Source organism: Rattus norvegicus, chromosome 1 (genome assembly GCF_036323735.1).
Source record: "Rattus norvegicus strain BN/NHsdMcwi chromosome 1, GRCr8, whole genome shotgun sequence".
Classification (NCBI taxonomy): Eukaryota; Metazoa; Chordata; class Mammalia; order Rodentia; family Muridae; genus Rattus; species Rattus norvegicus.
Window position 1 is genome coordinate 241352030 of NC_086019.1, and position 121896 is coordinate 241473925.

General features: G+C 41.5%; 2 protein-coding genes and 1 long non-coding RNA gene across 4 annotated transcripts; all 3 read right to left on the bottom strand.

The window, feature by feature from the left end:
* Positions 1-49742: 49742 nt before the first annotated feature.
* On the bottom strand, positions 49743-75852 carry LOC134485223 (uncharacterized). The gene is made up of 2 exons (XR_010063239.1): positions 74785-75852; positions 49743-50230 (listed from the first exon to the last, which is right to left on the bottom strand). It is a non-coding gene; the product is annotated as an uncharacterized LOC134485223 (long non-coding RNA).
* A 166-nt stretch (positions 75853-76018) lies between these two features.
* Positions 76019-77337, bottom strand: Ch25h (cholesterol 25-hydroxylase). Its single transcript, NM_001025415.1, has one exon. The coding sequence runs from the start codon at positions 77330-77332 to the stop codon at positions 76436-76438; it is 897 nt and encodes a 298-aa protein (NP_001020586.1). The 5' UTR covers positions 77333-77337; the 3' UTR covers positions 76019-76435.
* Positions 77338-85494: 8157 nt separating this feature from the next.
* Positions 85495-118907, bottom strand: Lipa (lipase A, lysosomal acid type). 2 transcript variants are annotated; one of them, XM_006231275.5, is made up of 10 exons: positions 118722-118907; positions 116158-116410; positions 114790-114907; positions 101897-102095; positions 99994-100103; positions 98235-98371; positions 92970-93116; positions 91568-91639; positions 88266-88337; positions 85495-87450 (listed from the first exon to the last, which is right to left on the bottom strand). In XM_006231275.5, the coding sequence occupies exons 2-10, from the start codon at positions 116260-116262 to the stop codon at positions 87217-87219; spliced, it is 1194 nt and encodes a 397-aa protein (XP_006231337.1). In that variant the 5' UTR covers positions 116263-116410; positions 118722-118907; the 3' UTR covers positions 85495-87216. The 2 variants fall into 2 exon arrangements, with proteins under 2 accessions (XP_006231337.1, NP_036864.3); NM_012732.3 differs by lacking the exon at positions 118722-118907 and adding an exon at positions 118574-118711.
* Positions 118908-121896: the final 2989 nt, after the last annotated feature.

Genomic DNA, 121896 nt, shown 5'->3' on the forward strand with positions numbered 1-121896 from the left:
ATAACTGATAGAGTATGTATCTGCTATAAGATTAAAACTAAAATATCTGTATATTTTTAAACCTGTCATTATATATATATTTTATCTCTAGGAATTTCTGATAAAGATCCTTTCAGAGATGAATTCCTCCACAGTTGTTAACAATCTAAATACATAGCCTAACTTTTGAAAAATTGTGAAAGTATATAAATACACACACACACACACACACACACACACACACACACACGATGACTTGTTTGTAAAGTTAGATGATTGTTATAAACATTTAACACCATAAAAATGTTCTCACAGATCACTCCTTTTGGAAGTGTGGCCACTGGTAGGTTGCTGGTGCGCCAGTGGGTGTCTTTTTGACTATGTTCACATTGGCAATGCTAGCTGAACTGACTGGGCTATGGGGAAAGAGAAGAAAGAATGGAGACAGAGTGGGGCTGTTGAAGGAAATGGAAGATGGAGAAGGAAGATGTGGGTAAATATGATATTTCATTGTATACATATATGAAAATTTTAAGAATAAAGGAAACTAGTAAATGTTCTCACAATAGAAAAAGAGGGAACAATGGCAGGTTTAAAAATATGCACATATTTTAGTTCTAATCTTGTAACAGCTGTATATAAATGCATATGCCCATTAAAGTTTTTAAAAAATATAAAAGTAAAATAATTATATATAACTTATAATAAATACAAATATATAAATATAAATAATATAACATAATATATTATACTATTACAAAATACATAAATAAATATGAATATTAATTATCTTTTATTGTAGCAACTATAAACTTGTTTAATTTTCTTCTTTATAGTTTCAAAATGTATAGGAAGACTTTACCAGGATTCGGATATAGTCCCTGAAAGTCCAAGTATGGTTCACATAATCTGCAAAGTCATGTGATAATGGTATATGGAGGTGAGGCCTGTGGAAGCTAATTAACTTTAGAGGAAGTCATGAACTTACACCATTAAGTGACTCTCAGGAAATGAAGAGTGGCCAACGCAAGCTTAAGTTACCCAGCGTCAGATATTCAGTTATAGCAAGATAAAATGATATGAGATACCATTCAGTTTTACATGAAAAAAATTTGTATTTCTCTTTACCCCGCTACCTGTTGTTGTTGTTGTTGTTGTTGTTGTTGTTGTTTTTGTTGTTCTTGTTCTTGTTGTTTTTCAAGACCGGGTTCTTTGTGTTACAGCCCTGGCTGTTCTGTAGCTCATTTTGTAGACCAAGATGGCCTCCATCTCACGGAGGCCACCTGCTTGTGCCTCCTAAGTGTTAGGATTAAAGGTATGTGCCACCACTCCCAGATTACATCTATTGTTTAAAGCCATACACAGCTACCCCTCAGAAGTGTTTCTTAACCTGATAATCCACTCTTTCTCCAGACTCCCAGACTAGTCCTGTTCTGTTTTGTCTCTTGGAAGAATGAGCTTTTCTTTATCTCCTTCCACTGGTTGAAACTAGGTTCTCTTCTCCTGGCACAAGCTTTACTCATTGCAGTAAGTATCTTCACATGGAGCTTAGTGCAACCTTCAGTGTTCAGAATATCAAGGCAAAAGAAAGGTGGATGAGGTTTTATAGACAGGGTTTTTATAACTGACTTATGCATAAAATCTATTCAGAATAAGAATAAACTCATGTAAAAATATCACTTAGAAGTTGATGCTCGGACTTGAAATCTCTATCTTCTAATTCTGTCTTCTAATAAGTTTAGTTCCAGCCTTCAGGGAATGTAGGACTGCGAATTCCTCACAACTGTGGCTCCACACTCTCTCCAGACCTCAGGATAGAGGTCTCAGCTTGTGACTTACAGACTCCTACCATATATGACCTGGGACAAGGATCGCTGGACACATTTCAGGAGACTTCCTTACCCTGTTTGAAGTTGTTTGGTTGTCAGTGCTATTATTTTCAATGTTTCTTTACAAAGGAGATTTCAAAGTTAATGTTTCCCACAATCCTTTTAAATCGTTTATTTCATTTCAGGTACTCCTTTCTGATATGGGATACCTTTTCTATTCTTTCTTGCCCAATCAATCTTTGTAATCTTGGCACTTCAAACTCTCATTCCCAGGCTCTGTGTACTTTCATGGCTAATTATGACTGTAATTGTGATTTTTGACGTTGGTAATTCTATTCTTTTGTTTCCCTACAGAACCATAAACATGAAATTAGAAGTATTTAGGAAAAGGGTAAGATCTGCAATCATAATATGTCTTGATTTTCTTCTTCTCAATCCCCATTTAAATCAAGGCTGGTGATAATGTAGACTTTCTAAATAGCTTCTTGGGCTTTGGGAAAACTCTTTAATTGACTCCTGGTGCTCTAGAGGATGGGGACAATGACAGCTACCTGGGATGAGACTGTGATATAAACACTTAGCACTCTCCCTCTTGCTTAACCTGATGCTTCTCTCATTGCTGTAATTAAACACCTGTAAAGCAAGTTAGAGGAAGGCATGCATATTTTAGCTCTTAGTTTCATGGGATTTTGGTTCATCATGGAATAGAAGGGACAGGATCAGAACATGAGGTAGCTGCTTATTACATCTTAGGGATGGAGAAGCAGAAAGCAAGACTGAATCAGTGCTAGGCTAGGGCCCTCGAAGGTTGCACTCCTCCCTTCAACCAAGGTTTTCCAGATAGATACTCAAGATCCATGATTTCCTTACACATTACTACCAGTCCTTCCTATTTACTCTTCTCATTTTGCTGAAGGAAAATGAGTTTCTGGTTATTCTCAGTCCAGGTGTGTTCATTTAGGTGCTTGTTTTGGGAAGAATGTCCTCATATTTTCAGTATGAAAATATATGAAGTTCCTGGATTCTGTTTCCAGGACAGCTACCAAAAGTACTTAAGAAAGAGTAAGTAAAGTTTGGCAGGTGCATTAACCATTACTATAGAGCAAGAGTTTTCAAACTTGTTCTCTATCACATTCCCATGACCACAATAATCTAACAGGAAATCAATGAGTAAGTTCATGAATGGACAAATGGGTATATTAACATGTGTACATGTAGTTGAAAAACAAGTGTGAGCAAACACCCTGGGTGTATGAACACACTCATGGCACTTTGTACAGATATCTGAACACCATGTTATTAATATTATACACACCAGAGGACATGCACCAAAATAGAAAGGAGAAAGGTGAGATGAAATGCCAAGCAAGAATAGAGCGTCTGACGCTGTCCTCTCAAAGTGTATGAGAAAGGACATCATGGAGAAAAGGCTTTAGAGGAAGCTGAAGTTTGGTCAATGGGAATACCAGCAGTGACCCTAAACCTCCATTCTCCATCTTATAAACTGTGGTAAAAGGTGATGCTTCCCTAGTCTCCAGTCCTCTTACCTCTCCCTGGACACTAATTAGGCACCTGAAGCTCTTTGCAAACAGTGGACCCTTTATTTCTAGAATACCATGTTCCCCCATCCCTTCCTTGAGAAGTCAGTAGATAGAAAAACCATACCTTTACAAGGCTATAGGCTGTTGTTCATGTCTTCAAAGTGCCTAAATAATGGTTAGAAGGTACATTAAAACCTTCTTGAAATTGTGTGTGTGTGTGTGTGTGTGTGTGTGTGTGTGTTGGTAGTGGTGGTATACAAATGTTTATGTACATGTGGAAGCAGGTACGTGTGTGTACATGTGTGCATATAGGACAGAAATTGACATGGGCTATTTTTCTCACTCCTTCCTGGTGTCCCATGAAACCCAATGATTCTTTTAGGCAGATTGGCTACTGAGACATAGGGCTCTGCCTGACTCTGCCTGGCCCCCTTTATTCACTTTAAACAAGTAATATATAGGTACAGAGATTCATTCAATATTTTCTTTTCTTTTATTATTGATATTTTCTATTTATTTACATTTCAAATGTTATTCCCTTTCCCGGTTTCCTGTCCATAAACCCCCTATCCTACCTTCTCCTCCTTCTTCTATGAGGGTGTTCCCCCACCCAATCATTCACCCATTCCTGTGTCCCGGCCCTGACATTCCCTACACTGGGGGGGGGGGGGTCCAGCCTTGGCAGAAACAAGGGCTTCTCTTCTCATTAGTGCCCAACAGGTCCATCCTCTGCTACATATGCAGCTGGAACCAGAGGTCTATCCATGTGTAATCATTGGATGGTGGTTTAGTCCCTGGGAGCTCTGGTTGGTTGGTATTGTTGTTCTTATAGGGTTGCAAACCCCTACAGCTCCTTCAATCCTTTCTCTAACTCCTCCACTGGGGAGCCCATTCTCAGTTCAATGATTGGCTGCAGGTATCTGCCTCTGTATTTGTCATGTTCTGGCAGAGCCTCTCAGGAGATAGCTATATCAGGCTCCTGTGGGCATGATCAATATTATCTGGGTTTGGTGACTGTATGTATATGGGCAGGATCCCCAGGTGAGGCAGTCTCTGAATGGCCATTCCTTCACACTCTGCTCCAAACTTTGTCTATGTATCTCCTCCTATTAATATTTTTCTTCCCCTTCTCAGAAGTACTGAAGCATCCACACTTTGACCTCCTTCTTCTTGAGCTTCATGTGGTCTGTGTATTGTATCTTGGGTAATCTGAGCTTTTGGGCTAATATCCACTTATTAGTGATGCATTAGTATGTTTTTTTGTGATTGGGTAGCCCCACTCAGGAAGATATTGTCTAGTTCCATCCATTTGCCTATAAATTTCATGAAGACATTGATTTTAATAGCTGAATAGTACGCAACTGTGTAAATGTACCATTCCTCTATTGAGGGACAACTGAGTTCATTCCAGCTTCTGGCTATTATAAATAAGGCAGCTATGAACATAGTGGAGCATGTGTCCTTGTTATATGTTGGGGCATCTTTTGGGTATAGCCTTAAGAGTGGTATAGCTGGGTCCTCAGGTCGTACTATATCCAATTTTCTGAGGAACCTCCAGACTGATTTCCAGAATAGTTGTACCAGTCTGCAATCCCACCAACAACAGAGGAGTGTTCCTCTTTCTCCACATCCTTGCCAGCATCTGTTGTCACCTGAGTTTTTGATCTCAGCCATTCTGACTGCTGTAAGGTAGAATCTCAGGGTTGTTTTGATTTGTATTTCCCTGATGACTAACGATGTTGCAGATTTCTTTATGTGCTTCTCAGCCACTCAATATTCCTCAGTTGAGAATTCTTTGTTTAGCTCTGTGCTCCATTTTTTAATAGGACTACTTGATTCTCTGGAGTCTAACTTCTTGAGTTCCATGTATATTTTGAATATTAGCCCTCTATTGGATATAGGATTGGTAAAGATCTTTTCCCAATCTCTTGGTCGCTGTTTTGTCCTAAAGACAGTGAGTGTCCTTTGCCATACAAAAGATTAGCAATTTTATGAAGACACATCTGTCGATTCTTGATCTTAGAGCATAAGCCATTGGTGTTCTGTTCAGGAAATTTTCCCCAGTGCCCATGTGTTTGAGGCTCTTCCCTTCTTTTTCTTTTATTAGTTTGAGCATATCTGGTTTTATGGGGAGGTCCTTGATCCACTTGGACTTGAGCTTTGTAAAGGGTCATAAGAATGGCTTGATTTGCTTTTTCTAAGGTGTAGTTTCCCTTCTTGTGTTGGAGTTTTCCATCTATTATCCTTTTATGAATGGATTTGTGAAAAGATATTGTGTAAATTTGGTTTTGTCATGGAATATCTTGGTTTCTCCATCTATGTTAATTGAGAGTTTTTGCTGGATACAGTAACCTGGGCTGGCATTTGTGTTCTCTTAGGGTCTATATGACATCTGTCCAGGATCTTCTGGCTTTCATAGTCTCTGGTGAAAAGTCTGGTATAGTTCTGATAGGTCTGCCTTTATATGTTACTTGACATTTGTTCCTTATTGCTTTTAATATTTTTTTGTTTTGTGCCTTTGGTGTTTTGACTATTATGTGACAGGAGGAATTTCTTTTCTGGTCCAATCTGTTTGGAGTTCTGTAGGCTTCCTGTATGTTCATGGGCATCTCTTTCTTTAGGTTAGGGAAATTTTCTTCTATAATTTTGTTGAAGATACTTACTATCCCTTTAAAATGGAGTCTTTGCTCCGTTCTATTCCTATTATCCTTAGGTTTGATCTCATTGTGCCCTGGGTTCCTGAATGTTTTGTGTTAGGAGCTCTTTGCATTTTGTATTTTCTTTGACAGTTGTGTCAATGTTTTCTATGGTATCTTCTGCCCCTGAGATTCTCTCGTCTATCTCTTGTATTCTGTTGGTGATGCTTGTATCTATGACTCCTGATCTCTTTCCTAGGTTTCCTATCTCCAGAGTTGTCTCCCTTCGTGATTTTTTTTATTGCTTCTATTTCCCTCTTTAGATCCTGAATAGTATTGTTCAATTCCTTTTCCTGTTTGGTTCTGTTTTCCTGTGTATAATTCTTTAAGAGATTTTTGTGTTTCCTCTTTAAGGGCTTCTACCTGTTTGCCTGTGTTGTCCAGTATTTCTTTAAGGGAGTTATTTATGTCCTTCTTAAAGTCCTCTAACATCATCATGAGTTGTGGTTTTACATCAATATCTTGTTTTTCCTGTGTGTTGGAGGATCCAGGACTTGCTATGGTAGGGAAACCAGTTTCTAATGATGCCAAGTGGCCTTGGTTGATGTTGCTTAGGTTCTTGCCCTTACTCTTGCCTTCTGGTTATCTCTGATGTTAGCTGGTCTTCCTGTCTCTGACAGTGGCTCGGTACTGAGAGTTGTGTCACAGTGTCACTTAAGGGCCCAGGCAGAAACTGGAAGACTCCTGTCCCAGACTGCTGCTCAGTTCCTGTGTCCAGAGGACTCCAGGTGGGTCCTCTTGGGCCAGGAATGTAAGCAGAAGTGGTGGTCTCACCTGTGCTCTCAGGATTGTCCGCACTTCTTAGAAACCAGCTCTCTGCCCACGGGATCTGGGTACAGAGAGCTGTGTCAGGATTTTATTTTCTAAACAGGTAAAACGCATCTCAATTCTCAATGAGTCTGAGCTGGTCTCAAATAGGACGTTTCCTCACTTTGCACTGTTCTTGGGCAAGTGAGAGCACCTGCATTTGCTTACTTAGCCTGGTCAGAGTGATATATCCAAGTCTGTGACCTCATGCCCACCAATAAAATCAAATGCATTTATTATTAAGTTCTATTTGATAGTGACAATTTAAATCCAGAAATGTCTGTGGTTAAGAATAATAAACAACACCAGCTTTAATGTTAGAAAGAAAGAGCAAGTGGATGATCTAGCAAGCATAGGATTCTGTTGAGGAAAGGAAATGGAAGGATGGTAAAAGCCAGAATACCAAGACCGCTACTGCAAATGAGACAGCCTCTTCCACAAACAAACAAACAAAAAAGGTAGAAGCTGCCAAGGGGGTGGGAAAGGGGACAGATCTGGATCTGGGGAGAGTTTGAGAAAGGAGTTGGGGTGCATATGACCAAGGTACATTGTATGATCTTCTCTAAGACCTAGCAAAATATTAAATTAAAATGAGATATAGAGCTTGAGTGCAAGGACACTGTTTCTGCCTGTATTATAAGGAGGATGGTCAGCTGCAGGAGCGATTACTGCCACAAGAGCTTCTTGTCAGTAAAAGAGGAAACAGCCCAGACTGGAAGTCTTCAAGGTCAGAACAAAGTATGTGGAACTCAGATAAGGCCTATCTTTCAAAGACCGGATATTAATTATCTAGCTTATATCCATACTAATCCTATAGGCAACAAAATCCTCTTCCTAATTGCTTTTAGGTTTGCTTTAGAACATAAATATTTAAGATTATTACATAAAGTAAAGCCCTGTGTCACAGGTTTTGTGATAGCAACAAATATATAAGTACATAGGTGATAGATATAGACAAATGATTGATACATAGAAAAATAAATGAACAAAGCATGCTAAAGAATTTTACTAATAATTTAAAGGACTAAGGTTGAGTTGTATGCAATAATTTATAAGGTCTTTAGGATATATTACAATGTGGAATAAAAACAAATTCCAACAAAATATATACAGCATGATTCTAATTTGGTTTTTGGTCTATAATATCATGCTCTAAATTTCTGTGTATAAAAAGGCAGTTTTTAATCATATGAAATTCATGATATTTTTGATCTCTAAAAGCAACTATTTTTATGGTTCAATCTAACTGATTATTAATAATGGAGAATGTGGAAGAATATATAGGATACAGAAGAACAAGCATGTTGATATTCTCAAAGGGGATGGACAGGGACTGAACTGGAGCTCCAGGTGACTTGTCAGTATTCTGAACTGTTTGAAATTTAGTAATGTAAGTCATGTATATGTGCATTGCTCATATAATCACTTACAAAAAGAGTGAGGTTTACATCTTATAATAACGGAGGGAAGAGACTGGAAGCTGGGAAAACATGTACTTGGAGCAATGGAGAGAAGCAAAAGGAAGCATTTTGAAGACAGTGCCCCTGAGGTAAAAGGGTTAATTCAGAAGAATTTTACAGAACTGTTGCTGGGATCATGTAAGCTCTTCTTGATTTCTCCCTCCGATCATACTGTAGAAGTCATTTCCTTGGAAGACTAATCACGGGTTTAAATTGTACCCAGTTGATTGGAGAGTATCAAAAAAGAAGAAAGAAAGAAAAAAGAAAAGAGAAAAAGGACAGGAGGTATTTTTTTCTCATTGTGCAAGAAAGAACCAGGATTAGAAATGAAATTGGCCAGTGATCAGTGCCTCAGGGTGAGTTCCAAACAGTTACGTGAGTCATATATAAAGTGTTAATAGTTTCCCACAGAGGGTTGATTGATTATGACAGTAAAGAGGAAGACTTAATCAGCCACATACTTTATGGAGGCGGCAGAAGATATAGGGAGGTTGGGGAGGTCCAAAAAACCTCTCTGAAGCAAGGCTGTGATTTCCAACACTCCAAAGACAGTATTGAGTCACAAACTGGGCATCACAACCATTTTGTGCCTGAGCATCAGTAAGATTCACTTTTTCTTTTTTTATTTTTCTTTTTTTTTTTTTTTTTTTTTTTTTTTTTTTTTTTTTTTTTTTTTTTTTTGGAGCTGAGGACCAAACCCAGGGCCTTGCGCTTGCTAGGCAAGCGCTCTACCACTGAGCCAAATCCCCAACCCCGAGCATCAGTAAGAATGTGTGTACATAGTCAGCCTGCTGTGTCCACGAGCCACACGCTGAGACACTTAAGTGGTCTCAGATCAAACCTATTTGGAGAAAATTCCCCAAAGTGTACATGTGAATGAAGTCATGAGTGGATGTTACCCAAGGCATGCAAAGCACTGTAGAGATAATGGGGCAGGGGTTTATTGGTGAAATGCAAGAGCTACATTAGTGTGTGCATGCATGTTTGTGTGTGTGTGTGTGTGTGTGTGTGTGTGTGTGTGTGTGTGTGTGTGTGTGCCTTCAGTATTTCCAGATTAAAAGACTTGTGGGGGATCCTAAAGCCAACCTTTCACAAATATGAGGGACAACATTTATTCTCTGTTCATGTAAAAGGTTCAGTAATGGCTGCTTTGATTTTAGGACTCGACATAGCTATGTGAACACTATTGTGTTAACTCACTCAAAACCCTCACCAAGAGGTGTGATATTGATTCCTAAAAGAGGAAAGCGGGGATGAGTGATGCTAAATAACCCATCCAAAGGAAAGACTAATGAATTAAATGTAGAACTATCTAATCTAAATCCCAGGTCCCATCTCGTGAGAAAGCCATATTCAAGATGACTGTCCACTCCCTGTCCCTAGCATGGAATTGGTTGGCTGTGTCACACCAGTGACTCCATCCCTAGCCTACTTTGTGTTCCTCAGCCTCTGTGTTTCAAAAATTGGAGTCTTCTCATCTGTGTATGAATAACCATGAAATATTATTAGATAATTTTTAATTATTTAGAATGGTGGACTTATAAAATAAATAAGTACTTTAAAAATAATTTAAAAAATACTATGTAACTATTTGTATGTTTATTCAAAAACAGGTGCTTAAATACCTATCATAAGTTAATTTTTATGTTTACATATAAATAATGACTTCTGCTGTGGTGTTTACTAGGGGGTGTCCTTAGATTGTCTCTAGTATATTTCCTCCCACACTACTCTCCTCTTGCTATCTGCTCTCCTCTGACTGTTTTTTCCAGATAGTTTTCACTTCCACTTTCATGTCCCTGGCACCCCATTACCTTCTCTTTTCCACCTCACTTAAGATATTTGTAACATATCACATGCAATTTATTATACATATGTGTGTATGTATATATGCACAGATATATCACATGCAATTTATTATACATATATGTGTGTATGTATATGTATATATATATCACATGCAATATCTGTATAAATTTCTGAGAGAGAAGTAACTAGGCACACAAATATGTGCTACCACTCAAACATGTCTACACAGACTAACCTTTCAAACTGACCCTGTGAACATGCTGCCTGGAACTCTCAGCGGGAGATGAAGCTAGCCAGATAATTGATAGTCCTTTGCTTAGCCTATCTAAGCATCTCGGGATGTCCAAAATTAGAAGAAACTGTAGGCTGATGATGTGCTACTCTGAGATCTCCCAGAAGGTTGCCTGAAGGATGCTGATCTACCATCCCAAAGGCAAAGAAAGGTAGAGATAAGATTCTACCCACATGAGTCAGAGCCTCTTGCTCTCTGGCACCTCCTGACTTAACTCAGGCTTGGTGCTGTACCAGAAGGCACTGGTCCAAGTGTTCTAGTTCAGAACTCTTCAATGTCACCTATAAATTGTACCTTTACTTTACTCCTTGGAACTCATTTCCTTAGCTGCAAAATGGGCAATCTGACCCAGATCAGCACATTAATGACTATATATACGCTGTTGTCTAACTGCCCTCTAAAACGTTCCAACTTATGCCCATTTATTAGAAGAAACTCTCTCATTTCCCTTGGTCTCCTACATCTTCTGACAACCACCATTTTCCTCTTTCTGAGTTTTCTTATTTTAGATGCTGGATGTAAATAGAATGGAATAGTATTTGTCTTCTTGTGAACGGCAAGTTACACTTTCATTACATTTAGCATGACTGTTTTCTAGAGCCATCATGAGAGAGAAACAGGCACATCACGTGGGGGAGAGGGAAGGCAATTCTTTTGGCTGTGGGTATTTAGGGATGCAATTGCATCTTCACTGTTGTAAATAATACCCCAGTGCAAATGGGTACATAATCATCTCCCTAAGATCCTGTTTTAAAGCTGGCCAATAGTGTTTCCACACTGGAGAGGCAGAGGCAGACAGGTCTCTGTGAGTTCAAGGCCAACCTCCCAAGGCTACACAAAGAAAACCCGTCTAATAAAACAAACAAGACAAGGCTGCCTACTCTCTCCATATCTATTCAATATAGTACACAAACTACTAGCCAAAGCAATCAGACAACAAAAGGAGATCAAGGAGATAGAAATTGTAAAAGAAGAAGTCAAGGCATCACTATTTCCATATACATAAGCAACCCAAAAATTTCTATAGCTGATAAACAACTTCAGTGGCTGGATATAAAATTAACTCAAACGAATCAATAATTTTCCATTACACAAATGATAAACAGGCTGAGAAAGAAATTAGGGAAACAGCACCCTATACAATAGCCACAAATAGTATGAAAAATCTTGGTGTAACTTGCCAAGCAAGTGAAAGGTCAGTCAGACAAGAACTTCAAATCCCTGAAAAAGGAAATAGAAGAAGACTTCAGAAGATGGAAAGACCTCCCATGCTCATGAATTGGTAGGATTAATGTAGCAAAAATGAACATGCCACAAAAAGCAACCTACAGGTTCAATGCAATCCCCACCAAGATTCCAGCACAGTTCTTCACAGACATGGAAAGATCAATTCTCGATTTCATATGGAAAAATAAAAAGCCCACGATAGCAATTCTTAACAATAAAAGAACTTCCAGGGGAATCGCTATTCCTGACCTCAAACTGTACAACAGAGCAATAGTGATAAAAAAAAAAACAACACATGGTACTGGTACAGAGACAGACAGGCTGATCAATTGAATAAAATGAAAGAACCAGAAATAAGTCCTCATACCTATGGACACTTGATCTTTGACAAAAAAGCCGAAAATGTACAATGAAGAAAAGAATGCATCTTCAACAAATGGTGTTGGTTCAACTGGCAGTTGGTGTGTAGAAAAATGAAAATAGACCCATATTTATCACCCTGCACAAAGATCAAGTCAAAGTGGATCAAGGACCGCAATATGAAACCAGATACACTGAATTGAAGAGAAGAGAAAGTGGGAAACAGTCTGGAACTCATTGTCACATGGGAAATGTCCTAAACAGAACTCCAATGGCACAGACTCTATGATCAAGAATTGATAAATGGGACCTCATGAAATTAAAAAAGCTTCTGTAAGGCAAAAGATACAGTCAATAGGAAAATGAACTGAAGAATCTCAAATGGCCAAGAAGCACCTAAAGAAATATTTAATATCCTTAGTTATCAGGGAAATGCAAATCAAAATGACCCTGAGATTCTACCTTACACCAATCAGAATGACTAAGACCAAAAGCTCAGAGGACAGTAGATGCTGGAGAGGATATGAAGAAAGAAAAACACTTCTCCATTGATGATAGGATTGCAAGCTGGTACAACCATTCTAGAAATCAATCTGGCAGTTCCTCAGACAATTGGAAATAGTTCTACCTGAAGACCCAGCTATACCACTCCTGGGCATACACCCAAAAGAAACTCCAACATCTAACAAGGACACATGCTCCACTATGTTCTTAGCAGCCTTATTTATAATAGCCAGAAGCTGGAAAGAACCCAGATGCCCTTCAACAGAGGAATGGATACAGAAAATGTGGTTCATTTACACATTGGATTGCTACTTAGTTATTAAAAATGTCGACTTCAAAAATTTTGCAGGCAAATGGATGGAACTAATCAACAAATGGGATCTCATAAAACCGCAAAGCGTCTGTAAGGCAAAGGACACTGTGGTTAGGACAAAACGGCAACCAACAGATTGGGAAAAGATCTTTACCAATCCTACAACAGATAGAGGGCTTATATCCAAAATATACAAAGAACTCAAGAAGTTAGACCGCAGGGAGACAAATAACCCTATTAAAAAATGGGGTTCAGAGCTAAACAAAGAATTCACAGCTGAGGAATGCCGAATGGCTGAGAAACACCTAAAGAAATGTTCAACATCTTTAGTCATAAGGGAAATGCAAATCAAAACAACCCTGAGATTTCACCTCACACCAGTGAGAATGGCTAAGATCAAAAACTCAGGTGACAGCAGATGCTGTTGAGGATACGGAGAAAGAGGAACACTCCTCCATTGTTGGTGGGATTGCAGACTGGTACAACCATTCTGGAAATCAGTCTGGAGGTTCCTCAGAAAATTGGACATTGAACTGCCTGAGGATCCAGCTATACCTCTCTTGGTCATATACCCAAAAGATGCCCCAACATATAAAAAAGACACATGCTCCACTATGTTCATCGCAGCCTTATTTATAATAGCCAGAAGCTGGAAAGAACCCAGATGCCCTTCAACAGAGGAATGGATACAGAAAATGTGGTACATCTACACAATGGAATATTACTCAGCTATCAAAAACAATGACTTTATGAAATTCGTAGGCAAATGGTTGGAACTGGAAAATATCATCCTGAGTGAGCTAACCCAATCACAGAAAGACATACATGGTATGCACTCATTGATAAGTGGCTATTAGCCCAAATGCTTGAATTACCCTAGATGCCTAGAACAAATGAAACTCGAGACGGATGATCAAAATGTGAATGCTTCACTCCTTCTTTAAAAGGGGAACAAGAATACCCTTGGCAGGGAAGAGAGAGGCAAAGATTAAAACAGAGACTGAAGGAACACCCATTCAGAGCCTGCCCCACATGTGGCCCATACATATACAGCCACCCAATTAGACAAGATGGATGAAGCAAAGAAGTGCAGACCGACAGGAGCCGGATGTAGATCGCTCCTGAGAGACACAGCCAGAATACAGCAAATACAGAGGCGAATGCCAACAGCAAACCACTGAACTGAGAATAGGACCCCCGTTGAAGGAATCAGAGAAAGAACTGGAAGAGCTTGAAGGGGCTCGAGACCCCATATGTACAACAATGCCAAGCAACCAGAGCTTCCAGGGACTAAGCCACTACCTAAAGACTATACATGGACTGACCCTGGACTCTGACCTCATAGGTAGCAATGAATATCCTAGTAAGAGCACCAGTGGAAGGGGAAGCCCTGGGTCCTGCTAAGACTGAACCCCCAGTGAACTAGACTGTTGGGGGGAGGGCGGCAATGGGGGGAGGCTTGGGAGGGGAACACCCGTAAGGAAGGGGAGGGGGGAGGGGAATGTTTGCCCGGAAACCGGGAAAGGGAATAACACTCGAAATGTATATAAGAAATACTCAAGTTAATTTTAAAAAAAAGGAAAAAAAAAAAGAAAATATCATACTGAGTGAGGTAACCCAGACCCAAAAGGACAGTCATGGAAATACAGGGATGGAGCAGAAACTGCAGGAAAGGCCATCAAGGGACCACACTCTGCCTTGAGATCCATCCCATTCCCCAGACACCAAACCCTGACACTATTGCTGATGCCAAGAAGTGCTTACTGACAGGAGCCCAGTAGGGCTGTCCTCTGAGAGGATCTGCCAGCACCTGACTAAGACAGATGCAGATACTCACAGCCAAACATCAGACAGAGCCCAGGAAATCCAATGGAATAGTTAGGGAAAGACTGAAGGAGCTGAAGGGGATTGCAACCCCACAGGAAGAACAACAATAACAACTAACTAGACCCCCTCAGAGCTCCCATGGACTACACCACCAACCAAAGAGTATACATGGGTGTTTCCATGGCTCATGTATAATGGATGGGGTGGCATTTGTTCCTGTGGAGGCTTGATGCCCCAGCAAAGGGGGATGCTAGAGGGGTGAAGCAGGAGTGGGTGAGGAGTGAGGCAAAGAGGAGGGGGTATGGGATGGGGGAATTGGGGAGTGGAGACTGGGAAGGGGGACAAGATTTGAAATGTAAATACATAAAATAATCAACGTTTTTTAAAAAGAAAAACAAAAGATCATGTTTTAAGTCTTTTATATCTATATACAGAAGTGGAATTCCAGGATCATATGGCAGTATTATTTCTGATTTTTTAAGGGACTCCATTCTGTTTTCTCTCTCCATTTTCCAGCCCTCCCATAGCATTCATGGATGTCATTTACTTAACATCTGCTCCAACTCTTCCAATTAATATTTTATGGGCTTTGATAGTAGTCTGAAATGGTTAGAAGTAGTTTTCCTTACTTGGTTTTTAAATTTTATTTATTTATTTTGTGTGTGTGTGTTTGCCTTCATGTACTTCTGTATACTGTGTGTGCAGTGCTCTTGGCAGTCAGAAGGAGGCATCAGACCCTCTGAAAGCAGAGTAACAGATATGTAAACCACCACGTGGGTTCTGGAACTCTAACCTGGGTCCTCCTGAAGAGCAGCCAGCGGTCTTAACCACTGAGCTGTCTCTCCAGTTCTTTCCCTTAGTTTTGATTTGCATTTCTGTAGTGATTAATGGCTTTGAATATCTTGCTATATGTATGGTTCTTGTTTTTGGGGTTTTTTTTTTTGTTTATATTCTTCGGAGGAATATCTATTGAAATATTTTGTCCACTTTAAAATCACACAGTTTTTATTGTTACAGTACATTTCAAATTAACAATTAAAGAATAACCAGCACAATTTTGGTCCTAGTCTTCTTTCTTTTGTGTAAAACATTCCAAACATAAATAACTTGAGGATTTACTTGTCAGATCTGGGCATCTCGCGGGAATCAAGCAGAAGCCATGGAGGAATACTGCTTTTTGTACCCATCGACTTATGCACAACTAGTTTTCTTATAGTCCAGTCTTATATAGAGACCTTCCTAGGGATGGTCTCTCCAACAGTTGGGAAAAATCCTTCTATATCAGTTAATCAAATTAATGTGCCATAGCTATGCCCATGGACCAATACAACTGAGACAACTCTTAGGTTGAGGTTTTATCTTGCTAAGCGTCTCTAGGTTGTGTTACCTTGACATTAAATATCAGTGAGTACAATCCACCTTTTGTCAGTTTGACACATAAATACATCACTGTCTTTGTAACTGTGGGACCTTGTAGAGTCAGAAGCAAATTATACACTTTCATATTCTAAAAGGGAAAAAGCAGCATGTAGGAAAAAATCATATAAAAGGGAACCCAAAATGCATAAGTATAAATCCATCTCCTCTAACCCATTGTCTGGCATATGGAACTCACTCATGATTTTCGGGGCTCCACAAAGCTTCTCTGTATCTGCCAACCACAGCACATATGACTTACGTCATACTTCATGCTGCTCCACTTCACACTTGCTGCTGTCCTCAGCAGATATCCCATGGTTCTGACGTCTCTAGTATACTGGGGCCTTCACTGGGACTGAGGCTGCATGTGATAATGTCCTTTTTTGACTTTTCTTCCGAGAGCCCAACCACATTCAGTGCCAGCCTTCAGATATTCTCCATGACTCCTTCAGTCTTATCTTTCTTGCTTTCACAACTGATGTCATGGGGAAGACACTTGCCCATTGCCAAAATTAGCTGCTTGTCTCACATGCATCATTGGCTGCCTTCGGCAGTAGCTACTGTATGCTGAGTTATTGTTCCAAATGAAGCAGATAATATTTATTGACCCTAATACACACACACACACACACACACACACACACACACACACACACACACAACTTTTCAGCTCAATATACAAAAACTCCACTGATCCACTGAAGCACCAAAATTTTTATTCAAGTGTTGGTCCCTTGTTTGTTAATCGCAGTTGATTCTTCTGTCCCAGCTGACCAAAAACCACCAATTCTTAATCCAAAACGTGACACAAAACATTCAAGATATTGCTGCCCTCTGAAACTTCATAAGGCAGGCCTCTAGTTTCTGCTTTTCTCTCAGCTTCTCATCTCCCAAGCTCCCACATTAATTCACTAAGCACTTTACATTCAAAGGCCTTTTCTAACCCAAAGTTCCAAACCGTCCCACAGTATTCCCCCAGAAACAACATGGTCAGGTTTATTACAGCTACAAACTGTACAATAAAATATTTTATGAACAACAGCAAAAGAAGAACCCGAGGACATCTTTTAGATTTTTAGATTGTGCTCTATGCCTAGAGTGGTTTTGACAGGGTAACCGGAAATAGATTGAAATCCTGTAGATCATTATCAAGCACATATTCAATAAACATGAGGCTCTTTTTTCTTTTAGTACCACGCGTCTAACTTTAGCATTTCCCCCTCTCTCCGTCAATTATACTTTTATATCGTCCTCAGGAATAGATTAGTCATTCTTGGCACACTGTCACGACTAAGAAAGTAAGGCACTTTTACGGTGTTTTAAAGAGCTCAGTCAGATATAGATCTGTTCCTACGAAATTACTAGTTGAGTAAGATACTGGATAGTGTTTTCCCAACATACAAAAAAAAAATTCCAGAGAAATGCTTAGGCACATCTGTTTCTTCTTCAAGGCATTCATATGGTTATACAATAAAGACTGACCCTCAAACACATCACCCATTGTAAGAGTTAATTTTCTCAGTTAAGTTGGTTAGATTTAGAATCACCATAAGTAAACCTCTGGGCACATCTGTGAGGGTATTACTGGATTAACTAAAGGAGTACTTAACTGAAATGATCTCAAGCATTCCAAGATGCCTTGGAATCTTCGGAAAACAGGCAAAAGGGCCTAATTTTAATCCACTAGCAACATTCCCTCTCCCACTCTTTGTTGAGTATCCCTTGTTCTCACCACCTCTCCCAATCCAACGCTTTCACGCTCTCTGCTTTCTTACTCTCCCAATTTTGATCCAATACAAACTTCTTCGAAACCCAGGCCCATGTGGTTCTTGACTTCCTTGATCCTTATTTCTGTTTCACTCAGTTTCCCATAAGACGTTATCCCCCTCCCCCTTTCTGTTCCAAGGACTGCTGTCTTAATCTCCCAGAATAAGAAAGCCCTGCTTGTCCCTAGCTGTGTGTGGCAGAGAGCAACCTGGCACTGGCAGGCCTGTGCTTCTCAGAGTAGGAGGAGCTGAGGTATGCGAGGGAGGCTAGAGCAAGTTCAGCTTCTGAAAACAATGCCTGTGAAACAATAAACGTTTGAGGTAATGAACGCTCTGATATTGCCCCGATTTAAGCAATTTAACCCTTGTACGTGTAGATAACGTGCTCCTTGTGTTAATGTTTTCAACTTCTTAAATCCACCCACAAGCAAGTAGTGAATCCACCCTTAAAAATGAAGGCTCAGCAGGGCTGAGACCACATTTCAGCAGCTCATCTGACATTCGTAGTAAGTTACACAACCGTATGTGTAAGGCGTAGCTAGCCTTTCTTCCTCCGTGAACTCTACTCAAAAGCACTTTCATCCTCAATCAGTCAAAATCTCTTCACACACATGAACGCATTCAGTTATCACACCATGGGCCCTCTACTAAACTGGTCCCTTCTTTCTTTCTCTTTCCTTTTCTTTTTTCTTTTTTCTTTTCTTTTCTTTTTTTTTCTTTCTTTCTTTTTTTCTTTTTTTTCGATGTATGTTCATCCTTCTGTGTCTGTATCCAACTTTCTCAAGAATCTTCCTGGTCTACTTGCCCTTCTTTTTAAATTGGGCCTTAAAAGTGAAGCCTGTACGTAGGGCGAGGTAGATTTGCTGGGTTTGGGTAGTACATTCAAAGAATTCAGCTGCTGATGAGAGGAAGGATAGATAGAACGGAAGCAAAGTCGGAGACAAAGAGGTCAGAAGAACTGGGTGTGTGAAACCTAGTAAAACGTTGGTACAGGCAAGACGGCTGAGCAGTTAGGGTGCTTGCCACCGAGCCTGATGCTCTGAGCTCCATTGCCAGAATCCACAGGAAGGTGAAGGGGGAGGATTCGAATTCGTCCCCACAAGTTGTCCTCTGACACCTGCATTCTCACCACTGCATTTACTCCCCTGACCCACAAACAAATACGTAACGTGTTATAAAAATTAAATATTTTGGAAAACTCTTTAGAACGGTCTGGAAAAGGGAAGGAAATGAACCAAGCCAAAGAGAGAGGATAGAATTATAAGAGCTTTGTCTTCTAGTGGGAGAGGAGGGGATGGGATCCTGAAGGCGAGTGGAGGGGTCAGCTTTGTGTAGAGATCTGAATGTTCATCCTCAGTGGCGAAAGCAGATGCTGGCATGCGGCACGGGGAGAAAAAAATGTCCCACAAAGAAATAAAAGATCAGGTTAAAAATACAAAGAAGGCACCAAAGACCGAAGGGTGATAAGAAACATCATAGAAGACAAATGTAAATCTTTACAGCTCTGAACTAAACATCTTAACCATTCTCCTGAGGTTAGTCACATGTCACCTATACGGAGGAAAAACACCAGTCAGTAAGATACTAAGGTTGTAATACTAAAGTTGTGATGCCAACTATTGATATACTTTTGAATATTTTATTAATTGTTGATTATATTATTATTAATTATTTCGGAATGTGCATATAATCTCTTTTGATCTTATTTACCCCATACCCCTATCTCCTCCAAGACCCACCTCTACCTCCCTAATCATTCCCCCAACATTATGTTCTTTTTTAAAATAAATTTTTAAAGGGAAAAGAAAAAACATTGAGGCAAATTTAGCTGCTGACATATTCCTTGGTAGGGGACCATCTACTGAAGTGTGAAAGATGGGCCAGGGGCCACACCCTTACACACAATTGGCTCTTGCTTTCCCAATAGCTATCAACCACCAGTACATTCCTCAGCTGGTAGAAGCATGGGAACTCATGCCCACCTCCCCACACCATGCCAAGATGTATCTGGTTTCTACTTGCACCCCTTGGGCATGCTGTCATAGCCACTGTGAAGTCGTGTGTGCAATTTCCCCAGTGTGTCTGTTTTCCCCAGTACTCCTGTTTTCTTGTAACTGTCTCCTGCCTCTGGCCCTTACAGTCTTTCTGCCCCTCTCTCTCAACAATTCCTGAGCCTTGAGAAGGTGAGTGGAGGACAGCGGAGCCCCCTTTAGTCATTAGCCTCTGCAAGTTGACTAGCTGTGGATCTCTGTGTCAATTACCATTCACTGCAGAAACGATTCCATCCGGTGAGGGTTGAGGGATGTGAAGGATGTGTTAATAATTTTAAATTAATTAAGATGAAATTTTTCTCAAAGAATATCTATCTAGGTCTATATGTATTGACAGATAAAGTAGATCACTCTAAAGGATGTTGTTCCCTCTCTTAGGAGTCCTGCTTTGGGGACCCTTGTCCTCCTACTGAGTTGCCTCATCCAGCCTTATGCGGAGAGGTACCTAATTTTATTGCATTGATTAGCCATGTTTGATTGACATCCCTGGGAGACTTGTTCTTCTCTGAAGAGAAAGGAGGAGGAGTGGGTGAGGAGGGAGGAATGGGGAGATTGAGAAGGTGGGGGTGGGCAAGAGGAAGAAGATACTGCTGTTGGGATGTAGTATATGAGAGAATAAATTAATAGAATAAAATTAAAGTTTCCATCTTAAACAAACAATGTTGCTGCAGTGAGTTGGGAGTTTAAAAAATTTAAAAATATATATTTTTTATTTTTCATTATTTAATTCTTTTTTACAGTTCTGACTCCATCACTGTCCTTTCTGCCCCCCCCCACTGCTTCCCATTCCATACCTGCTCCCCCATCTCCAAGAGGATGTGCCCACACCCACACCCCAACCCCATCAGGCCTCCATACTCCCTGGGGCCTCAAGTCTCTCAAGGGTTAGGTGCATCTTCTCTCACTGAGACCAGGCAGTTCTCTGCTGTATATGTGTCGGGGGCCTCATATCAGCTGGTGTATGCTGCCTGGTTGGTGGTTCAGTGCCTGAGATATCTCAGTTGAGAATGCTGGTCCTCCTGTGGGGTTGCCCTCCTCCTCAGCTTCTTCCAGCCTTTCCCTAATTCAACCACAGGTGTCCCCAACTTCTGAACGTTTGGCTGGGTGCTAGTATCTGCATCTGACACTTTCAGCTGCTTGTTGGACCTCTCAGAGGACAGCCATGCTGGGCTCCTGTTTGCAAGCACACCACAGCATCAGTAACAGTGTCAAAGCCCTGGGCCTTCCCTTGAGCTGGACCCCAATTTTGGCCTGTCCCTGAACCTCTTTTCTTTCATGATCTCCACTTTTGTTCCTGCAGTTCCTTCAGACAGGAACAATTCTGGGTCAGAGTTTTTAACAGTGGGATGGCAACCCCATCCCTCCACTTCATGTCCTGGCCCTCCCTCCACTGGAGGTGGACTCTACAAGTCCCCCTCCCCACTGTAGAGCACTTCATCCAAGGCTGTCTCCCTTTGAGTCCTAAGCATCTCTTACCTCCCAGATCTCTGGTACATTCCAGAGAATCCCCCCACCTCCTATCTCCCAATGTCACCTGTTTCCATTCTTTCTGCTGGCCCTCAGGGCTTCTCCCCCAGCAGCTGATATGTTCCCCCTCTCCCCCCATTCCCTCTCCCATCCAGGTCTGTCCCTCCCTCTGCCCCCATTGACTGCTTTCTTCTCCCTCCCAAGTGGGATTGAGTCATCCTAACTTGGGTCCTTCGTCTTGTTAACCTTCTTGAGTTCTGTGTTGTGTCCTCAGTATTCTGTACGTTTTCGACTAATATCCACTTACTAGTGAATGCATACCATGCATGTCCTCTTGGGTCTGAGTTACCTCACTCAGGATGATATTTTCTAGTTCCATCCATTTGCCTGCAAAACTCAGAATGTCCTTGTTCTTAATAGCGGAGTAGTATTCCATTGTGTAAATGAACCACATCTTCTGTATCCATTCTTTCATTATGGGACATCTGGGTTGTTTCCAGCTTCTGGCTATCACAAATAAGTCTGCTGTGAACATAGTGGAGCACATACCCCCGTGGCATGGTGGGGCATCTTTTGGGTATATGCTCAAGAGTATATAGCTGGGTATTCAGATAGATCTATTTCAAATTTTCTGAGGAACCTCCAGATTGATTTTCAGAGTGGTTTTGCCAGTTTGCAATCCCGCCACCAATGGAGGAGTGTTCCTCTTTCTCCATATCCTCAACAGCATTTGCTGTCACCTGAGTTTTTATCTTAGCCATTCTGATTGGTGTGAGGTGAAATCTCAGGGTCATTGTGATTTGCATTTCTCTCATCACTAAGGACTTTGAACATTTCTTTAGGTGCTTCTCAGCCCTTGAAGATTCCTCTGTTATGAAATCTCAGTTTAATTCTATGTCCCCTGTTGTGATTGAATTGTTTGAGGTTTTGGTTGTTAGTTTCTTGAGTTCTTTATATATTTTGGATATTAGCCCTCTATTGGGTGTGGAGTTAGTGAAGATTCTTTTCAATCTGTAGGTTGCTGGTCTGTCCTATTGACTATGTCCTTTGCCTTACAGAAGCATTCCAGCTTCATGATACCCCATTTATCAATTCTTGATCTTATAGCATGAGCCATTGGAGTTCTGTTTAGGAAATTTCCCCCTGTGCCAATGAGTTCCAGGCTCTTTTCCACTTTCTCTTCTGTTTGAATCAGTGTATCTGGTTTTATGTTGAGGTCCTTGATCCACTTGGACTTGAATTTTGTGCAAGGTGACAAATATGTATCTATTTTCATTTTTTTTACATACAGACCGCCAGTTAGATTGGCACCATTTATTGAAGATGCTTTCTCTTTTACATTGTATATTTTTGACTTCTTTGTCAAAGATCAAGTGTCTGTGTGTGTGGTTTTATTTCTGGGTCTTCAATTGTATTCCATTGATTGTGGCTGACTCTGTACAAGTACCACACAGTTTTTATCACTATGCTCTATAGTAGAGCTTGAGACTAGGGGTGGTGATTTTCCCAGAAGTTCTTTTATTGTTAAGAATTGTTTTTGCTATTCTTGGTTTTCCAGATGAATTTGAGATTTTTGCTCTTTCCATGTCTTTGAAGAACTGTGTTGGAATTTTGATGAGGATTGCATTGAATCTGTAGATTGCTTTTGGTAAGATGGCCATTTTTACTATGTTATGTCTACATTTGCTGAGATCTTCTTCAATTCCTTTCTTGAGAGAATTGCAGTTCTTGTCATACAGATCTTTCACTTGTTTGGTTAGAGTTACCTCAAGATATTTTATATTATTTGTGAATATTGTGAAAGGTGTTGTTTCCCTAATTTCTTTCTCAGTCCATTCATCATTTATATAAAGGAGGGCTGCTGATTTATTTTAGTTAATCTTATATGCAGCCACTTTGCTGATGTTGTTTATCAGCTGGAGAACTTTCTGGTAGAATTTTGGGGATTGCTTATGTATACCGTCTATTAATATATATCATTTGCAAATAGTGATACATTGACTTCTTTTTTTGCCAATTTATATCCATTTGAACTCCTTTTGTTGTCTTATTGCTCTAGCCAGAACTTCAAAAACTATATTGAATAGATATGGGGAGAGTGGGCATCCTTGACTTGTCCCTGATTTTAGTGGGATTGCTTCAAGTTTCTCTCCATTTAATTTACTATATATTGCTTTTATTATGTTTAGGTGTGGGCCTTCAGTTCCTGGTCGCTCCAATACTTTTAACATGAAAAGGTGTTGTATTTTGGTAAATACTTTTTCAGCATCTAGTGAAAGATCATGTGATATTTTTCCTTTGAGTTAGTTTTTTACAGTGGATTATGTTAATGGATTTTTGTATATTACACCAACCTTGCATCCCTGGGATAAAGCCTCCATGATCATGGTGGATGATGGTTTTGATTCATTCTTGGGTTCAGTTCGTGAGAAGTTCATTGTGTATTTTTGCATCGATATTCATAAGTGAAATTTTTCTGAGACTCTTTTATTGTTGGGTCTTTGTGTGGCTTAAGTATCAAAGTAATTGTAGCTCCATAGAATGAATTATAATGGTGTTCCTTCTGTTTCTATTTTATGAAATACTTTGAGAAATATTGGTATTAGCTCTTCTTTGAAGATCTGGTAGAATTATGCACTAAAGCCATCTGGCCCTGGGCATTTTTGGTTGGGAGGGGGTTTTTGTTTTTGTTTTTTGTTTGTTTGTTTGTTTGTTTTTTCATCTTTATTAACTTGAGTATTTCTTATTTGCATTTCGATTGTTATTTCCCTTCTCGGTTTCTAGGCCAACATCCCCTTAACCCCTCCCCTCCCTTTCTATATGGGTGTCCCTCTCTCCATCCTCCCCCAATTACCACCCTCCCCCCAACAATCACGTTCACTGAGAGTTCAGTCTTGGCAGGAACAAGGGCTTCCCCTTCCACTGGTGCTCTTACTAGGCTATTCATTGCTACCTATGAGGTCAGAGTCCAGGGTCAGTCCATGTATAGTCTTTGGGTAGTGGCTTAGTCCCTGGAAGCTCTGGTTGGCACTGTTGTTAATATGGGGTCTCCAGCCCCTTCAAGCTCTTCCAGTCCTTTCTCTAATTCCTTCAACGGGGGTCCTGTTCTCAGTTCTGTGGATTGCTGCTGGCATTCGCCTACGTATTTGCCATATTCTGGCTGTGTCTCTCAGGAGAGATCTACATCTGGTTCCTGTCAGCCTGCACTTCTTTGCTTCATCCATCTTATCTAGTTGGGTGGCTGTATATGTATGGACCACATGTGGGGCAGTCCCAGAATGGGTGTTCCTTCTGCCTTTGTTCTAAATTTTGCCTCCCTATTCCCTGCCAAATGTATTCTTGTTCCCCTTTTAAGGAAGGAGTGAAGCATTCGCATTTTGGTCATCCTTCTTGATTTTCATGTGTTCTGTGCATCTAGGGTAATTCAAGCATTTGGGCTAATAGTCACTTATCAATGAGTGCATACGATGTGTGTTATTCTGTGATTGGGTTACCTCAGTCAGGATGATATTTTCCAGGTCCATCCATTTGCCTATGAATTTCATAAAGTCATTGTTTTTGATAACTGAGTAATATTCCATTGTGTAGATGTATCACATTTTCAGTATCAATTCCTCTGTTGAAGGGCATCTGGGTTCTTTCCAGCTTCTGGGTATTATAAATAAGGCTGCTATGAACATAGTGGAGCATGTGTCTTTGTTATGTGTTGGGGCATCTTTTGGGTATATGCCCAAGAGAGGTATAGCTGGGTCCTCAGGTAGTTCAATGTCCAATTTTCTGAGGAACCTCCAGACTGATTTTCAGGGTTGGGAGGTTTTTAAAGGCTTAGGGGATATGGGCCTGTTTAGATACTTTACCTCCTTTTGATTTAACTTTGGTATGTGATATCTGTCTAGAAAATCATCCATTTCATCTAGATTTTTCCAGACCCCTAGCCAAACTAAATAAAGGGCCAAGGACTGTATCCAAATCAACAGAATCAGAAATGAAAAGGGAGACGTAACAACAATAACTGAGGACTTGTCTTTTTGGTGTGGATGTTTGGCAATTTAGGGGCTAGATAATGTAAAAAGCATTTTGCTTTTCTGGGTCTCTCTCTTTCAAATTTAAGCATCATTTATTTTTTGCATTGTTTTAAAATATTTTTAATTTATAAATTTATTTATTTATGTACTTTATATACCAATGTCAATTCCCCTCCTCCCACTACCCCCTCATGCAAATCCTTCCCTCATTCCACCTTCCCCTTCTTTTTGGAGAATAAATTTTGCTTACACATAGACTCCCTTGTGGACACACATACACACATACTGGCACACACAGCCACACATATGTGCACACAGAGATACAAGTATGCACACAAGAACACACACACACTCATGCACTTTTTGTTTCTATTTTGATCACCACCACTATATCAATATCTCAAGGCAGTTTCTCCGCCCCATGAAAGTAATCATAATTAGTGTGTCTGAAATTTTGTTTAGATTGTCTTACTTGATAGTTATTATGTAGAATAACATTTGAATGGATTGTTTCCATTTCCTGAAATAAATAAATACCTTAGTCTCTTTTGGTAAATCTGACCCTTACTTGGAAATCCCCCTATTCACCCCTAACTACTGGAAGTTTAAATAAAATCTTAGGCTACCATATCTCCTTTTTAAGCAAGAATTCAAAAGTATAAGCTTATTTAAATAACTATGATAAGCTTTGTAATTATAAAATAATATTTTAATAAAAATGTAAGATTAAGTGATGATGAAAAACAAAAATTCTCAATTTCAAGGACTGATTAAATAGAAGATTCCGTATATTTCTTACCTTGGGACAAATCCTGTTGCTGCTTCATAATAATCAGGAATTTTTCAAAAAGAAAACCTAAAAGACACTTACTCTGCTCGGAAAGTTCTTTTGGAGCTCATAAAGGTTAACAATTTGTTTGCTTTTCATGTAAAGATAAATTTTAAAGTGTGTTTATTTGCCCTTTAATAGCTCTCATATTTCATGAGGTCCAACAGACGCTTCATTTTTATGACACTCTTGGTGAAATGGGCTTATTTACTGGGACAGAGATAGATTGCATGCAGACAGCAATGGATTAGAACCGTGCATGTCGGGAATGCAGTTCACATGTGGCTCGCACGTGCTTTGCACAGCTTTCAAAAGCTCCCCACACACATTCTTCATGAGGAAATCTGCTAGGCGGTAAGTGATCTGGTTCCAGTTTCTCAGTAAGTCCAAGTTTCTGATTTACTGTCTCATGACTGTGAGGAAATCCAATCTTAGAAATGTGAGCACCAGTAAGAATGAAGAAAGTGTATGTGTGTTTTACAAAGAAGAAGGAGGCCATTCAGGGAATTCACAAGCTTAGCTAAGGGTTCTTAAAATATCTGCAGCATCCTGGGGAAACCAAGCTTTAAAGAAAGGGTTGAAGACTAGTTCTAAAATGGTATCCTTCTTGTATGGATTAAGAAAGGCCTGGGCATTAGACAGCTAAGTTGAGTCTTAGTTCTGTATCTTACTGGTTACATGATGTAGAGAAGAAGGTTTACTTAGTCAGGTTTCTCTTCAGTGTGCAGATGAAGCTGACTCTAAAGGCTGTTCATAGACTTGTGGTTCAGTAATCTTAAAGAAGGTTTTGTAAATTGTCATTTTTCAGTATGGGTTTGTTGCTCACATCTCTGAACATGATTGCTTTAATGGAGTGGCTGAGTTTATTTCTAATTCAGATCATCCTTGAGGATCATGACTTGAGTTTGAAGAAATAAAAGGAAACAAAATATGTCCTCCGGATGCACCCTGGGAAGGTATATTAAACTTTTGCTAATGCTCCCTGGTGACTCAAACATGTAGCTAATTTGGGAACATATTTGGAGCTTATGTTTATCTTATGGCCCAAGAGAGCACCAAAAATGTTGATATCCACATGACATTCTAGAAACGTTTTTATTATAATACCCACAAATACTATTTCTAAGACACATGTTCCTCTGCTCTGTATCTGCATGTGTGCCTTTGGGGTTCCAGGGCAGACCTAGCTTTCAGCTGAATCAGTGATGTGTTGGAAAATGAAGGTGTTGTTATTCTAGGGTTCATGTTATTTGATAATTCGATCATAATTAGTAGGAGTATTTCTAAGTCATATCACACACACACAAACACACACACACACACACACACACACACACACACACACACACAAGGTTAGTGGAAATGAATGGTTATAGGCTTAGAGACCTGTGATTTGGCAATGACACCTTTGTTAATCATCACCCCTTTCCATACATTACACCAAAATTTTACAAATTTTCCATCTCATAGACTACTCTTAACATTTCTACCATAATAATGAGACATTTTTAATGACTTCCTTTTTGGAAATTCCTGGGGATCCCTATGGCCAACTTCACAACATTGACGGTATCTGAGACTTTTCATCCATGCTGCTGCATAGGCACATCAAGGCTAGTCACAATTCTGTCTTTTAATAAATAACATTATCTACTTTAAAAGGCAGGATTCTCTGTCTCAGTGTTGTCAACCAAAACTTGGAATGAAAGACACAGATATGTATAGTCAACTAGAGGTCTCAATACTCAGGATATTTGACTGTATTTGCTGCATACAGGTTTTCAAAATGGCAACTCTCTTGCCAATCAAAATATTCTCACCAGTTAAATAAAATAGACTTTTTCTTCATGAAAAAAGTGCTGGCATGGGGATCTTCAGAAATAATGACTAAAAAAAAAAATGTGCTTTCTGACATTCTCCAAAATAGGTACAGAAGAAGAAAGAAATCACCCAACCGAATCTACCATAAAAATAGACGGTAACAGGTTGGCTCCTGACTCTGACTCTCTTCTGCTCTGTTTTGTGAAGCAACTAAATATTTTCTTTTCAATCTATCTCTAGAGTCTTTAGAATTAGATGTGTGCAAAATTGCAAGTGTCTGAAAAACGTAGAGAGCATATTAGGTACTGGATGTCCTTCTCCCATCTCCATTCTCTGGAGGAAACTGTTAGTAGTGTTACCTGTGTTTTGTAGCATAAACAACATCACATTGTTCAGCAAAGTCCTTCTGATGAATACTCATGAGAATGCGCCAACCAGTACTAGTGGCTAAAAAAAAATCCATCATATGGGATCACGATGGCTTATTTAATCAATGTTTTGGTTTTAAGGTTTTTTTTTATTTTTCTCTATTTATATAGTACAGTATCAAACCTTTATGAAGTTTTGTATTAAGTGGAGGAATAGTTATTAGAATATAGACTTGAATTCAAAGATCTCCGCAAGCAAAGCATTTACAGTTAAATCATTTTGTTGAGATTTTAATACTATTTCTGTGTGTTGAACAATTTCTGTTACGCTTTTAGACTGGAAACATTAAGAAATAACATGATTTTGATTTGTTATCATTAGTAAAATTGATGGGTTTATTGTGACTATCATGTTCAGAATGTTAACCTGTTTTTCCATTTGCTTATAGTAAATATCAGACTTTTGATAATGATAGTAAAACATTTATGTCTAAGTTATCAATTACCTTTTCCCTATTAACATTTTGAACAGTCCTATCAGTTATTACTTTCCTTTATCACATACCATACTTATAAAATACTTCCTTTCTCTTGAGTATATTATAGATAGATATAGATTTAGATAGATAGATAGATAGATAGATAGATAGATAGATAGATAGATAGATAGATAGAGTAGAGATAAGATAGAGATAGATATCCTACATTATACATTTGGACAAGCAGAAATTTATTCACAGACAATATAAATTTTTAATTACTTATTACATTTATTCAAAGACAGTTTTATTGGTACGTGAAAGACATATGAAATGGTAGCTAGTAGCACATAGTTTTCCATGTATAGCGATCTCTCCTGGAGACCGATTCACCTTCTGTATAGTATGGCTTTAATTAGTCATTCTCCTGCTCTTAGTCCTTTCATCTTTAAAAATAAGGATTTGAAACTACATATTTGGTAGGATTTGAAGAATAAACTAAGACACCTGCTAATGTGCTTTGTCACTTGTAATGAAATATGCCACAAGCTCCCATTGCCGTGATAAATAGAACCCCAGCTGTCAAGCTTTCACCCATGCAATGAACTACATCACCCCAAACTGTGAGCCAATATAGATAGTTCTTCCCTTAAGTTGTCTTCATAAAAAGTTCCGTCACACTAATGAGAGAGGTACTTAGTGCAGAAAGTCAACACTGATTAAAGGAGTGATTCTGTGAAAAGCCTAGTGCTGTGGTTCTTGGGCCTTAGAATATGGTTTACAAGAGGAATGTGGAAGAGTTTAAACTGTGGAATGGATAAATCCTGGAAATATGTGAGAAGAGATTGGTGGGCCTTCATGGTAGAAGTTCAGAATACGAAAATAATAATAGAAATATAGATAGGAAAGATTTTGCTCTTGGGACAAAGACTCTATAAGGAATTGAACTCATGACCATTCATATTGTCCTCTGGCCATTGCCAGATCCTGTCTGCCTATCCTAGAAATTTAAGTGAAGCTGAAACAAAATAGAGAAATTTGATTGGTGGAGGACAGGTAAAGCTGTGGAATGGTTACTCCTCGCAACTTTTAGCCTAATTTATAATGAGAGAAAGCAGAAATTTGAAAGAGGAAGATGTGGGGAAAGTAAAGGTGCGTGAGTGAGTTCAAAGGTGTGAGCAGAGTGGCTACTTACAAAACAGTCATAGGCAAAGCAGCAGTCATTGCTAATGATTAGTATAATTAGAGAGAAACTTCTCCGTCTGCACCGGGATAATACATTAATGGTCCCTTGACTCTTGTCCATCAAATGCTCCAGTAAGACCAGAAGGGAAGCGTTTTCCTGGACTGAGTGCAAAAGTACATCAGGACCACTAAAGTTGCAATGAAGGAGGAACACACAGTATCTCAACCTGCCAGCCGAAGTCATCATCCATAAAGGCTTGAAGAGGAGAAGGTGTCACAGAAGCGTCTTTACCAAGGCTTCAGAAAAGCTGCTGAGGCCGGACAGCATGTGTCCGGTGAGCTTCTCAGTGTACAACCGCTGAGTGAGGTCGTTCTCAAGTCAGGAACCTGAAGCTTGAGTTTCAGCAGCTTCTAGAATAAAACGCCAAGGCTGTGAGACATCTCACAAGGGAAGTTTACATACACTGAATGGGGCTAGTCAAAGGGAAAATTGATGTGTAGGAGGTAACAAGGCCATGGTATCACTGGGATACTGAAGCTTACTGGGTCCCAGATGATGCCACTACATGACTCCAGATACTGAACCAGGCACTGTACATTTTTGTCCTTTCACTGCTGGGGTTCAGTCCTGCCCTGGTCTTGTCTTTATTCCTATTCTCCTACTTCACCACCTTGAACTAGGAATGTTTAATGTTTTATTTTCACATTTTGTTAAATTTTACAGAGGCTCATAATTAATTTAAAAGTTTGCTGTGGGACAGTGGACCATGCCAGGAAACCTGGTAAGGCAGAATGGGTCTGAGACCCTGGAAACTCACTGGATACACACCTGAGATGGTAAGCATCTCCCTACTATCTGTTAGATTTCTGGCCTCTCTGTCAGATTATGGAACCTGCTCCATACTCTCCATGTTGGAAGCCCAAAACAGAGTTCTCCATGTTAATGAGGTAGTGAGAGGCCCTGAGGGTTTAGCCAATAAGCTTCCCTTCTGGGACATTGCTTCCTGCAACGGGTATTTAATCTCTGGTCCAACCCTGAGGGCTGGTATACATCCATTTTCCACAATGAAGTTAATAATTAATATGGATAAACATAGATTGTCTCTTTCATCAAGATCTACAATGGAGAGCATGAAGAAAAGCCTTCACCTATAAAGCCGCAGCATAAGACTTCCATAGAAGGCCTCTATGCACTTCTGGCCTACCCCTGCCAAGCTAAGAACAATCACCACTGAGCTAAGCCAGAGCTCCCATTACACCTGGCTCAGGGCTAGACACTATCCTCAACCTTATGAGTCCCCAATGGCCCCAGTCTCGCCCTGAGCCTGTGGACCCCTGATCCTTCATTCCCAACTCCTCTGTGCGATACCCCAGGGACGACCAGAAGTCCAGGGGTCTAGGAACACCAACTGTTTGCCTTCCCCCATTTTAGACTGCGTTTTTCCACCCCAAAGCAGTGTCTCAGCACTTCCCTAGAGCCCAACACCCGACAGCAAGGACATGGGATGAACACAGTCAAGCTCCCTGAGTTTTGCCTCTCAGGGTAAAACATGGACCCACCGTTTACCTTGAATCTTAGAGGAGACTTTGGAGATTTTAAAGGTGCTGTAACGGAATACATTTTGCCTTATGAGATTGCTATAAGCCTATGGGAGTTGGTATGAGATTGGACCATGAAAAGAAGTTAATAAACATCAACTGTCCATGTCATTGTTTGATTCCTAAATAAGAATTACAATTAATTTCTGTGGTGATGGAAGCGTCTTACGAGGGAGAACGTGTCTGGTATGTCTTCATGGCAAGCTATCCATTATGCTACTGGTGAGGTTAATCTTACTGAGGCAGAACTGGCTCCCAAGTCAAGCAAGATAATTAGTTTCATATGTTTGCCTGCAAAGATAAAATAGATACTGTCATTCTGTGTGAAAATGATATAGCCTTCCTTCAACAAATTCGGCCAGATTGTGAGCCGGCCAGCATTATAAAGATAAATGGGTTACAATTAAAGCTCGGAAGGAAAGAATGACAAGGCATCCAACGTAACTGGCATCACCTGTGGAGTGAGTTTCGTTTTTCCTGCAGCTACAAGGCTTCCTGTTCACCCTGGCTAGATGCCTCTGCTTGTTTGTAGTAGGTGAATGGCGGAACGTGTCTCATTGGGAAACTGAAACTTTGAATCAAATAGAGAAGCCACTGCCAGATAGCATGTCCAGACTCTACCCTACCATGTCACAACTTACATAACCGCCTGCTTGCGCAACAAGATGCCTGCATTTAAACTGAGGACATGTTAACACTCTTTTCTCGATCTTCTCATAAGGAATGGTTGGCTGGAAATTCTGTGTGCATTCTGCAAAGAACTCGTGGATTCCAAAGCCACTTTAGATAACTAGGGATAATATAGTCTACAAAGCCAACCTATGAAGGTTTTTTTAAGTAAAGAAATTCATGTAAGATGTCCCATCTCTGTTTAATCAGTATTCTTGGAAAGGAGCAGGTGTGCAGAGGACCATCTCTCCAGAGTCTCAAAAACAAAGTTCTGGGAGATCTCAGGAGATACTTGTCAATAGAAGTGGGCCCCATTGCACAGTTACATATGTGTGTTCAATTAGTTCTGCAGTAAACACATTCTGAAAACTTAGAAATAGTTCTAGTGACTGAGGATTGATTTTAGTTGCCTCCTGAGATCCTTCTTCATTTTCCATTTGGCAAGATGATCTTGGTAGCCTTCATGTCGACATTTCAGATGGGAAAGGACAGAAGGACGGCCAAGATGATTAGCTTATTAATAAAGGATCCATCTGCCTACACGGCACTATCTGTTATCTTCATCAGATAACACCTTGCCCTAAACTACCCTTTACTGTTGAGTGTGTCATAAACATGAATCCACAGATAGTCTACTAGCCCTTGACAGTGAAGTAAGATAATACAATGAAGAAAAGATGGTGCTTTCTACAAGCGTCTCTGAACCACCACTTCCACATCCTGCATGCCCATATGCAATCCCAAAACCTGTACAAAAACCAACTCCAAACAGAGCATAGACATATATACAGTGAAAAGCCCTGAAATACATCCTAGGAAAAATCCAGAGAGCTTATGGGCACAGAAAAACCAAAGATGCAACATACAGAAACAATAACTCATTTTATTTCTAGTTTGCAAAACTACTGTCAAAGGGATGAGAAGACCAGCTACACACTGGAAAAAATACCTATAGAAATCCTATCTGCTAAAATTGCATATATCCAAATTAAAGAGAAAAACAAAACAAAATAACCCTCATAGTTCAAGTGCAAGAAAAGAGACAACTCATTGAAAAAATAGGAAATACCTGAACGGATCTTATTGATGAAGATGTAAGTGCATCAAGTTAGAACAATGTCACTTGTATGTTATATACATGAGGACTAGACATTTGTCAAATGAATAACCTTGGGTTAACAATAAGTGAATCATCACACCTTACATGTAAGACTGACAACACCAACACCACAGAGAATCTCAGCCAAATTCTCATTTGTTGCTGGCAGGAATGCAAAATGTTAACATTGTTTTGGGATACAACCTGGTTGTTTCTTACAATACTAAACATGTTTAACTACATGGTTGAGGAATCATAGTCATCGGTATTTACTCAAATGCTCATGCAATTACCTATATCAGAAAGTATATAGCAGCTTTTTTCGTAATAGCTAAAATTGAGAGGTCACTACAATGCCCTTCAGGGAGTGAATAATTATTCTTAGTGAATGGATGTTTTCATGTACCTTCAGAAAGGAGACCTGTGCCTCACAGATAGCATATTGACAGACAGTGAATGAAAAGTCCATATTAGAACATGAAAGCCTAAAATAAAGGTCCTGTGAATGAGCAAAGTCTCTATCATTAGAAAAGGATCCATGACAAAAACTACTGGCTAGAGGTTGGAGAAAGGCTTCTGAAAGATCTATAGATGACAAGAGTCTCAAAAACTTAAATGAATTATAAAGCAGAGAGTTTGTTATGAGAACAGTCAGTATGAGTTCACACAGGATACATTGGCATTCTCAAATCAACTTAAGTATCAGATCTCTAAGACACCTCCTCCTAACACCCTCGAGCCCCAGGACTAACTAGGCACATGCACTGTAGTACGTGAGTGACAGCTTCTGTTACCATCTGTGAGAGCCCAGATACACTGTATTAGCTTGTTGTTGTACCCAGCAACTTGTTTGTCACTCTTTGCACAAGTGTGGAAAATGCATGAGGGAAGGATTTGAATCTCATTCGGGTCATGACCCCAGAACCAAGCTCAACCAATGAACAACTCAGCAGCATTGATTGACGGAAGTATCTTAGGCCATGCAAAGTAGTAATGATAAAGCCAAAGAGCATCAACCCCAAAGACTTAAGGGGAGGAATAGGAGTGATGATAAAGAAGAGGGATGAGTAAGGAGGAAGAGGAACCACAGGAAAAGGGGAAGAGGAATAAGAGCAAGAAGAAGGACTTCAATGAAGAAAGGCAGGAATAATTCTGCCCCTTGGAATACCGTGACAGACAAGTGACTCATTACTTAGATGAAAAGGGAATATATTTAAATGAAAAAGGCTGTCAGACCCTTCTAGGTCCTACATTGGTCCAGATCCTGAAGGAAGAATGGTGATAGCTGCTTAGAATCTTGATGTGATCACTACAGAGAGTGTGCTTCAAGATACTTTATCTTACCTCACTGTTCCAACCTGCAGAGTTGGTGCAGCATCTATAGACTAACTGACTGACTGATTACCTTAAGGAATGAAAGCAGTTTTGAAAGTTATATGCAGAGACAGCTACCATGGCCTCTGATGGCCAAAGTTAGAATCTGAATTCTATCACACTTGTTAAATGGCCTTTCACAGAGACTGCCCCACCTAGGGATCCAGCCCATATACAGCCATCAAACCCAGACAATATTGCTGATGCCAAAAAGTGCATGATAACAGGAGCCTAATAGAGCTGTCTCCTGAGAGGCTTTGCCAGAGCATGACAAAGACAGCTGTCTCCTGAGAGACTCTGCCAGAGCATGACAAATACAGAGCCGAATGCCCACAACCAACCACTGAACTAAGAACGGGGTCCCCAAAGGAGGAGTTAGAGAAACGGTTGAAGGGGCTGAAGGGGTTTGCAACCCCATAAGAACAACAATACCAACCAACCAGAGCTCCCAGGAACTAAACCACCACCCAGTGAGTGCACATGGCTCCAGCTGCATGTGTTGCAGAGGATGGTCTTGTTGGGCATCAATGAGAGGAGAAGCCCTTGGTCCTGCCAAGGCTCAATGCCCCAGTATAGGGGAATGTCAGGGAGGGGAGGCAAGAAGAGGTGGGTAGGAAGGTGGGGGAATACCCTCATAGAAGCAAGGGGGAGGGGATAGGGAATTTATGGACAGAAAACCGAGAAAGGGGATAACATTTGAATTGTAAATAAAAAATCCAATAAAAAATGGTCTTTCACAAATAGCCTCATATTTCATAACTTGGTTTTCCTACTTGTAGACTCAGTAACACCTTCCTCTTCGAATGGTAGTGGGGAGTAATGAAGCAATGTAAAATAAGGGAGAGTCCCTACCTCTTCAGGCCTACAGATTTACAGCAGACACTGAGCATCCGTTGTTCTTACCTACCTTGGCTGCACAGTCTGTTTGCTTTATTTCTCCCTTTATTTCACTTGGAAGCATGGCAGCTGCTAAATAAAGGTAGGAGAATTAGAGGCTTGCTAGCCTGTGTCTATCTGCACCAGCATCTTGTTTAAATGTTCTCTTAGTGACTTTGATAGAGAACTTGCAGGTCAAAATGTGTAGAAGCCAAAGAGCCAAGGTGAACAGGACTAGAGATGTCAGTGGCACCCAAATTAAAAACAAAAGCTTGTGAGTATGTTTATGTGGTTGATCATGACTGAGAAAGGTATATATTCCATATAATATGCAGATAACAAATTGAAGGAAAGGGTCAACTATCAGTCAGTACAATAAAGGAGAGGATGTGAGCTCTCTCATCTGTGCCCTAGAGCCAAGCATGCAAAGTTAAACATACTATATGCATGGACTAAAATAAAAAAGTAGGCTTTGTGTTAACTTGCATGGCCCTGATCTCTCTGACAAATAAGGCTATATGATCTGGAACCTTATTGTTTGTCCAGGAAAACCAAATGAAATCTGTGTCTTTGTGACTCACGATGGCCGAAGTGGTTACTTTCACTTTCTCTATGTGTGTTCAGGCTGTTGTCACAGGACACAGCCGGGATGACTCAGAAGACACAGAAACACGTCTCACCCTTCTACATAAGCCTCCTTTTCCTGTTAACTGCTTCTTATCTACTAGCATATGTTCATGAAACTCACCCAGAAAATGGAATAGAATAATTGATAACAGAATTTTGGAGTGCCATCATAAAAATGTATGAGCAACAATAACATTTATCTCAATGCCAAGACACAAACCATATTAAAAATAAATCTCAGCTCTGTGCTGAAAATGGAGATCACTAGTCCCTTTAGTGTGGCTCCAGAGGTATGTGAGGACAAAAGTCCTTCATATCCAAGGATTAGGGAAAGGAATAAATTTTAGAGTATAAAAAGGAAGAAAATGTTCTAAACCCACAAACATGATTACTCCTGTGGGATTGCATCCTTAGATGGATGAAGAGGAATGTAAGCAATTGACAATCGTGAGAACAGGGAGAACTTCATTTTGGAAAGGGAAGAATAAAAGCAGTCTAGGGGAGTGGGGGAGAGTTTATCGGAGCTAGTACAACGAGGGAGCAAGCCCCTCGATGCTAACTCAGCTTTCTTGGTGCTGAAGCACTGAAAAGTGTACAACGTTCCTTTGTAAATAAAAAAGTAGGATACTTATTCATGAAAACCTGGATTGACTTTAAGATGCTATGTGATGGAGAATTCACTTCTATTTGACAAATATTGAGCTCCATTGCCCATCATTATGAAATAAAACACATGATTATGGGGTTTGTAATCCAGTTTTGTGCTTAAGATAAATGTCTTCATTTGAAGTCACCTGCTGGCTGGTAATAAAAGGTTGGAATAGCAAACGTTATTCTTCCAGCCCCCTAAATATGTTAAGTCTGATTGCATTTTGCAAGACAAAAGCCAGAGATTACATTCCTACTCTATAAAGCTTTTAAGACATTCAGTCGGGGTTTTCTGCCTACTCCCACAGCTGAAAGCTGGTCTCCAGGAGTGTTGACACACCTGAGAGCAGAGGTAAGACTACCACTTCTGCTACAAGGAACATGCCTGGAGCCATCAGGACACAGGAACCGAGGACCAGTCTGGGACAGGATCCTTCTGGTTTCTGCCTGTACCTGGAGCTGACGCAGTGCCACAGATCTCAAAACTCAGATCCTGTGGGGAGGGAGCTGAATACTCAGAAGTGCAGACAATCCTGAGCAAACCGATTAGACCACCACTTCTGCTCATATTCCTGGTCCAAGAGTAACCCTACTGGGGCCCTCTGGACACAGGAACCAAGGAGCAGTCTGGGACAGGATCTTTCCAGTTTCCTATGCCCAGAGATGACCCTGTGACACAGCTCTCGGTACCCAGATCTCACTGGGAGAAAGCTGGTCTCCAGGAGTGCTGACACATAGGCTAACATGAGGGTCAAGTAACTGTCAGAGACAGGAAGACAAGCCAATACCAGAGATTACCAGATGTTGGGGGAAGCACAGGAACCTAAGCAACAGAAACCAAGACTATTTGTCATCATCAGAGCCCAGGTCTCCCACCAAAGCAAAAAATGAATATCCAAACATATCGGAAAAGCAAAATTTAGACTTAAAATCACATCTCATGATGATGACAGAGAACTTTGAGAAGGACATTAAAAAAAACTCCATTAAAGAAATATAGGACAACACAGGTAAACAGGTAGAAGTCCTTAAAGAGGAAACACAAAAGTCCCTTAAAGAATTACAGGAAAACACAATCAAACAGGTGAAGGAATTGAACAACACATCCAGGATCTAAAAAGAAAAATAGAAACAAAAAACTCACAACAAGTGACAACTCTGAAGATAGAAAACCCAGGAAATAGATCAGGAGTCATAGATGCAAGCATTACCAATAGATTATGAGAGATAGAAGAGAGAATCTCAGGGACAGAAGATACCATAGAAAACATTGACACAACTGTCAAAGAAAATGCAAAATGCAAAAAGCTCCTAACCCAAACATCCATGAAATCCAGGACAGAATGAGAAGATCAAACATAAGGATAGTAGATAAAGAAGAGAATGGGGATTCCCAATTTAAATGGCCAATAAATATCTTCAAAAAAATTATAGAAGAAAATTTCCCTAACCTAAAGAAAGAGATGCCCATAAACATACAAGAAGTCTACAGAACTACAAATAGATTGGACCAGAAAAAAATCCTCCCATCACATAATAGTAGAAATACCAAATGCACAAAACAAAGAAAGAATATTAAAAGCATTAAGGGGAAAAAGTCAAGTAACATACATATAAAGACAGACTTATCAGAACTACACCAGACTTCTCACCAGAGATTATAAAAGTCAGAAGATCCTGGGCAGATGTCATACAGACCCTAAGAAAACGCAAATGTCAGCCCAGTCTACTATATCCAGCAAAACTCTCAACCAATATAGATGGAGAAATCAAAATATTCCATGACAAAACCAAATTTACACATTATCTTTCCAAAAATTCAGCCCTACAAAAGAAAATAGATGGAAAACTCCAACACAAGGAGGGAAACTACACCCTAAAAACAGCAAGAAGGTAATCTCCTTGCAAGAAACTGTAAAGAAAAAAGCCACACAAACATAATTCCACCTCTAACAACAAAAATAGCAGGAAACAACACTCATGATTTCTTAATATCCCTTAATATCAATGCAAAAAATTCCCCAATAAAAAGACATAGACTAACAGACTGGGTAAGTAAAGAGGAACCAGCATTTTGCTGCATACAGGAAACACACCCAAGTAACAAAGCCGGACACTACTTCAGAGTAAAAAGTGGGAAAACAATTTTCCAAGCAAATGGTCCCCAAAAGCAACCTAGAGAGCCATTCTAATACCAAACAAAATCAACTTTTAACCAACAGTTATCAGAAAAGATAAGGAAGGACACTTCATATTTGTCAAAGGAAAAATCCACCAAGATGAACTCTCAATCCTGAATATTTATGCTCCAAATTCATGGGCACCTACATTCATAAAAGAAACCTTACTAAAGCTCAAAGCACACATTGTACCTCCCACAATAATAGTGAGAGACTTCTACACCCCATTTCCAATCAATGGACAGATGATGGAAACAGAAACTAAGCAGAGACATAGAGAAACTAACAGAAGTCTGAGCCAAATGGATTTAACAGATATCAATAGGACACTCCGAACTAAAACAAAAGACCTTCTTCTCAGCACCTCATGGTACCTTCTCCAAAACTGACCATTTAATGGGTCACAAAATAGGCCTCAACTGATACAAAAAGATTCAAATAATGCCATGTATCTTATCAGAAGACCATGGACTAAGGCTGTTCTACAATAACAACAAAACAACAGAAAGCCCACATACACAGGGAAGTTGAATAATGCTCTATTCAATGATAACTTGGTCAAGGAAGAAATGAAGAAAGAAATTAATGCCTTTTTAGAATTTACTGAAAATGAGAGCACAACATACCCAAACCTATGGAACACAATGAAAGCGGTGCTAAGAGGAAAAATAGCTCTGAGTGCCTCCAATGAGAAACTGAAAAGAGCATACACTAGCAGCTTGACAGCACACATAAAAGCCCTAGAACAAAAAGAAACAAATTTACCCAAGAGGAGCAGATGGCAGGAAATATTCAAATGCAGGGCTGAAATCAACCAAGTAAAAACTAAAAGAACTATACAAAATAAATCAACAAAACCAGGAACCAATTCTCTGAGAAAATAAAAAAGATAGATAAACCCTTAACCAGACTAATCAGGGGACACAGAGAGAGTATCCAAATTAACAAAATCAGAAATGAAAAGGGAAACATAAGAACAGAAACCGAGGAAATTTAAAATATCATCAGATCCCACTACAAAAGGCTATACTCAAAAAAACTGGAAAATCTGGAGGAAATGGTAATTTTCCAGGCAGATACAAGGTACCAAAGTTGAATCAGTATTAGATAAACCAACTAAACAGTCCCATAACTTCTAAAGAAATAGAAACAGTTATTAAAAGTCTCCCAACCAAAAAAAAAAAAAAAAGAAAGAAAAGAAAAAATCCCAGGACCTGATGGGTTTAGTACAAAATTCTATCGGACCATCCTAAAAGAACTAATACCAATACTGTCCAAAGTAATCCACAAAATAGAAACAGAAAGAACAATAACAAATTCCTTCTATGAAGCCACAATTACACTTACAGCTAAACCACACAAAGACCCAACATAGAAAGGGAACTTCACCCCAATTTCCCTTATAAATATTGACACAAAAATACTCAATAAAATTCTCACAAAACGAGTCTGAGAACACATCAAAATCATCATCCATCATGATCATGTAGGCTACATATCAGTGATGCAGAGACAGTTCAATATATGGAAATACAGCAACATAATCCACATAAACAAACTCAAAAGGGGGAAAAAAACACATGATCATCTCAGTACATGTTGAGAAAGCATTTGAAAGAATTCAACACCCTGTCATGTTTAAAGTCTTGGAAAGGTCAGGAATTCAAGGCCCATACCTAAACATAGTAAAAGCTATATACAGCAAACCAGTAGCTAACATCAAACTAAATGGAGAGAAACTTGAAGCAATTTCACAAAAATCAGGGACTAAATGAGGCTGCCCACTCTCTCCCTACCTATTCAATATAGTTCTTGAAGTTCTAGCCAGAGCAATCAGACAACAAACGTAGATCACGGGGATACAAATTGGAAAGGAAGAAGTCAAAATATCACTATTTACAGATGATATGATAGTATACTTAAGTGACCCCAAAGGTTCCACCAGAGAACTACTAAGTCTGATAAACAACTTCAGCAAAGTGGCTGGATATAAAAGTAGCTCAAACAAATCAGTATCCTTCTTCTATTCAAAAGATAAACAGGTTGAAAAAGAAATCAGGGAAACGACACCCTTCACAATAGTCCCAAATAATATAAAATACCTTGGTGTGACTCTAATAAAGCAAGTGAAAGATCTGTATGACAAGAACTTCAAGTCTCTGAAGAAAAAAATTTAAAAAGATCTCAGAAGGTGGAAAGACTTCCCACGCTCATGGATTGGCAGGATTAATATAGTAAAAATGACCATATTGCCAAAAGCAATCTACTGATTCAATGCAATCCCCATCAAAATTCCAATTCAACTCTTCATAGAGTTAGAAAGAGCAATTTGCAAATTCATTTGGAATAACAAAAAACCCAGGATAGTGAAAGCTATCCTCAACAATAAAATAACTTTTTGGGGAAATCACCATCCCTGACTTTAAGCAGTATCACAGAGCAGTAGTGATTTAAAAAAAAAAAAAAAAAAAAAAAAAAAAAAAAAAAAAAAAAAAAAAAAAAAAACCTGTATGGTATTGGTACAGAGACAGGCAGATAGATCAATGGAATAGAATAGAACACTCAGAAACGAACCCACACAACCATGGTCACTTGATCTTTGACAAAGGAGGTAAGACCATCCAGTGGAACAAATATAGTATTTTCAACAAATGGTGCTGGTTCAACTACAGGTCTGCATGAAGAAGAATGCAAATCGATCCATTCTTATTGCCCTTTACAAAGCTCAAGTCCAAGTGGATCAAGGACCTCCACGTAAAACCAGATACACTCAAACTAATAGAAGAAAAAGTGAGGATGAGCATCGATGAGCACTGGGGAAAATTTCCTGAACAGAGCACCAATGGCTTATGCTCTAAGATCAAGAATAGACAAATGGGACCTCATAAAATTGCAAGACTTCTGTAAGCCAAGGAAACTGTCATTAGAACAAAATGGCAACCAACAGATTGGGGAAAGATCTTTACCAATCCTATATCCGATAGAGGGCTAATATCCAATATATACAAAGAATTTGAGAACTTAGATCCCAGAGAATCAAATAACCCTATCTAAAAAATGGGATAGAGAGTGAAACAAAGAATTCTCAACTGAGGAGTATTGAATACCTAAGAAGTACCTTTTAAAAATGTTCAACATCCTTAGTCATCAGGGAAATGCAAATCAAAACAACCCTGAGATTCCACATCACTCCACTCAGAATGTCTAAGATTAAAAACTCAGGTGACGGGGTTGGGGATTTAGTTCAGTGGTAGAGCGCTTGCCTAGCAAGCGCAAGGCCCTGGGTTCGGTCCCCAGCTCTGGAAAAAACAAAACAAAACAAAACTCAGGTGACAACAGATGCTGGCAAGGATGTAGAGAAAGAGGAACACTCCTCCATTGTTGGTGGGATTGCAAGCTGGTACAATCACTCTGGAAATCGGTCTGGAGGTTCCTCAGAAAATTGGACATAGTAATACCTGAGGACCCAGCTATACCCCTCCTGGGCATATACCCAAAAGATGCTCCAACATATAACAAGGACACATGCTCCACCATGTTCATAGCAGCCATATTTATAATAACCAGAAGGTAGAATGAACCCAGATGTCCCTCAACAGAGTAATGGATATAGAAAATGTGGTACATTTACATAATGGAGTACTACTCAGCTATTAAAAATAATGACTTCATGAAATTCATAGGTAAATTGATGAAATTAGAAAATATCATCCTGAATAACATAACCCAACCACACAAAAAAACCACACATGATATGCACTCACTGGTAAGTGGATATGAGCCCAAAAACTTGGATTACCCAATAATACAATTCACAGACTACATGAAGCTCAAGAAGAAGGATTTCAAAAGTGCAGATGCTTCAGTCCCTCTTAGAAAAGAGAACAAAATATTAATAGGAGGAAATATGGAGACTGAGTTTGAGCAGAGTCTAAAGGAAAAGCCATCCAATGACTGCCCCACCTGGGGATCCAGCCCAAATACATACAGCTACTAAACCCAGACAATATTGCTGATGCCTAGAAGTGCCTGCTGACAGGAACCTGATATAGCTGTCTCCTGAGAGGCTCTGCCAGAGCATAATACAGAGGCAGATACTCGCAGCCAACCACTGAAGTGGGAACGGGGTCCCCATTGGAGGAGTTAGAGAAAGGATTAAAAGAGCTGAAGGGATTTGCAGCCCCATAAGAATAACAAAACCAACCAACCAGAGTTCCCAGGGACTAAACCACCATCCAAAGAATACACATGGACAGAACAGTGGCTCCAGCTCCATGTGTAGCAGAGGATGGCCTTGTTGGGCACCTATGGGAGGAGAAGCCCTTGGCTCTGCCAAGGCTCAAACCCCAGTGTAGGGGAATGTCAGGGGGAGAGGCAGGAAGGGGTGGGTGGATGGGTGGGGGAACACCCTCAATGAAGAAGGGGGAGGGAGGATGGGATAGGCAGGTTATGAACAGGAAATCGGGAAAGGGGATAGCATTTGAAATGTAAATTTTAAAATATCCAATAAAAAAAAGGCAATTACATTGCTTTCTATTAACTTTACAGTCCTTCTCCTTGATCTACCATAGTTGAGATGCTACCCATAACTAAACCAGACATGTTGTCAATGGATAAAGAAAAATCACTTAAACATTTTTTATCTGTCTCATGGAAATATTTTAATTTAGTTGTATCTTTTAATGGTACTAACAGAGCCATTTCTTTTTTGACAATGGTTTCATCAACAAAATAATAAAATCTAAGTTGAGTTTAAAAAAAAAGGCACCCTACCCATCTCTTAATCCAGCATGAGCAACTGGACTCTATTCTGTAGGTTGACAATAGTGTCAGACCCTCCTGGGTTCCCTGCAGTGTTTGACCCCCTTGTCATACCCTCCTGGGCCCCCTGCTGTGTTTGACCCCTGCTGAGCCCTGCTGATGCACATAGAAGCCTTTTGTTCTTAACAAAGGAACGCCATGGCCCAGTAACAACACACTTGTGCTTACACCTGAGTGATGGTCCATTTGTTCTTGTCTTTTGTTCTCGGTCTTTGTTCCTGGGACTCAGGCTGGTCTTCTTGGATTTCTCACCAGTAAATTTGGGGCAGTGTTTGGTCTTTTGTTCCTGAAGCCTTAAGCTGGGTTTTCCCACCATGCTTCCTGGAATTTTCGACTGGTGAACTTGGGGTATATATTCGGTGAATAAAGCTACAGATTTGGCATTCTTATGATATGAATGACCCGAATATGTGTGTTTTTTAATCCCACAGGCGTATGCCTAGTTTTCAGTGCAGCCATAGACAAATGGAGGTGAAAGACCCCCAGACTGGGGAGACCCTCACTCAAGTCTCGGGATGACGCGACCCCCCAAGAACTCACACAAGACCGTCCTTGCTGTAATCACATGAGGTTTATCGATAGGAACCAGTGCACTGGGGTCAAGACTCGTATCCCACGCAGGGGCACAGGAGCTGGGAGAAGGGGTATTTAAAGGAAGAAGCCACAACCCAAGGGGGCAGGGATGGTGTCATGTGAAAAATCACAAGGAGAAGCTTCCTGTCTCTCAGGATTGTTTTAAGATTGTAATCTAACTTTATGGTCAGCTAGTTCCTGGGAGAAGCTTTCTGTTATCTTTACTAGGTCAGGAATCACGTATCTAAGGGTCTTATCTTTAAGCCCTTTTATCTAGTTTCTGGGAGAGCAGGCTCAGGAAATGTGACCTTTTACCTACTTACAGGTAGAGAGCAGGGTCTGGAACTTGAGGTATTTAGGGCTTCTTAGGGGTGAGATAGCATTTCTAAACTTCTGACTTTTTGCCTGTACTTTTTATTCTTTGAGAGGTCCCACCGAGATTGGGAAAGAGAAGGTTCGTCCCAGAAAGCCGGCTGGCAAAAGAGGAGGGACATATTGGGGTAAGATGGGCTAGAAAAGGCCTCAGTGATTTGGGCTAGGGTAAGTAAACCTTGTAAAAAGGGGGGGGGGGCAAGGTAATGGTAAAGTTTTTTTTGTGTGTATGTGTCCTTTTAGAGTTATGTTTTAGTCTTTGGACCCTGACTAGAGAAAGTTTACACCCTAGACATGAGAGAGAATGGGTTTGGGAAAAACAGTCCTCCTGGACTCTCCACGGATGCTTTGGAGAAAGAGAAGGAAAATGAGCTTAAGCTTTTTCAGAGCTCTCCTAGGGACAGAAGGAAGGCAGGAGATGTCCTACCTCTTTGCTGGCTTCTATTGGAAAAATGCTTATTTCTGGTTCTGGGTTCCATAGGTAGGATATCTGGGTCCCTTTGGTGGGACACCATCTAGTTCTTTCCCTGTATGTCTATTTTCTGTACTTGGTGCACCAAGGTGTCCACGTCTGTCAGTTTATGTCTGTGGTTTTTGTTTCTTGTTGCTTAAATGTTTTATGTTTCATGTTCAAAAGAAAAAATGGCAAAAACTTTATCTACTGGTCATTCATGCCTTGATTTAGTTTAACTCATTTCAAAAAAGGAACAAATAAATAAAAAACGGTTTCAATCGGCCTTTGGAGCCCTGCACCTGTAGCTAGAAGCCTAGGTCAGCTGGAGAAGCTCCCTAGGAGCTTAGCATCTTCACCGGCTGATCTTAAAAGTGCCAGCAACTTCTCAGCTTCTATGGCAAGGGAGCTGATGGCTATTTCTCTTAGAAAAATCCCTGACTGATTATTGAACTTAGCAGGTGACAAGGTACTTCTCTTAAAATTACAGCTAGAAAAAGTAAAAATGGTGTTTGGTCTAAATATTAAAGATATGTGTAGCTACTTCATTTTTGTTTCTGATTGGTCTTAAATGTTTAAATATGCTCTGCATGTCTTCCTTAAAGACTATTGGCTTTTAAGTTATTGGATATGGTTAAAAAATCGTAACATTGGTAACAGAAAGTTAGCTTAAACTGGTAATTTGGATAAAGTCATTCTAGACAACATGTCCCATGAGCCAACCCACAGAAACAGGTCGAAATTGGGATATTTTTATGGAATTCTTATCCTAGAAACCAGGCTTATAAAAGAATTTAGGGCAATGTCTCTTTGTTGAGGTATTGGAGACCGCAGCATCATGCATTCATATGCCGGAATTAGCAGTCAAACTTTATAGCATGAGGGATAGACTCGGTGTTTTGGAGAGACCGGATTTTTGAGACTAGATTGTTGGAGGTTGAGTTTTGCTTTCCAAAGTTGTGGTTGTGCTCTGGTATTACAAGGAGAACGTAAAGATTGTGGTTAAGGATTGCCAGTGTTACATTGGCTAACACACTTATTTGTAATCAAAAAAAAATTAAACAGATAAAGATTGTTATGGAACTTGTGAGAGCATTACAGCCTCTTTGCTTACTACTACTGCCATTTCAAGATAGATTTAAAGGATTTTTTTATGTCGTTTCTTTACATCCTGGCGATTGTGAAAGGTCTTCATTTAGTGAGCTTGCTTATAATTTTAGAGAGGCCATGAAGTGTTATCATTAAAAAGTTTTACAAAAGAATGGCCAATAGCCCTACATTATGTAATTTTGTCGCTGTTTCAAGATAAGTTAGAACTTTGAATCTTTTGGTGTATGTGGAAATTTTTACTACAAACCTTTACTCTCACAATGAACTTTAATATTTGGGGAGTAACTGTTGCTCCAGAAAAGATTCAATATTCTTTTTCAATATTTGAAATTATTTTTAAAGCTTCTAAAATATGTTAATTGGCTAAGTACCTCACCTTAAGCTTACCACTTGAGGACTTAAGTCTGTGTTTGATATCCTCAGAAGAGATAAAGCTGTTGTTGTGTTAATACAGAATTGTAGGATAGAGTCATGGAAGTATGTTAAAAAGAAACCTGGTGAAACACACCTTATTCAAAACAGCAATTAAATTGGTTATTACAAAATACTGATATTTGGCCTATTCAAAATTTTCAGGCAAAATTGTTAATTGTACTCTATGCATGCTTTTATATTTCCCATAAATTTGTGCATACAGCCCATAAAAACGCACTTACTGTATTTATAGATGGTTCATCTAATGAAAAGGCAACATATATGATTGGATCACATGTTTACTCTCTTGAGTTTCCTCTTGTTTCAGCACAGATTATTAAATTATGTGCTTTATCCGCTGTTTTTTAAATGTTGAAAAATCAAGCTTTCAATTCATATACTGATAGCCAATGTGTGGTTATGGTTTGCAACTGATTAAAAAATTTCCTTTTTTTGGATAGTGATAACCCTCAAATTTTACAATTATTTATGCTATCCAACTGGTTGAAGGCAAGTTTTCTGCATGAAATCAGTGAGTGATGATTTCAGTGTGAATGTCTGACTGCTTGCTGTCCTTTCAGAGCTCTGGCTCAAGCAACTGACTGAACAAAACCATAGACTCACACCTAGCTCTTTGGAAATGGTAATGGAGTTGATAGCACACCCTCACAGAAAGAGGAAGACTCCCTTTTCTCACTCTCAACTCCCAGCCTCGCCCTGCCAGCTCAGGGATTTCTAAGTAAGGCTGAATCTGGACAATATTTACAGGATTGGCATTTCTAATTAATGCTTATGTTTAGGTAAATAAAGCTTGTGAGGAGCTAGAGAGATGGTTCAGAGGTTAAGAGCACTAACTGCTCTCCCAGAGAATGTACTGTTCCTTTATAGGCTATTTAAGAACTCAAACTGGATTGCCTGGACCCATCAGCAAGGGCAATACCACAATAAATTTATTGCCAGGCAGATTATAGGCCTTACATAGGAACAATTAGCCAAACAATCTCATTCTTTGTATCACCAGAACAATAATGCTGGAGACAATAATTTGGTATACAAGTCAAATTATAAATACAAGTCCTCAGTGTCCTCAATTTCTTCCTGTATCACATAATACTGTTAATCCTCAAGGACTTATAAACAATATCTTAATAAGTAAAAAAGGAGAGTTATATCCCTGTATGCTATACAATTATTTAAATAATGCTCTTTTTATTTTAAATTTTAAAATTTGGATGCCAAGGAACTCTCTGAGTGTCTATGGCACCCTACAACTAGGCATACTTCTGCCTAGGTGAAATGGAAGGATCCACATATTGGCATATGGCATGGTCCTGATCAGGTATTTTATATGGGGAAGAGGGCATATTTGTGTTTTTCCTGCAGGATATTGCAGGAGTGTGCTAGGTGCCAGAGTGGCTGGTGAGACATGATGATGCTGGGAACATGAAGAGTCAGCTCTTGTGTTTTGGGAGTCATTCCTGTGCCCTTGGATGAAGAGGGAGGATTCCCCCTCACCTTGTGTCATCACGGAGATTTTGACATTGTTGCAGTCATTGTTACCACTGCTGTGTGTCCCGTCTCACCATGGCCTGCACTCCAACCCTCTGTGCACTGCTGCTTTCCAGAGGAGAAGACTGGACTTCAGCCATTACCCCTGCCCCTCCTCATTCCCCCAGTGGCCAGTGTTGCCATTTTGCAGTCTCTGGCTTCGCAGGAATGCCATCTGCGTGAAGCTGCTGGAGACCAGGGAACTCTGCCCTGGTCATGTGGATCTCAGGCATAGTACCATTCCCTGCCTGTCGACTGATCCTGAACTATCATGGGAAAGACCTTGACATCTTCACTGCTATTGTAGCAACCATTGCTGCTGCAGCCACTATGTCTGCAGTGTCTGGGATTGCCCTCCCCCAATCTGATGTTAAGGCAAGCATAGTGAGTAAACTTTCAGGAGTAGTTGTTGATAATTGGGAATTCTAAATTTAAATCAACAGAAACAGTTGACAATGGCCCTTAATGTTATGGTCCTCAGTGTCTTGGCCCTAGAGCACCACAGTAGTCTGCTTTGTACTTCTTATCACATGCACAAACAACACTCCCAGTCCTGAGCAGTGACTAAGTAGGTGTTGCTCTCCTTGGTAGGAGACAATCCCTCTTCCCATATTGGGCTCAGCCTTCACAAGAAGCAGTTAGCCAAAGATGGGCAACTCTTTGGGACCAATCCTTACCTAAGACAGGAAACTCTGAGACTGGCAGAGTTTTTTCAGAGACAGGAAAGAGTGCCAGACAGGCACTGCTTAATAAAAAATAAAAAGGGGGACTTGTCAGACCCTCCTGGGTCCCCTGCAGTGTTTGACCCCTGTTGAGCCCTGCTGATGCATGTAGAAGCCTTTTGTTCCTAACAAAGGAATGCCCTAGCCCGGTAGTGACACACCTGTGCATACACCTGGGTGATGGTCCATTCGTTCCTATCTTTTGTTCTCAGTTTTTGTTCCTGGGACTTAGACTGGTCTTCCTGGATTTCTCACCAGTAAATTTAGGGCACTGCTTGGTCTTTTGTTCATGAAGCCTTAAGCCGGGTTTTCCCACTGTGCTTCCTGGGATTTTCCACCTGGTGAACTTGAGGTATATATTCGGTGAATAAAGCTATAGATTTGGCATTCTTATGATATGAATGACCCAAATATGTGTGTTTCTTAATCCTGCATGTTTACACCCAGTTCTCGGTGCCGTGTTGGTGCGGGCATTGACACAATAGAGTCTTGCTCTCCCTAAATAATGTATACCTTGTTCTTTACTTTGTGTAATGGAAATCCTTAAAGAATGAGACAAGATTTTAAAACAAAGAAAAAGAAAAAGAAAAAGAAAGTCAAATCAAACAGGTGATTGATAATATAATTGCTAAGTTTCAAGAAAGAAGCATAATATGTAAAGAAAAATACATTTCTCATTGAAAGTCCTGGCTTAACTCTGAGATAAACCTCTGTAAATCATTTTGTTAAGAATTTATCTTCTGGACACCTGGCTATGCAACTTGACAAAGCCAGTTTACTCAAACAAGTAATAAGGATAACCCTGCTTTCAGGAGTCCAGGTGTGGACTTAGCTCTGCAATCTACACTTACAAGGTCCTAGCGAGCCTGTAACACTGTGAGGAAAGGAGTGAGAACTCTTTCATGGTTTGCAGAAGGAGCTCTTATGTCTTCTGACTGGACCACAGCTGGCTCATCAGAATATCCGGCTCCACAAACCGGGACCAATTCCTTAAGGAGAACAAATGATTTTTCAATACTTGACTCTTGTGGCTCCTCCCCAAACAGATGTTCAAACAAAACTACAGCTGCAGCTGGGTCAAGGGCAGGAAGATCTGAAAGTAGAAATGAATTAGAGACTGGTGTTAGGACACTATTAGCCAAGAGATACTGTGTACAGAAACAGTCTGAAGCTAAGTAAACTTAGAAAACCTCTAAAGCCAAAACAGTCCCTCGATGACGCCCATATCCGGAAGACCCATCCTTCAATAGCTCTTGGGCAAAATGGCCACACCTTCAATCATGCTGCCAAGGACCTTTGAGATGCACAGTCTCCTCTGCCTTGAATCATCTGCTTCCAGACTACCACATGTCTACTTCCCTCCAGTTAGCAGTGCTTTGGACTGCATAGTAGTTGATCAGGACAGCATTTCTGATCAGTAAATGCAGCTACCTCTCCACACTCCCCCACGCTAGCGATGCTTGTTTAATTTGCTTCAAAGGAAAACAAAAACAAAAACCTCTTTGCTTGGTGTATTGTTCCTTGGTGTACTGATGAGTTCTGGGTAAAGTTTGTACTCATTGAGAATGTCTACATAGATTGCTGGATAAACAGTTACCTCACCATGGTATATAGTTTAGAAAATTAACACCAGCTTCAACCTGTTCTTGTACAAGTGGGAACATGTTTGCTCATAAGTGTAAACTGGCTTTCTTAGGTCAGAGAATCCACCCTTAGCCACAAGAAACAAGTCAGATGTCAGTGCCACAGTAGGTAAGAGGTGAGTAAGAGTACTTACTGAGTGACTCCTGAAAGCCTTCCAGTGTTAGAATGTATTACTGCTTGTTTTTGTACAATTCTGTAGAGAGAAGTTGTTAGTTCCTTCGGAGGAAAACAAGGGCTACAGGCAGCAAAGGCGTAGCACCACCCTGCCTCTAACTATCTGGGAATGGCCAATGGCAGCATGTCCTCACCAAGGGATGGGAAAGTGTCTACAGATGTCTGCTGGCCTTCTATACAAAAGGGCTTCAATGTGAGAAAAGGAACTGAAGCAGAGCACTAGGCCAGGAGTGGTCTTGGAGAACACTCATCTGAAAATAAGCATTTTTTTTGCTTTTGTTTTTGTTTTGTTTTATGATACTGAAACAGAAGAAGGCCACTTATCCTTCATTCATTTGACAAGTATTTGAGTGTTTGCCACACCCAGGTGCTGTGCTGCACACTGGTAATTCAGAGTGGGGAAGTCCCATTTCTGTTAAAGAAGTATTTCATGAGTTTGGGATCAGTAAAGGCCTTCGAAGGTTGGTCCCTCATCTTGCAAAAGTAAGAAACTCATCGTTAGCAAAATGAAAATCCTCCAAGGAAAAGCATTGGAGTGTGTCTTTTTTTTCCTCCAGAGAGTACAGCTTACCTTGGCAAATCTGACTGTGGTTCTGCTTGGAAGAAACCATTCTATTGTGCTTCTGGCTACTGAGGGACTTGCTAACAAGTATCATCAACCAGCCGGTTTTTCCCTGCCCAGTATACTAGTAGCCAAGAAAGTTACCTAAACTCTCTCACTCTGTCAGAAGATATGGTATGACTTGTTTACCAGGCTAGTTCACACACACACACACACACACACACACACACACACACACACAAACACACATCTTTATAAATAGATATAGATATAGAGATTTTATATTAAGAATTTCATGGATAAGTTATGAGGGCCAGTGATTCCTAAATGAGGAGGTCAGACAGAAAGGTGAGGACTTGGAGAACATTTCTGTTGCTTTTAAATCAGAATTCTTTCTTCTCTAAGAAATCTGTGTTTGTTCTTAAAGCCTTGAGCAACTGAGTTCAGGCCACCCACCACCCACCCCCATTACTGATGGTCCTGATGGTAACAATCACATCTTTGAGACGAATTCCTGGCAATGGGAAGAACCAATGGTTGACCAAAGAACTGGTGTCACAGCGCAGGCCAATTGGCACTACCACAAGCAGCCACACAGTCAAAAGCATTTGTTGAAGCTGCTGCATGATTTTTAGTGCTAGTTCCAGAGTCGATAACAGATAAAAGCCCTGCTAAGGAAAAACAAAACAGGCCAAGTTAGCCAGGAGAAGAAACAATTGTTTTTATGGTTTACAGACGCTGCTAAAAATTCCACTGGTCCTCAAGGGATTGTTGCAACATGTTTACCCCAAATAAAAATACTGAAAAGGAGCTGTGCCACTTATTGCAATCAATAACATAGCCAGGACATTCACAGATGTTCAATTATCAAAGCATGTTGGCTCCCTCAGCAACTTGGGAAACTTATAAAGAGGCAAGTGGACTTCAAGTTAAGCACTAGGTAAAGATATATAAAGAGAAAACGGAGGGGGAAGGAAAGGGAAGCATGCAGGGAAAAGAACAAAGGTGGAGGGGAGAAGGGAGAAGGGGAGAAGATGAGTGGAAAGTGCAGAGTACACACAGCTAGGAAACAGGGGAGCTTGGGGGAGCCTTGAGGGTAGAAACCAGTGATGCATAAGCAAAAGCAGAGTAAATTCTAGTTCTCTCTATTCTCTTTCTCTACAGAACTCTGAAGCAGAGTGTAAGTGCTGAAAAAAGGTTTTCAGTAGTGCACAACAAGCCCAGACCTGTGTGTGTGCAGAAAGCAGGTGGGACCAAATATCTTCAGAACTTGTACCTCCACAGTAGCCTTGGAGTCCCACAGACTGGTATGTTAAACAACCCCAGGACTGCTGACACTTGAGGCCAGGTGATTAATTAATGTGTGTAGACTGTCTTGTGTGTGTCAGAATGTTTAGCAGTAATCCTGGTCTTTTCTGCATGATGCAAGTGATAACTATTCAGACCACAGAAGAGCAAGAAACTGAGAGTGAAACCAGAAATAATTGTCATACTGCCAAGGGCCTGCTCCTCAGACCTATTTCCCCAAGGATCCACACCTAGTCATGTACTTTCTATAGTTAGGTCCCACAAAGTTGCTAGAACTTTACAACATAGTACCACCAACTAGAGACCAAGAATTCAAAATTTGATGTGCTGGACAGATCTCTAGATTCAAACCATACCATTCTCTAAATTATTACCAATAAGTATACTATTTTGCCATATTAAAATGTGTTAAATTTTAATTGTATTTCATCATAACTGAATTATTATAATTTTTAAAAATTTTCTATACAGTTTTATGGTGGCCAATCTTATGGTGCAGATATCTTTAATCTTGATTAATTTCTTAAACTCAGTAAGACAGTTGCTTTTACATATCTAGTTTAAAATTCCTACATTCAAAATCAATCATAGGCTTTGCTGGAACCTATTGTGTATACATGACAAGAACAATCCAATCCCTGTTACAGCACATACTCACACATGCACATATACACAATCACACACACACACACACACACACACACACGCACACACGTGCACACATATACACATTCCCAAATGCACATGTGTATGAACACCCACATACACATGTGTATGTGAACACCCACATTCACTCATGTACATCCACAAACACATTTTGCTGTACATTTCCAATTGATGTATTGTTGGAAAATGATACAATTAAATGCCAAGAAGGAACCCCTGAGGGTGTTTCCTTCAGACAAGAGCCCTTCATTGTGAACAGGCTTCTAGTACCTAGCAAGTAAATCTCAAGTCTTCCTGAAAAGGACAGTGGTTTTTTTTCCTGGGATGAATTTGGCTTTCTAGTCAGTCATTTACATGTTGTTTCATTTGTTTCTCCTGTGCTGAGTCCTTTAGAATTGATGGATGGCAGCACTCCTGACTCCTCAGCCTCCTCTCTGTCTTCACATCTCTCAATCCCACCTGATCAGGGAACACCACTTGTTATTTTTTCCCTTGGTCCTGATTACAATCTGTGATCTTTATGTGCCATATCACAGCATTCCAAAGCTGGATAAAAATATATAGAGAAGCTAATCACTTAAAATTAATCAATTAATTAAAAAAGATTAAAAAAGAAGTAATTGATCAACTCTGTACGTAGTAAAGGGAGATAAGTAAAATCTTTCATTTTCCCTTTCTTTTAAAACTTCTATGCCAGAGTCATATTATATGTATTTACTCTAATAATAGAACATAGTATTATTTTTAAGACTCTGTGTTAACATTACATCCCACTGTGCATGGTGAGTAAGGAATGATGATTTGCAAAGGAAAGAGTACATGCTAGGATTCAGAACAAGATGGGACTTGAAGTTTTAATGTCAATAACAAGGGAGATATATGCTCACAGGTCTGTGAAAACATTTCGAGAAGAGACTCTACTTAGCTATCATAAGGTTTCCTGGCATATGTGAACCCAGTGCACACTATTTCACAATTCTAATGCATGCAAATTTATTTTAGAGATTCTCACTCGTTTCCTTTGGTGCTTCCCATGCAGCTGTTTATAAGGAAGAGCTGACAGAATTACGGGGTAGTTGAGACGCCAGATCTCAATGACAGTCTTGAAATGCTGTGGCTGAAGGGACTGAGTACCTTTAGTGCAGCCATTGCTGAAAACAGAATGGTACTTTCTGAGTCAAACAAACAAAGCCTATAAATAGAATTATTACACAGTAGTCTATCCTACTACCTGCCATTTTCATTTCTAAAGGAAATAAAATCTGTATACCAAAAAGTTATCTGTAGACCCTTCTGTATTATAGCACCCTTCATGACATGTAGAGTCAACTAGAATTGATGAATGAAAGGTAAAAATGTTGCATGCTAGCTATATACACACACATATATATTGAATTATTATAAAAGTAAAGTTTCCATAATTTGTGTCAATATAGGTGGAAGCAGAGGATATTGCACTAAGTGAAATAAGCCAGGCATTGAAGAAGAATAATAGATATTGCTATCCATGTAAAGGCTGAGAATATTCACTGAGTTCATACCTGAGTAGTGGTCCTAAAAACTAGGAAGGGTAGCAAGGAAATACAAAAAGGTCAAATCACAGGTAACAACCAACACACAGTTAGATGTATGGATAGATTTGCCCATTGTATTGCATAATATAGTGGTCATATCTTAGAACAACATTGAATATTTAATACAAACTAAGAGAGAGAGAGAGAGAGACTAGTGTGTTGGCTCAGAAGGTTAGGGCACTCACTGTCAAGCTTGACAGCCTGAGTTCAATCCCAACTCATAGTGAAATGGGAGACTTAACTCAGTTTCTTTTGAAGTCCACATGCTTACCATGAACATGAGTCAGCAAAGAGAGAAAGGAAAGGGGCAAAGAAATGTGATAACATATAGACCAGAAGAGCTCAAAGTCTCCCAACACAAATAATTAAATATGTTGTGGTAAAGAAATAAGTACTTGTGACCTGGATTTAATCATTCTGCTCTGTATACACAGATCAAACATCACAACATAGACGTAATTAAAAAAGAGAAGTCTGTACAGTCAGTGAATTGAAACAGATATGGCATGGTTGATTCATCGGAACCTGATCGAGCTAACTTACGCCGCCTGAGGCTAATGGTTGCTTAGGACATTCTGGAGCTGATTTCTTTCAAAACTACCTTTTGTGTCCTGCATATTTTTGAACCGTCTTCCAATATATTTAAGAACTACTTTTTGAGGCTGATGCATATCTCCTACTTTTTATCTTGTGATGTCAGGACTTATCAAATTGTGACCTGTGAACTGTTTGCATGAAAATCTCTGATCCTAATCCTTCCTCTAGACATGCTGTATCTAACCTCTGTAGTTCGGCCCACAAGTCTCTGTTCTTTATGTTTATTCTCATACATATGTTTATTCAGGACGTATATTCTCATACGTCCTGATGTTAAGGAACTCTGCCTGGTAGGAAGATGAACATGGTTGAAACACAGCTTCTAGAGTACAGCACGAACTAGACACGAGGATGTCAATATGTCAGGGAAAGCTTCATTGAAATTCAAGATTCACCAATGCTATATTCCACTCCTCATTAATAACAAACATGAAGATCGTTTCTCCAGAAAGGAAAATGTAAGGATATGAAATAAGCATGAGAGCTACAGCCTTTCTCTTTGAGCATACTCTCCTATGCTGGCTTGGCTCTACACACTCTTTGGGACTTCAAGGCAGATTGTGAAAGTTATACTTATTTATTCAACAAATATCGACTAATCCCTACCATGAGTCATGACTTATTCTGGTCAGCACAACACATAGTTAAGGTAGTGTGTTTCCCTAGAGTTGAATACACTTTCCAGGTTTCCCTTGCAATTCCAACAGGGTGAATACTTCATTCCAAAGAGTGAAATGCTAGAAATTCCCTAGTCTAACTGCCTTTATTGTTTCTATGATGTGTTTCTTGGTGTTCTGTGCTGTGTCCTGAAGGTGATACTGTTGCCCTGGGGAGGTGCCGGAAACAGAACATAGAAGGTAGGTACAGCTCCCACCCAAGCATAACAAGTCCAGCTTTCTCCGATGTTGTTATAGGTCGATGTTGGACTTTAGTTGAGACAAGAAAGTTTCTTAAAGTAGACACAATTTTAAAACTTTATCTTCAACAAAGACCTTCTAAATCTTTTAAAAGAGATGATAAATTATCAATTGATTTTTTCAAAGTAGAATTCATTTTTAAGTTTCATGGAGACTTCATAGTGTTGTCCATGGTTGTATAATTTATCTTCTCACAAAGTTATGGCTTAATTTTTATGAGCTCTGGGTTTTTTCTTTGTGATAATAAGCATTGTGAAAAGAGAAATTTAGAAACCAGCCTTTAGGTGAAATTGCGAACATTTTATGAGCTCAGAGTTTCTTTCAAACCTCTTATTAGCATCTCAGCCACTTCTGATTCAAAGAGACACAGTAGAGAGAAGTGAAATCATAAATGTTAAATGAATAATTTAAATAAATTTTTGGCTTTAGCATATACATTTATAAAATCAAACAGAAATTCATTAGATTTAATTGATTGTCATTAGCATAAAATAAAAGCTGTTTATCTCTGAAAGAAACAATTTACTTCATCATTTTGCTGGGGATTGAACCCAAGGCCTTCTGCAGGCCAGACACTGAGCCACATACCCAAGCCCATCCTCTGTTCTTTTGATATTCCTATAAAACAGAGAAAACATGACAGATTAGCAGTTACTTGGTATGGACTCTTTCCTGACTAGCTGATCTCAGTGCTTGATCGGAAGGAGCTTGAAACAGTAGAACACTGACTTTCAGAGACACTCTCTCTCTGACACTCACCAGGTGTTTTGGAACATGGTCAACCCACAAAAGGAATTCCTTAGTCACATGCCTTAATTCTCCCATTTCCTGAACATACATTGTCTCGTCTGAACATGTTTCAATCTTATCTGGCCTGATTGTCTTTCTTAGTCTCCTTCGAGATATAGGTCAGAGCCAATTCCCCCCACTGAATTAAAACACCTACTTTTTTTTTGTACATGTAGGCCCTTGTTTCAAATTTGTCCAATTGTTCTCAAGAACCTAGATTTTGAAACAAAGCAAGAAAGACCATGCCCTGTTTTTACCAGCTAATCTGCATATTCATTCATGTATACGCTTCAATCAACCTACTCATTTTGACACAGCGTACTTAGGCAATTAGCAAGGATAGACACGAACGTGGAAAGCACAGAAAGCACCCTTTGCGTGGGTGTAGGGGCATATTTCTCTAAGAAGGTGTGGGTGCCTGAGCGTAAATAGAACTCCTTGATCCAGTTGAGTAACAATGAATGGGCTTGGCTGTTTGCACTCTTTCTTTCAGTCAATAGATGCTCCACATCTACACTGGAGTGTGCATTATCTACCTATGCTAAGGAAAGGTCCTGTTGAAGCAAATCCTAGTTAGCAACAGTAGCCAATGTTCTGCCATTTACTATTAATGCTGACACTTGAGACGGAGAAAAGGTCATAGAAAGGGCAGTTTCAGGATAAAGTCATCTGCATGGTCATGGCATTATTTCACTAGATTAGTCATCCTCAACTCTCCCTAGTATAAAATTGCTAGGGGAAAGATAACGTAGAAGAGTCTAAATGTTTTCCATGTTATAATAGTCTCTCTGTCTTTTTCGTTAAAAAAAATTTATTAGATATATTTCTTTACTTACATTTCAAATGTTATTCCCCTTCCCGGTTTCCTGTCCATAAACCCCATCCCCTCCTCTCCCCCTTCCCCATATGGGTATTCCCCCTATACATCCCCCCTTACTTCCCCCCCCCATATTCCCCTGCACTGGGGGGTCCAACCTTGGCAGGACCAAGGGCTGCCCCTTCCACTGGGGCCCCAACAAGTTCTCTCTTAAGTTCAGGTTTAAGAGCTGAGAGTACAAAGGATTTTTGTCTCCATGACTTCCAAATGGCCATATAGTTATTCTAGGTTTCCTACAGTTTACAAAGTCAAGAGAAGTTCATCCTTTTATTTGTTTTTCACAAATTTAGGGGTTGTCTTTAAGATTTCTCTTTATTATCTTTTAATTTGTATGTATATACATGTATGCACTTGCATTTCTATCTGCCTGTGTTGGGGATGGATGCCCTTGGAGTCTAAAAGAGGGAGTTAGATCCCTTGAATCTAGAGTTACACATGGTTTCAATCTACCTGATATAGGTGATGAATACTGAACTCCAGTCCTCTGAAAGAACAGTGAATGTTCTTAGTCACCCAGCTGTTTCTCTATCCCTGACTTGGAAATCTTGCCCAGCATTGCTATGGTTTGACCTTAGATCTGTCTTTTGCAAGGTATAAAATTATCTATCCATCCAACCTTATGAGTTTATAGCATATCTAAACATTTCTATCTATGAAAGCATTCTTCCAAGTCCTTTGTTAATGTGAGGGATGTTGCATTAGTTACTTTACTACTGCTGTGATAAAAAAAATTATGACCAAGAAAACTTACAAAAGAAGAATGTATTTGAGCTTATACTTGTACAAGGTTAATAGTTTGTAGTGGTGAGGAATCATGGCAGAGGGGAGCAGGCAGGCATGGCGGCATGGTAGCTGAAGAAGTTGAGGCTCATGTATTGCAAACACAAATCAGAGACAGAGAGGAAGAGGGAGGGGGAGGGAGGAGGGGAAGGGAGGGAGAGAAACAGAGAGAGGAGGGGGGTTGAGAACTAGAAATGGCATTAGTATTTAAGCTCTCAAAGCCCATCTCCAGTGCACAATCCTGCAGCAAGACCACACCTCTTAAGCCTTCTCGAACAGTGCCACCAACTGGGAACTAACTATTCAGATTGAGACTATGGAAGACATTTTTCCTTCAAATAGCCCCATAATGATAATAATACTTTTGATAATGGCTAATAAAATAATTAAATGAAGTCATTAGCTTAGGCCTATCCAGACTTCAGATCTGTTTCAGTTTTGTTTAAAGTACCTTTACTACCTCATTTTCCTTTGTTGCAATCACCCTGGATAAAAATTAGCTAGTAGAGAAAGTGTTGTTTGAACACTAGCATTTGGGAAGCTCTCTCATAATTGAGAAAAATATGTCTAGTTGAAAACTATTTACCCTCCAATATATCCCTACAATCATATTTCCTTTCATGTATAAAGATGTCTTGCCTTCCAGGGACTAAGCCACTACCCAAAGACTATACATGGACTGACCCTGGGCTCCAACTGCATAGGTAGCAATGAATAGTCTAGTAAGAGCACCAGTGGAAGGGGAAGCCCTTGGTCCTGCCAAGACTGAACCCCCAGTGAACGTGATTGTTGGGGGGAGGGCAGTAATGGGGGGAGGATAGGGAGGTGAACACCCATATAGAAGGGGAGAGGGAGGGCTTAGGGGGATGTTGGCCTGGAAACCGGGAAAGGGAATAACAATTGAAATGTAAATAAGAAGTACCCAATTTAATAAAGATGGAGGAAAAAATAGATGTCTTGCCACAGCTAATATTAATTTATATTTCCTGGAAAATTATGGAAGTGTTTATTTAATGGATAGCTATCTCTACAAATGTTAATAGATTAAGCATATATGTGCATAAGATGACATCTTCCAAAGAAGAGTTTGAGGAAAGTAGACCACTTTTTGCCTATGTTTTGGTTAAATCCTGTAAAATAATTTCTTTCACAGTCTCACAGTGACTTTTAGAGATATTGTGGTATCTAGAGACAGGTGAAAGGTAAGCATTCAAAGACTAAATCAAAGGACAGCATTTGTATTACTATTATGTTGAGAATGTCACAATCTGATTGAAGTCACTCACATTGAGTACTCAAAACCTGAATGTGGATGATATGAATATCTCTCTATAAAAACCCTAAAGAATCAACATACTCAAATAAATTTGAGGAGTCAATCACGGGACACACCTAAAATCCCAGCACACAGGAAGTAGATAGAGGTGAAAGGATTATAAATTTGAGACCAAGTTGAGCTTTGTGGAGACAGCTTGTCAAGGGTAAAAATATAGGAACAATAGTCGAGGTCAACAACACTACAAGGTCAATATGCAAATAGTATTTGAATTTCCCTATATAAATAATTATTGAAAACAAATCAAATTATAGTTTCATCAGAAAAATAAAATTGGAATATATTAACCATAAAAGTAAATGATCAAGAACTACAAAAATGTCAAAAGAAATCATAGTAACCCTAAATAAATGGAAAAACAGCCTACATGTACAGACTTGAAGCATTTATATTAGCCATTTCAGACTTCAAATTAACCTTCAGATCCACAATGATTTCTTTACAATATTCAATCCCTCTCCCTCTCCCTCTCTCTCTCCCTCTCCCTCTCCCTCTCTTTCTCCCTCTCTCTCTCCCTCCTTCTCTCCCCTCTCTACCATAAAAGCCAATGGCAATATTTCTTAGAATATGCAAGGGACAATGAATAGGGAAAACAATCTTGGAAAAGAATAAAAAGTAAGGAATTTACATTTCTCAATTTTAAAACTTGCTGTAAGAACATACTATTTAAAATAATGTGGTCTTGTTGCAATGACAAACATCTAATCCAGTGCAACAGAATGAAAAGTCTGGAAATAATTTTCTGACGTCTGTGATAAATTAAGTTTTGACAAGGATTCCAAGGACAGTCAGTGGGAACAATATTCTTGTTGAGAAATTGTGTCAGATTATTGGGTACCCAAAGGAACCAAAGTTGTGAACATAGGAGCTAAAACTATAAAACCCTTACAAGAATATATAGGTATAAATCATCATGAACTTTGATTAGGTACAATTCTTAAATATGATATCAGAAAGACAAGCAACAGAAGTAGAAAGGAATATCTAGACTTCAACTTTTCAAACTTTTGGGCATCAAAGAACAGCATCATCAAATCGAAACAATAACTCACAAAATATCTGACCAGAGTGTACGAGTCCAGAATAAAATGGAATTGTTTAATCCAATGATGGGAAAATATAAACATTGTTTAATTGTACCAAACTTAGTGAGATATACTGAACGCTTTCCCCTGAAAGCAGGATCAAGGCAAGAATGCCCCTGCTCAGTGCTTTTGCTCAGGATTTTACTGAATCCATAGGCTTCTTGTCAGAGCAGAAAGCAAGAAAGGAAAGGAAAGAAGGGAGGGAGGAAGGGAGGGAGGGACAGAGGGAGGGAGGGAGGGGTGAGATGCCTTGATTTACCTACATATTTTATTTCCTTGCTTCTACTCTATTCTGGACTCCAGCCTAAAGGAGTTTTACTATCACACTCATTCTGCAGGAGGGGATTCAGAACTGCGTGAACGTCCTTAAATTCCAAGAACATCTTGCAGACTGGTTGTAGTGATGCTCTGCACACACAATCCAGGCCCAATATCAACTGCTGAGGCCAGATGCCATTCTAGAGAATGTCTTAGCTAAGGAGGAAGCACAGGCTAACAACTGGTAAAGGGATTTAAGTGGGAGAATTGAAGGTCAGAGAAAAACTGTGTAACAGGAAAGGAGCCGGAATTGCAAGAAATCAGAAGCAAAATGATACCAGCTATTTGATCTGAGGAAATTTACTTGGAGTTCTCTTCTTGTCTGTGAGCTAGGAATAATACAAACTCTACCCATTGTCTCCCTCTTCTTATTCAAGGCCCGGATTTAAAATGGAATATCTAAAGGACCATTGCCATAAAGGGACTCCTAATGACATTCTGCTACACTCATGGAGCAGTACCTTGCTCAGCCATCATCAGAGAAGCTTTCTTCTGCAGTAGATAGGAACAAATACTGGGCCCACAGCAGGACATTATACAGAGAATGAGAGACCTGGAAACACTCAGTCCTAAATGAAATGTTCCCATCAAATCCCTCCCCTCGAGGTTCAGGGAACCCAGTGAAAGAGGTGGCAGAAAGAATATGATAAAGAGCCTGAGGGAATGGAGGATGACAAAGAAATGGGGTCCTCTAAACACAGCAGAACCAAAATACATATGAACTCACAGAGACTGTGGTAGAGGGCACAGGGCCAGGATGCATCTATACCAGATGAGATACCAGTGCTGAGGGGAGATGTGGGTACGGGTCCCCGTCCTTAACTAGAAGCTATCTCAAATTGACAACCACCAAATGAAAAATTAGTTCTCTCCAATGGAGTCTCATTGGGGATGCAATCTACTTAAGGCCAGGCCCCATGGCCAACTGTAGATGCCCAACACAAAACAAACTCAATGGCGTCTTTGCAGGTCCTGTGTCCCATTGTTTGTTACAAATTTTTATTTGTAAATCACTTTTTACCTGATAGATCCTATGCATATATATTATGGCTTCAAGTTTTGTGATTTTTAAGGGACTCCTCTCTGTGTATCTCTGCATCTATATGAGGTTTCTGGTGATTTTTTTTCCTTTGGTTCTTTGCCTTTCATTTGTTTGTTTTTGTCCTTTTCCCATTTGTTTTTGTTTTGTCTTATTTTATTATTTAGATGCCTGTTTGTTTTCTAAGGAGAGACAGAAAGTGTGTGGAATCAGATGGGAGGGGAAGTGAAGAGACTCTCAGAGGACTTGGGGGAGGCAAAACCATAATCGGAATATATCGTCTGGAAAAACACAATTTTTAATAAAAGAAAATTAATAAAACGAAATAAAATAGAATACATACATATTGGCCTTCTCTTATTCCATACTATAAAACTCCCCCTCTCTTCTCCCAGACCCTCTTTTTCATAACCTTATGCCTTATTTTCCTTATCAAAGTAGCCTACTCTGAAGTGGATTTGCTCCCTTATTGTCTAATGTGGGGGTGGCTCTCTGGGATCAATACAAAAGGTATTGTTTAAAACAAGTAGGATGCGTTGACTCTGACCACAAAGTTGTTTTAAAGATTAAGAGGAGTCATGTGTTCAAAGCTGTTAGCATTGTGTGTAAACTATTAAAGGGCCTATTACATAATAACTATCATTAGCACTGTGTTATGACCAATCTTCATTCTCACACTGTAAGGTTCGCTATACTGTTGGCTATGTGTATATGCTCAGAATTAGGCCCAGGAAGCAAAATTGAGGAGGAATCCTGGGTGGTCTACTGTGTTAGGCTATGCACAGGTGTCAGAGTACAGCAACAGACAGTAATTTGGGGGTGGTCAGCTGTGTTAGGTTAGGCACAGGAGCCATGATGCAGCAATACACAGTGACCCAGGGTTATCTGCGGTGTTAGGCTATACACAGGTGTCATAGTGAAGACACAGAGTCACCCAGGGTGGTCTGCTGTGTTCCGGTATGCACAAGGGTCAGGATGTAGCAATATACAATAATCTAGGCTGATCTGCTGTGTTAGGCTATGCACAGATGTTATGGTCAGAAAGAAGCTCTACTAGAATAGGCCATACCAGTGGGGCAAACAAGAAGCTTTGATCCTGGATCACCAGTCTGACTAGTTCCTGGCTGGCTGCCCAGTTACCAGGACTTAGCCTTGAGACTCACATCTGCAGCCTATTTTCAAGTCCCTCTTTAACACTCTCCAGGAGGGTTCAAGTCATCCTACCAGAATACTGCATATTGTGTCGTTCTTTGTAAACTCTTTCCCAGACAATCATTTTTTGTGTTGTTGTTGTTGTTGCTATTTCTCATTAGTGAACATCAGCTGCAGTGGCCCTGACATCCAATCACAAAGGATCCTCTGTTAAGCTCAGGAGTGAGTTGTATGACAACCGATGCCCGTGAGAATGGACACTTGAGTGAATTTACACTCTAGTCCTAGAATGAACAGCTTTTTAAGATTGTACAACTCTGGGAAAAGATCAGAGATCCACAGTCAAACATCAGGCAGAACTTGGGAAGTCTTGCAGGGGCAGCCTCTGATTCTGTTTCCTGCCATTGGATCCCATTCCCCTACCTGGGTTACCTGTTTGGGCCTCTTCAGAAGAGGGAGGGGATATGCATAATCTGCTGGGATTAGATGTCCTAAGGTGGGTGGGGTAGTACCCAAGAGAGGCTTCCCAGAGAAGAGGTGAGGGTAATGGAGGAGGGATTTGTAAGGGTGAGACTGGGAAAAAAGCTGGGAGAAGGGCTAAGATCAGGATGTAAAGTGAATAAAGAAAATAAATGGTTGGGGTTGGAGAGATGGCTCCATGGTTAAAAGCACTGACTCCTCTCCCAGAGGTGTTCAGTTCAATTCCAGCAACCACATGTTGGCTCACAACCATCTGTAATGAGATCTGATGCCCTCTTCTGGTGTGTCTGAAGACAACTACAGTGTACTACAAATAAAATAAATAAATAATTTTTTTAAACAAAAGAAAAAGAAAAAAGTTATTGAGAAGAAAAAAGAATAAACAGCCCTTACATGAGGGAACTCGACTTTGCCTCACAGAAAGAAGAGCAAATCTCCAAAGAAAGATCCAGAGTTTGGTCTTCCAAAGTGTAGTCTCATTTTTCTCTATGAGTTTAGAAAGATGTGATAATGAAAAGAAGCTACTGAGGGACAGCAGAGCACAGTAAAGTAAAGGTGGCTCCTGAAAACTCTCCTAGTCCTGTGGACCATGGATGGCTTAGATGGTCACCAACTGGTAGCTTTCCTGAACCTCTCCTCATGAGGCTCTTGTGAGGAATCAAATGAATTGGTAGGCAGAAAGGGAGTCAGAGGATTGAGTATGTCAGGAGTGTTTTACATCAGCTGTAGAACAAGAGAAGACAAAAATTAACAAAAACAGAAGCAGGAATAACACAGCTGAAGACAGAGTCAGATGCCAGGCTGCACTGAGTATGGTGTTTGCTTTCAGAGGAAGTCACACTATGTGCTAAGAAGCTGTGTGCTACCATCTGCTGAAGGCTCAAGGATGCGTTGCAAGCTCCGTCTTCCCACCTGAAGGTTGTGTTAGGAAACAGAGTTGTTCTCCAGGGTGGAAATGGTTTGGTCTTACAGGTAGGCACTGACTCTAAGTTATTTCAGCCATGTCTGAGCATAAAGTTATGAAGTAAATTTGGTACTTAAGTTGCCATAAAACAGCTACCCAGGCCCACCATAGAGATGGTCAAGGTGAGGTTTGCTACTGCAAAATAACACCAGAGCACATTCTTTGTGTTGGGCCTCAAACAACTACATGCCAATTGGCCTACATTGCCTGTGGGCTACCACAGATCTGATCAGCACATAGGAAGTGGTTCTCCATTCTCCACTGATGAAAACCACTTATAACATCTTAGATTCATTTATACCAAAGGGGTTTTCCCTCCAATGTAAAGGCAGCAGGAAGCCACAGGTTTCTCATGATGTCCTCTTAAACACAAGAACCAGAAAAACATTTGATGAGCCAAGAAGTGGGAATTATTGGACATCGTGAAACCTGGGAAGCAAGTACAGCAGAATTATGGCCATGCCTGAGATTCATGAAGATTCCAATACTCAGAACTGCCAATGTTCTCAGAAGACAACCTTGTCATACTCTTTCCAGGGAAGTTTGTCTCTTCTAGAAATGCTCTCATCCTTCCTCAACTTTGCATATGAGCATCACCACTCATGTGCCAAGGACAATAGACATCACCATGTATGTGCCACAGATAATAGGCTCAACATCAGAATCCCAGTTCTCTTGCTTACATATCCTAAATTTCCAAGAGATGTCCTATTTACAAATAGATCAAGTTTCTGACCTAGATTTAGAAAAGAGTGTCCACAGTTAACATTGTATGTAAAACAACCATAGCTACATGAACCAGTGTGTGGAGTGTGTGTGTGTGTGTGTGTGTGTGTGTGTGTGTGTGTGTGTATCCAAGTCTTCTGCAATATTTTTGGCTTCAAAGTTAAATCTCACGTGAGGCCCTTGTATTAATTTATTATCACCACTAACATCATCACTATTTAGTACGATTGATATAAAGTACAATGCTTAAAATTTATAAATAGACAAAACTTGACATACCTATACTCCTAAGCAGCCATCGCAACAATCAGGAAGGTACATGTGCCCATCATCCCTCAAAGATTTCTAGCATCCTTGAAGTCTATGTCTGTACCTTTCCCTATCTCCAAACAGCTACCAGTCTCTTTTGTCATGATGGATTTATTTGTATTTTCTGTAAACAGAGCAATCTAATCTGAATTCTAACTGACTATCTATTCAGCATCATTATTTTTTAATTCATCCTTATAATTGCATGTAGCTTTCCATTTCTATTTATGGCTGGGAGGTATTTCACTTATGGATGCTTTCTTAAACTGTTTCAAACTGAAATTTTCAGAGTAAATATGAGACAATACAGATCTGAAGCACTTCATTAAGTTTCTACATGTTGACCCAGCAGTTTAAGCAAAAATGTAGCAAACAAAATGGATGACAATAACGCCCATGTAGGGTCCTGTAACTACCTTTTTGACATCCAACAAAAGAAAGTTCCCAAAGGTTTTGGAAACCCAGAGTGTGGGAGGAAAACAACAGAAAGGGTAAGGTCTTTGTGTTCCAGACCATCTGTGCAAACCAAAGAAAAGTCACTTCCTGTCTCTGACCCTCAGTTTCCTTATTTATAAAATGCGGAAACTGGATAGGGTGTCTCAGCCGTAGCATTTTTGTTTCTCCTAACTTGCCAGGGACAGCACGTGAGCTGTCTTCCTCTAGCAGTGCTAGATCTGAAACATATCCAGTCCACAGCCTTCTCCCAGGAACTGCATAGTAAGAGTGGCTTTGTCCACATGATGCCCAACCCTAAGAAGCTTCCTTCAAATGCTCTTTGCTGACAGTGTCCACTTATATATCAGGAATCTGCCCTTGGTGTGAAAGAAAGGAGGGCTTTTTCCTGGTGCCATACCCTCACCCTGATCACTGACATGGCCTTTTGCTTCCAAAAGGTCTACAGATAGCCAGTCTAGGTGTCAGCTGTGGTGCCAGATTCAGCCTCTTTCAATTTTGGTCCTCTGCAATGCCTACCCTTGTATGACACTATTCTTAGAGAAAGATGAACAAATGTCTACTTACACAATACAAGGAACTGATGTCAGACCAAGTTAGTACCACCAATATCTCACTTGGTGAATCAATGACTTTACTGATGCTACTTGCTGTAAAAGGGTAAGAAATTACTTACAGGAATCTGGATGACCCAAAGACAGCTGCATCACCAAAAGCTCATACAGATTGTTGATATCTCATAAGATCTGGAACCCTGTCATCACTCTGTATTACTTGAAAGAAGCCCCACAGGTAAGAGAGTCACCTCACCTCTCAATTCATCATCTCATTATATGTATATGACCTATGGGAAAGAAGGGATTTATGAATCTTCTAAGTTTCAGGGACTTGCTGAGACTTGGTAATTGTGGAGTTCTTCCACCCAAAAAGGAATGTTTCAATTTGGAACTTTCTGAGTCTTAAGGAGAGTCTCCCTGGGATGGAAAGTTTCAGTTCTGAATAAATTACTATGCAACATAACATCCCTTCTCTCCCCTGCCACACTGGCAAATGTCCATCTTCCAGACCCTCTTCAGATTCTGCAGGGAAGCAGAGTTACAGTTTAAAGATTAGAAGGATACAAGAAAAGAAGACTGGAATGGAATGCTAGCAACAGCTGCAGGGTAGAAAAGGTAGAACATCGTGACATCAGGGACAGCGGGAGAGAGGAGTTTCATATCATAATCTCTGAAGAAGGATTGTCTCACCCATTCAACTCCCTATTGTTTTGACTTAATTCATCTTCATGGAAACACTAGGAAGTAGTCAAGACTACCCATTGATATTCTACTTTCCATCTACTTTACAGAGATAGAAACTGATGTTCCAAGTGATTTAATAACTACTCTGAAAGCAGATAACCAGGAGCTCAACCACAGGCTTTTCAGGCTCCCAGGCCTAGAGTCTATACTCTGAGCTATCTATAGAACACTTTCCAAGAGTAAGATCCTTGAAGGAATATAAGTTATATGACATAGTCCCTCCTTTCACAGATTTTTCCCTCCCATACAGAAAATAATGATTTAACCCTTTTGTAGTAGATGGCAATTACCACAGAGACCCATAACTGATCAAGGTATAAAGAATAAAATATTTCCAAATATTCAGAAATAGTGAATATATTTTTCATATCCTTCTCTACTCAAGACTTGGGAATCTTAGGGGAAAGTGGGACAGAATGTTTATAAGGTGATGGATGACTATAAGGAAACAATGTTTTGTGAACAGAGCAGGAAAGTTACACATTGAATTCACAGAGATTGAGACAACATACCCAAGACCAACATGGGTTCAGGCCAGACCAAACTCCAGAATGAAGAAGGGAGAGGTGGGCACTAAGTCTCAGCCCTAGTTAAGGATATAATTGAAGTTATTAGAGGGAGAGTTCATTTTTTCTGAGGGTACAACCCCTGGTGGTAGGTCACCCTTCGGTAAGGTCGTAGACCCAAGAGCACATGAACAAAATAAACTGCATTTGCTTTTCTTTAATTGAGTTGATATGGAAAGGGGATAGATCTGAGAAGAATGGGGATGGGAGGTGAGTTTGATCAAAATGTATTGTGTAAACTTCTCAAAAATTGGTAAAAATGAGGTGGTAGAAGGAAAGTCAGGCAATAAAACTACTATAAGAATAACCTGGAGAGACCATAGTCAGTGGTTAGGTATAACCCCCTGTTGAAGGATGGGACCACCCACCCATACCAAAAATATTAACCCATAATTGCTCCTGTCTAAAGAAAATGCAGGGACAAAGAGTAGAGCAGAGACTGAAGGAAAGACCATCCAGAGAATGCTCCACCTGGGGATCCATACCATTTCCAGACACCAAACCCAGACACTATTGTTGATACCAAGAAGCGCTTGCTCACAGGAGCCTAGTATAGCTGACCCCTGAGAGGCTCTGTCAGAGTCTGACCAATACAGATGCAGATGCTCACAGCCAACCATCAGATTGAACACACCTGAATGGAAGAGTTAGGGGAAAGACTAAAAGAGCTGAAGGGGTTTGCAACCCCATAGGAAGAACAATATCAACCAAACAGACCCCCCCAGAGCTCCCAAGGACTAAACCACCAACCAAAGAGTACACATGGAGGGACCCATGGCTCCAGCTAAATACGTAGCAGAGGAAGGCTTTATCTGGCATCATTGGGAGGGGAGGCTCTTGGTCCTGTGAAGATTTGATGCCCCAGCATAGGGGGATGCTAAGGCAATGAGGCAGGAGTGGGTAGGTGGGTGAAGAGCACCTCATAGAGGCAGGGGAAGGGAGGAAGGGAGAGGGAGTTTATAGAAGGGAGACCAGGAAGGGGGACAACACTTGACATGTAAATAAATAAAATATCCAATACAAAAGTAACCAACAAAGCACCACGGGCATCAGAAATGAGTAAGGGAGGGAGAGAGCAGGGAGAACGAAATCTTGTTTTATCTTTGTTCTGACATCACGGATCACAGATGACCAGCAGGCAAGTCACTCAACAGAAAAGGCTTGGAAGAGGTAGTCTTGTTTTGTATACAGACCAAGATGTACTGAAAAAGTTCAGGGCACAACGAACATCTTGGAAGAGAAAGTGTTAAGAATAAAGACATTGGATAACAGGGAGGAAGGCTGTGAAACGCTACCTTCTGGACATGACATGCGTCTCTGCAATCAAGAATTCACAATGTCTGAGGTTGCCTAGGAGGGTCCTGGACAATGCAGAGCCTATGAAGAATCAATCATGCACGTTATACGTAATCATGGGGCCCTGTTCTTCCCTGAAGAACGAATTGGCTTAGATGGATGAGGGGAGGGTAGGTAATCAATTGTTTTCAGTAGTAGAACCATTGCCTGCTTTCCCACATTCCAATGGATAGCTCTATTCACACACACATGGGGCTCTGGTTACACTCTAGTTTTGTGGGTCAAAACACACAGCAGAGCAAAAAGACAAACACAAAGCAGAGCAAGAAAAAAAGACATGTGAAAGGATGACTTTTAGGGAAGAGGGGCAGTTGAGAGAAGAGAGGCAAAAGAGAAAACAGAGCCTATGCCATTCGAACCCACTATATACACATGTAAAATTGTCCAAAATAAACTTAGTTTAAAAAATCTAAATTAAAAAATCTAAATGAAAATAAAGAGAAAAATAAAATAGAAAATCCTATGCCTTGTATTTCATTCTGTGAGTGCTGTTTCACTTCCAAAGCTTAGTTTAAATCATGCGGAAAGTTACTCTGCCACGACTTAGATTGTAAACCTTTGTTGAATGCAAATTAAGTGCCCTTGAGTGGCAGTGATGAGAACTTAGTCAAATTGATGGGTATTCAAGTCACACTTTTAATGCCTTTCTGTTTCTTGTTCTTGGTGACTAAGACATGTGCTCTTCCACAGTGAGACCTGCACTAATGATTAACATTCAATGGTCCTTCTTTTAAAGACTACTGCCACCACCTGCTTGACGTTATTTCCTGGGAAATGATTAGCCTGACCTCATTCTTATCCGGTTATTCCTGAGGGTGTCCACATCTCTAAAGTTGTGTGTGTGTGTGTGTGTGTGTGTGTGTGTGTGTGTGTGTGTGTGTGTGTGGTATCTGCTGCCTTCTGATCTGGACTTCTAATCTCAGAAAGTGAATAACCAACCAGTCTGGGACTTTTAAGGTATCTTTCAAATCTGCAATCTAGGATTTCTGGACTCTGTGGAAACTATGAAATGTCTTCCTGCCACAACGTTGTCAACTTGCCTTATCAAGGAATTAATGCATTTTATACATACCATCCTGACTCCTCAAACATAGACTGCATAACACCTTTGGTGTGTGGTCCTTTGAGATGGTTCCCATAGTTTGGGGCATCCAAATACTTGTTCCATAGTTGATCTTGCTTAGGGGATGTGGCTTTGTTGGAAGAGGGTCACCTTCCTCCTCCAAAAGGCAGGCTTTGAGGTATAAACACTCCCACTGTTTGGAGTTTGCATCCGGCTTGTGGTCGCCTGTGTGAGCTCTCAGCTGCGCTTTAGCTGCCATGCCTCTCCTCTGTCACATTTTCCTGCCATGGCGGTGAGGAAATCATCCATCTGGAACCCCAAGCCCAAATAAAGCCTTCCTTCCTTAAGTTGTCTCAGTCACGATGTTTATTGTGGCAATAGAAAAGAACCTCAGAGGACAGAGTAATAGAAAAAATTTACCCTACGATTTTAGATATTCCTTTTTAGGTATTTATTAGTGACAATTATTAAACTTAATGCATTATGTTTTTAATAAAGTACGGAAAAAGAAAATAAGCAAAAAAATGTTTAAGGGGAAACATATTTGAGGCTTCACTTAAAGAAGTTCTGTTCTTATGAATATTTTTAAAAATCATTGCATGCAAGCCAATGTTTGTTTTAAAAGATGTGGATGGAGAGGAGGGAGAAGAGCAGGACGGGACTGAATAAATTTTTTGTTTGGCTCCCAAGGAAGGGTTGACAAAAGACACCTGCGGGAGGCCTGAGTTGACAGGTTATGGATAGAACTTTATATTTTTCATTGTTCTCTGGTGCTTGAAATCTTATCACGTGCATGCATCGCTCTTGTAAAATAATAGTTGTTATGATGGAAGATAAATCCATTCCTTCTCCTTTTTAATCCCATCTCCAGTTGCCTTGAATCAAGCTTGGTGTCTCTCTTCTATAACAACTTTGTAACAATTTCTAAAGAAGGGTTTCCATCTACAGAGGGATGTCTGTGTGCCAGGAATGTGGTGTGCATAGTAAATACTGTGTCCCTGGGTCTTCGTACATTCTAGGAGTAGGCACTGATAGTCTGTGTTGCTCATGGAATGGAAACTGTCCTCCCTAGGCTGGTATATCCGAGTGCTTGTTCCCTGGCACAGAGCAGCCTTGCTGGAAGCATGCTGGAGGCCAAGCTTTGAAGGTCTACAGTCCCATCTCACTTGACCTTTGAGTTCTCTTTCCTGGGTATGGCTAGAGGTGTGATCCCTCAGCTTACTGCCCTCATACCTGTTACCATGCCTCCCTTGCCATTGCAGACTCTTCTTCAAGGACAATAAGCCAAAATAAACTCCTTCAATAAGTCGTCATATTTTGTCATGGTAACAAAAAGAGTTACTAATACATTCGTTTTGCAGGTGAGGGTATTGAGCCCTAGAACACTCCTGCCTGTCACACAGTGAATAAGCAGTGGAACCAGGCCTGGGATGAAGGCAGCATTGCCCCTATTCTCCACCACAGGTTTTCATCTTGCACCTACACAGACACATTTTCCCTTTGTTTAAAATCTATGCAGTATACAGGCCACAACCTCTATTGCCCAAGTCTAATTCTCAATATGTTCATCCTTCTCTTCATTGTGTATCAACATACCTAGCAAGCCCTAATATTTTCCACGTGGCCTCCCGCCACCCCTGTAACATGTGAAGGTGGGCACCATCCTGAAGAGAATAGCTTGTGAAGTGGTAAGATAAGCACTGACCGTTGGGTCCCCAACCCAGGTCCTGGATGCCTTGCAACAAACAAGTACCTTAAAGTTCCTCTAGAACATGTTTGGGGCTCTGAGCTTCCTACCACCTTTTCAGTATATCAAGTTTGCTCATCTTTCTACAGCTGTCTTTCTCCCGCTAGGTATCAGTTGTGCTTTGTGAACCCACCTTCACAATTTGGGCTGAATGCCTCTGTTGCCTTGGGATCCCCTAAGTGCTTGTTGCTGTCTTCCTGGTGGAGCTTACTTCATTGGACTGGCTGAACTTGCTTCTCGGACATGTTTGCAGACAACTGTTACCTCTTCTAGAACAGGACTGTGAAATGTGATCACGGCCTGAGGACAAAGCTGAGAGGGACTGGTGATGGAGAATGAAGAACGAGAAGTAGCTGGAAAAAGACATAACTAAGACAAACTGTGTCTCCTCTGCTTTCAGAATTCATGGGGCATCGAACCAATATGTATTGAGAGACAAGTGTCACTCATGGAGAGGAGACAATTAGTGAAGAGAACAAGACTGGTTGTGTGTGTCTGAGGAAAAGAGGGAGAAAAGAAAACAGGAAGAAAAAACAAAGTATATATTTAGTTAAAGCATATGTGTGTGTTTAGATATGGTTGATGTGTATGTGAAGGCACACACCTATATATAGCATGGTTTATCTATGCATGCATATGTATATTCATATATAACAAATTTATCATAACCACAATGTATTTAATATAGTACATATATACATACACAGTATACACATGCATGCATTTATACACATGTAATCATATGGAGGCAGCTGTATAATTTGTGTGTATAATACTTGCATGCATATTGATATACAGTATTATATATCTGGTAGATATACACATAAAATAGTGTGGATATATATGTATATGTACTGTAATGCAATTAATAGGAAATTTTCAGGATTATTAGGAGGTGGTAGGAAGAACATTTGTTGCATACAACAAAAATATTTTTAGATTCACTCATTTATTTTATGTATATGAGTACTCCATATGCATGTACACCTGCATGACAAAAGAGGACATCATCCCAGTAGAGATGGTAGTGAATCACTATGTGTTTGCTGGGAATTGAACTCAGGACCTCTGGAAGTGCTGTTACCTGCTAAGCTATCTGTCTAGTCCTGCAATACAGATTTTTAAGATTAAAAGCCCAAGAGCCTGTGGCTTCGTATCTTCTTGTGGTGAGCCACTAAAAAGAAAAGAAAAAGCCAGAAAATTAGGAAGTAAATATTTTAGGGCAGCCTCACTAATGCCAAGTTAAGATAAACATTAAGAAAGAAAGAGTAGGGGATTTAGCTCAGTGGTAGAGCGCTTGCCTAGGAAGCGCAAGGCCCTGGGTTCAGTCCCCAGCTCCGAAAAAAAAAGAAAAGAAAAGAAAAAAAAGAAAAGAAAGAAAGAAAGAAAGAAACACACACACACACACACACACACACACACACACACACACACACCACAATAAATAAACCCAACTATGGAGATGAGAAACCATAAAAAACCAACGCTTATTTTACTCCTACTTGGAAAAAGATACGAAAACTATGAGGGACCAGTCCTCTATTCTAATGTGAGGAGCTGCTGAGGGGGAGAAGTATTCGATATCTCTTATGGTGGTGTTTCAAAGAGCAAGTGAAATAAAATGTGAAAAAGCATACAGACGTGACCTGTTAGCCTTTGCCATCTGGCCTTTCACCTATCTGAATGAAGTCTCCCATCCTCCTGAACAAGGCATTCGCTGCTGACTTGAGAGTCAGAGAAAGTGTTTCTAAATCCAGCACTTTCCATGTGTCCGATTGCCTCATCCCACTTCCCTCATAGGGCAAAGTGACATGAAACATTGTTACCAACTCTGACCTTGAGCTGACATAAATTGTTATTATACCGGTTAGTTGACTTTGGGTGCCTAGAGCTCCTCACGGTAATGACAGCTGCACTCAGTATTCCACATCTGTCTGATCATTATCTTCTTTTGCCACTCACTGTGTACATGACCGAGGTAATAGAGCATGTCTAGCGCAGGGCTTCCTCCTTGGATCCCTCTTCCTCTTTCTGGAAAGTTCCTGTTTTATAAATAAGTAAGATCTTTATGTTCCAGCCTGATACAGTTTCAGACAAAGGAGGTGGTGACTTGGTTCAGAAGCGGGGAAAACACCTCTTAACAATCAGCAGACACCAGATACCACAGCTGCATCACAGAAAAGATTTAAAGATAATTGCCAGGAATCTCCTTGACAGACAGTGGAGAGCAGATCCTTAGATAGTTCTTCAAAACTCCTAAATAAGAACATTTAGGTTCATCTCTGATGACCCCACAATGATATGCAAAGTTAAAGACTTCTGACATCTTCCTTTGTAACGTTAGCCTTTGTGATCTAGACACTCAATTTAACAATAAAGTAAGCTGCCAGTAGCTCAGCTGTTTGATGGCAACCTCTGTATGGCCAAGAACTTTTATTACTGACCATCCCAGCTGCCTCTTCTTTTTGCCAGGATATGGATTTTTCACCTGCGATTTTCATACTATCTCCTTTTACAGAAAACAAAGCAGGAAGCTTAAGACTGGAGGTTACTCTCACCTTCGGTTAAGAACAGGGATCTCCTTTGCATTTGTGTCTTCATTAAGAAAATAAACTATACAAAAACCCCAGGCTGCAGGGACAGTCTTTTAGGGGTCAGTGGTACTAGCTAAGAATGGACACTGCCTTAAAATGGAGCTTAATGTATCATCCTCCCTAGTGCACTGACTTGGTTTATCAAGGTGTTGCTCTGATGTTCTAACTCTAAATTGCCCTACACATAACACTGCAATCCAGCAATGCAGTGACTGACGTTAATCCTCTAGAAAAGTAATAAACAGAGTATGTAAATTTTTCATATGTTTCTTATGTCAAAACCAGACAAAAAGCATTCTGAATTAAAGCAGTTAGGTAGCCCCTAGCCTTCTTCCCTGTATTATAACCGCCCCCACCCCACCCACCCTTGTCCCCCACCAACACCTACCACCAAATTCCTCTTGCAGGACTGGTAGATGCTTCAAAATCACTGAGCACTCCACACACACACACACAGTTTCTTTTTAGTTTTTATCCAGCGGGTCCATCAGGAGTCAACACTTGTTTAGTTCATGTTCTTTTTATTTTTAAAATACGAATAAAAATTCTTTCAATATAAATATATCATTTTGCTCAAAAATAGAAAAAATATACTATAATCTTGATCACTGCCCAGCAGGAACAAATTTGATTATTTTAAAGAGTCAGACATCAGGTCTTCCATCAACATGCGTGATTAGCCCTGTTCCAGTGCAGTTTCATACATAGGAAAGTCTTGGTTCTACAAACAAACCATTCTAGAGAATGTCTAACTTGTGTCCTGAAGTCAAGGACACTGGGACGAGTTGGAATTTGACATCAAGACCACAATTAAATTCATATATAAACATTATATAAATTACTTTGTCGGGCTGCAGAAACACATTAGATTTTATAGCAGTGTTCATCACTTAAAAATGTACTAACTTCTGAAAAAATAACTCAAGTCTGTTTCTTCTTCTGGTTCAAGTGTACAGTACATTGCTCTCCGGAGTCCAAGCAGCTCTCACTGCCGGCACACAGGCGCTTCGAGTGGGGTGCGCAACGCAGGGTCCCCAGCATTTTGTCCCAGTGTGTGAAGTACGGAGCAAAGTTGCAGTTAAACTGAGAGTGATGCAGGTCGTGGTGAGCCACGCCCCCGTACCAGCCAAACGGCACAAGTCTGTGAGTGGACCACGGAAAGTCGTAACCTGAGTGGTCCTCCACCGACAGCCAGATGTTAACCACGTGAAAGACGAGGATGGTGAGTGGGTGACACTGAAGCATCGCGACGTTCAGCACATCGAAGAAGGTCAGAGAAAGCAGCTCCCAGACGCTCATGTATTGGGTAGCCAACGCGAAGGAGGACGAGTTCTGGTGATGCACCTTGTGGAAGGTGCGGTACAGCCAGGGCACCTTATGGTGCAGCAGATGCCACGCGAAGATCTCGGTGTCGAAGAGCAGCAGGCAGATCAGGACGTGACTCAGGAGCTGGGAGAGCTCGGGGGCCTCCCGCGGCAGCAGCGCGGGGCTGCGCGCCCAGTGCATCAGCGTCACTGGGAACACGAACACCAGGTGCTGGTAGAGTGTCAGCCCCAGGCAGGGCAGAAGCTGCCTTACGGACGGCGAGAAGTCCGGGTGGATCTTGTAGCGTCTCAAGATGGGCACCCAGGGACAGAGGACATCTAGCACCACGAACGGTAGGCAGAAGCCCAGGTAAGTGAAGATAGAAAAGATGACTGGGAAGAAGGGTGAGCGCGCGGACGCCTCTCCCGTCCTTATGCTGTCCCAGAGAGGCTGCAGGAGCAGCTGGTTGGAACAACCAAGGTCTTGGAGCTCCGAAACGTTGTGGCAGGCCATGCTGAGACTGTGTCCCACAGTGGCTGTCTCCCCAGTCCCACCGACTTTTCTAAGGACTGCGGCCCCGCCCCCGGTGACGTCAGCATTCCTTCCCTCCCTTCCCTGCTACAGAATTTTGCTTAAATGACCGAATTATGCCTTTGGTTCCGGTCTATGTCCTGGTTCATAGCTGCATCACATTTCCCCTTAATGCATGCCGCGCTCCTTAAAACCGGTCCCCAGACATAAAGAACTGTTTGCTCGCTTTTCAGAGACAGGAGCCAGCGTTTGATTCTGCCTTGAGACAATTCACCCGCTGTCACCACTACAAACTAATGGGTTCATCACCCTCAGAAAGTGCTGTTTCTCAACCAAAGCAGAATTCCCTGAGTTTTAAAATATCTGCGTTTGGCTGTGTAAAGACTTATTCTACATCTTGGAGTTCTCTGAGTGCGTGCACCTCACCCCACAGTGCTGGTACTGAGTGCGTTGCAAATAGGGATTGGGTCCCTTACGGAGAGGGAACTTGGCATCCTCCTAAAAGGAGCAGTCAGGCTCGCAGCCTTTTGGCGCGGACGCCTCTCTTAAAAGCCCGCGGTGTCCATGGGGCAGCACTGCCAGCCTTTGCCCTGGGGTGGAAAACGAGGATGTTGGGTTTACCACCCACAAAGGGTCACTCCATTGGGCCAAACCTCAAAGGCTGGTGGAGGGAATGATCTATGCACTCCCATAGGCTCCCGGGAGACGGTCCATCTTCCCTGCCTCAACTCCTGGACACCCTCTCAGGCACCAGGACTGAGTAGCCAGGGCTGAGCACAGGAGGTCAGTACTGTAGCCAGGGAGAGTCCCCTAGAGAGCCCAGCACAGAAATCAGTCCCGTGTGACCCACACGTGGCACACAGGGGACTCCAGAGGAAAGCCAGGGGCCGTTCTCCCATTGTTTCCTTCTTGTATTTGTGTCTGTACAGCTTTTCATCTCTGCTGGAAGCTGACATAGTCTTATGCAAGCTTGTGTTTCTCTTGTTCTTTTCCAAGGCAAACAATGAAAGAGTGGCTTTAGAGGCTTGCTGGGAGCCCTGAAAACAAAAAGGGGGAGGTGGACTGTAACTTCTGCTTGCTCCCTGCCAGGCACAAGCCAAGACTGTTACTTGTGATTCACAATCATCAAGAGCTGGCTCCCACATTTGTCAGGAAGGAGGCAGTGACCCCATCACTGTGGTTCCACAGCTCTCCATCTAAGGGCTTAGCACATACAACCAAAGGAAATAAGACACGATCATTTTAACTTTGTACTTCACAGGTTACCACTAAGATAAATTCAAATAAGACGGGTTTTTTTTTGCATGAAGAAGAGATAAAATGATATATTATAAGGTATAAACACGTATTATAAAAATATGGAACAATAAATGAGTCTGACATATACCCAGGGTGTGTGTGTGTGTGTGTGTGTGTGTGTGTGTGTGTTATAATAAACAGGTTCATTTTATATAGAGAAAACATACATACACGATAGGTAAGTTCATAATATTCAGGCTTCTTCATTCATTCATTCTCCAGGGCCCCTAAACTGTAGCTTTTAGCTGTATAGCAGCTTCAAAAAAAAGAAAAAAAAATAATTTTATAAGAATTATTACAGCCATTATGGAAACCAGCATGAGGTTGTCGCAAAATAAAACTACCATGTAGCCCAGCTATGTACTCCTGACCACACACTAAAGGATTCCAATCCTATTGGAAAAAAAAACAAAAAAACAAAAAAAACAAAACCTCAAAGTGCTAGAATGAGCATGAAAAAGGATTTGATAGGAACATGAAATCACTCAAGTGGAGTTTAGCTAAAGGAGTGCTTGCGGACTTCAAAACACCCTAGAGACAGTCTGCTAACCAGACCTGCTAGAGATGAGGGAAGTTTAGGATACTAGAATATAAATGTTTACTTACCAGGATTGGCCAGCCATTAGCCTCTGGCTCCCATGCCAAAGGAAGAAGCTGGCTAATTAACGACTAAGCAGTGATTCCCATCCCAAAGGCATACCTGCGTGGTGGGTAATGTCAGGGTACAACTACCTACGTCCCCTGTGCTCTCATCAAGAAAAGCAGAGTTCTGTCAGGTGGACAAGATGACTGTGGGTAAGAACTACTTGAAAAAGAACAAGAGTGGCGGACTTTAAGTCACTCTGACAATCTATAATGTCTTTGCGGTGTAAATTCCCAATCTGCCTAAGCAGCTAGACCTGTACTTTCCTGTCTGTGCTTAAATTGTTCACAGTGTAGCCTGGGGCCAGACTTGAGAGAGATTTAAGCATGACAGTGCGTGTAAAAAGCATATGCCTATATGTATATGTGTAAGGTATGGAAGCTAACAAAATGTCCTACTGGAGCCTAGCTCTTGCTTGGGTGTGAGTCCCGCCAGACACATGCTGTAGAAGTTCTGCCTTCATTTCTAAGTACATGGAGTGATATTTCAATAGGAAGGTACATTATTTTTCTAACACTACCACAGCAATCCATGTGTGCTCCTGTTCATTACTGCCCTATTCACCATAGCACAGAAACGAAACCATGCTCGATGCCCATCAACAGATGAACTTATGATGAAGATGTGATACAGACACGCAACGGAAAGGAAAATTAAACTTTGGGATTTACAGGAGTACGGATAGACCTGCAAACTACAACCTTAAACAAGGCAATACCGACTTTTTGCTCAGCTACAGGTCCTAATTTGTAATGTGCACGTGCATAAATGGGGGTAAACGAAGGTGTCGTCTAAAAACCTAGAAAGGGGTTCTAAAGGCTAGAAGGGGGTTAAAAAAGAGGTGCTGGGGGGAGTGGAGGGCAAGAGGACATGTGTGATATAAAAACAGAAAAGAGACTGGGGGGAGCTACAAGGGAGACTCAGGGGAGGTAAGGAAATGGGTGAGATGAAAAGAGAGACGCTACTAAAGCATACTTTGTCAGAAAGCACCACAATAGTATCTAATGCCTGGTAATATTTTAAAGAAAAGACTATAAACTCATTAAAGTCCTCAAAAACGGAAGGGAGGGAGGGAGGGGAGAGAGAGAGAGAGAGAAAGAGAGAGAGAGAGAGAGAGAGAGAGAGAGAGAGAGAGAGAGAGAGAGAGGAGGGGGGAGACTCCAGCGTGCCATGGGAACATTCTGATGTTATGCTGGTATCTGCCATTGTTGAAACAGGAATAAGAAGAAGCACTGAGCTTCTTGACAGGCGATTCCCAAAAGGAAAGAGGACAGACTTTTCTAATGCTTCCCTGATGGCTAACAGAAGCAAAATGGGAAGTGCAGGTCTCAGGCCTCCCTACTGATCTGTTTCTCCCAGTTGGATAATAATAGACTCCTTAATTCCTCTTACGAGCCTATGCTGTTTCTACCCATACTGATAGGGCAACTTTCTTCTTTCTCATCCCCGGTGAATGTGGTCCTTTGATGCACTTTCTCTCAGAGAAGAGAGGAAGATTTGGGATTTGTTCATTTAAAGGAGAGAAGAAAAAAGAACTTCGATTTGGGCCACCCAAGGTTCCAAAGGGATCCCCCCCAGAGCTCGAGAGCTCACCATCTCACGATCTCAGGGTCACGAATGCGTCATGACAGTTACAAACGGGCTGTCTTCAGCAGTACCTGGGTTTCTGTCAGGCACACATTGTTCTTTTCTGCTGCCCTCTTTTTCATGCCTGTATGTGCTGGGTCTGTCTGCACCCTATAAAAGATGGGTGTGCTTGCTTGATTTGCATTTAACTGTTATCTGTGCCGCCAAGACTTTGTGGTGCCGACTCGAGTGCTTGCTGTCTCCGTGGTTCTGTCCGCTGCCACTGTGTATCTATCTCCACGTGCTTATGTCATCGAACCCGTGAAGCAAAACCTGGAGCCCGTCCTTCAGGATGCCCTGTTCCCCTGCCCCCGCACCTCAGGGCATGTTGGGGAACAGCTGTCCCCCACCATTCCCTGCCCATGAAGATGGGACAGATATCGTGTCCAACACAGAGATGCACCCATCTCAAGGAGTTAAGTGGTTACAGGCTCACAGCCGGACGCCAGAGACGCAGGCACAATAACTCCAGGTGACTAAATGGAATTTCGTGAACCAGAACAAAGTGAAATCGTGTATGGTATTAGCTAATGTGAAGGGTTTTCTTGAGTTTGACAAGCCTAATGGAGTTTCTGCAGTGAGTAGAGTCTTTTTAGAGTCAAGATTCTGGGTTTTATTTCCACAAAGCTAAGAAAATGTCTGTCCTCTCTCAGTTGTTCATTCTTTCTTCTCTCTCACTTGCTCTCTGTCCTTTTACCTATCTCCCCCAACCCCCTCACGTCCATGTGAATTAGAGGCCTGGATGAATCCTAATACATAGGTATTATGGGCACTCCCTTTGTCACTGACCTCCAACTCCCTCCCATCCTAAAGAATGTTCTAGAGATTCTGCATATTCATTTTAGAAGATACTGACTCAAATTTGAAGATAAAAATAGGTTTCTGCATTTCAGTATTTATTTAAATTGTATGTATCTATTGTGAACATTAGCAGATGCAATTTGGGTCTGGTATTCAAGAACAGTTGCCCAAGTGAATAGCTGTTTTATGGTTTTATGTGGTATCAGAACTTACTTTTCCACTTGATTAAAACTTCTTCATCATTTCATCCTGGCCTGAACCCTCTGTCAGCCTTCAAAGACAAGAATCCCTTCTCCTCCAATTATTCTCAAAATCCAAACATAATCTACTTGGTCTCAGAGTTATTTGGTACCAACTAACCAAAAGTCATTGGGTAGTCCCACCAATAGAGCACGTGGCTAGCAAAGCTAATGATACAGTTTCTTTAAAATGAGTTTGGTGATTTTTTTTTCCTTCCCAAGTGGGATTACTTAGACAGATACTTTACTGAAACAGCTCTCCTCTGATATATAAGAGATTAGCAGCAAAGCCTAAAGAGGTGGAGTGACCTCAAAGATCACAATATGATATCACATTTGAAAGGTGAAGGATTAAATATTCAGTCTCAGATATGACAAGAACATCCCTAATTAGAGATAAAGAGTCAATTACAGTTGATGGAGAGCTATGTTCCATGTCAGTTCTTAGCCAGCCAGGGTTGCTCTCACAAAGAACACTGAAGCTGTTTTCCTTCCTTCCTTCCTCCCTTCCTTCCTTCCTTCCTTCCTTCCTTCCTTTCTTTCTTTCTTTCTTTCTTTCTTTCTTTCTTTCTCTCTTTGTTTCTTTTCTTTCTTTCTTTCTTTCTTTTTGTAGTAATTTTCAGAAGACTCAGGAACCATTAATTAACCTTGAAAGTAATAGTAAAAAAATGCTAATGCAGAATCCAAGGGACGTCAGCTCTCCCTGCACAGCCTCTGAGTTCCCTTGATGCTCCTACTAATCCAGATACTGATGCACATGGCTCGACCTATCATACGGTGTATCGGTCAGTACTGTCCATACTGTTGGAACTGTTACCGGCTTCTCTGAAGCAGGCATAAACAGTCTCTCCTAATCAAAAAGTCTTACCATGCCTCTAAAGAAAGAAAATGTTACCAGCCCCCTACTTCTCCCCCCTAGTAATGTGATCAAAGTTTTAGGAGAACACATACATAGTCTAAAACATGCAAAGTACATTGTTTTTTTTATAATGTAATTGATACAAAAGTTCCATTTGACTAGTTTGTAATTAGACTGGAAATCTGCACCTAACACAATATAGCAAATAATACTGAGTAATAACTGAAATTTTTCATTGGAATAATTACTTCTTTAGGTTGCCTCTCACATGTCACGAGAAATCCAAGTGGCTTCTGGTCTTGAAATCTATGTATATATTAGAGAATAAATGGTGGGGGGGGGTTGGGGATTTAGCTCAGTGGTAGAGCGCTTGCCTAGGAAGCGCAAGGCCCTGGGTTAGGTCCCCAGCTCCGAAAAAAAGAACCAAAAAAAAAAAAAAAATGGTAGGGACTGGAGAGATGACTCAGCACTTAAAAGCACTACCCAATGTTTGGACTCATGGGGCACTAAACACATGGGGTCAAATTGCATGCATGCAAACAAAACACTCAGACATAAAATAAAAGCAAATCATTCTTTAAAATGACCAAAGATGAAGTTACTATTTGAAATGTCTTCGTTTATTAAATCATCATCTTCTGTGTTCAAAAACAGAAAATCATCTTCATTGCTTTGGGGATGAAATCAATAAACTTCGGTATTTCTGGATAATGTGAGTCCTCTGTTAAAGGCTTCACTACTTCCTATCTGCCCACTGCCCACACCCAATTTTTATTTCCAAGTCATATTTGGGTGGGCAGCCATTCCTTGAGGACATCTTCAGATGAGATTCATTATATAAAAACTAATTCTTCTCCTGGATAGAGGTGACTACAGCCACAGCCTATTATCAAATTACCAACTGGCTTATGAAGCTTCTGGAATGTTCCCAAGAGGAAGACGCAAAGGAACCTTTAAAAGCTGTTGTAGGAGCTGGATTTGGTGATAGAAGCTTTTAGTCCCAGCATTTACAAGGGGAGGCAGGAGTACTACAATTTCCAGACAAGCCTGGAGTATAATGAGAGTCTCAAAACAAAATAAAACAAACCCAAGGAAGGATATGGTGGTTGGCAAGATTTACAAGTCAAGAGCGCCCTCTTGTGGGGATTGGTTGGCAAGATTTACAAGTAAAGTCAAGAGCGCCCTCTTGTGGGAATGAAAGCAGTGATTCCCCACACCCCTTCATTCCCTATTGTGATGAAAAAACTGCTCTTTTTCCTTTCCTTCATTCTCCGTTTTAATTAGAACACAAACAAACAATGAATTTTTCCCTTCCCCTTTCTTTCTCCATTCTTCATCAATTCCTCAGAAGAATACACCTTAGAGATGGGCCACAAACAGGCAGGCTTATAATAGAGCACTTGATCTAGGCCAAAAGGCAAGGAGATCGAATATTAACTTTTCCTCCCCATAGGCTGCAGCCCTGTGTAGATCTTTATGTTCTGCTCAACATAGGACTTGATAAGCCGGCCGAAAAGACCCCCAGGGAGGGGATCTCACAGATTCCAAGAGAAGCTAAGTAACACTAGGAAGGCTGGTGGGAATGGTTCAGTAGTGGAGCGTTTGCCTAGAACATGCGAAGCTGACCCCTAGCAGGATGGTGTGTGGGCAGGAGAGTGTTGGCCAAAGGCATATGCATCAAGGAGGAGAGACTACATATGGAAGCAAACAGGAACCAGAAGCCACCGTGACCAGAGCAGCCGTCTGGTGTCTGTACCTGTGGATTTCTCCACCTGTTTCTCTACAAAAAAGTTTCCAGCTCAAAGCCTGAAAAGAAGATAAAGTCAGGCAGTGGAAGGCATTGCTGTACACCCACTGCTCATCCCAGGACCGGGGCTATCCACACAGTCTCCAGGACACGTGGGGAAGCCCTTTAACACCGACTGCAGCTGGAAAACCCACGTCACGTACGGCGTCCCCTCGCATGCTCTCCACACTTCTGGGGAAATGACGGCTAGCAATTCCAAGTCGCTGTCCCTGTTTTTCAGCTCTGTGCTTCCTTGACAAAGCTGTTTTGCCCTGGTCAGGGAGGCGGGTGACTTCTCAGGAGGAGCACTCGGTGCTCTCTCAGTCCTTCAGTCCTTTCTGAGATTGCCAGGAAAAAAATGTACGGACGTTGTACCAGTCCTTGGGCCTACCCGGGTGCTCTTGTTCTCAAGTATCTAACTCAAAGCATGCACCCGCTGTCAGGCCTCGTGTTGTCGCTGTAATGAAAGCATCCTTAACACTCAAGAGTATTGGAAGTGGACCGTGGTATGTACTTTGTACACAAGTGCAGACTAGTGTGAGCCCTCTGCCGTCCTTTCGAAGCACTAAGACATGAACTGTCTCTGTCAGCTTTCTTTGTTTTCATTTGTTCAAGGAAGAGGTGACAGTCCAAGGTTCTGCCTGCATCTAGCTGTTGTCTGGGCAAGGTTTCTATTACTGCTCGGTCTGGAATGAGTCTCAATAACATAGACCATGCAGCCAGACCCAGCCCTCTCTAGGCCCAGCATCCCCTTCCCTTCTCCCAAATTGTTCATGGACTGTATAATTGAAGTTTTGGAGGTTGGGGAGAGTAGAGAAAGAAAATCTTATGTCCTGACAAAAGAAAAGAATATAGGCTAGCCATCGAAAAGCAAACACCAGCACACGGATAGATGTTCAGGCCTGTGAGGCTGAGATTTATTGAAAAGTTTAAATGTGAACCTTTACAATGTTACCAAGTCATATCGTCCTGCCTTCCTTAGGAGTCGACACAAAGCGATATCCCTGAATCTGTGGTGACTACGTCAGAAAACTTATCCACTGTCCAGCTGACGGCAGCCGTCGCCCACGAGCCCGGTGAACAGTCGAGGGCTTCCCCATATGCAGGCGCAGAGCAGGCTCACTAAAACATTGTGCACATAAACACTGATTCTCCAAGCGAAATTCCTGAGCCGAGCTCTGTCTGAAAACATCCGCTTCATCTCTGGGGAAAGGAACTGGGATGCTTGTCACCGGCAGCCAGCCCTGCTTCTCAGATCAGAGGCACTGTCGCTGTCACTACAGCCACATTCACTTGGGGCAAATTAGTGGTTTGTCCCTCCACAGAACGTTCTCCACAGAAAAGGGATCCGACTACACATGCGGAACCAACACAGTTTATCATGTCATTCTTCAAGATTCTTTTTTTTTATTTTTAAATCAGTGCAAACCGCTTTCAAGAGTCTGGGCTCTTTTTTCTTTTATTCTATTCATTTTTGTCTTGGCTTGGCCTGAAAAATCTAAATATTCACTAAATGCTTGCTACTGAGGTCTGATGAGATTGAAGAGAGAATGTTTACGCCTGGAGAAGCTGGGATAACACTGGATTTCACTAGGTAGCTACTGCATAAAGACATGAAAATGTTGTTCGGATAGGTAAACACAGGAACTCTCTAAGCCCTCTGAGGCTAACAGATGAGAACTGAGTACTTTAGGGTTTTTTTTTTCTTCTTCTCCTTTGTCTTTGGTTTTGTAGAGACAAAGTCTCACTCTCCAAATGAACCCTAAATGTAACAGCAGCCTCCCTGTCTCAATCTCTGGAGAACCTGGACTGCAGGTTTGTCAAGCTCAGAGCGAGGAGTTTCTCCTAGCATGTTCAAGTCACTGGCAGATTGATTTTTGCTCACAAACAACAGCTTGAAATGTCTTGTGCTCGTTCACTTGCATTGGGTGGGAACATAAAGGTAATTGAGCAGCTTTTCGATCACAGAGGGTTTGAGGCAATGGTTTGGTGAAGAAAGGGCTTGCTATTCAAGCATGAGAACCTGAGTTCCTGTCCCTAGAACCAGTGTAAAAATGCTGGCTGGGACATCACCCTCCGTAGACCTGGTGAGGGGGAAGGTAGAGACGGACAGATTCTGGAGGCTCCCTGGTCAGCCAGTCTAACTGGAATAGCAAGCTACTGACTGGTTCGTCGAGAGACCAGGTCTCAAAAAGTAAAGTGGAAAGTGTCTGAGGAAGATACCCTGATGTGAGCCCTTACCTCCACACAAGGAGGCTCTGGCCAGCACAGGGCACACACATAGGCATGTATATGCACAGCATGCAGACACCGAAAACGACCGTAAAAAGTAAACAAGAGGATTGCAATGGCTTCTTCACGTAACACCCATACTTTCTAAAAACTTCAAAGGCATCGCTGGTTGTGACTCTGGCTTGTCAGTCAGAATGAAGCAGAAGACAGCCAGCGTGCTTCTTACTGACCAGACCCATGTATGTCTTCAACATCATCGTTTTCTTGCACATAAAAAATACAAATGATCTAGACCAGGAAAACACAAGTATTTTGCAGGAATTAAGCAAACATCTGTCCTTTTTTCCCCTAGTGAAGGGGAAGCATCTCAAGTCTTGGCACTCACTGGTATTTCTTCATTAGACTGACTACTTCATTATACAGCCTCCAGGGGGCATCCAAACCCCAGATAAAATCCAGATGGTCCCACTCGGGAATGTTCTTGTGGTACACTAACGTGGGGATTTCAGTCAGTAAGATATTGATGTCACTGGTGTCTGCCAGCCAGTCCTTGCCCCCGCTCCATAAAGCAGTGGGTAGTTGCATGTCTTTTATGCTGTACAAGGGTGGATAACTCTACAAGAAAAAAAAATCACAGAAAGCTTCGCAATTATTCTTGCTATAATTTTTTAAACCATAATAAATGAAACCTCCATTGAAAAACGAATGTCTAGTAAGTCTGATTTGAAAGTAAAAAAAAAAGATTTTAATTAAAAAAAAAAAAACAACACATTTTAAGAACTGCTTCCAGGATGTTTTTCAGATAATCGTTATAAGAAGTGGAGTTGTGGAGATGTTCCCTTCTGCTGCACGGTAGGGACCACTTAATCCCCAAGGAGTATCACAGTTTTCCCTAGATGTGGAGTCAAGGCAGTAGATGCAACTGAACAGGGAGGCACTGTGGGCTCATCTCCTGGTGCCCTCTCCCTCTCAATGTAAGAGACGTCCCACAAATCCTCTCCGTGCCTCCATTTTCTGAACTTTAAGCCACAGACAAGGGCTACCTCAAGAATTAAGAAAAGCAGAGAGAAAGGTTCTCGGACTTTAGGAAACTCGGTGACCAAAAATGGAAATTTTATTTGCACAGAGAAGAAAAGGCTTAAAAGCCATGTGATAGGTCTGAGGTCTGGAGTCTAGCAAGCTGACAGCAGCCCAGTGGCTTTCCGGTCCTAAGGAGTTTGTTTATGACCCCATTGAATCACAAGGAACCCTTATTTACAGCCAAAAAGATGGAGACAGGAGACCTGGGCTGACAGATGTGGAAAGATCTGTGTGAACTGAGGGAAAACGTCATAACCAGGCAATTCTGCCAAGAACATTCTCCTGCCCAGAAGCTGAGCCCAACTGAGTTGTGGTGAGTTTTCAAAGCCCATTTTAATTAAAAGTCTTACCTGATTGTAATGAAAATAATTCTTGTCACTGCTTCCCCAGTCAAAAGCTTGAAGCTTATGGTATTTAACAACCTAAAAGATAGTAAAATTTGGGGTGAAAAAAACTCAGCAGACATTGACATTTATAAGATAATGTAAGAGCTTGCTAGAGTTAATTAGGGTCTCAGAGATGTTACTCCCCAATCTGGGTCTATTTGTCATTTCCAGATAATTATTTAAGATAAATTTAAAACTGGACTATGGCTTCCTTTACCACATGACTGAATTTCTGACTGAACGGTTGGGAAAGAAGTTAGGAGCAGAAGGGTTTCCCCTATGAGAAGACCTTTGTCTGTGTGGAGGTTTTCCGCTAAAATTTGCTTCTTGGGCATTTTTAAGGAGTTAGTGATTTCATGTGGAGATGGCCATGCACACTGACAGTTTGGACGGTGAACTGTAAAAGATGTATTGCCAAGTGACATGGTATCTATCATGGTTGGCACCCAGCGTGTTTGTTCTCTGATGTTCAAACAACAATGAAATTAGTGACGGGTATGCAGACTTTAGCTCACCACTTTCTCACACATCACATGGAGAAAGCACCAGGTGAGCAGGGAATAGCTTTGTGACTTAGCCTGCATCGGGGTGCTCAGCTATCTGCACTATTTTAAAGAGTTAATCAACAAAAAACAGCGCATTTCAAACAGCGGATGAAATCGGAATGATCTGAGTTAATTATTAATAAGCAGATCCTAGGAACACACCTCCAGAATTCAGATCCTGGATAGGTGCGTGGGATAGGGCCGGGAGCCTATTTTCATCTGTGTCCTCAGTGGCAATGGTTAGCAAGGTAAAGCCAGGTGAGGATGGGACTCTTCCAAGAGAAACAAGTACCCAGGCTCTAGGCAGGGCTGGAGGGAGGGCGTGTGGAGAGGCAAGAATAGATTTGGCTGGGGGACAAGAGAATAAACTTGTCAGATTCAGACTAAAGGATGCTACGATTGACAATTTGACCAAATTTGGAATTAACTAAGAGACATCTCTAGGCATGGCTATGTCTATGAGGATGTTTCCAGGCAGATATATCTGAGGAGGGAAGATCTAGCCTTCATGGGCATGTGTGGCATCTCATGGTCTAGGGTCCTGGACTGAATTTAAAAAAAAAAAAAAACAAACAAACCATGGAACATGAACTGAGTACCTGACCTCTGGTATCAAAGTCCAGCAGGAGAGCCCAGTGGGAGAGCAATAACCAGAAGACACTAGAAAATAGCTGTACAGAGTAACCCCTGTATAGACAGAGGGACATCACAGTGATCAGAAGGGCAAAAGGCACAGGACTGTCTCCACTTAGCTGTGGATTTGGAAATGCTGAGATCACAACTTGGCTATGCTATGGCCCTCAGCTGCAGTCTTTGACCAAGATCAGCTGATTAAAGAGGCCAGAATCAGAACAGACAGTTGGATTATAGCCAGTTCACCTACTCTCATCCAAATTCAGTGCTCATGGGGGGCCAGGGACACTGAGAATGAAATACGACCCTTCTGTGACGATGACATAGAGTGGGATCAGGGCAGCCACAGTCTCAACACAGCCAAGGGACCCTGAAAGGCCAGGCTGAGACATCTTAGGGAATGGGGCCTTTTTGAAGACATGTCCAAATAGAGGCAAACTATTCACACACCTTGGGGCAATTTTAGTATGAGGACTTGTGGAGAAAACAAGTGATCATAAACAGAAACACATTTGAGAGCAGCAGGGCCCTGAAAGAAGGACTCAGCAAACCGAGGCCCTAATGCATCATCTAAGTGGTGAATGTGAGCTGCAGTCAGGGCGCAGACAGCTTGCATTCTGGGGCCCCTGCTCTAAGCTGCAGCTCTGTCACCTGACGTTTAGCTTTCCTGACATAACAATAGTGTAAGAGGTAGCTCCTTAAGAGAAGCTTTCGAGAGCACAGCTCATATTAGCCAGTGTCTCTCACCTCACTTCTACAGATGAGGCTCCCACCCCTATCAGTTGACTTGCACACCTGACTAGAGGAAGAGGTGGGACTTGCACACCTGGCAGAGCTTTTAGAAATACAGATCCCCGTGGATGAAAAGGGCTGAACGACTGATCAATACGACATTCCCAAAAATAATAAATGCTGTGAAAAGCAGCCAAACACCAAACATATACATTATATCATATGTCTCTCCTCGCGCAAACTCGAGAAAAGGCCAAGTAAAATACAGTGACAGAGAGCGGATCGGCTGTTGTCATGGAAGGCATTAGGCAGGGACACGAGGGGACTTTTGGACCTGGCAAGGGTTTCCTATCATTCCTGAGACAATGGCATTCTAGGTTATGCCAAAAATGTATCGAGTGTACAACTTACCTCTCAATAAAAAGGCAAAAGCAAACACCCACAGTACAGATGCTCCTGTCCAAATGTATTAGAATCTCTGGGGACACCGAGTCTGCATTCATTCATTCATTCATTCATTCATTCATTCATTCATACATTCACTTACTATTGTGTGTACAAGATGAGGGAGTGTATGCACTTGTGAAGGCCAGAGGAGAACCGTGAGGTTGGTTCTTTCCTTCTACCTTTACGTGAGCTCTGGGGGCTGACTTCAAGTTGCCTGGCTTGCACAGCCAGCACTTTAGCTGCTGAGCCATCTGCTGACCACAGGCTTTATTTATCTTTTTAAATATCTTACCTATTGAAATGAGACAAATCTAGTGCACAATTTAAAAATTAGTGAGGAAAAAGGAAGAGGGCATAGGAGAGGGATATATAAATCTGAGATGAAAGTAAAGGAGAAGGAAGTCAGGGAGGGAAGAGAGAAGCAACTCAACCCTGATAAGTGTCCGGTGAACCCCTGCCTACCTCAGAGAGTATCATGGGAGACACCAAACGTGGCACCAAGCCAGTGACAAGCACTCGTAATTGTATGAAGAAACCAAATCTGGTCTATTGTTTTTGTCTGGGACAGGTGTGCAGCAGAGCGATGCTCGGAGGCTCCCTGGCTTGTCCAGCCCCAACTTTACCTAATACTAACTTTACCTGAGCCCAGCAGTACCCCAGTGTGCATACCTGAACCCAGCGGTACCCCAGTGTGCTTACCTGAGTCCAGTGGTACCCCAGTGTGCTTACCTGAGCCCAGCAGTACCCCAGTGTGCATACCTGAACCCAGCGGTACCCCAGTGTGCTTACCTGAGCCCAGTGGTACCCCAGTGTGCTTACCTGAACCCAGCGGTACCCCAGTGTGCTTACCTGAGCCCAGCGGTACCCCAGTGTGCTTACCTGAGCCCAGCGGTACCCCGGTGTGCTTACCTGGGTCCAGTGTACCATGTTTTGCACAGAGGTTCCCGCAGGACAGTGTGTTGTATACACATCCACTCTAGACTGAAAGATATGAGGAATGAGAGAATGAAAATAGTGTTAAGGTGATATTCGTAAGTACATTTTTCTCCTCAAAGGATGAAATAATAACATATAAACACAGTTTTTTTCCAGACTGTTAATCTCTCAGAGATCAGAGTATATCTGACTACGAATATATTCAATAAAAACATCCACATCTGCAGAGGACCTATGAAGGGAAGGCAACAGTGTATGTGCAATGGGGAACAGGCTGCAACCACAGGTCATTTCTTATCGTCTTCATGTTTCCCTAAATCGCCAAACTTTTAAATATCATGTCTCCCTTTAATATTAGGAAAAATAAAAATATTACTTTTTAAAAGTCTCTACCCCTTTCATTGCAGATTGTTTCGTGGAGGGAAGGATCTGACTCAGACTTGAACTCAAGGTTCTCCTGACTCAGCTCAGTGCTGGAGTTACAGAAATGCACCATGCCTGGCTTTACCTCTGAATTTTAAAACCTGTTTTCAGAATTTAAAATTCTAAGGCACAAATACATTTAGAAACACAAGCCAGAAATTGGTGCTTCATAACAAACATAAATACAGATGTATAGCCTCTCCAGATTCACATTTTTAAAAGAAACCTGTTGGGGTTTGGTCTGTTATGTCTTGTATGCTTAATGTCGGCCCCTAACACTTGGTTGCCCCAGAGACTAGAGAGCTATGTGACCTTGCCCCTAAGTTATTTCTGATTGGTGAATAAAGATGTAGCCAGCCAATAGCTGGGCAGAAGACACATAGGCTTAAAGTTCCCAGGCTTTTTGTAGGACAACCACGAGAGGGAGAAGAGGTGAAAAGAGGAGAAAGCCACTATAGGTTTGGTGAGTCATAAAATAATGGCCATGTGGGTTGGTTCATTGGAGTTCAGAGCAGCCCAGAGGAAACATGGCAAATTATATAATGGGATTATTGGCTGGGAAATAGACACAATAGCATAGAGGATAGATATCTGCCCAAATATTGTGCTGATTGAGGCTTGTAATAAATATAAAAGGTTGTGTGTGTGTCCTTTATATGGGAACTAGATGGTCAAAGGTGGGATAGAAACCCCAGATTGGGATTAAATATTTTCAACAAGAATTCTACTAGAATCAAGGCTATATAAGTAGAATGACTTGTGACAGATCCATTCACTGATTGTTTCTATGTAGGTTCTGAGGAGGAAGCTGAGAGGATTGAGCCCACAGGTAGCAGCGGGTGGGACCATTTGCTACAGCTGACGCTTGTGTTTCTCAAATGAAACTCTAATGTGTGGTGGGTCCAGGTCTGCATGCCTCCCACAATAAGCACACCCACCGATAACTACATACCATGTTTAAATTCTTCTCATTGAAGCCACATATCAGAAAGAAGATGTTGGCGCAAAGCTCCTTCATGATGACGTGCGTGCAAATGTGAGTGCTTAGCCATTTCACCATTGCACTCTGAGGAAGAAATTGCTTCTGCCCAAACAAGTCCTGAAAATACAAAGAAACCCAAGGATGGGTCAGCATTTCAACCTGATGCCCCAGCTTCACGTGCCTTCAGAAGGCTCCAGAACACGATGGCAATGCATCGACATTCAAAACAGGAAACCTATGAGATGCACTCAGTCAGATGTGCTTAGAGACAGGAGACAAGTCCCCACAATGAAAAGGCAGAGACAGAAAGCTAAGTAAGTTTATGGTTATTTTTTTTTTCGGAGCTGGGGACCGAACCCAGGGCCTTGCGTTTCCTAGGCAAGCGCTCTACCACTGAGCTAAATCCCCAGCCCAAGTTTATGGTTATAAAGGGAGACGACCACAACCATTTGTTGACAGTCCCTAAGAGGACTTCTGAGAAGATCCTGAGGCTCTAATTAAGTGTGTTTCCCTCTACTCTCGTATCTAAATCCAGCCCCCTACAGATGGGTTACTGCTTGTTTGTTTGTTTTTGTTTGTTTCAAAACAGGGTCCTGTTGTATAGCACTGGCTGGTCTCATAGTTGTTATGTAGCCCAGGCTGCCCTTAAACTCAGGGAAATCCTGCTGCCCCAGTTTTTCAGAGGCTGGGATTATAGCTGTGAGCCACCATGCATGATTATTGTTAATGTATCACAAAATATTTTATGGTGGAAAAACAGGTAAGATGTATCATCTGGATCCTTCCGTAACTGATCAGTTCAGTGGCGAGCACATTCATGCTTTCACCATTATCCCCACAATCCACCTTCAGAATCCTTGTGTCTGTGCCCATAAACAACTACTCTGAAGCCATTAGACAATTTATTACTCCTTACCTGTCCTGCCTCCAGCACCACACGTGGTTTTGTAAGTTTTACTAGCATAGACCCACAGTACCAGTTCGTGAATTATCTCTGGCAGCTTTTGCACGCAGGGATAGTCCAACTACAGAAACTGACTTGGCCCACAAGGCCAGATTCGCTTGCTCTCCAGTTCTTTGTAAAAGTAGTTTTCCAGTTCTCAGTGTACATTGTTCCTAACCAAAAGTCAACTGAATGTACCCACGAGTACAGCCGGAACTGTCACTACATTCTCAAGGTAGATCTTCATGTACTGCGGGACGGGAAACAGGTCTTCCTGATATGGAACTCGGATCTGTCTGTCCCTTTGCTGTCTTGCTCACACCCACCAACTCCAGGGCAAGCAAGAATAGAGAACTCAAGTATCTACAAAGGAAATGTTGTGGGTTGTGTTATGATCCCTTAAACGGCTGGCGTTAGAGTCTTAACTGTTTTTGAGAATGTCGTTATTTGGAGATTGGGTCTTTTCAGAGGTTTAAAGAGGAAAATTTTGACCACAGTGATATGTACACGGAGAAAACAGTGACTGGTGGTGAAGGCAGAAACTAGGATGATGCTTCTACAAGCCAAAGAGGCCAAAGGCATGCTGCATACTTGCCTATAGGCGCTGGCAAAGAGTACATGGAAGGTGTAAATGCAATTGGATGTAGCTGCACATGCAGTCTGCTTCTCCGCCTCTGAGTGGATGATTGGTGGACACCAATAACTGACAGAACTGAATGTCCCTGCTGAGCTCAGCACCACACGTAACCCACTACTTGTTCTATTGTTTGGGCTTATCGCCAATCCGCAGGACGGTGAAGCAGAGCTTCCCTTTTTCTCCCTTAAGAAAAAAGTCAGTTATCCGATCTGCAACGTAAGTATCACACCAGTTTAAATGGATAATACTGTATTCTAGTTTCTTCCAGAAAATTTTACCGATCCACCGACAGCCTGTGATCTCTGTCTGTCTTTGTTGGGATTCTTATTACTTGCGACAAAATACTTTCTGTCCTGGGGGAGAAAGGATTTATTTCAGCTTGTAGTTCCACATCACGGTACATTATCGAAGGAAGTCAGGACCGGAACTGACACTGAGCAGGAAACTGATGGCAGAAGTTGAGGTAGAAGCCATTACAGAGTGACGCTCCCTGGCTGGCTCCCTCCTGGCTTGCTCAGCTTGCTCTCTTATAGCAACCAGGACCACCTGCCCAGGGGTAGCACTGCTAGCAATGGGCTATGCTTTCCTGAATCAATCACTAATTGAGAAAATGCCTACAAAGTCTTGCCTACATGCCAACTGGGAAGAAGAATTTTCTCAGTTGAGGGTTTTCTAGCCCCAAGTGATGGTAACCTCTATCAAGGTGACATAAAAACTAGACAGCACACTGTTAAATCAATCTTCTGTTGGACCATGTATCAATACCTAAGATTAGGCATCCATTAGGTCTGAATGATCTCCTTCAGAAAAGCAATATAAGAAAAAGTTGGCTAAGAAGGATCAGGAAGTAAGTTTCACATGGAGAAAAGATCATGTGACATGGGAAGTTAGCCCTTCACTACTCCAGGCTTAGTGTCTACAAAGTGGTCATTAGATGGGTTGGTAAGTTAGGCTTTTGTATTTTTTTTTCAAAGGATTAGAGGGGAACACTTTACTGTCACAAAAGCAACATGTATTTTTCAAAGACACTAATTCAAATACGTTACAAATATTTATTCACTTTTATGTGTCTGTCTTTTGTTTTCCTTGTTTTGTTTTGTGATTTTTTTTTAAACTTTCCCAGTTTGTGCCATGAAACACTCTAGTCTGAAACCATGATTCCCAAATGCCAAGCCCACAGTCTCCAGCAGAAATCACAGAGAAGGTTTTATGAAAACACAGATCCCTGACTCCCCACTCCACAACTTACAAAATGTAATCTCAAAAGTGGGCTGGGAGGGGGTGTGTGGCATTTCTAGGTTTATAAAGTTAACTCATATTCTCTAAGGAACAGGCTAGATTTAGAAAATTCTTTCCTCCAGCAGAACCACGTTCTCCTGTATCTTCTCTAGAGATATTTCCCAGCCTGAATGTCCACCACAACAGTGCAACTAATTAATAGCAGGTCTTTAGAACCAAAAACTGTCTATGCAACATTTACCAAGAAAATCAGTCCACAGGCTAGCTCTCCCTGGGAGAAATAAGCAACTTGCAGAACAATCTGTGGAACTGGATACCATCCACACTGAAACAAAACAACACGTCTATCTTGGTGCATCTCTATGTGCATAAATTCCTATGTGGAGTGTGCAGGAAAAGACCTCCAAATTGAGTAGTTCTAGAGAAGGTATTATGGAGGTGACCTAGTAGTCAGGAAGTACTTGTAATTTCTGAAGTGTTCGTAATGCAAATCAGCACTATTAATTAACAAAGACAGTCAACGAAAAATTTTATCAGCATATTTGCCGGTGCAATGCGTTCCTACCACAAGAGTCTTGACTAAATTACCGTAGTTCTTAGTATAGTTTTTTTTTTTTTTTGTTTTTTTTTTTCCGGAGCTAGGGACCGAACCCAGGGCCTTGCGCTTCCTAGGCAAGCGCTCTACCACTGAGCTAAATCCCCAACCCACTGTAGTTCTTTATAACCCAAAACTCACCACGTAGCAGTTAAAAAGACAATAAAGTGTCACACTGTGATTCTTCTACCTCAGTAACTGTCCTTTTGAGATCAGAGAAAAGTACGTACTTGCCGTGAAAGACTTTAAAAACTGCTTGAGACAGGGAGCTTCGTTACACCTACCTTGAGGTAATGAGTCACTTACTATCACAGAGAAGCTCTAAGAACCAAGTCCTCAAGTGATTTTACCATTGTGCAATCGTCACGTAGTAACATCCTTACACAATCCTAGGTGGCCCAGGTCAATCGCTTGACAGAGCCTTATGACACAATCGAAAGACGCGGTGAGCATGAGACTCATGAGTCCCTTGTGGTGTCCTGCCACATGCTTTTACAATAAGCATTTTTGCAAGACCAAGGAGTGTATGCGATAAGAGGAAAGGATTTAAATGAGCCACTGGTAGGTATTACCAAGTCTGACATGATTCTGGCTTGCTTTTCTATTGCTGTTATGAAAAACACTAACCAAGAGCAAATTGGAAGAGAGAAGGCTGGATTTCATCATACATTGAGGGAAGTCAGAAAAGGAGCTTTGGGTGGGAACCATGAGATTCTCACCGATTCACACACAGGCTAATGCTTAGGCAGCTTTCTTAGACAACCCAGGGCCATCTGCACGGGGATGACACTGCCCAAAGTGGCCTGGGACCTCCTGTATCAATTAACTGTCAAGAAACAGGCCACGCGCCAATGTGATCTAGATCATTCCTCAATTAGGACTCTTCTCACATGACCCTAGGCTGTGTCCAGGTGGCAGTTACAGCCAACTATGACACAAATAATATGCAAAACTATATCCCTGACACTTTTATAGAACTCTTGTCACCATGAATTTTTGTATACTAGCATCACCACGAATTGTGAATTATATGTTAGACTATGATATCATTAATGGATAGGAATTTTTCAGCATCACTGTAATCTATTGGGACCACAATGCAATGCATGGTTTCTCAATGTCAAAAACCCATTACAGGGCTGGAGGCGTGGCTCAGCCATTAAAGGTTAGGCTCACAACCAAAATGAAAAAAAAAAAAAAATCATACACAGCGTGTGAGTGTAGATAATGCTGAATATGATTTCCATGCATTTGTATCTCTATAAAATACATAATAGAGGAATAATGAATTATCCTGTCTTAAAAACTTAAACTCCTTCTCACGAGTGCGGTTTCCTCCTTTGAATACAGCTTAGAGGTGCACAGTTTTAGGGCTAAGCACTAATATGCTTCAGGGCCATATTATAAAACATGCTCTATTAAGATAACGTCCTAGATGGTGTTCAGCATGGCTAGGGACAGGCACACAGGGATGGCACATTCCTGTCTCTGATCTCCTGTCCACTCCTGCACACCCACATGTCCTTGGGACGAAAGCAACTCTTTAAACACTTAAGGTACTTTTTCAAAGACATCCTGTACCCTCCTTGTACGGTGGGTAGGGAGCTGGACTAACATGTTAGCTATGAAAACATGCAGCTGAGTGTCGAGTTAATGAGATGGCTCCCTAGGGGCCTCTGCAGGAGGAGGGGTGAAGGGAACCATACCCAGTGCCTCAGTAAGAACAAACACAGAGGACGCTGCCGATTCTCCTCCAGGGACCAATTTTTCAGTAAAGAAGAGAGCATCTGAGGAGAAGCGAAGCGGGTGGGACCCAAGTACCTCAAGAAGCAGATCCGGCAACCGTCCCAATTTGACCATCGGGCCCGAAGCAAAATTGAGAGACAACACAGGAGCCAGGGCAAAAAACATTTTAACCTTCTTTGCCAGTTCAGGCATCTGTGAAAATGCTATAAAACCTGCAGGGCAAAAGAAGGAATTAGACAGATCTTCTAGTACTTCCCCAAAAAACAAAATAAAACAAACCCCCCCCAAAAAAACAAGAGAAAGGTCAGCCATTGTACCCTACAGAGGAAGCCCATAACTATAACTATACAAATAACACTTCCCTTGAACACTTGAGCAGAGTTCTTAAAACATTCTGGTTCAGAAACACTGAATTTAGTTCCGGATTTAAGCCTACACTATGCATGGAAGGAAGTCCAGGGTGACGGAACCAAAAAGTCTTCCCTGTTTCCATGGTAACGTGAACCTCTACAGCCCCACCCCACACTTCCACTCCTCCCCCTTTCCATCCCTAATTTGCAGACCATCGAAGCAGAACACCAGAGACTCACAAGCCACATTTACACTCCCCTTGCTCTAAGTATCTTTTACACTTCCCTTAGATCGTCCCGTGTTACTTGTCCCTAGAACACTTTAGAAACAACGGACTTCAACAGACAAGTCACCTCGCCATGAAAGAAGTATTGTTAATAACGAGCTAAGGAGCGTGCAGCTCTATCTTCTGGAAGGCAGGGCAATCTAAGAAGAGGTCAACGCTCCAGCTTCTCACTCTGCCAGTGTCCCTGCAGAATGCATTCCATGGAGAACACGTGCCACAAGCCGGAAGGTGTTAGTGAACACCAAACGACAGAATCTAAGAAATTACGGAATGTGTTTCCGTGTTCTCATTAGAGAAACTTACTTGTTAAAAATTTAGTACTGCTTTGCAGGTTTTAAACTTTGTAAAACTTTGCGCTTTTATTTATAATATAAAAAAATATCGAGCTGAGAAGGTAGCTCTCTCCACAAAGTGCTTGCCACACAAACAGAACCAGAGTTAAATCCTCAAAGCCCACGTCACAAAGCCACGTGTGGTGGTCGGCACTTACAGTTGTCAGCACTGGGATGGTACGATAGGTGACTCTTTGACTCAGTCAAGTCTATGTAGTGTGTAGACATTATCTCAAATGAGCAAGACAGACAAAGCCTGAGAAAGACAGCTAAGACCTGGCCTGCACAACATACTTGCAGCACACACACAAACATATACACACTTGGAAACATATTAGTTTTATAATACATGAACAAAACATGCAAATAGCTTCCCAAAACTATAAATTATAAGCTGCCATCCTTGTAGTCACTTATGTTTGACTTAATTTCTTTGATTATTAATACTTATTTTGGGTGGAGCTGCAGGTTAGAGCTTAGGATTCAAACATGCTAGGCAACCTCTCTACACTGAGCCCCAGAACCCCAGCCCAGGGCCGTTAACATTTAAAGTTTAGTTTATTATTGACTCTTCAAGGTTTCTGGCACTAGAAAACTTCCCATTTTTCTACCCTCTCAACATTCCTATGTTCCTCAAGCTGAAAACACATAACAGAACAGAGCCTACATCAATTCTTTCCATTTTAAGATATTTTAACAATTTATATTAAATTCTGAATTTCTAAAGATTATTACTCAAAATCCCTTGCCCTGTTCATGATGTCTACTTGGCATTAAAAAAACAAAGCTGTATTTGAGGTAACGTCATTTTTGTGTATGTCACTTCTAAGACACACCGCCTTTGACTTCTTCCTTGTGTACATACCTATGGTGCAGCCTTGAGAGTGGCCCACATAATACAGCTGTTCTTGGCCAGTTTTATTCAAAATGTAGTTAATTGAAGCAGGGAGGTCATATTTTGCCATCTCATCAAAACTATAATCCAAAAAAGCACAAAAGACTCTTTAATTGAAACAGCACACAAATATAGACTAGCACTCGGGCACTTAGCACGAAGTGTGTCAGCACACACTGAACGAGGCTGAGTCATCAATCCTATATGAGTCCAGAACACTAACCAAGGTCCAAGGAAGTCCCCGGCAGTCCCGCCCAGTCGTATGTCCCAAAGGTAAGGCCTCTAAGGTTTTACCTTACAAGGCAGCTTGATTCGCTGCACACACGGCCTGCAGATGGGATTATGACACCTATCTTTGTGCATTCCTGGCTCTGTCCGTGCTGGCATGGAACTGGAGACATTTATTCTCGGCTTACTATGTTAAGATGCCACACTTGATTAACTGAATTTGCCGCTGTGCATTTGAGTATTCGCTGTTATAAGCGGTGTCACCATAAACATGTCCTAATAACTGCTTTTTGGTAAAAGTTCTTGCTCCTGTGATTCAAGACCAGGGTAGCTCTAGTTTTATCAAAGGGGAGCAAACTTTAATCGTCTACAGGGCCAGCCTTCTATAATACCTGGCACAGCAGGATGTAGTCTTTTAATCAGGTGGGTGTGTACTGAGTATGTGCATGCGTGCGTACTAGCATTCCTTCTAAGCTAGGTTCCACCCAAGTTACCTGGCAAAAACCAGGTAGGCCTGGCTTGCTATAAAAGGTGCTATTTGGCCCCTCCTCATTCTATCTGCCCCTTCTCTGACTTTCTTCTCTCCCTGACTTCTTTCTCCCTCTCTCCCTATCCCCCTCTTTCTCCACATGTCCCTGGCCAGCCTCCTCTCCTCCTTGCCCCTCCCCTCCCTCTCTGTCTGTCTCTGTCTCTCTGTCTGTCTCTCTGTCTGTCTGTCTCTCTCTCTCTCTCTCTCTCTCTCTCTCTCTCTCTCTTCCCCCTTTCCCCCTCTGTCCTCTGTCTCTACTCCCTTGTCAACTCCCCTTCCCATACCCTAAATAAACTCTATTCTATACTAGACCCATACTCCTAAGACTGGTTCCTTAGGGGGAGGCAATGCCTCAGCACGGGCCCTCAGAGGCACCCCTACCACCTCATCATACTGTGCTTTATCAAGCATATCCTGGTCTTTTTATAAAGCACAATGGTTTGTATGTATGTATATGAGTGTGTGTGTGTGTGTGTGTGTGTGTGTGTGTGTGTGTGTGTGTGTATGTGTGATAGAAAGAGTTGAGGGAAGTGACAATCTCAGTGTTAGAAAGCACTTAGAATACCCCAGGCTTTGTGGAGGGCTTCTTCCTTGAATCTTGTACTTTAGGTCCTGGTGACTTTATAAGCTAGGACTTCATTATCCCCAATTTATAGATGAGGAAACAAACACCGTTTATACACTGTGTTGAGTATCACACAACAATTCATTGGTGGAGCCAGGAGACAGAGAGAGTGAGAGAGAGGGAGAGAGGAGGGAGGGAGGGAGGGAGGGAGGGAGGGAGGGAGAGAGGGAGGGAGGGAGAGAGAGAGAGAGAGAGAGAGAGAGAGAGAGAGAGAGAGAACAAACACTGGGGAGATGAGGCAAGCCTACACTGCAGGCCAGGAATATTAATACCTTAAGAATTCCTAACTGAATCTATTCACTTATATAATCACTTATTTAAATCTACCTTCATGATTGTTTTTAAATCCCTGACAAGCTTCACAACTTTTCAAAAGGTATCAGCTCCCTTTTTACACAACTTCAGGGTTCCTCTTGAACCTGCCTAAATTTCCACCTGCCTGTCTTAAGGCCTTAAGATAAAGACACAAGTTATAATCAACTGTGATATACCTGAAGGCCCAGTATTCATCCTGAGAAACTGACAGAGTCTTGTGCTTCCGAGACCAGGTGTTTCCTCTGCTGTTTCCCATCCACACATCAAAGCCAGCATCTGCCAGGATGAAGCCCAGGCTGTTGTTGTCAATGTTTGTGACCCAGTTACTAGAATCTGCCAGGAAGCCATGCTGAAGATACACAACTGGTTTGGGACCTGGAAAACATTGATGTTTAAAAGTGGTTAGCTCCAACCTTCTCAGCAAGTGATGCTTTGCTAAACAGCCAACTATTAAGAGGATCAAAGCCATTATGAGCAGCAAAAGCAAATTAACATATGGAGTCAGCACTGTTTGCCTGTAAAAGCTGACGGCTGTGTCTTCTTCAAACAGTGTTAACAAGGAAGGAGCAAAACTTCACTTTTTTCTTCTGTTTTGCATGCCTGGGTACAAAACATTGACTTAAGAAGATAATAGATTTGGTGGAACTTTGAAAGTATGTATATAATTTGATCACAATCATTTCAAACAAGATAAACTGAAAGGACACAACAGCAAGATGGCTCTTTGCACCTGCAACAATGGCTGATCCCTATACAGAGATAACATCAACTGCTGGCCACAGTGCAGGGAGTAGGACTTCATCTCCACAGATGGCCAAAACACGCATGAATACTTAACACAGTTTTGCTCATCATTTCGAACATATAAGCAGAACTAAGTATAGACACTGGGTGATAACGACTTATAAATGTGTACAACTGAAGAGTTCATAAAATATAAGGCTAAGCATGTACAGGAACAGAAGACACACACACACTTATTGGATTTATTCATAACTGCCAAGACTTGGAAATCTTGGTTACTTAACCCTGCATCTGCTCAAATTTTTTTTCTTTTCTTTTTTTTTTTTTTTCCGGAGCTGGGGATCGGACCCAGGGCCTTGCGCTTGCTAGGCAAGCACTCTACCACTGAGCTAAATCCCCAACCCCTCAATTTTTGATGTTACTCTAAATCTGTTGTAAAAAGCAAAGTCCAATACAAAAAATCAGTAGCACTCCTATATACAAATGATAAACAGGCTGAGAAAGAAATTAGGGAAACAACAACCTTCACACCAGCCACAAACAATATGAAATCCCTCCGTGTGAGTCTAAGCAAGCAAGTGAAAGACCTGTATGACAAGCACTTCTGATCTCTGAGAAAAATGTTGTAGAAGATCTCAGAAGATGGAAAGATTTCCCATGCTCATGGATTAGTAGGATTAACACAGTAAAAATAGCCATCCTACCTAAAGCAATCAACAGATTCAACACAATTCCTATCAACATTCCAGCACAATTCTTTACAGACCTTGAAAGAATAATACTTAGCTTGATATGGGGGAAAAAGCATAGTTAAAGCAATCCCATACTATAAAAGAACTTATGGAGGTATCATCATCCATGATTTCAAGCTATACTCCATAGAAAGAGTAATAAAAAAAATCATATAGTACTGGCATAAAAACAGACAGGTTGATGAATGGAATGAAATCAAAGACCTGGAAGTAAACTCACACACCTATGGACACTTGATTTTTGACAAAGAAGCCAAAACTATATAATAGAGAAAAGAAAGCATCTTCAAGAAATAGTGCTGAGGGGCTGGGGATTTAGCTCAGTGGTAGAGCGCTTGCCTAGGGAGCGCAAGGCCCTGGGTTCGGTCCCCAGCTCCGGAAAAAAAAAAAAAAAAGAAATAGTGCTGGTCTGCCTGCATGTAGAAGAATACAAATAGACCCATATCTATCACTCCACACAAAACTCAAGTCCAAGTAGATCAAAGACAACAACAACAACAATAACAAAACAAACAAACAAAACAGAAACACTAAACATTACAGAAGAGAAAGTGTGGAATAGCCTTGAACACACGGGCAAAAAAGACAACTTTCTGAACAGAACACCAATAGTTCAGGTACTAAGATCGACAATTAATAAAAGGAACCTCATGGAACTGAAAAGCTTCTAAAAGGCAAAGGACACCGTCAACAAGACAAAATGGCAGCCTAAAGAATGGGAAAATATCTTCACCTACCTCACATCAAACAGAGGGCTGATTTCCAAATTCATAAAGAATTCAAGAAACTAGACTTCCAGAAACCAAATAATCCAACTAAAAGATAGTGTACAGAGCTAAAGAGATTTCTCAACAGAGGAATCTCTAATGGCTAAGAAGCACTTAAAGTTATGTTCAACATTCTTAGTCATCAGGGAAATACAAATCAAAACAACTCTGAGATTCCAACTTACACCCAGAGTGGTAAAGATTAAAAACTCAAGCAACAGCTCATGCTGACGAGGATATGGAACAAAGGGAACAGTCCTCCATGGCTGGTGGCAATGCAAAGTTGTACAACCACTTTGGAAATCAATTTGGCTGTTTCTCAGAGAACTGGAACTAGATCTACCTCAAAACCCAGCTGTACCACTCCTGGGCATATACCCAGAAAGACTTGTTCAACCATGTTCATAGCAGCTTTATTCATAATAGTCCCAAACAGGAAACAACCTAGAAATGTGTGCATTTACATAATGGACTATTACTTAGCCATTAAAATAATGACACCATGAAATTTGCAGGCAAATGGATGGAATTAGAAAAGATCATCCTGAGGGAGGTAGCCCAGACCCAGAAAGACATGCATGGTATATACTCACTTATAAGTGAATATTTGTCATAAAGTACAGGATAACCATGCTACAAACCACAAATCTAAAGAAGCTAAGTAACAAGGGAGTCCAAAAGGAGACACTTGAATCTCACTGAGAAAGGGGAATAGATTATACACCATTGGGGATAGCTAGAGGGAAGAGACTGGGGGTAGGAGGAGTGGGGATGGGAACAGGAGGGAGGGGCATGGAGGGAGAGAGTACGGGGTGAGACAACTTGATTGTGGTAGGGGCATCTCTGGGATAAGCTAGGACAGTGGAAAGTCCCAGGCATCTATGTGGGTGATCCAAGCTAAGACTCCCAGAAATGGAGGCTATGAAGCCTGACATGGCCATATCCTGTAACCAGGCAAGACTTCCAATGGTGGGATTGAGACACCAGCCCAGCCTTAGACACACAACTTGTTCTGCATACAAGATACGTAGGGGTAAAAAATGGAGCAGAGCTTGAGGGAAGGACAACTAATGGCTGGCCCAGTTTGAGACCCAGGCCATGAGAGGGATTCCACCTGAGACACTATTAGATACATGAATCCATAGCCAAACATTGAGCAGAGCTTGGGGAATCCTGTGGAAGAAGGGGAGGAGCCAAGGAAGGGTTGAAGGAGCCAGAGGGGTCAAGGGCACACGAAAACCTACAGAATCAACTAACCTGGGGGCTCCCAGAGACTGAACCACCAACCAGACAGCATGCATGGGACTGACCTAGGCACTCTGCACATGTATAACAGTTGTGCAGCTAGCTAGATCTTCATACAAGACTGAAAATGGGAACAGGGCTGTCTCTGACAACATTGCCTGCCTTTGGATCCCTGGGCTGCCTTGCCTAACCTCAATAGAAGATACACCTAGTCTTACTTGATATGCCAAGGCTGGTTGATATCCATGGGAAGCCTCTCTTCTGAGGAGAGGGGGAGGAGAGGTATGTGGAGGGAGGGAAGGGGAAGGGAGAGGGAAGGACGGAGAAGAGAGGAGGGAGGGAAAGCTATGAATAGGATGTAAAGTAAATAAATAACTTAATAAAAAATTAACAGTTATAGAATAGTCTTACTGAAGATGACGAGTTTCAGATGGAAATTTGAAAGGGAACTCAGGAACTGTGGGGTGGGGAAGGGTAAGTATGACAAACATATTTTGTGCTCATATATTAAATCTCAAAATCTATTAAAAAGTGTTAAGTAGAAAAAACACACATGAACTCTAAATGTATATATGAATTTATCTTCTAATCACCACCTCTTCGTGAGGCAGTTAAACTGAAAAAAAAATAACAAAAAGAAAAAAAAACAAGAAAAAAAACACAGAGACTTGGATGTACAATCCACCCCACCCCCAAGAAAAAACATCCTGCCCTCCAAAGGCCTTGACGGGGTCAAGACCATGCAGCCATTCATCAACCAAACCCTCATTCAGCACTGACTATGTGACAGGTCCTTCTTGGTACTAGAGATAGAGCAAGGAACAAAAGCAAAAGAAAATACAACCTTGGGGAAAGATGAAGAAGAAAGTGGGTCAACCCCAGGTCCATTGTATGTGCTTCTTTGCTTTCTAGAAGTACTGTTTGTTTGTTTGTTTGTTTGTTTGTTTGTTTGTTTTTTCCACATGGAAAGGTTTAATGAAAGAAGAAGAGGAGAGGAGAGGAAAGGAGGCCGGCCATGGGCACGTAGGGGGAAGAGGACGATGGGGAGAGAAGGGATAGGGAAGAGCAGACAAGAGCAAAGAGAGCAAGTATTTTAAGGCTGCATCAGTAAGACTTTCCGTGCCTGGAAAGTTCTACCTTCAGTGTACTGTGTCAGGTATGCCACCTCTGCCTTCAGTGAAGGTTTTAGTTCATCTTGAGAAACAGGAAAAATAAGCACTAAAAGTTTTAAATTATAAACTCAGTATGACAATAATTACTAAAATTCCTGCCTCTGGGAGCTAATGCAAATACATCATCAATGACAACAACAGAAATAAACAGAAACAAAAAGCCTGAAGTATCATTTTTCTAGCCATGGACAGGCAAAATAACTACCCTGGTCACCTACAGAGCAGCCTCATGGCTGGTCACTGTGATGCTGCCTGCCCAGTGAGGTGAATCTCAGCTGAAGGTAGGCCGAACAATGGCTCATAAGAGGAAGGCAACTATGTGGGTGGGGAATTCCTCCTACCCCCTGAGACACGAGTCTGCATGGGAAGCTACTTCACTCCAAAAACCATGAGGAACCAGCTGAGGTCTAGGGAAGTAATCAAACCAAGGGGCAAGCAGGAAGGAGGCCAAAGTTGAGCGTTGTCAACATGACACAGAACTCAGTTTTCACTAGTAATGAAGTCTCAAAGGATTTGATTCAACTTCATAATGGGTGGCCAGGGCAGTGATCTTAGACTACAGTTCCTTGGGTAGGTTAAGACACTAGCATAGTGGATCTACCTCGGGAGTTGGCTTGAAAAGGCAGACTTCTTTGCCTGACCCAGGAATTGTAAGGTCCTCCTCAACCGGACACCTTAAGCTCCTTGCTAGTTTGGGAAGAGCCTGCATCTCCCACAAAAGGATTTGTATCCTGCAACAGCAGATTCTAAACAAAAAGGTAAGTGGGACCTTGTATGTAGTATATATCCATTCCCATGGAACCACACTAGGTAGTGCAAAGCCAGAGCTGCCCCTCAGCTTATTATCTCCATGAAATGGGTCACATAATCCACCAATTCACAGGAACTCATCAACCAGAAAAGTGGGACATCTGCTCTGAACAAACTCAATGTCCAATCATTATTGTACCAAATCTGATTAGGCTTTGGCCTAAGCGCTTCCTGAATGAACTCTAACTACATAATAACCCAGGCCAGCTTCTAGAGTTTGCATAGTTTGGCACTAGTGTTAATATTGTTCAAAACAGTTATGTCCCAGGTTTCAAGTCATGTATGGCTTAAACTTTCATATCCATGTTAAGGATGAGGTGATTGAATAAAAACAAGAAACTTAAAGAGAGAGAGAGAGAGAGAGAGAGAGAGAGAGAGAGAGAGTGAGAGTGAGTCCCAGTATGGTGGAGAAGAAAGTTTATTGTAGATAAAAGGGAGAGCACACCCAGAGGCAGAGACATCTGGGAGAGGCCAGAGTGGACATGACCTGGTGAGGAGAGGCAGGAGGAGAAATGAGAGACCCAGACCAAGTAGGCAGGAAGGTAAAGGGTAGACCAAAAGGGACCAGGTAATCAAAATGGCTGGATTATATAGGGAAGGGCAGCTAGGGAAAAAACAGCCCAACCCCTGGGCTGGAGAGGTTTAGGGGAGGGTATGGGGAATATAGCCACACTCAGTAACAGTTAGGGATTGAGGACACAGGGAGAACCTGGCAGCCAGGTCCCCTTTGGTATGTTAAATATGCACCTCAGGCATATCTGTCCTGCATTTGAGACCTAACGGTGACCTACCTGTCCTGCATTACCTAACGGTGACCTACCTGTAGAGAAAGCAACTGGTCACAGACCACTCAGCCAACTCTGAGACTCAAGTCTACCTCATTTCAAAGGCCTTGGTTTTCACCAGTGACCTAAGCAATTATTCAAACCCAAAGTAGGGAAGAGGCATGCACACAAATAATATGTCTGTTTCCAGCCAGTTCCCAGCAAGCCAAGCACCCTACGTCCAAACTAGCTGTGCACTGAAATAACACAGAATGGTTGTGAAATAGACATGTTAATGGTTCTGGCCTTGACCCGGAGAATGAGGAACTCCATACACAGAGACTGGCCTGGAAGATCTTGTTTATGAAGCTCCCTTGGCCAGTCCAAATCAGCCCATCAGAAGAATGTTCAAACCTACTTAAAGGGAGTTACAGCCAGCTATTGACCCTTCGAGCTGGGTCAGGGGAGAATGAGTTGACTAAAATGCCCTGGAAGAAGCCACAAGACACACTTATGTCCCCAACAAGCATCCAAGGGGGATCCTAAGGGTCTCCTCCTCAAGAATTATCGAGTGGATTGGAGGTTGGTAGCCCGCCATTAGGTTTCAGTTATTCAAAATGATGGCCTCTGTTGAATTTTTATAGTCTAATTCTAGCTCTAATATTTGGCCTTAAAAATTAGTTCAAATTCTATTGATTTCAGTCCCACTCTGTTGTATTAAAAAAAAACAAAACAAAACAAAACAAAAAAAAAAAAACAAGTACCCTGAAAATGGCTATTACAAATAATCAGACTTCAAACTTCCAAACTCAAGACTCAGAAGTTGGAGACTGGGGAGCCTGGATCCCCTGAGAACTATTTGTCTTCATCACCCCATGTCAGTAGGTCAAAGGGTAAAAAGGGCATGCCAAAGGGAGAGGTGAGGTGCAGCCTAACTGGAGGAAGAAACAAAATGGAGGGGCTTAGGTTCAAAGTATAAATCCCGGGAGACTAAACAAGAGAATCCAATATGGAAGTTACCAGATAGTTTTCTGACTGTATCAGGGACAACAGTACAAACCCAAGGGCTAACCAAAAGGGCTAAATGACTGGAAACTCAAACATGAGGTATAGAAGCCTTGTCTTTATGTCACCCCAGCCATTTGTCATAGGAAAACTACTTAACCCCCATAACCTCGGTATCTCATTTGGCCAACAGGCTAATCAGAGTCCTAATGATTCATCTGACGATTCATGCTTGGGGGACACTTAGCTTGTCCACAGAAAACAATCAGAAAGTCATGCGGTGTTTGCCAAAGTCCAGGCCATGACATTCCCACTTCAAAGTCTGCCTGTAGGAAAGGGGGATGACCTGCACTGCAGGAGCGAGCACATGACCATGCATCACCAGGTCCCATCAGTAGCACAGCACTGCCCTCCACACCCCTGGTGACTGTCACTGTAGCGGCTGAAGTTGAATCTGGCACGAGGTACACACAGGGTAAGGTACCTCACTATGCAGGGTAAGGCACCTCAAGGGCCTTACAGCAAGGATGGGGTAGGTGTTATTCTTCTCTTGTATAAGATGAAGAAACAAACCCAGAGAGGTTAAGTAAACTGCCACCATCCCACTCAAGCCTGAGGCTAGTGCTTTTGGTACGGTCACACTAGTTGGTGGCACCTAGCTATACCCTCCACAGTAAGACCACAGATTTTGCCCCTGGCTGTCTCTGATACTGGAAGATAGGGAAGCTCTGACCCGAATGTGACTTAGAATGGAATGAGGGACATTTTGGAATCTCAATGCTTTACTCAGTCCTAGGAGGGCAACAAACGACTTGGGGATAGGCCAAGTCCTTGGGGTGCAGCGTTTTCAAAGCAAATGAGTCAGCAACATAATCAACCTCAAAAAGACTTTGGCCTCCACAGGGATCCAGCCTCCCTTGGTCCTGTGGGGAAGGCATGAATTACACTTGTTATCAACTATCTGAGTTACTGTTGACTTGACTACTGTGAACCAAACACACAGAGAGTTCAGAAAACATACCCCCAGGCACCTGATGTGTTCTAAGTGCAGCGGTCCTTAGGATGGAGACACACACATTCCTTAATGTTCTGTCCTGGCTGCACTTTTCAACCCAATCCACAGCAGCAGACATTTGTACTTGTGCCTATTGGAGAGTGTGCTTGCAATTTTCCATTTAAAATACAGTGTGTGTGTGTGTGTGTGTGTGTGTGTGTGTGTGTGTGTGTAGATCCTCGTGTATGCCAGGAGAGACAGTAGATGTTTTCCTAAACACAAGGCACTTAGCAGTAGCTAGCCAAGAAGGAGGGAGTGGGTGTGAGGAAAGGGAAGGGGCGGGTGGAGCAGTGTAGGCTCTGATGTTATACTTCTCCTTTGTTCCAACCTCACCCAGAGTTGGACAAACAGACCATACAGCTAGCTCGACTTAGGCTGCTGAGTTTAAAAGACTGAAATGCAATCTCCTGCCCAATGCACCAGGAGAAGCCCAGAAAGCCCCAGCACGTGCTCAGCCCAGTCTACATGGGCTCAGTGCCTCTGGTACAGAGACTTACAATCAGATTACATACCCCTACTAAAGCTCCATCTTGTGAATGAATAAATAAAGCCAGAAACTCACAGATGGCTTCTTTTAAAAGGCGAGTTTCCCTACAGAAAGGATGATCTAACGAAATCAAAACAACGGCCTGGAGTCTTTTCTGGTGGAGACAACTCACGCACCAGGCTGAGAACTTTCACCTCTGACTCAAATGGCTCAGCTGGCAACCCTTGAGAAGCCTGCACCTAGGCCACGCTTGAGAAGTTTGCTTCCTCAAGAAGTTTGCTTGCCTTCAGTTGTTTCCAGTTTTCACAGAATGCGAGCTCACCCGCCAGGTCATCAGATGCAGGATTTTTCAGATACAAATGAGGTATCTGATTTCCTAGTTAGGCAACTGTAACTGGCTGATTTCCCAGTGAGGCTTGTATTTTCCTTTTAATGCTGGCCCAAGTAGTATTTCCTTGTTTCAGCTAAATAACGTCTATATTATGGCTATCATGGGATCAGCTTGCTCAATCCTTATTATATAAGGACATGTTCTGAATTCAAGGAATATTACCTCTGCAGTCAAAATGCCCAAGGAACTGCCCTTTGCCTTGGCCGTCTCTAGCAGGAAATGACTGAATTGATCTCAAACTTGAAGATCTAGATACCTAGACATCTGCCAGACGTGTGTTACAACGGTGCAAGCTTTTCAAATCCTTGGTCGAAGCAGGAAGTGAGAGTCTTGTAATATTAACATTCATCATTAAGTCTGAGCAGATAAAAACAAAACCACTTCTCTATAAATGATTAATTTCTGTGTTTCAGTTCCCTTAAGCACTTAGCAGCCAATACAGGGGTAGCCCAACATGTGATGAGAATGATTGCTTAAAAGAAGATGGCTCAGTGGAAAAAGCTTTCCATCACCCACATTTAAAAGACAAACAAACAACCCTAAAAACCAAACCAAACCAAACCAAACACTAACATGGTATTAGACAGAGTCAGGAGGATTGTTGGGACTTGCTGGCTACCAGACAGGCTCCAAGCTCAGGAGTGGAGAATGACAGAAAAGAATGTCTAATGTCTCCCTTAGCATACAAAGGATATTCTCATATTCCCCCCGTATCTGCCCCCCTCCCAATGTATTTTAAATGGAAAATTGCAGCATAGTCTCCAATAGCTACAAGCAGAAATGTCTGCTCCTCCTGATGAGGTGAAACGTGCACACACAGCCAGGACGGACTACTAAGAAATGTATGTATCTACATCCATTAGATCCATAAAGACTATTGCCTCACACTGTCCCATAACAACTGAGATTTAAGGGACTTCCTCTGCAAAACGAGACAGAGAGGCTAGAACAGGAGGCAGCAGGTGGCAGAACTTTTAGGAGGACATGTTCACACAGAACCTTTGACACCATGTGAAGCTAGTCATGCTGTCTGAAGAGCCAGCCCACTCACCCTTTCTCTGTAACCTATTGCCCCCCTCAGAATGTCCCCCCTACAAATAAATGTCAGTTTAATATATCCTATAATTGCTTATAAAGAATAAGGCTATAGGGCATTACTTTCTATATGTTAAATGCATTCATTGCACAAAACAACACTAAATTTCCATAGACCTGCTTTGAGATTCATTTTCTCTGGTATATGGACACACACACACACACACACACACACACACACACACACACACAATGATTCCCTCAATATTCTCTCAGTTTCTGAGCTGTCTCCTGTGTCTAGATGAATGGCATCCAGATCATAAGGGGAAGAAGTGTGGTGGTCAGAGCAGGGAGAACGGTGTTAAAGAGTGATGGTTTCTGGATGGCGTAGAGACTGCGAGAGAATCAAGAATGATTCTACGGACGGCTGTGGATGGATCTTGGCATCCGTGCTTGCCTAAGCATGCACAAGGTCCTGGGTTCAATCCCCAGCACTGCCAAACAAAGGGAAATGACTTAGCAATTTCTAGTCTAGGTCACTGGAAGGGTGATGAGCTATTAATAGGGAGCCCAAAGGGAAGTGGCATTCACAAGATTGGTGCCATTTTGGGTACCCTGTACTCTCTTTGACTTTTTTGGTTTTCAGCAAGACAGATTAGCAGCACTGACCACAGTGCTCCTGAATAGACAAAATAAAGAGCTTCTGGCCAGCACTGGGACTTGGGCCATGGAGAGCGAACCATAGAGAACTGAGTCACAGAATTCCCTGAAAAGCCCCCTTTGAGGCTGCCTTGTAAACACATAGATCACCGACCTCTCCTCAGAATGGGGAAGGAAAACTAGGATCTAAAACTAAACACAGTTTTGACTCAGAGAACTCTCAGGCTGTGGTCTGAACTCTCAAGACAAGGGCATCCACCTCCCCGGCCTGCAAGGGGACCACCTTCTTTCTCCAAGGACTGCTGTCTCTTTGAAGCCTTTGCTTCCCTTCACAGAAAAAACACCTCCACTGGCCACAGTGGGATGTGTGTGCACAAGGCAAGAAAGATCTCTGTTCGCTTTAACTGCTGTGTGGAGACAGAAGCCTGAGGGTGGAGGTAGTACATTCTCCCAGTATGGCTTTGCCTGCCTTAAAAAATGGCGTGTAAGGGGTTGGAGATTTAGCTCAGTGGTAGAGCGCTTGCCTAGGAAGCGCAAGGCCCTGGGTTCGGTCCCCAGCTCCAAAAAAAAAGAACCAAAAAAAAAAAAAATGGCGTGTAGTAGTAACTACTACTTAACTAAGAACTTTAAAGGAAATACCATCTATACTCGTGTGTCTTTAGATAGGCTCTAAAACCTGATGCTGTGTAGGTTTTTTTTCTTTTTTGGCAAAAAAAAAAGGGAAGGAAGGAAACTATGATCAATAGGTTCGCTCTTGCACAAAATCTATACTTTTATGTGTTTGAGAGCAGGAAAAACAGATCAGTGCAAGTCACCACTCAATCGTTCTGTGAAACTCGCAAGGAGAAATGACAGTGTAGAGCTATTCACACTAAAACAAAATCTCAAATGACTTTGGAAGAGAGCACTGCCATAGCCACCTAAGCATTATTTACTCAGTGTCTTGTATGGAGGCAGAAAACTAGGCGTCTCACACAGCATGAAAAGAATCACAAGACAAAGCTCACATTCGCCCCAGATCTGTAGTTCACTCTGAATAATCACTTGAGAAGCATCTGAGGTAAAGAACACTCGTCTCTGGTTACAACCCCAACAGAAGAGGGAGCTAGCCAATTACCTTAACCCATTTTTCAGAAAATCAATAGGCCACCTTGAGAGATGGTTAAAAGCAAACCTATTATCCTGTTAAGGATATATACCTGTTAGGCGTGTAAGACAGTTTGTCTAGAAATTCCATCACCCACGTCAGGACCACAGTTTTGCTTAAGTTATAAGTTAATCAAAACTATATATAACTATAGACCCAGCTACAAATTTTTAAAGCAAATCTATAAGAACTTTTAATATAATCCTAGTGAAAGTCGGTATCAATACAAGCACGCAGAGAGAGCATTTTCTAAATTGCTATATTGTAGTTATATTATTTATTATTAATAAGTATTTATACTATTTATTGACTTGCACAATATATAGGTATATGTTTTGCTGTTGTTGACTTGTTTGAGCAGCAATGTTTGTTAGCCGAGAATTCAAAGTAGCAAAAAGTTCATTCACTTGTTAAGCCTTCCATGACACAAATATGCAATGGAGTGCTATGTATCTTCAGAGAAGTACTCTAAGAATTACTGGGAAGAGCTCTGTGATAGTAAATAAAAGCATGTTTTGTGAGTTTGTTAATAGCAAACAAATAATTTGAAAAATAAAACAATATGTCCTTTACAGCACCTTTTGAACTTAAAAGGTGGCAAGAGAAAACTAATCCACAATTGTTCCTAATGAGCATTTGGAAGGTACAAAAATTTTAAATGAAGATATTATACAACAAGAACACATTTTAAAAACTGGGAAGTAAGATAGAAAAAGAAGTATTTAGTGCTTATCTTTATGGTCTCTTGTTTTTGTTTGTTCGTTTGTTTTTTGTGGATAGTTTTTAAATTGCAAAAGTCAACTGTTTAATGCTCACAACATTAGCTTAGATATGCTCATAATAGTACTTTGTTTCTTAAGCGGTGAAATTAGTCAAGCCAGCCTTGCTTTAAAGTGGTTGCCCCAGCTTAGCTGGTACTTTGGCCTCCAGCGATCCTGTGGTAACCCTGTCAAGTGAAGTCTGAATTCTGTCACCAACTCAGACAACACAGTGACTTCCAAAAGCCGTTACACCTTGCTACGGTAAGCATCCATACCTTTATCAAACTGGTTCTTCCGCCCATGCGGGATTCGGTGAACACCCAGAATGTAGCCATCTCCTGTCTGTACTGAGTGCTCTTCGCCAGGATATCCCCAGTGCATGATTATCTCAGTCTGGGGAGAAAAGAAGACAACGGGTATTCTACGGTGGATGCTGATTCTTGCATCTCCAAAAGCATCAGGCAAAGGAGAAAACAAATGCAGGAACTTTTCCTTTCTTATAGCTTTTTAATCATTTCAATTTGACTCTTGACTCCACTCGATCTAGTAACCAAGATCCCATCTCAAGACCCAGCCAATTATACTCATGGCATTTAATCATCCTGCCACGTTCTACAGCAAGTGTGTCAAATTTGGGCTCCTGTTGTTTTGCATCATGCCAATCAGGCACAAATAAAGACTTCTTTTCTAAAGATGTCGGCTAACATTCTTCATGTTCTAAAGCTCCTGACCTAGGCAATAAGGCTAAAAAATGTCATTTGAAGGACATGAAACTGATTGAAGAAAAGGTGAAAAATGGGAAAGGGCCATTAAGTTGACCTCTCCACAAGGAAAGAGCCATGGGGCATGGCTGAGTGCCGACCGTCAATTACTTGAAAGAGCAAAGTGTCCATTATCCTCTCTGTCACAAATACTTGAAAGACAATTCCATCATTCCCTTAGGAGGGAACTGCTAAGGGGCTGGGGTATGAAGCCAAGGCCTGTGTCTAGCCATACTGTTCTATCTAGGAACTTGCTCCTGACATCTAGGAATTTGTCCATCACCTGTTTCTTCAGCTGAGTCAAATCCATCTTCAGTTTTAAAGCTGCTGTCTCTTCAATAATCTATATTCTCTATTGTATTCCTACATGTGCTTTTATCCAGATTTCACCGTTTACTTAAGATTCATAATTTTGAAATGCTTTAATTAATTCAGGTGGGTTTTGGGGTTTCTTTGTTTTGTGTTCTGCTTAGATTTTTCTAACGGATGGGTTCCTTCTAATATCTTCACGACCGTACTGAGTTGTGCTCCCTGGACATTCTTAATCGCAGCTCAGGGTCAGCACTCACAAAGGCATTCTCTTAAATGGCTTAGACGGGTTGATCAGCTCTAAAGTGTGTTTTAAGTGATTTAAAAACAAAATTACGAAAAAGAAAACATTATTTAGCGTAGGCTGTGTATCCTGTTCAGCAGCCTGATGACTCCGGATACAGAAACGGTATCTGAGAAGTGGGAAAAGTGTAGCAGAAGGCATCTACAATTCAGGAAAAGCGAAAAGTTTAAGGAGTTGTAAAGAGCCTAGGGTTGTGACGTCACAACTCTTTAGGAAAACGATACGTGTCATCGCTGCATTTCAAAAGCATGTGACCTTTAGAAACTCACCACATTCATGTTTGCTTCAGGGTCCACAGCTGATATGGTCCCCGTTGGGCCCCCAGAAAGCAGGATCCCAACGACGAAACAGATCACCCGGCCTAGCAGTTGCATCTTTCTTCCGTTGAGAGTAGCCAGCCGAATTTTACTTCACAAACAGGCCTCGATAAATTAGGGCCTTCTTTAAAAGTCTTAAACCAAGTTTAGGAGAAATCAAATCCTACACGGAAGGCAGACAGGAACCGAACGACTGCAGCCGTCTCTGGTAGGGGAAAACATCAATTTGTTTTCACTAAGAGACCTCCAGGAGCATCGCCCCCAGTTAGCACGCTTGGCCTCATACACTCATGTACCACCACAAAGTGAAACAAACGATTTCTAGAGAAGCAGAATGTAGAGGAACCTAGGAGAAAAAAAAAGGGCGAACCCTAGAATTCCTCCACCTTTTCCGCTCTGCTTTAGAGGTAAATATATTTTTAAGTTCAGCCAACGTCATCTGCCGCTATATCTGAAATTTGGTTTTTTCCAGAAATTATATGTCAGGATTAAAATCTGTCACCCGAGTTAATAAAAATGAAGGGAGAGAGAAACTCTCCAACTCTCAACAAAGATCAGATCACCACCCGGATGGCTCGAAATTACACTGTAGCAAAGCACTGCATTTGCTAACAGTGAGGTAGTTCGAGTCTCTAACAGTGCTCAGACTAAGGTTAGAATGAAGGCCTTTAAAAAATTGATATGATCATTTTTAAAGACAGGCGCATGTATTCCTAAAGACTTGTACTTAAATTATAGAAGCTTTGTATATAATGACCAAAAACTGGAGGCTGGAGGTGGGGGTGGGGGTAGGGGTGGGGGCAGTCAAACCAAATAAGTGTCTAGTTAGACAAATTATACGTATACATACTTCACCAGTGAGCACACAATCTAGACAAATCTCAAAATAATTATGTACATCAAAGAAGTCATGGAGAGGGTTAAAGAGAGGAGAGGGAAGGAATTGTTTCAATGTATATAAAACTTGGAGAAAATGTAACCTAGTTTATACTGGCAGAAAACAGATGAATATCTGGAGTGGAGAAAGGGCAGGAGGGGAAAGTCCCCAGGGACCTTCCGGATGGTAGGTATGCTCTTACTATGGAATATATTAATTTCCTGGTATTTGTACATGTCAAAACTTAGAAATTCCTACAATGAATCCTGCTAGTCAATGTTGACATCTCAATCCTGTTCTTTGAGAATAATAATAGTAAACCCATCATTCCACATTTCTTAGAAAACTGGATCTCAGGACACTGCGATTTCTCCTGAAGTGATCTTTTTTCCATGCAAGAGTTAACCCCCAGCATTCCAGACAGCAGAGGGTGATCTCTGGAGTTTGTCCCAGCCACACGCTCTCAGGAACCAGCGTGGTTTTATGCAGCACAGCCTACGGCTACCTTTTAACTTAAGGTTACTGTGCCAGAGGTCCTTCGATACTAGGGGAAAAAAAAAACCTGAAAGAGCGGGGGAGTGTTAAAAAAAATAGATAAAGGTTCTCAGCTCAACTTAAAAATAAGCACATTTATTTTTGGAAGCCGTTTTTACAAAACCTGATACAGTCTCCGAAGGGCATTCACACACAGGGGTGATTGGGGAAGCTACTTCACGTGGAAGGTCACCCATTAGACTTCCTTCCAACAGAGCACTGTTGCTCAAAAACCTTGACAAGTAATTCTCACAGAAGAGGTTGTCTGACAAGACTCTGAGCTGGGTTTAGTGTGCTAGTCTAGGTACGCAGGGCACCTTTACCACAGTACCTATGGCTTTGCAAAAATCCAATCCATTATCTGTCTGCCTTCATTTCACTGGAGAAAGGAAGTGGCGGTGGGGCAGAGCTGAAGTCTGATTCAACTTTGAGCCTCCAGGACTGTGGCAAGCAAGTCCTGCACAAACTAGTAGTACAAATGTTGCTTTTGAAAATCGGGCTGAAGCAGCTCGGCAGTTCAGAGGCAGATGAAAACAAAGGCGCGAAGTAGTTTTTCACTAACTGCTAACTAAGCTACTGGCAATGCCCAGCCGCAGCAGTGCCTCCTACAGTCTGCTGCTTCTCTATAACTCGACAGTACTGCTAAGCTCACGTTTCAAGATAATGTGAATAAATCAGTCAAATACTGGAAGCAGAGGACTAGCTGATTATACAGCATATCACCGGAGTTTTTAAACAGGACCCACGCCCAAGTCTGCTGTTGACCGTGCACTTAGCTAACACTACGTGGGAGAACTAACGGGAGGAAAGGATGAAGAGGACTGCCTGTTCCCAATTCCAAGAACTCTGGGCAGAGTCCCTGACTGTCGATCGCGCCTGTCCAGGAAGCGGGAGGGCGACCAGGGAAAGACAGTCCACTTCTTGTTGATACCCACAGAATCGCCGCCCCCAAAGCACCTTTGGATACCGGACACAGAACATGCTCCGGGAGCAGAGCAACTGGTGACCAGAGATCGTGGTGGGGGCTCCTCTCCCAGGCCTGGCGATCCGCAGGGCACCAGCTCCCGAGACCGCTGCACAGAGCAGGCCCGAGGCAGTCACTCACCCGGAGTAGTCCTTCAACCTCAGTCTCCAGGAGCAGTGCCCACTACAACCAGGCGAGCATGGCCAACCAGGAGCCTACAGACCTGGTGGGAGGGCCGAGACGCCCCAGGCCTTTCGTACAGCCAATCAGAGCAGTCCACCACCGGGAAATGCCCCGTGACTCCACCCTTCCCGGCCATCGGCCCAGCCCCAGGAAAGCGGACTCAGATGAGCATGCGCCTTCTATCTGCCCAAGAGACTTGGCCCAGCCCCGGACTGCTCTGAGCCGAGCCCGTCTGAGCTTCCTTCTGCTCCCAAAGCCCATGTGTGTCTTTTATAACTAGCACTTAGCAGGGCATCCTAAACTTTTTCCTCTCATGACCCCCTTTCACTTCAGAAATTGTCGTTCAACCTCCACTAGATAGGTAAACGAAATAGGTATACCAATCAAGCATTTTTTGATAATAAATTATAAAGAAAATTATTTCAAAACAATAATTTGGTATAGATAGATCTATATACATATATATTTGCCATTTTCTGCAAACAAAAACAAGTTGTTGTACTAGTGAGACAGATGTGTCAACTTTTACAAAAAGATGTCTTGACTGAGTACTTGATACTGCTGGGATCCATAAAACGGTTTTCAGAATTGGTTGATATTTTGTTTTTATAGGTGAGACCACTGCAGCCCATAAATACATAGCACAGAATGGCAGAAGTGTTTTTAGACACATTTCGAAAGTTGCTCGCAAGTTCTGTCCTATCTCTAACCAAACTTCAGTTTAAGACTTTTTACGAAACTCAGTCAAGAAACCAAACAATAACTTTTAAAATCAAACGTTGTAACACAGTACAATTCAAAGGTATGCTAATTTTTACTTATATGCTGAGGAGTGGTGGTGGGAAAATATTAAAAACCTCGGCTTTGTATAATTTAAGCGTTATCTTTCTATAATAGCAGAAAACTTTTATTAATCATTCCATTCGTTTACATCTTAAATGATATCCCACTTCCCAGTTAGCCCTCTACAAGCCTCCCTCCCACAACCTCCCTCTCATCCCTCCCCTTTGCCTCTATGAGAGTGTTACCCCACACACCCACCCCCTCCTGTCCTATCCTCCAGCATCTCCCTATGCTGCTGCATCAAACTTCCACAGGACCAAAGGCCTCCTCCCATGCACTGATGTCAGAAAGGCTATCCTCTGCTACATATGTTTCTGGAGCCATGGATCTCCTTGGTTGGTGGTTTATTCCCCGGGAACTCTGGGTGATCCGGCCACCTGATATTGTTCTTCCTATGGGGTTGCAATTGCCCTCACCTCCTCCAGTCCTTCTGCCAGCTCCCCCATGAAGGTCCTTGAACTCAGTCTGATGTTTGGCTCCAAGCATCCACATCTGCATTGGTCCATTGCTGGCTGAACCTCCCAAGGAGCAGCCATACCAGGTTCCTGTCAGCAAGTGTCCCTTAGCAACAGTGTCAGGTTTGGTATCTGCAGACAGGATGAATCTCCAGGTGGGCAGTCCCCGGAAGGCTTTTCCTTCAGACTGTTTCATTTTTTGTCCCTGTTTGTCCTTTGGACAGGAACATTTCTGGGTTAAAAACTTTGAGATGGGTGGGTGTCTACAGGTTCTCTCTCTCCTTCTCTGCTAAAATCATCCCCATTGGGTCCTGGGACCTCCAGTGACTCTCTCCATTTCCTCATCTCCCCTTTACATATTTTTATTCGATTTCCTGACCCTCTGTACCTCTCTCCTGTCCCCTCTAGTACCTGATACTACCCCCTTCTATTTCCTTCCCTTTCTCTCTCCCTCCCAGGTCCCTTCCTCCCTCCACCTCCCACAATCATCCTGTTCCCCCCTCAATGCAAGACTGAAACATCCACACCCTAGTCTTCCTTCCTCCTAAGCTCCATATGGTCTGTGGATTGTATCATGGGAATGTGAGGTTTTGGACTAATATCTACTTCTCAGTGAGTACATGCCATGTGTGTTCTTTTGATCTGGGTTACCTCACTCAGCATGATATTTTCTAGTTCTATCCCACCTGCCTGGGAATTTCATGAAGTCATTGTTTTTAATAGCTGAGTAGTATTCCATTGTGTAGATGTACCACATTTTCTGTATCCATTCTTCTGTGGAGGGACATCTGGGTTCTTTCCAGCTTCTGGCTATTATAAATAAGGCTGCTCTGAACATAGTGGAGCATGTGTCCTTGTTATATGTTGGAGCATCTTTTGGGCATATACCCAGTGGTGATATAGCTGGGTCTTCAGATAGAACTATTTCCAATTTTCTGAGGAACTGAGACTAATTTCCAGAACATTTCATCCTAAAACAAAAGAATATACCTTCTCAGAACCTCACGGTACCGTCTCAAAAGTCAACCATAAAAATCAGACACAAAACAAACCTCAACTGATACAAGAACACCAGTTAATCCCATGTATTCTATCGGACCACCATGGACTAAGGCTGGTCTTCAATTGCCACAGAAACAACAGAAAGCCTATATATACATGGAAGCTGAACTACTCGATGATAACTTGGTCAGGAAAGAAATAGAGAAATTAAAGGCTTTTTAGAATTTAATGAAAATGAAGGCACAACATATCTAAACTTATGGGGCACAATGAAAGCAGTGCTAAGAGGAAAACTCATAGCTCTGAGTGCCTGCAGAAAGAAACTGGAGAGAGCATACACTAGCAGCTTGAGAGCTCTAGAACAAAAAGAAGCAAATACACCTAAGAGGAGTAGAGGGCTGGAAATAATCAAACTCAGGGCTGAAATCAACCAGGTAGAAACAAAGAGAACTATACAAGGGATCAACAAAACCAGGAGCTGGTTCTTTGAGGAAATCAACATGCTAGATTAAAGCCTTAGCTAAACTAACTAGAGAAAACCGTCCCTAGTGTGAACAAGGATATTTCGGCAGTCTGTCTGTGGTACATGCTGGCACACAGGGAACAAAGCAGCACGTTTTACATGGACAGAACCTAGACTGCAGCGATGTGCATGACACGGTCAACTCGTCATCCCAGAAACACATCCCATCCCTAGGTGTTTGAATTTGAATCTACTTTTGGTAATTACACACTCAGGAGCCTTTTAGCGTTACTAATTTGTTTGTGTGACGCCCACATGTGGGACTGTAACCTATGGTTTAAAAAGCTAGGACATAGAACACACGGACTTT

Excerpts from the sequence above, each read along its gene's own strand:
- Ch25h (NM_001025415.1), bottom strand. The coding sequence starts at position 77,332 with ATGGCCTGCCACAACGTTTCGGAGCTCCAAGACCTTGGTTGTTCCAAC.
- Lipa (XM_006231275.5), bottom strand. The coding sequence starts at position 116,262 with ATGCAACTGCTAGGCCGGGTGATCTGTTTCGTCGTTGGGATCCTGCTT. Across the intron at positions 91,640-92,969 it reads ATGAGAAGAATTTAAACATG|TCTAGAGTGGATGTGTATAC; the intron begins GTATGTAGTTAT and ends CATATCTTTCAG. Across the intron at positions 87,451-88,265 it reads ATTATTTTCATTACAATCAG|AGTTATCCACCCTTGTACAG; the intron begins GTAAGACTTTTA and ends TTTTTCTTGTAG.